The 115,721-nt window shown below is 45.7% G+C and overlaps 1 protein-coding gene across 1 annotated transcript; it reads left to right on the top strand.

Moving 5' to 3' along the window:
- The first annotated feature begins 9,045 nt into the window (after window positions 1–9,045).
- LOC139402272 (fibroblast growth factor 16) lies at window positions 9,046–82,659 on the top strand. Its single transcript, XM_071146370.1, has 3 exons — window positions 9,046–9,319; window positions 28,872–28,975; window positions 82,414–82,659. Exons 1-3 carry the CDS (start codon window positions 9,046–9,048, stop codon window positions 82,657–82,659), a joined length of 624 nt encoding a protein of 207 aa, XP_071002471.1.
- Window positions 82,660–115,721: the final 33,062 nt, after the last annotated feature.

The following is a 115,721-nucleotide window of genomic DNA, read 5'->3' as shown; positions in this document are numbered from 1 at the left end:
GGTGGCTGACTATAACCCTGGAGGAGTCTGATAGGAGTCAGTGTAACTAACCCTGGTAATAGTCTGATAGGAGTCAGTGTAACTAACCCTGGTAATAGTCTGATAGGAGTCAGTGTAACCCTAACTAACCCTGGAATAGTCTGATAGGAGTCACGTAACCCTAACTAACCCTGGTAATAGTCTGATAGTAGTCAGTGTAACCCTAACTAACCCTGGTAATAGTCTGAATAGGAGTCAGTATAACCCTAACTAACCCTGGTAATAGTGTGATAAGAGTCAGTGTAACTAACCCTGGTAATAGTCTGATAATAGTCAGTATAACCCTAACTCAACCCTGGTTATAGTCTGATAGAAGTCAGTGTTAACTAACCCTGGTAATAGTCTGATAGGAGTCAGTATAACCCTGGTAATAGTCTGATAGGAAGTCAGTATAACCCTAACTAACCCTGGTAATAGTCTGATCTGACTCCTATCAGACTATTACCAGGGTTAGTTACACTGACTCCTATCAGACTATTACCAGGGTTAGTTACACTGACTCCTATCAGACTATTACCAGGGTTAGTTAGGGTTATACTGACTCCTATCAGACTATTACCAGGGTTAGTTACACTGACTTCTATCAGACTATAACCAGGGTTAGTTAGGGTTATACTGACTATTATCAGACTATTACCAGGGTTAGTTACACTGACTCCTATCACACTATTACCAGGGTTAGTTAGGGTTATACTGACTCCTATCAGACTATTACCAGGGTTAGTTAGGGTTACACTGACTACTATCAGACTATTACCAGGGTTAGTTAGGGTTACAGTGACTCCTATCAGACTATTACCAGGGTTAGTTAGGGTTACACTGACTCCTATCAGACTATTACCAGGGTTAGTTACACTGACTCCTATCAGACTATTACCAGGGTTAGTTACACTGACTCCTATCAGACTATTACCAGGGTTAGTTACACTGACTCCTATCAGACTATTACCAGGGTTAGTTACACTGACTCCTATCATACTATTACCAGGGTTAGTTACACTGACTCCTATCAGACTATTACCAGGGTTAGTTACACTGACTCCTATCAGGGTTACTGACTCCTATCAGACTATTACCAGGGTTAGTTACACTGACTCCTATCAGACTATTACCAGGGTTAGTTAGGGTTACACTGACTCCTATCAGACTATTACCAGGGTTAGTTAGGGTTATACTGACTCCTATCAGACTATTACCAGGGTTAGTTAGGGTTATACTGACTCCTATCAGACTATTACCAGGGTTAGTTACACTGACTCCTATCAGACTATTACCAGGGTTAGTTACTCTGACTCCTATCAGACTATTACCAGGGTTAGTTATACTGACTCCTATCAGACTATTGCCAGGGTTAGATACACTGACTCCTATCTTACTATTACCAGGGTTAGTTAGGGTTAAACTGACTCCTATCAGACTATTACCAGGGTTAGTTAGACTGACTCCTATCAGACTATTACCAGGGTTAGTTATACTGACTCCTATCAGACTATTACCAGGGTTAGTTAGGGTTAAAACTGACTCCTATCAGACTATTACCAGGGTTAGTTAGGGTTACACTGACTCCTATCAGACTATTACCAGGGTTAGTTACACTGACTCCTATCAGACTATTACCAGGGTTAGTTACACTGACTCCTATCAGACTATTACCAGGGTTAGTTAGGGTTATACTGACTCCTATCAGACTATTACCAGGGTTAGTTACACTGACTTCTATCAGACTATAACCAGGGTTAGTTAGGGTTATACTGACTATTATCAGACAATTACCAGGGTTAGTTACACTGACTCCTATCACACTATTACCAGGGTTAGTTAGGGTTATACTGACTCCTATCAGACTATTACCAGGGTTAGTTAGGGTTACACTGACTACTATCAGACTATTACCAGGGTTAGTTAGGGTTACAGTGACTCCTATCAGACTATTACCAGGGTTAGTTAGGGTTACACTGACTCCTATCAGACTATTACCAGGGTTAGTTACACTGACTCCTATCAGACTATTACCAGGGTTAGTTACACTGACTCCTATCAGACTATTACCAGGGTTAGTTACACTGACTCCTATCAGACTATTACCAGGGTTAGTTACACTGACTCCTATCAGACTATTACCAGGGTTAGTTATACTGACTCCTATCAGACTATTACCAGGGTTAGTTACACTGACTCCTATCAGACTATTACCAGGGTTAGTTAGGGTTACACTGACTCCTATCAGACTATTACCAGGGTTAGTTAGGGTTATACTGACTCCTATCAGACTATTACCAGGGTTAGTTAGGGTTATACTGACTCCTATCAGACTATTACCAGGGTTAGTTACACTGACTCCTATCAGACTATTACTAGGGTTAGTTACTCTGACTCCTATCAGACTATTACCAGGGTTAGTTATACTGACTCCTATCAGACTATTACCAGGGTTAGATACACTGACTCCTATCAGACTATTACCAGGGTTAGTTAAGGTTACACTGACTCCTATCAGACTATTACCAGGGTTAGTTACACTGACTCCTATCAGACTATTACCAGGGTTAGTTACACTGCCTCCTATCAGACTATTACCAGGGTTAGTTACACTGACTCCTATCAGACTATTACCAGGGTTAGTTACACTGACTCCTATCAGACTATTACCAGGGTTAGTTAGGGTTACACTGACTCCTATCAGACTATTACCAGGGTTAGTTAGACTGACTCCTATCAGACTATTACCAGGGTTAGTTATACTGACTCCTATCAGACTATTACCAGGGTTAGTTAGGGTTATACTGACTCCTATCAGACTATTACCAGGGTTAGTTAGGGTTATACTGACTCATATCAGACTATTACCAGGGTTAGTTGCACTGACTCCTATCAGACTATTACCAGGGTTAGTTAGGGTTATACTGACTCCTATCAGACTATTACCAGGGTTAGTTACTCTGACTCCTATCAGACTATTACCAGGGTTAGTTAGGGTTATACTGACTCCTATCAGACTATTACCAGGGTTAGTTAGGGTTATACTGACTCCTATCAGACTATTACCAGGGTTAGTTACACTGACTCCTATCAGACTATTACCAGGGTTAGTTACTCTGACTCCTATCAGACTATTACCAGGGTTAGTTATACTGACTCCTATCAGACTATTACCAGGGTTAGATACACTGACTCCAATCAGACTATTACCAGGGTTAGTTACACTGACTCCTATCAGACTATTACCAAGGTTAGTTAGGGTTATACTGACTCATATCAGACTATTACCAGGGTTAGTTACACTGACTCCTATCAGACTATTACCAGGGTTAGTTACACTGACTCCTATCAGACTATTACCAGGGTTAGATAGTCTGATTGGAGTCAGTGTATTACCAGAGTTAGTTAGGGTTATACTGACTCATATCAGACTATTACCAGGGTTAGTTACACTGACTCCTATCAGACTATTACCAGGGTTAGTTAGGGTTATACTGACTCCTATCAGACTATTACCAGGGTTAGTTACACTGACTCCTATCAGACTATTACCAGGGTTAGTTATACTGACTCCTATCAGACTATTACCAGGGTTAGTTAGGGTTATACTGACTCCTATCAGACTATTACCAGGGTTAGTTAGGGTTATACTGACTCATATCAGACTATTACCAGGGTTAGTTACACTGACTCCTATCAGACTATTACCAGGGTTAGTTAGGGTTATACTGACTCCTATCAGACTATTACCAGGGTTAGTTACTCTGACTCCTATCAGACTATTACCAGGGTTAGTTATACTGACTCCTATCAGACTATTACCAGGGTTAGTTAGGGTTATACTGACTCATATCAGACTATTACCAGGGTTAGTTACACTGACTCCTATCAGACTATTACCAGGGTTAGTTACACTGACTCCTATCAGACTATTACCAGGGTTAGTTAGGGTTACACTGACTCCTATCAGACTATTACCAGGGTTAGTTAGACTGACTCCTATCAGACTATTACCAGGGTTAGTTATACTGACTCCTATCAGACTATTACCAGGGTTAGTTAGGGTTATACTGACTCCTATCAGACTATTACCAGGGTTAGTTAGGGTTATACTGACTCATATCAGACTATTACCAGGGTTAGTTACACTGACTCCTATCAGACTATTACCAGGGTTAGTTAGGGTTATACTGACTCCTATCAGACTATTACCAGGGTTAGTTACTCTGACTCCTATCAGACTATTACCAGGGTTAGTTAGGGTTATACTGACTCCTATCAGACTATTACCAGGGTTAGTTAGGGTTATACTGACTCCTATCAGACTATTACCAGGGTTAGTTACACTGACTCCTATCAGACTATTACCAGGGTTAGTTACTCTGACTCCTATCAGACTATTACCAGGGTTAGTTATACTGACTCCTATCAGACTATTACCAGGGTTAGATACACTGACTCCAATCAGACTATTACCAGGGTTAGTTACACTGACTCCTATCAGACTATTACCAAGGTTAGTTAGGGTTATACTGACTCATATCAGACTATTACCAGGGTTAGTTACACTGACTCCTATCAGACTATTACCAGGGTTAGTTACACTGACTCCTATCAGACTATTACCAGGGTTAGATAGTCTGATTGGAGTCAGTGTATTACCAGAGTTAGTTAGGGTTATACTGACTCATATCAGACTATTACCAGGGTTAGTTACACTGACTCCTATCAGACTATTACCAGGGTTAGTTAGGGTTATACTGACTCCTATCAGACTATTACCAGGGTTAGTTACACTGACTCCTATCAGACTATTACCAGGGTTAGTTATACTGACTCCTATCAGACTATTACCAGGGTTAGTTAGGGTTATACTGACTCCTATCAGACTATTACCAGGGTTAGTTAGGGTTATACTGACTCATATCAGACTATTACCAGGGTTAGTTACACTGACTCCTATCAGACTATTACCAGGGTTAGTTAGGGTTATACTGACTCCTATCAGACTATTACCAGGGTTAGTTAGGGTTATACTGACTCCTATCAGACTATTACCAGGGTTAGTTACACTGACTCCTATCACACTATTACCAGGGTTAGTTACTCTGACTCCTATCAGACTATTACCAGGGTTAGTTATACTGACTCCTATCAGACTATTACCAGGGTTAGATACACTGACTCCAATCAGACTATTACCAGGGTTAGTTACACTGACTCCTATCAGACTATTACCAAGGTTAGTTAGGGTTATACTGACTCATATCAGACTATTACCAGGGTTAGTTACACTGACTCCTATCAGACTATTACCAGGGTTAGTTACACTGACACCTATCAGACTATTACCAGGGTTAGATAGTCTGATTGGAGTCAGTGTATTACCAGAGTTAGTTAGGGTTATACTGACTCATATCCGACTATTACCAGGGTTAGTTACACTGACTCCTATCAGACTATTACCAGGGTTAGTTAGGGTTATACTGACTCCTATCAGACTATTACCAGGGTTAGTTACACTGACTCCTATCAGACTATTACCAGGGTTAGTTATACTGACTCCTATCAGACTATTACCAGGGTTAGTTAGGGTTATACTGACTCCTATCAGACTATTACCAGGGTTAGTTAGGGTTATACTGACTCATATCAGACTATTACCAGGGTTAGTTACACTGACTCCTATCAGACTATTACCAGGGTTAGTTAGGGTTATACTGACTCCTATCAGACTATTACCAGGGTTAGTTACTCTGACTCCTATCAGACTATTACCAGGGTTAGTTATACTGACTCCTATCAGACTATTACCAGGGTTAGTTAGGGTTATACTGACTCATATCAGACTATTACCAGGGTTAGTTACACTGACTCCTATCAGACTATTACCAGGGTTAGTTACACTGACTGCTATCAGACTATTACCAGGGTTAGTTAGGGTTACACTGACTCCTATCAGACTATTACCAGGGTTAGTTACACTGACTCCTATCAGACTATTACCAGGGTTAGTTACACTGACTCCTATCAGACTATTACCAGGGTTAGTTACACTGACTCCTATCAGACTATTACCAGGGTTAGTTACACTGACTACTATCAGACTATTACCAGGGTTAGTTACACTGACTCCTATCAGACTATTACCAGGGTTAGTTACACTGACTCCTATCAGACTATTACCAGGGATAGTTTGGGTTACACTGACTCCTATCAGACTATTACCAGGGTTAGTTAGGGTTATACTGACTCCTATCAGACTATTACCAGGGTTAGTTACACTGACTCCTATCAGACTATTACCAGGGTTAGTTACACTGACTCCTATCAGACTATTACCAGGGTTAGTTACACTGACTCCTATCAGACTATTACCAGGGTTAGTTAGGGTTATACTGACTCCTATCAGACTATTACCAGGGTTAGCTAGAGTTACACTGACTCCTATCAGACTATTACCAGGGTTAGTTACACTGACTCCTATCAGACTATTACCAGGGTTAGTTACACTGACTCCTATCAGACTATTACCAGGGTTAGTTACACTGACTCCTATCACACTATTACCAGGGTCAGTTACACTGACTCCTATCAGAGTATTACCAGGGTTAGTTAGGGTTATACTGACTCCTATCAGACTATTACCAGGGTTAGTTACACTGACTCCTATCACACTATTACCAGAGTTAGTTAGGGTTATACCGACTCCTATCAGACTATTACCAGGGTTAGTTACACTGACTCCTATCACACTATTACCAGGGTCAGTTACACTGACGCCTATCAGACTATTACCAGGGTTAGTTAGGGTTACACTGACTCCTATCAGACTATTACCAGGGTTAGTTACACTGACTCCTATCAGACTATTACCAGGGTTAGTTACAGTGACTCCAATCAGACTATTACCAGGGTTAGTTAGGGTTATACTGACTCCTATCAGACTATTACCAGGGTTAGTTACACTGACTCCTATCACACTATTACCAGGGTTAGTTAGGGTTACACTGACTCCTATCAGACTATTGTTGACTGAGTGACTGACAGAGTAACTGACTGACAGAGTGACTGACTGACTGACAGAGTGACTGTCTGACTGACTGACTGACTGACTGACAGTGACTAACTGACTGACGGACAGAGTGACTGACAGATTGACTGACTGGCTGACAGAGTGACTGACAGAGTGACTGACAGAGTGACTGACTGACTGACAGACTGACTGACTGACTGACTGACTGACAGTGACTAACTGACTGACTGACTGACTGACTGACTGACAGTGACTGACTGACTGACAGAGTGACTGACTGACTGACAGAGTGGCTGACTGACTGACTGACTGACTGACAGTGACTGACAGTGACTGACTGACTGACTGACTGACTGACTGACTGACAGACAGAGTGACTGACTGACTGACAGAGTGACTGACTGACAGAGTGACTGACTGACTGACAGAGTGACTGTCTGACTGACTGACTGACTGACAGTGACTAACTTACTGACGGACAGAGTGACTATCTGACTGACAGTGACTAACTGACTGACTGACTGACAGACTGACTGACTGACTGACAGAGTGACTGACTGACTGCCTGACAGAGTGACTGACTGACTGACTGACTGACAGTGACTAACTGACTGACGGACTGACGGACAGAGTGACTGACTGACTGACTGACTGATAGAGTGACTGTCTGACTGACTGACTGACTGACAGTGACTAACTGACTGACGGACTGACGGACAGAGTGACTGACTGACTGACTGATAGAGTGACTGTCTGACTGACTGACAGTGACTAACTGACTGACGGACTGACGGACAGAGTGACTGACTGACTGACTGACAGTGATTGACTGACTGACTGACTGGCTGACTGACTGGCTGACAGTGTGACTGACTGACTGACTGACTGACAGAGTGACAGAGTGACTGACTGACTGGCTGACAGAATGACTGACTGACTGACAGAGTGGCTGACTGACTGACTGACTGACTGACTGACTGACTGACAGAGTGACTGACTGACTGACAGAGTGACTGACTGATAGAGTGACTGACTGACTGACAGAGTGACTGACTGACTGACAGAGTGACTGACTGACTGACAGAGTGACTGACTGACTGACAGTGACTAACTGACTGACTGACTGACTGACGGTGAGAGTGACTGACTGACTGACTGACACCGCTATAAAATGGGACCGAGTTGAACGGAGCTTTTCTGTTTGAAATCCGCGCAAGACATGAGGAAACCTCTCTGACTTTCTTCAGAGGGAAAATAACAGAGTCCCCGGTGCCGTTTGAGATAGAAGTGATATAGTGATACGACGTCAAGCGGTTAAGAGGTCTTTTACGAGTTCTATATGGATGGATTCTGAATGTGGTAGTATGATGCACTGAAACATGTAGTTTATCAGCTCTGTGTCAACTTCCATCCGTGTTTTAATGATGATTGCGGCTTTCATTCCGGAATCTGTTCCTTATTTCAATGCACCACAAACTATCACCAGTTTCCTGCTCTTGGTTCCGTGGTGGTTTTATCAGCAGAAAGACACAGAGAGCCGAGCAGGGAGGTTGTCCTGCTACAGATCAGAAGACCAGTGATCCTACAGCGGCATCAGGACGAGGCCAGAGCGAAAAACACAAAGGCTGCAGCAGCATCATACAATAATCAAAGTTGGAATGAAACTATATATTTTTTCAGTAAACTCATGATGCGGCACGCAAAGCGGGGATGCCAGCCAGGCGTGGCTTGCATTTGAAAAGCCATTATGTATATAACCAGCCTGTCCGTCTGATAAACACACTAATCTGAGTGATCAGTAGTAAAAGACACGTCATTAAATAAAGGAACCGATTTACCGAAGTTGAGGAGGAGGTGAAATACGCATTACGCCGGGTTGCATACCTTCGTGGCTTTTTGCGCACGGGATTTGACTTCCTATGTTGAACGATAAACTTCCTTGATTCAACGGACATTTTAATTGCATTAACAGATCCCTTCAGTTGTGCGCCATGTCGGAGGTTGGGGGCTTTCTAGGGACACTCGACTTGGATTTACAGAGTTTCCCCGCACTAGGAAGTATGCCCTTGGCAGAGGCGCCAGCGGGGTTACTGGATGAGAGGCTGGGACAGATCGAGGGGAGGTTACGGCGAGGCTCGCTGACGGAATTCGAGCACCTTAAAGGGATTCTGCGGAGAAGGCAGCTGTACTGTCGAACCGGATTCCAGCTCGAGATATTCCCCAACGGGACCGTGTACGGGACAAGACAGGACCACAGCAGATTCGGTAAGCTTCCACCAGTTGCATGTGAACTTGGTGTGGTTTTGTGCGCAAAGACCAAGAGCAACATCTTTTGCAACAACTTTTAAATTTGACACCTGGTTATTTATTTGCGGGGTTTCCTTTCACAAGGAGTTGAGATGCCTTTGATGATAGAGCAGCATCTTTTTCTGTCTTTCCGGTAACAGAAGATGTGTCATATTTAACCGGTAACAAAATATGTGTTATATATTGAACGGTAACAGAAGATGTGTTATATATTGAACCGGTAACAGAATATGTGCTATATATTGAACGGTAACAGAAGATATGTTATATATTGAACCGGTAACAGAAGATGTGTTATATATTGAACCGTAACAGAAGATGTGTTATATTGAACCGTAACAGAAGATGTTTTATATATTGAACCGTAACAGAAGATGTGTTATATTTAACCGGTAACAGAAGATGTGTTATATTGAACCGTAACAGAAGATGTGTTATATTGAACCGTAACAGAAGATGTGTTATATTGAACCAGTAACAGAAGATGTGTTATATATTGAACCGTAACAGAAGATGTGTTATATTGAACCGTAACAGAAGATGTGTTATATTGAACCGGTAACAGAAGATGTGTTATATATTGAACGGGTAACAGAAGATGTGTTATATATTGAACGGTAACACAAGATGTGTTATATTGAACCGTAACAGAAGATGTGTTATATTGAACCGTAACAGAAGATGTGTTATATTGAACTGGTAACAGAAGATGTGTTATATATTGAACCGTAACAGAAGATGTGTTATATTGAACCGGTAACAGAAGATGTGTTATATATTGAACCGTAACAGAAGATGTGTTATATTGAACCGGTAACAGAAGATGTGTTATATATTGAACCGGTAACAGAAGATGTGTTATATATTGAACCGGTAACAGAAGATGTGTTATATATTGAACCGGTAACAGAAGATGTGTTATATATTGAACCGGTAACAGAAGATGTTTTATATATTGAACCGTAACAGAAGATGTGTTATATATTGAACCGTAACAGAAGATGTGTTATATATTGAACCTGTAACAGAAGATGTGTTATATATTGAACCGTAACAGAAGATGTGTTAGATATTGAACCGTAACAGCAGATGTGTTATATTGAACCGTAACAGAAGATGTGTTATATTGAACCGGTAACAGAAGATGTGTTATATATTGAACCGTAACAGAAGATGTGTTATATATTGAACCGTAACAGAAGATGTGTTATATTGAACCGGTAATAGAAGATGTGTTATATATTGAACCGGTAACAGAAGATGTGTTATATATTTAACCGGTAACAGAAGATGTGTTATATTGAACCGTAACAGAAGATGTGTTATATTGAACCGTAACAGAAGATGTGTTATATTGAACCGGTAACAGAAGATGTGTTATATATTGAACCGGTAACAGAAGATGTGTTATATTGAACCGGTAACAGAAGATGTGTTATATTGAACCGTAACAGAAGATGTTTTATATATTGAACCGTAACAGAAGATGTGTTATATATTGAACCGTAACAGAAGATGTGTTATATTGGACCGTATCAGAAGATGTGTTATATTGAACCGGTAACAGAAGATGTGTTATATTTAACCGGTAACAGAAGATGTGTTATATATTGAACCGTAACAGAAGATGTGTTATATATTGAACCGGTAACAGAAGATGTGTTATATATTGAACCGGTAACAGAAGATGTGTTATATATTGAACCGGTAACAGAAGATGTTTTATATATTGAACCGTAACAGAAGATGTGTTATATATTGAACCGTAACAGAAGATGTGTTATATATTGAACCTGTAACAGAAGATGTGTTATATATTGAACCGTAACAGAAGATGTGTTATATATTGAACCGTAACAGAAGATGTGTTATATTGAACCGTAACAGAAGATGTGTTATATTGAACCGGTAACAGAAGATGTGTTATATATTGAACCGGTAACAGAAGATGTGTTATATTGAACCGTAACAGAAGATGTGTTATATTGAACCGGTAATAGAAGATGTGTTATATATTGAACCGGTAACAGAAGATGTGTTATATATTTAACCGGTAACAGAAGATGTGTTATATTGAACCGTAACAGAAGATGTGTTATATTGAACCGTAACAGAAGATGTGTTATATTGAACCGGTAACAGAAGATGTGTTATATATTGAACCGGTAACAGAAGATGTGTTATATTGAACCGTAACAGAAGATGTGTTATATTGAACCGGTAATAGAAGATGTGTTATATATTGAACCGGTAACAGAAGATGTGTTATATATTTAACCGGTAACAGAAGATGTGTTATATTGAACCGTAACAGAAGATGTGTTATATTGAACCGTAACAGAAGATGTGTTATATTGAACCGTAACAGAAGATGTGTTATATATTGAACCGTAACAGAAGATGTGTTATATATTGAACCGTAACAGAAGATGTGTTATATTGAACCGTAACAGAAGATGTGTTATATTGAACCGTAACAGAAGATGTGTTATATATTGAACCGGTAACAGAAGATGTGTTATATTGAACCGGTAACAGAAGATGTGTTATATTGAACCGTAACAGAAGATGTTTTATATATTGAACCGTAACAGAAGATGTGTTATATTGAACCGGTAACAGAAGATGTGTTATATATTGAACCGGTAACAGAAGATGTGTTATATTGAACCGTAACAGAAGATGTGTTATATTGAACCGGTAACAGAAGATGTGTTATATTGAACCGTAACAGAAGATGTGTTATATATTGAACCGTAACAGAAGATGTGTTATATATTGAACCGTAACAGAAGATGTGTTATATTGAACCGTAACAGAAGATGTGTTATATATTGAACCGTAACAGAAGATGTGTTATATTGAACCAGTAACAGAAGATGTGTTATATATTGAACCGTAACAGAAGATGTGTTATATATTGAACCGTAACAGAAGATGTTTTATATATTGAACCGTAACAGAAGATGTGTTATATTGAACCGTAACAGAAGATGTGTTATATATTGAACCGTAACAGAAGATGTGTTATATATTGAACCGGTAACAGAAGATGTGTTATATATTGAACCGTAACAGAAGATGTTTTATATTGAACCGTAACAGAAGATGTGTTATATATTGAACCGTAACAGAAGATGTTTTATATATTGAACCGTAACAGAAGATGTGTTATATTGAACCGTAACAGAATATGTGTTATATATTGAACCGTAACAGAAGGATTTTACTGCAGGCCATTTGATTCCTATTATGGCCCACTTCTCAGAATGTGATTAGTCATATTGCTGAAGGATTTCTGGTGTGTGTGTGTGTGTGTGTGCGTGTGCGTGTATGTGTGCGTGGGTGTGCGTGTGCGTGTTTGTGTGCGTGTGTGTGTCCGTGTGCGTGCGTGTGTGTGCTTGCGTGTGTGTGTGTGTGCGTGTGTGTCTGTGTGTGTGTGTGTATGTGTGTTATCCAGTCAGCAGGACAGCCACATGCCTTCCTTCCCCCGTCCAACCCACCCTCAGCGGGGCGCGGGAGCACCGGGCAGCCAGGTGGCTCCCCTCAGAGAGAGAGCTGGACAGGCAGTGGTCCGTGTCTGGTTCTCTGTTTAACTGGTTCAAAGGGACCATACCGGCTCTCTCTCTCCTAATTCTACTATTAATACGAATCATTGGAGGTGTGGTTCCAATCACTATCACAGACACATGAGGTCACAGAGAAAACATGCACATTCCCTGCATCTCTTGTCCATGCAGTCATTCTGCAGCTTCTCTGTTCGGCTCACTGCCTGCCTGCCACGGAGAGAAAGAGAGAGTTGGGGAAAGATTGATGGAGAGAGAGTGAGATGGGGAGAGAGTGATGGAGAGAGAGTGAGATGGGGAGAGAGTGATGGGGAGAGAGTGAGATGGGGAGAGAGTGATGGAGAGAGAGTGAGATGGGGAGAGAGTGATGGAGAGAGAGTGAGATGGGGAGAGAGTGAGATGGGGAGAGAGTGATGGAGAGAGAGTGAGTTGTGGAGAGAGTGATGGGGAGAGAGTGAGGTCATTCTGCAGGTGCAGCTTCTCTGTTCGGCTCACTGCCTGCCTGCCACGGAGAGAAAGAGAGAGTTGGGGAAAGATTGATGGAGAGAGAGTGAGATGGGCAGAGAGTGATGGGGAGAGAGTGAGGTCATTCTGCAGGTGCAGCTTCTCTGTTAGGCTCACTGCCTGCCTGCCACGGAGAGAAAGAGAGAGTTGGGGAAAGATTGATGGAGAAAGAGTGAAATGGGCAGAGAGTGATGGGGAGAGAGTGAGGTCATTCTGCAGGTGCAGCTTCTCTGTTAGTCTCACTGCCTGCCTGCCACGGAGAGAAAGAGAGAGTTGGGGAAAGATTGATGGAGAGAGAGTGAGGTCATTCTGCAGGTGCAGCTTCTCTGTTAGGCTCACTGCCTGCCTGCCACGGAGAGAAAGAGAGAGTTGGGGAAAGATTGATGGAGAGAGAGTGAGATGGGGAGAAAGTGATGGGGAGAGAGTGAGATGGGGAGAGAGTGATGGGGAGAGAGTGAGATGGGGAGAGAGTGATGGGGAGAGAGTGAGGTCATTCTGCAGGTGCAGCTTCTCTGTTAGGCTCACTGCCTGCCTGACACGGAGAGAAAGAGAGAGTTGGGGAAAGATTGATGGAGAAAGAGTGAGATGGGGAGAGAGTGATGAGATGGAAAGAGTGATGGGGAGAGAGTGATGAGAGAGACAGAGATATGAGGAGAGAGGGAGAGAGACAGATGGGGAGAGAGTGATGGGGGAGAGAGACAAGGAGAAAGAGAGAAAGAGAGTTGAATTGAATTTAATTGAGAGAGAGATGGGGAGAGAGGGAGAGAGAGAGTGATGGGAGAGAGAGAAATGGGGAGGGAGAGAGAGAGGAAGATGGGGAGAGGGGGAGAGAGAGAGAGAGAGAGAGAGAGAGAGAAAGAGAGATGGAGAGGGAGAGAGAGAGGAAGATGGGGAGAGGGAGAGAGAGAGAGATGGGGGGAGAGAGAGAGGAAGATGGGGAGAGGGAGAGAGAGAGAGAGAGAGGAAGAGGGAGAGATGGGGAGAGAGGGAGAGAGAGAGAGAGAGAGATGTGGAAAGAGAGAGAAGGGGAGAGAGAGAGATTGATGGGGAAGGAGAGAGAGAGATGGGGAGAGATGTGGAGAGAGAGATGGAGAGTTAGAGAGAGAGAGCGAGGGGGCGAGAGAGAGAGAGAGAGAGAGAGGGAGAGAGAGAAAGAGAGGGGGAGGGGGAGGGGGAGAGAGATGGGGAGAGAGAGATTGATGGGGAAGGAGAGAGAGAGATGGGGAGAGATGTGGAGAGAGAGATGAAGAGTTAGAGAGAGAGAGCGAGGGGGCGAGAGAGAGAGAGAGAGAGGGGGAGAGAGAGAAAGAGAGGGGGAGGGGGAGGGGGAGAGAGATGGGGAGAGAGAGAGAGAGAGGGGGAGGGGGAGGGGGAGAGAGATGGGGAGAGAGAGAGAGAGAGGGGGAGAGAGAGAAAGAGAGGGGGAGGGGGAGGGGGAGAGAGAGAGACAACCCATATTTATGCTTATTTATTTTATATTGTGTCCTTTAACCATTTGTACATTGTTAAAACACTGTATATATATAATATGATATGACATGTGTAATGTCTTTATTGTTTTGAAACTTCTGTATGTGTGATGTTTACTGTTAATTTTTATTGTTTATTTCACTTTATATATTCACTTTATATATTATCTACCTCACTTGCTTTGGCAATGTTAACACATGTTTCCCATGCCAATAAAGCCCTTGAATTGAATTGAATTGAGAGAGATGGGAGGTTAGAGAGAGAGTGTGTGATGGGTAAGAGATAGACAGAGAGAGAGAAAGAGAGAAACAGAGAGAGAGAGAGCGAGGGGAAGAGAGAGAGCGAGGGGGAGAGAGATGGGGAAAGAGAGAGACAAAGAGAGAGCGATGGGCGAGAGAGAGAGTGGTGGGGACAGAGACAGAGAGAGATAGAGAGAGCGAGTGGGAGAGAGACAGAGAGAGATGGGGGGGAGAGAGCATACCACAGCATGCAATCAAATCAGCAAGATGTGTGACCTATTGCCACAAGAAAAGGGCAACCAGTGAAGAACAAACGCATTGTAAATACAACCCATATTTATGCTTATTTATTCTCCATTTTGTACATCATTACAACACTTTATATATACATAATATGACATTTGAAATGTCTTTATATTTTTGAAACTTCTATGAGTGTAATGTTTACTGTTCAGTTGTATTGTTTATTTCACTTTTGTATATTATCTACCTCTGCTTTGGCAATGATAACACATGTTTCCCAGGCCAATAAAGCCCCTTGAATTGAATTGAATTGAATTGAGAGAAAAAGAGAGATGGGGTCAGAGAGAGACAGAGAGAGATGAGGAGAGAGAGAGAGATGGGGACAAAGAGAGATGAGGAGAGAGAGAGAGAGAGAGATGGGGACAAAGAGAGATGAGGAGAGAGAGAGATGGGGAAAGAGACAGACAGAGAGAGATGAGGAGAGAGAGAGAGAGAGAGAGATGGGGACAAAGAGAGATGAGGAGAGAGAGAGAGAGAGAGATGGGGACAAAGAGAGATGAGGAGAGAGAGAGATGGGGAAAGAGACAGACAGAGAGAGATGAGGAGAGAGAGAGAGAGAGAGAGATGGGGACAAAGAGAGATGAGGAGAGAGAGAGATGGGGAAAGAGACAGACAGAGAGAGATGAGGAGAGAGAGAGATGGGGTCAGAGAGAGACAGAGAGAGATGAGGAGAGAGAGAGAGAGAGAGAGATGGGGACAAAGAGAGATGAGGAGAGAGAGAGATGGGGAAAGAGACAGACAGAGAGAGATGAGGAGAGAGCGAGATATGGGGACAGAGACAGACAGAGAGAGATGAGGAGAGAGAGAGATGGGGAAAGAGACAGACAGAGAGAGATGAGGAGAGAAAGAGATGGGGAAAGAGACAGACAGAGAGAGATGAGGAGAGAGAGAGATATGGGGACAGAGACAGACAGAGAGAGATGAGGAGAGAGAGAGATGGGGAAAGAGACAGACAGAGAGAGATGAGGAGAGAGAGAGATGGGGAAAGAGACAGACAGAGAGAGATGAGGAGAGAGAGAGATGGGGAAAGAGACAGACAGAGAGAGCCGGTGGTGTACAGGTCTGAACAAGGGTGAGGAGGGCTAAACAGGACTGAGGAGGGCTGAACAGGGCTGAGGAGGGCAGAACAGGGCTGGGGAGTTCTGAACAGGGCTGAGGAGGGTTGAGGAAGGCAGAACAGGGCTGGGGAGGGCAGAACATGGCTGAGGAGGGCTGAGGAGGGCTGAGGAGTGAAGAACAGGGCTGAGGAGGGCTGAGGAGGGCTGAGGAGGGCAGAACAGGGCTAAACAGGGCTGGGGAGTGCTGAACAGGGCTGAGGAGGGCTGAACAGGGTTGAGGAGGGCTGAGGAGGGCTCAAAAGGGATAAACAGGGCTGAGGAGGGCTGAACAGGGATAAACAGGGCTGAGGAGGGCTGAACAGGGCTGAGGAGGGCTGAACAGGGTTGAGGAGGGCAGAGGAGGGCAGAACAGGGCTTAGGAGGGCTGAACAGGGATAAACAGGGCTGGGGAGTGCTGAACAGGGCTGAGGAGGGCTGAACAGGGTTGAGGAGGGCAGAGGAGGGCAGAACAGGGCTGAGGAGGGCTGAACAGGGCTGAGAAGGGCTGAACAGGGATAAACAGGGCTTAGAAGGGCTGAACAGGGATAAACAGGGCTGAGGAGGGCTGAACAGGGCTGAGGAGGGCTGAACAGGGCTGAGGAGGGCAGAGGAGAACAGAACAGGGCTGAGGAGGGCTGAACAGGGATAAACAGGGCTGAGGAGGGCTGAACAGGGCTGAGGAGGGAAGAACAGGGCTGAGGAGGGCAGAACAGGGCTGAGGAGGGCTGAGGAGGGCTGAACAGGGCTGGAGAGGGATAAACAGGGCTGAACAGGGCTGAACAGGGCTGGAGAGGGATAAACAGGCCTGAGGAGGTCTAGAGAGGGTTGGGTGGTCTGCCCCAACCCGGATGGTGTTTGTTTCTGGCTTCACTTTGGGTTAGAGCAGGTGTCAGTGCTGGGAGGCTGGGAGAGAGAAAAGAGATGGAGGAGATGGGTTTGATTAAAATGAATAATGTCACCAGGGTCAGAGAGTTCTGCTCTTTCATTCCCTGGCAGCATCATCGTAGCGGATCAGAGAGAGAGATGCTCTTTCATTCCCTGGCAGCATCATCGTAGCGGATCAGAGAGAGAGATGCTCTTTCATTCCCTGGCAGCATCATCGTAGAGGATCAGAGAGAGAGATGCTCTTTCATTCCCTGGCAGCATCATCGTAGAGGATCAGAGAGAGAGATGCTCTTTCATTCCCTGGCAGCATCATCGTAGAGGATCAGAGAGAGAGATGCTCTTTCATTCCCTGGCAGCATCATCGTAGCGGATCAGAGAGAGAGAGATGCTCTTTCATTCCCTGGCAGCATCATCGTAGAGGCTCAGAGAGAGAGATGCTCTTTCATTCCCTGGCAGCATCATCGTAGAGGATCAGAGAGAGAGATGCTCTTTCATTCCCTGGCAGCATCATCGTAGAGGATCAGAGAGAGAGATGCTCTTTCATTCCCTGGCAGCATCATCGTAGAGGATCAGAGAGAGAGATGCTCTTTCATTCCCTGGCAGCATCATCGTAGAGGATCAGAGAGAGGGATGCTCTTTCATTCCCTGGCAGCATCATCGTAGCGGATCAGAGAGAGAGAGATGCTCTTTCATTCCCTGGCAGCATCATCGTAGAGGATCAGAGAGAGAGATGCTCTTTCATTCCCTGGCAGCATCATCGTAGAGGATCAGAGAGAGAGATGCTCTTTCATTCCCTGGCAGCATCATCGTAGAAGATTAGGGAGCAGGACGAGGCTGTTTGCATCACAAATGGCATCCTATTGCCCTGGTCAAAAGTAGTGCACTACACTATATTACATAGTGCACTACATTACATTACATAGTGCACTACACTACATGCCCAGGTGTTGTCGTGTCCTGGCCAGGGGAGGACCGGACGTTAAACACTAATAACATCTGTATTGTGTTATAGTTCTGCATCAGCTGTGGTAGTGTTTATCCACAGTTTATATAAACTATTAGAAAACATCCCTGTTCAGGCTTCAGGTAGAGACCAAATACTGTGGGAAAACATTCAATGTGTTCTGTCTATGGGCTCTGGTCTAAAGTAGCACACTATAAAGGGAATTATAGGGTGCCATTTGTGACGCACACCATAAAGAGAAACATCTAGAACTAGTGGGGAGTTTCTGTTTTTCTCTGCACCCCATAACGACTGAGATCAGCTGTCCACAACTCAGTCCCTATCATTGGCTACATCTCAAATGGCACCATATTCCCTACTTTAGACCAGAGCCCTATGGAACCCTATTCCCTATATAGTACACTACTATAGACCAGAGCCCTATGGCACCCTATTCCCTATATAGTACACTACTTTAGACCAGAGCCCTATGGAACCCTATTCCCTATATAGTGCACTACTTTAGACCAGAGCCCTATGGAACCCTATTCCCTATATAGTGCACTACTTTAGACCAGGGCCCTATGGAACCCTATTCCCTATATAGTGCACTACTTTAGTCCAGAGCCCTATGGAACCCTATTCCCTATATAGTACACTACTATAGACCAGAGCCCTATGGCACCCTATTCTCTATATAGTGCACTACTTTAGACCAGAGCCCTATAGAACCCTATTCCCTATATAGTGCACTACTTTAGACCAGAGCCCTATAGAACCCTATTCCCTATATAGTGCACTACTTTAGACCAGCCCTATGGAACCCTATTCCCTATATAGTACACTACTTTAGACCAGAGCCCTATGGAACCCTATTCCCTATATAGTACACTACTATAGACCAGAGCCCTATGGCACCCTATTCTCTATATAGTGCACTACTTTAGACCAGAGCCCTATGGAACCCTATTCTCTATATAGTGCACTACTATAGACCAGAGCCCTATGGCACCCTATTCTCTATATAGTACACTACTTTAGACCAGAGCCCTATAGAACCCTATTCCCTATATAGTGCACTACTTTAGACCAGAGCCCTATGGAACCCTATTCTCTATATAGTGCACTACTTTAGACCAGAGCCCTATGGAACCCTATTCCCTATATAGTGCACTACTTTAGACCAGAGCCCTATGGAACCCTATTCCCTATATAGTGCACTACTTTAGACCAGAGCCCTATGGAACCCTATTCCCTATATAGTGCACTACTTTAGACCAGAGCCCTATAGAACCCTATTCCCTATATAGTGCACTACTATAGACCAGAGCCCTATGGAACCCTATTCCCTATATAGTGCACTACTTTAGACCAGAGCCCTATGGAACCCTATTCCCTATATAGTACACTACTTTAGACCAGCCCTATGGAACCCTATTCCCTATATAGTGCACTACTTTAGACAAGAGCCCTATGGAACCCTATTCCCTATATAGTACACTACTTTATACCAGAGCCCTATGGCATAGGGAATAGGGTGCCATAGGGCTGGTCTAAAGTAGTGTACTATATAGGGAATAGGGTTCCATAGGGCTCTGGTCTACAAAGTTCTCGTATGAATATTTGCTACTACCACCAAGAACTGCACCCGCGGCGGCTCCACCCGGGCCAGCGCCCCATGCTTCCATGGCGACCCTCCTTCTCGTTACGGCGTAGCTTGGCAACGGCCCACGCAGCCATCAGGAGGGTAACAGTAGCCCTGCCCCTAGATCAGTATCATGCCAACATAATGTACATAGTTGTTTAGTGTCTTATTCCCCTGCGACAGTTCCCAGGCCTGTCTTCTAGATAATGGATGGGTTATATTTCTCTTGAGTTGACTATGCTAGTCACCCAGGCTAGGACAGACTGTGTTATCTAGCTCTAAACACTGTTGCTCTCCAGAAGTTGGACGGGTGATCAGAGTTGTTGCTCTCCAGAAGTTGGACGGGTGATCACAGAGTTGTTGCTCTCCAGAAGTTGGACGGGTGATCACAGAGTTGTTGCTCTCCAGAAGTTGGACGGGTGATCACCGAGTTGTTGCTCTCCAGAAGTTGGACGGGTGATCACAGAGTTGTTGCTCTCCAGAAGTTGGACGGGTGATCACAGAGTTGTTGCTCTCCAGAAGTTGGACGGGTGATCACAGAGTTGTTGCTCTCCTGAAGTTGGACGGGTGATCACAGAGTTGTTGCTCTCCAGAAGTTGGACGGGTGATCACAGAGTTGTTGCTCTCCAGAAGTTGGACGGGTGATCACAGAGCTGTTGCTCTCCAGAAGTTGGACGGGTGATCACAGAGTTGCACCTTAACGTCCACGCTTCGCAAAAGCTCTGCAATGTTTTGTCGTCTGTTCAGTGTTTTCTTACAGGTTTACACCTGAAAGCGAGCCATGGCTCAGAGAGCACTGAGAGTGTTCAGGAGCTCCCCTCTAGGGTTCTGAAAGCTCTGGATATTAAGTTCCTCAGTGCCTCAAGTTCTCCAATGAACTGTATCAAACTTTCCAAGATGGCGTAGCAGTGCAGGCGTGGTTTTGTCGTCCTCTCGTGTCCTTTTGTATTTTTCGTATTTTTTTCTCCATATATTTCAATTTATTTTCAATCTATTTTCCATTTTTTAAAATTAAATATACCTTCTGGTAACCCGCCTCACCCAATGCGATAACGGATCCGCTTTAAAAAAGATATATATTTTTGTCTTATTCCTTATAACCAGAACCTCCATCAGAAGCTAACCACCTAATTAGCTACTTGCTATTTAGTCATTGTCAGCCACTGCTAGCGGCCTTTACCCTCTGTACAGGCACCAGCTGTTTTTTTTAGCCTGGGTAATACTTGCCAGCATCGGACTGTTTCTCCACCACAACGCCGGATTCCTGCCTAAGCCCTGGACCTTTACTCCTGATCATCACAGCTAGCTAGCTGCCACCAGGTGACCCAACGACAAAGCTAGCCCTGAGCCAGGTCCACCTCCCGACCTACTCAGCGATCACCTCCCGACCTACTCAGTGATCACCTCCCGGTCTACTCAGTGATCACCTCCCGACCTACTCAGTGATCACCTCCCGACCTACTCAGTGATAACCTCCCGGCCTACTCAGTGATCACCTCCCGACCTACTCAGTGATCATCTCCCGACCTACTCAGTGATCACCTCCCGACCTACTCAGTGATCACCTCCCGGCCTATTCAGTGATCACCTACCGGCCTACTCAGTGATCACCTCCCGACCTACTCAGTGATCACCTCCCGGCCTATTCAGTGATCACCTCCCGGCCTGCTCAGTGATCACCTCCCGGACCCCAACACGGATTAATTCCGTATAACTTCTAGTTCTAAGCATGGCTCTTCTTTCTTATATTTTACGATATTGAAAATTATACAGTCGGTATTTCGAAATACCCCGGGTATACAGTATAAACGGTATACGGTATAAACGGTATACGGTATACGGTATAAACGGTATACGGTATAAACGGTATACAGTATAAACGGTATACGGTATAAACGTTATAAACACTATACGGTATAAGTGGTATATCGGCCAAATCTAGTATGTATGGTGTAACGTGTTGTCTCTGTCCGCCCCATCGTGGAGTTCATCAGTCTGGCTGTAGGGCTGGTCTATATCTCTGTCCGCCCCATCGTGGAGTTCATCAGTCTGGCTGTAGGGCTGGTCTATATCTCTGTCCTCTCCATCGTGGAGTTCATCAGTCTGGCTGTAGGGCTGGTCTATATCTCTGTCCTCTCCATCGTGGAGTTCATCAGTCTGGCTGTAGGGCTGGTCTATATCTCTGTCCTCTCCATCGTGGAGTTCATCAGTCTGGCTGTAGGGCTGGTCTATATCTCTGTCCTCTCCATCGTGGAGTTCATCAGTCTGGCTGTAGGGCTGGTCTATATCTCTGTCCTCTCCATCGTGGAGTTCATCAGTCTGGCTGTAGGGCTGGTCTATATCTCTGTCCTCTCCATCGTGGAGTTCATCAGTCTGGCTGTAGGGCTGGTCTATATCTCTGTCCTCCCCATCGTGGAGTTCATCAGTCTGGCTGTAGGGCTGGTCTATATCTCTGACAGGTGTTGTCTCTGTCCTCTCCATCGTGGAGTTCATCAGTCTGGCTGTAGGGCTGGTCTATATCTCTGTCCTCTCCATCGTGGAGTTCATCAGTCTGGCTGTAGGGCTGGTCTATATCTCTGTCCTCTCCATCGTGGAGTTCATCAGTCTGGCTGTAGGGCTGGTCTATATCTCTGTCCTCTCCATCGTGGAGTTCATCAGTCTGGCTGTAGGGCTGGTCTATATCTCTGTCCTCTCCATCGTGGAGTTCATCAGTCTGGCTGTAGGGCTGGTCTATATCTATTACAGGTGTTGTCTCTGTCCTCCCCATCGTGGAGTTCATCAGTCTGGCTGTAGGGCTGGTCTATATCTCTGTCCTCTCCATCGTGGAGTTCATCAGTCTGGCTGTAGGGCTGGTCTATATCTCTGTCCTCCCCATCGTGGAGTTCATCAGTCTGGCTGTAGGGCTGGTCTATATCTCTGTCCTCTCCATCGTGGAGTTCATCAGTCTGGCTGTAGGGCTGGTCTATATCTCTGACAGGTGTTGTCTCTGTCCTCTCCATCGTGGAGTTCATCAGTCTAGCTCTAGGGCTGGTCTATATCTCTGTCCTCTCCATCGTGGAGTTCATCAGTCTGGCTGTAGGGCTGGTCTATATCTCTGTCCTCTCCATCGTGGAGTTCATCAGTCTGGCTGTAGGGCTGGTCTATATCTCTGTCCTCCCCATCGTGGAGTTCATCAGTCTGGCTGTAGGGCTGGTCTATATCTCTGTCCTCTCCATCGTGGAGTTCATCAGTCTGGCTGTAGGGCTGGTCTATATCTATTACAGGTGTTGTCTCTGTCCTCCCCATCGTGGAGTTCATCAGTCTGGCTGTAGGGCTGGTCTATATCTCTGTCCTCTCCATCGTGGAGTTCATCAGTCTGGCTGTAGGGCTGGTCTATATCTCTGTCCTCCCCATCGTGGAGTTCATCAGTCTGGCTGTAGGGCTGGTCTATATCTCTGTCCTCTCCATCGTGGAGTTCATCAGTCTGGCTGTAGGGCTGGTCTATATCTATTACAGGTGTTGTCTCTGTCCTCCCCATCGTGGAGTTCATCAGTCTGGCTGTAGGGCTGGTCTATATCTCTGTCCTCTCCATCGTGGAGTTCATCAGTCTGGCTGTAGGGCTGGTCTATATCTCTGTCCTCTCCATCGTGGAGTTCATCAGTCTGGCTGTAGGGCTGGTCTATATCTCTGACAGGTGTTGTCTCTGTCCTCTCCATCGTGGAGTTCATCAGTCTGGCTGTAGGGCTGGTCTATATCTCTGACAGGTGTTGTCTCTGTCCTCCCCATCGTGGAGTTCATCAGTCTAGCTCTAGGGCTGGTCTATATCTCTGTCCGCCCCATTGTGGAATTCATCAGTCTGGCTGTAGGGCTGGTCTATATCTCTGTCCGCCCCATCATGGAATTCATCAGTCTGGCTGTAGGGCTGGTCTATATCTCTGTCCGCCCCATCATGGAATTCATCAGTCTGGCTGTAGGGCTGGTCTATATCTCTGTCCTCTCCATCGTGGAGTTCATCAGTCTGGCTGTAGGGCTGGTCTATATCTCTGACAGGTGTTGTCTCTGTCCTCCCCATCGTGGAGTTCATCAGTCTAGCTCTAGGGCTGGTCTATATCTCTGTCCGCCCCATCGTGGAATTCATCAGTCTGGCTGTAGGGCTGGTCTATATCTCTGACAGGTGTTGTCTCTGTCCTCCCCATCGTGGAGTTCATCAGTCTGGCTCTAGGGCTGGTCTATATCTCTGTCCGCCCCATCGTGGAGTTCATCAGTCTGGCTGTAGGGCTGGTCTATATCTCTGTCCGCCCCATCGTGGAGTTCATCAGTCTGGCTGTAGGGCTGGTCTATATCTCTGACAGGTGTTGTCTCTGTCCTCCCCATCGTGGAGTTCATCAGTCTGGCTCTAGGGCTGGTCTATATCTCTGTCCGCCCCATCGTGGAGTTCATCAGTCTGGCTGTAGGGCTGGTCTATATCTCTGTCCGCCCCATCGTGGAGTTCATCAGTCTGGCTGTAGGGCTGGTCTATATCTCTGACAGGTGTTGTCTCTGTCCTCCCCATCGTGGAGTTCATCAGTCTGGCTCTAGGGCTGGTCTATATCTCTGTCCGCCCCATCGTGGAATTCATCAGTCTGGCTGTAGGGCTGGTCTATATCTCTGTCCGCCCCATCATGGAATTCATCAGTCTGGCTGTAGGGCTGGTCTATATCTCTGTCCGCCCCATCGTGGAATTCATCAGTCTGGCTGTAGGGCTGGTCTATATCTCTGTCCGCCCCATCGTGGAATTCATCAGTCTGGCTGTAGGGCTGGTCTATATCTCTGTCCGCCCCATCGTGGAATTCCTCAGTCTGGCTGTAGGGCTGGTCTATATCTCTGTCCGCCCCATCGTGGAATTCATCAGTCTGGCTGTAGGGCTGGTCTATATTTCTGTCCGCCCCATCGTGGAGTTCATCAGTCTGGCTGTAGGGCTGGTCTATATCTCTGTCCGCCCCATCGTGGAGTTCATCAGTCTGGCTGTAGGGCTGGTCTATATCTCTGTCCGCCCCATCGTGGAGTTCATCAGTCTGGCTGTAGGGCTGGTCTATATCTCTGTCCGCCCCATCGTGGACTTCATCAGTCTGGCTGTAGGGCTGGTCTATATCTCTGTCCGCCCCATCGTGGAATTCATCAGTCTGGCTGTAGGGCTGGTCTATATCTCTGTCCGCCCCATCGTGGAGTTCATCAGTCTGGCTGTAGGGCTGGTCTATATCTCTGTCCGCCCCATCGTGGAATTCATCAGTCTGGCTGTAGGGCTGGTCTATATCTCTGTCCGCCCCATCGTGGAGTTCATCAGTCTACGGACAGTCTACTTCCGGCGCCGACAGAGATGGCCGCCTCGCTTCGCGTTCCTAGGAAACTATGCAGTTTTTTGTTTTTTACGTGTTATTTCTTACATTAGTACCCCAGGTCATCTTAGGTTTCATTACATACAGTCGAGAAGAACTACTGAATATAAGATCAGCATCAACTCACCATCAGTACGACCAAGAATATGTTTTTCGCGACGCGGATCCTGTGTTCTGCCTTACAAACAGGACAACGGAGTGGATCCTATGCAGCGACCCAAAAAAACGACTCCGAAAGAGAGGGAAACGAGGCGGTCTTCTGGTCAGACTCCGGAGACGGGCACAGCGCACACCACTCCCTAGCATTCTTCTTGCCAATGTCCAGTCTCTTGACAACAAGGTTGATGAAATCCGAGCAAGGGTAGCATTCCAGAGGGACATCAGAGACTGTAACGTTCTTTGCTTCACGGAAACGTGGCTTACTGGAGAGACGCTATCCGAAGCGGTGCAGCCAAAAGGTTTCTCCACGCATCGCGCAGACAGGAAAAAACATCTTTCTGGTAAAAAGAGGGGCGGGGCGTATGCCTTATGACTAACGTGACATGGTGCGATGAAAGAAACATACAGGAACTCAAATCCTTCTGTTCACCTGATTTAGAATTCCTCACAATCAAATGTAGACCGCATTATCTACCAAGAGAATTCTCTTCGATTATAATCACAGCCGTATATATCCCCCCCCAAGCAGACACATCGATGGCTCTGAACGAACTTTATTTAACTCTCTGCAAACTGGAAACAATTTATCCGGAGGCTGCATTCATTGTAGCTGGGGATTTTAACAAGGCTAATCTGAAAACAAGACTCCCCAAATTTTATCAGCATATCGATTGCGCAACCAGGGGAGGAAAGACCTTGGACCATTGTTACTCTAACTTCCGCGACGCATATAAGGCCCTGCCCCGCCCCCCTTTCGGAAAAGCTGACCACGACTCCATTTTGTTGATCCCTGCCTACAGACAGAAACTAAAACAAGAGGCTCCCACGCTGAGGTCTGTCCAACGCTGGTCCGACCAAGCTGACTCCACACTCCAAGACTGCTTCCATCACGTGGACTGGGAGATGTTTCGTATTGCGTCAGATAACAACATTGACGAATACGCTGATTCGGTGTGCGAGTTCATTAGAACGTGCGTTGAAGATGTCGTTCCCATAGCAACGATTAAAACATTCCCTAACCAGAAACCGTGGATTGATGGCAGCATTCGTGTGAAACTGAAAGCGCGAACCACTGCTTTTAATCAGGGCAAGGTGTCTGGTAACATGACCGAATACAAACAGTGCAGCTATTCCCTCCGCAAGGCTATCAAACAAGCTAAGCGCCAGTACAGAGACAAAGTAGAATCTCAATTCAACGGCTCAGACACAAGAGGCATGTGGCAGGGTCTACAGTCAATCACGGACTACAGGAAGAAACCCAGCCCAGTCACGGACCAGGATGTCTTGCTCCCAGGCAGACTAAATAACTTTTTTGCCCGCTTTGAGGACAATACAGTGCCACTGACACGGCCTGCAACGAAAACATGCGGTCTCTCCTTCACTGCAGCCGAGGTGAGTAAGACATTTAAACGTGTTAACCCTCGCAAGGCTGCAGGCCCAGATGGCATCCCCAGCCGCGCCCTCAGAGCATGCGCAGACCAGCTGGCCGGTGTGTTTACGGACATATTCAATCAATCCCTATACCAGTCTGCTGTTCCCACATGCTTCAAGAGGGCCACCATTGTTCCTGTTCCCAAGAAAGCTAAGGTAACTGAGCTAAATGACTACCGCCCCGTAGCACTCACATCCGTCATCATGAAGTGCTTTGAGAGACTAGTCAAGGACCATATCACCTCCACCCTACCTGACACCCTAGACCCACTCCAATTTGCTTACCGCCCAAATAGGTCCACAGACGATGCAATCTCAACCACACTGCACACTGCCCTAACCCATCTGGACAAGAGGAATACCTATGTGAGAATGCTGTTCATCGACTACAGCTCGGCATTCAACACCATAGTACCCTCCAAGCTCGTCATCAAGCTCGAGACCCTGGGTCTCGACCCCGCCCTGTGCAACTGGGTACTGGACTTCCTGACGGGCCGCCCCCAGGTGGTGAGGGTAGGCAACAACATCTCCTCCGCGCTGATCCTCAACACTGGGGCCCCACAAGGTTGCGTTCTGAGCCCTCTCCTGTACTCCCTGTTCACCCACGACTGCGTGGCCACGCACGCCTCCAACTCAATCATCAAGTTTGCGGACGACACAACAGTGGTAGGCTTGATTACCAACAACGATGAGACGGCCTACAGGGAGGAGGTGAGGGCCCTCGGAGTGTGGTGTCAGGAAAACAACCTCACACTCAACGTCAACAAAACTAAGGAGATGATTGTGGACTTCAGGAAACAGCAGAGGGAACACCCCCCTATCCACATCGATGGAACAGTAGTGGAGAGGGTAGCAAGTTTTAAGTTCCTCGGCATACACATCACAGACAAACTGAATTGGTCCACTCACACAGACAGCATCGTGAAGAAGGCGCAGCAGCGCCTCTTCAACCTCAGGAGGCTGAAGAAATTCGGCTTGTCACCAAAAGCACTCACAAACTTCTACAGATGCACAATCGAGAGCATCCTGGCGGGCTGTATCACCGCCTGGTATGGCAACTGCACCGCCCTCAACCGTAAGGCTCTCCAGAGGGTAGTGAGGTCTGCACAACGCATCACCGGGGGCAAACTACCTGCCCTCCAGGACACCTACACCACCCGATGTCACAGGAAGGCCATAAAGATCATCAAGGACATCAACCACCCGAGCCACTGCCTGTTCACCCCGCTATCATCCAGAAGGCGAGGTCAGTACAGGTGCATCAAAGCTGGGACCGAGAGACTGAAAAACAGCTTCTATCTCAAGGCCATCAGACTGTTAAACAGCCACCACTAACACTGAGTGGCTGCTGCCAACACACTGACACTGACTCAACTCCAGCCACTTTAATAATGGGAATTGATGGGAAATGATGTAAATATATCACTAGCCACTTTAAACAATGCTACCTTATATAAATGTTACTTACCCTACATTATTCATCTCATATGCATACGTATATACTGTACTCTATATCATCGACGGTATCCTTATGTAATACATGTATCACTAGCCACTTTATACTATACTATGCCACTTTGTTTACATACTCATCTCATTTGTACATACTGTACCCGATACCATCTACTGTATCTTGCCTATGCTGCTCTGTACCATCACTCATTCATATATCCTTATGTACATATTCTTTATCCCCTTACACTGTGTACAAGACAGTAGTTTTGGAATTGTTAGTTAGATTACTTGTTATTACTGCATTGTCGGAACTAGAAGCACAAGCATTTCGCTACACTCGCATTAACATCTGCTAACCATGTGTATGTGACAAATAAAATTTGATTTGATTTGATTTGATTTGATTTGGCTGTAGGGCTGGTCTATATCTCTGACAGGTGTTGTCTCTGTCCTCTCTAGGTATCCTAGAGTTCATCAGTCTGGCTGTAGGGCTGGTCAGTATTAGAGGAGTGGACGCAGGACTCTACCTGGGCATGAACGAGAGAGGAGAGCTCTATGGGTCGGTAAGTTAAACACTCCTCCTCTCCTCTTCCCGCCTCTACATATTCTCTCCTCCTCTCCTCGCCTCTCCTCCTCCCTCCCTCCCTCCCCCATCTTCTCCTCTCTCCTATCCTCTCCTCCCTCCCTCCCTCCTTCCTATCTTCTCCTCCCTCCCTCCTTCCTATCATCTCCTCCCTCCCTCCTCTCTTCTCATCTCCTCCCTCCTCTCCTCTCCTCCCTCCCTCCCTCCCTCCCTCCCTCCCTCCCTCCCTCCTCTGCTCTCTTCTCCTTTACTCCCTCCTGTCCTCCTCTCCTCCCTCCCCTCTCCTCTCCTCTCCTCTCCTCTCCTCTCCTTCTGTAGAGCTGACTCTCCCCTCCCATCCTCTCCTCTCCTTCTGTAGAGCCGACCCTCCCATTAGGCCTTCTCCCTCCCTCCCTCCCTCCCTCGCTCCCTCCTCTCTTCTCCTTTACTCCCTCGTGTCCTCATCTCCTCGCTCCCCTCCTCTCCTCCCCTCCCTCCCTCCCTCCCTCCCTCCCTCCCTCCCTCCCTCCCTCCCTCCCTCTCTTCCTCTACTCCCTCTTCAACTCTACACCCTTCCCCTCCTCTCTCTCCCTCTCTCTCTCTCTCTCCCTCTCTCTCTCTCTCTCTCTCTCTCTCTCTCTCTCTCATACCCCCATCTCTCTCTCTCTCTCTCTCTCTCTCTCTCTCTCTCTCTCTCTCTCTCTCTCTCTCTCTCTCTCTCTCTCTCTCCTCCCTCCCTCCCTCCCTCCCTCCCTCCCTCCTCCTCTCCTCTCCTCTCCTCTATTCCATCCTCTCCTCTCTCCTCCTCTCCTCCTCTCCTTCCCTCCCTCCCTCCCTCCCTCCCTCCTCTCCTCTCCTCTCCTCTCCTCTCCTTCCTCTATTCCCTCCTCTCCTCTCCTCTCCTCTCCTCTCCTCTCAATTGAGCAGACACTTAGGACTTCCACACATTTTCTTTTCTCTTCTTCAGTTCTTTAAATATTTAAAACGTGTTTCCTTTAATTCTGTTGAGACATTTTCATTGGCTAAATGAAGTTCCATCTGTCTTTTTAAACGTGTGCTCTGTATTTAGTTTAGGCCTTCTGTAGAGCCGGTCCTCCCATTAGGCCTTCTATAGGACCGGTCCTCCCATTAGGTCTTCTGTAGGTCCGGTCCTCCCATTAGGCCTTCTATAGGGCCGGTCCTCCCATTAGGCCTTCTATAGGACCGGTCCTACATTAGGTCTTCTGTAGAGCCAGTCCTCCCATTAGGCCTTCTATAGGACCGGTCCTCCCATTAGGCATTCTGTAGGGCCGGTCCTTCCATTAGGCCTTCTGTAGAGCCGGTCCTCCCATTAGGCCTTCTGCAAGACCGGCCCTCCCATTAGGTCTTCTATAGGAACGGTCCTCCCATTAGGCCTTCTGTAGAGCTGACCCTCCCATTAGGCCTTCTGTAGAGAGGACCCTCCCATTAGGCCTTTTATAGAGCCGACCCTCCCATTAGGTCTTCTGTAGAGCCAGTCCTCCCATTAGGCCTTCTGTAGGGCCGGTCCTCCCATTAGTCCTTCTGTAGAGCCGACCCTCCCATTAGGTCTTCTGTAGAGCTGGTCCTCCCATTAGTCCATCTGTAGAGCCGGTCCTCCCATTAGTCCTTCTGTAGAGCCGGTCCTCCCATTAGGCCTTCTGTAGAGCCGACCCTTCCATTAGGTCTTCTGTAGAGCCGGTCCTCCCATTAGTCCTTCTTTAGAGCCGACCCTCCCATTAGGTCTTCTGTAGAGCCGGTCCTCCCATTAGGCCTTCAGGAGGACCGGTCCTCCCATTAGGCCTTCTGCAGGACCGGTCCTCCCATTAGGCCTTCTATAGAGCCGAACCTCCCATTAGGACTTCTGTAGAGCCGGTCCTCCCATTAGGCCTTCTGTAGAGCCGGTCCTCCCATTAGGCCTTCTGTAGAGCCGGTCCTCCCATTAGGCCTTCTGTAGAGCCGGTCCTCCCATTAGGCCTTCTGTAGAGCCGGTCCTCCCATTAGGCCTTCTGTAGAGCCGGTCCTCCCATTAGGCTTTCTGTAGGGCCGGTCCTTCCATTAGGCTTTCTGTAGAGCTGGTCCTCCCATTAGGCCTTCTGTAGGACCGGTCCTCCCATTAGGCCTTCTGCAGGACCGGTCCTCCCATTAGGCCTTCTGCAGGACCGGTCCTCCCATTAGGCCTTCGGCAGGACCGGTCCTCCCATTAGGCCTTCTATAGAGCCGGTCCTCCCATTAGGCCTTCTGTAGAGCCGGTCCTCCCATTAGGCCTTCTGTAGGACCTGTCCTCCCATTAGGCCTTCTGTAGAGCCGACCCTACCATTAGGCCTTCTGTAGAGCCGACCCTACCATTAGGCCTTCTGCAGGACCTGTCCTCCCATTAGGCCTTCTGTAGAGCCGGTCCTCCCATTAGGCCTTCTGCAGGACCGGTCCTCCCATTAGGCCTTCTGTAGAGCCGACCCTCCCATTAGGCCTTCTATAGAGCCGACCCTCCCATTAGGTCTTCTGTAGAGCCGGTCCTCCCATTAGGCCTTCTGTAGGGACGGTCCTCCCATTAGTCCTTCTGTAAAGCCGAACCTCCCATTTGGTCTTCTGTAGAGCTGGTCCTCCCATTAGTCCATCTGTAGAGCTTGTCCTCCCATTAGTCCTTCTGTAGAGCCGGTCCTCCCATTAGGCCTTCTGTAGAGCCGACCCTCCCATTAGGTCTTCTGTAGAGCCGGTCCTCCCATTAGGCCTTCTGTAGAGCCGACCCTCCCATTAGGTCTTCTGTAGAGCCGACCCTCCCATTAGGCCTTCTGTAGAGCCGACCCTCCCATTAGGTCTTCTGTAGAGCCGGTCCTCCCATTAGTCCTTCTGTAGAGCCGACCCTCCCATTAGGTCTTCTGTAGAGCCGGTCCTCCCATTAGTCCTTCTGTAGAGCCGACCCTCGCATTAGGTCTTCTGTAGAGCCGATCCTCCCATTAGTCCTTCTGTAGAGCCGACCCTCCCATTAGGTCTTCTGTAGAGCCGACCCTCCCATTAGGCCTTCTGTAGAGCCGACCCTCCCATTAGGTCTTCTATAAGACCGGTCCTCCCAATAGGCCTTCTGTAGAGCCGGTCCTCCCATTAGGTCTTCTGTAGAGCCGGTCCTCCCATTAGGCCTTCTATAGGACCGGTCCTCCCATTAGGCCTTCTGCAGGACCGGTCCTCCCATTAGGCCTTCTGTAGAGCCGATCCTCCCATTAGGCCTTCTATAGAGCCGACCCTCCCATTAGGTCTTCTGTAGAGCCGGTCCTCCCATTAGGCCTTCTGTAGGGCCGGTCCTCCCATTAGTCCTTCTGTAAATCCGACCGTCCCATTAGGTATTCTGTAGAGCTGGTCCTCCCATTAGTCCATCTGTAGAGCCGGTCCTCCCATTAGTCCTTCTGTAGAGCCGGTCCTCCCATTAGGCCTTCTGTAGAGCCGGTCCTCCCATTAGGCTTTCTGTAGGGCCGGTCCTTCCATTAGGCCTTCTGTAGAGCTGGTCCTCCCATTAGGCCTTCTGTAGGAATGGTCCTCCCATTAGGCTTTCTGCAGGACCGGTCCTCCCATTAGGTCTTCTATAGGAACGGTCCTCGCATTAGGCCTTCTGTAGAGCTGACCCTCCCATTAGGCCTTCTGTAGAGCCGACCCTCCCATTAGGCCTTCTATAGAGCCGACCCTCCCATTAGGTCTTCTGTAGAGCCAGTCCTCCCATTAGGTCTTCTGTAGAGCTGGTCCTCCCATTAGTCCATCTGTAGAGCCGGTCCTCCCATTAGTCCTTCTGTAGAGCCGGTCCTCCCATTAGGCCTTCTGTAGAGCCGACCCTTCCATTAGGTCTTCTGTAGAGCCGGTCCTCCCATTAGTCCTTCTTTAGAGCCGACCCTCCCATTAGGTCTTCTGTAGAGCCGGTCCTCCCATTAGGCCTTCTGCAGGACCGGTCCTCCCATTAGGCCTTCTGCAGAACCGGTCCTCCCATTAGGCCTTCTATAGAGCCGACCATCCCATTAGGCCTTCTGTAGAGCCGGTCCTCCCATTAGGCCTTCGGTAGAGCCGGTCCTCCCATTAGGCCTTCTGTAGAGCCGGTCCTCCCATTAGGCCTTCTGCAGAGCCGGTCCTCCCATTAGGCCTTCTGTAGAGCCGGTCCTCCCATTAGGCCTTCTGTAGAGCCGGTCCTCCCATTAGGCTTTCTGTAGGGCCGGTCCTTCCATTAGGCCTTCTGTAGGACTGGTCCTCCCATTAGGTCTTCTGCAGGACCGGTCCTCCCATTAGGTCTTCTATAGGAACGGTCCTCCCATTAGGCCTTCTGCAAGACCGGTCCTCACCTTAGGCCTTCTTTAGAGCCGGTCCTCCCATTAGGCCTTCTTTAGAGACGGTCCTCCCATTAGGCCTTCTGTAGAGCCGACCCTCCCATTAGGCCTTCTGTAGAGCCGGTCCTCCCATTAGGCCTTCTGCAGGACCGGTCCTCCCATTAGGCCTTCTGTAGAGCCGACCCTGCCATTAGGCCTTCTATAGAGCCGACCCTCCCATTAGGTCTTCTGTAGAGCCGGTCCTCCCATTAGGCCTTCTGTAGGGACGGTCCTCCCATTAGTCCTTCTGTAAAGCCGACCCTCCCAATAGGTCTTCTGTAGAGCTGGTCCTCCCATTAGTCCCTCTGTAGAGCCTGTCCTCCCATTAGTCCTTCTGTAGAGCCGGTCCTCCCATTAGGCCTTCTGTAGAGCCGACCCTCCCATTAGGTCTTCTGTAGAGCCGGTTCTCCCTTTAGGCCTTCTGTAGAGCCGACCCTCCCATTAGGTCTTCTGTAGAGCCGACCCTCCCATTAGGCCTTCTGTAGAGCCGACCCTCCCATTAGGTCTTCTGTAGAGCCGGTCCTCCCATTTGTCCTTCTGTAGAGCCGACCCTCCCATTAGGTCTTCTGTAGAGCCGGTCCTCCCATTAGTCCTTCTGTAGAGCCGACCCTCCCATTAGGTCTTCTGTAGAGCTGGTCCTCCCATTAGTCCATCTGTAGAGCCGGTCCTCCCATTAGTCCTTCTGTAGAGCCGGTCCTCCCATTAGGCCTTCTGTAGAGCCGACCCTTCCATTAGGTCTTCTGTAGAGCCGGTCCTCCCATTAGTCCTTCTTTAGAGCCGACCCTCCCATTAGGTCTTCTGTAGAGCCGGTCCTCCCATTAGGCCTTCTGCAGGACCTGTCCTCCCATTAGGCCTTCTGCAGGACCGGTCCTCCCATTAGGCCTTCTATAGAGCCAACCATCCCATTAGGCCTTCTGTAGAGCCGGTCCTCCCATTAGGCCTTCGGTAGAGCCGGTCCTCCCATTAGGCTTTCTGTAGAGCCGGTCCTCCCATTAGGCCTTCTGTAGAGCCGGTCCTCCCATTAGGCCTTCTGTAGAGCCGGTCCTCCCATTAGGCTTTCTGTAGGGCCGGTCCTTCCATTAGGCCTTCTGTAGAGCTGGTCCTCCCATTAGGCCTTCTGTAGGACTGGTCCTCCCATTAGGCCTTCTGCAGGACCGGTCCTCCCATTAGGTCTTCTATAGGAACGGTCCTCCCATTAGGCCTTCTGCAAGACCGGTCCTCACCTTAGGCCTTCTTTAGAGCCGGTCCTCCTATTAGGCCATCTTTAGAGACGGTCCTCCCATTAGGCCTTCTGTAGAGCCGACCCTCCCATTAGGCCTTCTGTAGAGCCGGTCCTCCCATTAGGCCTTCTGCAGGACCGGTCCTCCCATTAGGCCTTCTGTAGAGCCTACCCTCCCATTAGGCCTTCTATAGAGCCGACCCTCCCAGTAGGCCTTCTGCAGGACCGGTCCTCCCATTAGGCCTTCTGTAGTGCCGACCCTCCCATTAGGCTTTCTGCAGGACCGGTTCTCCCATTAGGCCTTCTGCAGGACCTGTCCTCCCATTAGGCCTTCTATAGAGCCGACCCTCCCATTAGGCCTTCTGCAGGGCCGGTCCTCCCATTAGGGCTTCTGTAGAGCCGGTCCTCCGATTAGGCCTTCTGCATGACCGGTCCTCACCTTAGGCCTTCTTTAGAGCCGGTCCTCCCATTAGGCCTTCTGTAGGACCGGTCCTCCCATTAGGCCTTCTACATGACCGATCCTCCCATTAGGCCTTCTGTAGAGCCGACCCTACCATTAGGCCTTCTGTAGAGCCGACCCTACCATTAGGCCTTCTGCAGGACCTGTCCTCCCATTAGGCCTTCTGTAGAGCCGGTCCTCCCATTAGGCCTTCTGCAGGACCGGTCCTCCCATTAGGCCTTCTGTAGAGCCGACCCTCCCATTAGGCCTTCTATAGAGCCGACCCTCCCATTAGGTCTTCTGTAGAGCCGGTCCTCCCATTAGGCCTTCTGTAGGGACGGTCCTCCCATTAGTCCTTCTGTAAAGCCGAACCTCCCATTTGGTCTTCTGTAGAGCTGGTCCTCCCATTAGTCCATCTGTAGAGCTTGTCCTCCCATTAGTCCTTCTGTAGAGCCGGTCCTCCCATTAGGCCTTCTGTAGAGCCGACCCTCCCATTAGGTCTTCTGTAGAGCCGGTCCTCCCATTAGGCCTTCTGTAGAGCCGACCCTCCCATTAGGTCTTCTGTAGAGCCGACCCTCCCATTAGGCCTTCTGTAGAGCCGACCCTCCCATTAGGTCTTCTGTAGAGCCGGTCCTCCCATTAGTCCTTCTGTAGAGCCGACCCTCCCATTAGGTCTTCTGTAGAGCCGGTCCTCCCATTAGTCCTTCTGTAGAGCCGACCCTCGCATTAGGTCTTCTGTAGAGCCGATCCTCCCATTAGTCCTTCTGTAGAGCCGACCCTCCCATTAGGTCTTCTGTAGAGCCGACCCTCCCATTAGGCCTTCTGTAGAGCCGACCCTCCCATTAGGTCTTCTATAAGACCGGTCCTCCCAATAGGCCTTCTGTAGAGCCGGTCCTCCCATTAGGTCTTCTGTAGAGCCGGTCCTCCCATTAGGCCTTCTATAGGACCGGTCCTCCCATTAGGCCTTCTGCAGGACCGGTCCTCCCATTAGGCCTTCTGTAGAGCCGATCCTCCCATTAGGCCTTCTATAGAGCCGACCCTCCCATTAGGTTTTCTGTAGAGCCGGTCCTCCCATTAGGCCTTCTGTAGGGCCGGTCCTCCCATTAGTCCTTCTGTAAATCCGACCGTCCCATTAGGTATTCTGTAGAGCTGGTCCTCCCATTAGTCCATCTGTAGAGCCGGTCCTCCCATTAGTCCTTCTGTAGAGCCGGTCCTCCCATTAGGCCTTCTGTAGAGCCGGTCCTCCCATTAGGCTTTCTGTAGGGCCGGTCCTTCCATTAGGCCTTCTGTAGAGCTGGTCCTCCCATTAGGCCTTCTGTAGGAATGGTCCTCCCATTAGGCTTTCTGCAGGACCGGTCCTCCCATTAGGTCTTCTATAGGAACGGTCCTCGCATTAGGCCTTCTGTAGAGCTGACCCTCCCATTAGGCCTTCTGTAGAGCCGACCCTCCCATTAGGCCTTCTATAGAGCCGACCCTCCCATTAGGTCTTCTGTAGAGCCAGTCCTCCCATTAGGTCTTCTGTAGAGCTGGTCCTCCCATTAGTCCATCTGTAGAGCCGGTCCTCCCATTAGTCCTTCTGTAGAGCCGGTCCTCCCATTAGGCCTTCTGTAGAGCCGACCCTTCCATTAGGTCTTCTGTAGAGCCGGTCCTCCCATTAGTCCTTCTTTAGAGCCGACCCTCCCGTTAGGTCTTCTGTAGAGCCGGTCCTCCCATTAGGCCTTCTGCAGGACCGGTCCTCCCATTAGGCCTTCTGCAGAACCGGTCCTCCCATTAGGCCTTCTATAGAGCCGACCATCCCATTAGGCCTTCTGTAGAGCCGGTCCTCCCATTAGGCCTTCGGTAGAGCCGGTCCTCCCATTAGGCCTTCTGTAGAGCCGGTCCTCCCATTAGGCCTTCTGTAGAGCCGGTCCTCCCATTAGGCCTTCTGTAGAGCCGGTCCTCCCATTAGGCCTTCTGTAGAGCCGGTCCTCCCATTAGGCTTTCTGTAGGGCCGGTCCTTCCATTAGGCCTTCTGTAGAGCTGGTCCTCCCATTAGGCCTTCTGTAGGACTGGTCCTCCCATTAGGTCTTCTGCAGGACCGGTCCTCCCATTAGGTCTTCTATAGGAACGGTCCTCCCATTAGGCCTTCTGCAAGACCGGTCCTCACCTTAGGCCTTCTTTAGAGCCGGTCCTCCCATTAGGCCTTCTTTAGAGACGGTCCTCCCATTAGGCCTTCTGTAGAGCCGACCCTCCCATTAGGCCTTCTGTAGAGCCGGTCCTCCCATTAGGCCTTCTGCAGGACCGGTCCTCCCATTAGGCCTTCTGTAGAGCCGACCCTGCCATTAGGCCTTCTATAGAGCCGACCCTCCCATTAGGTCTTCTGTAGAGCCGGTCCTCCCATAAGGCCTTCTGTAGGGACGGTCCTCCCATTAGTCCTTCTGTAAAGCCGACCCTCCCAATAGGTCTTCTGTAGAGCTGGTCCTCCCATTAGTCCCTCTGTAGAGCCTGTCCTCCCATTAGTCCTTCTGTAGAGCCGGTCCTCCCATTAGGCCTTCTGTAGAGCCGACCCTCCCATTAGGTCTTCTGTAGAGCCGGTCCTCCCTTTAGGCCTTCTGTAGAGCCGACCCTCCCATTAGGTCTTCTGTAGAGCCGACCCTCCCATTAGGCCTTCTGTAGAGCCGACCCTCCCATTAGGTCTTCTGTAGAGCCGGTCCTCCCATTTGTCCTTCTGTAGAGCCGACCCTCCCATTAGGTCTTCTGTAGAGCCGGTCCTCCCATTAGTCCTTCTGTAGAGCCGACCCTCCCATTAGGTCTTCTGTAGAGCTGGTCCTCCCATTAGTCCATCTGTAGAGCCGGTCCTCCCATTAGTCCTTCTGTAGAGCCGGTCCTCCCATTAGGCCTTCTGTAGAGCCGACCCTTCCATTAGGTCTTCTGTAGAGCCGGTCCTCCCATTAGTCCTTCTTTAGAGCCGACCCTCCCATTAGGTCTTCTGTAGAGCCGGTCCTCCCATTAGGCCTTCTGCAGGACCTGTCCTCCCATTAGGCCTTCTGCAGGACCGGTCCTCCCATTAGGCCTTCTATAGAGCCAACCATCCCATTAGGCCTTCTGTAGAGCCGGTCCTCCCATTAGGCCTTCGGTAGAGCCGGTCCTCCCATTAGGCTTTCTGTAGAGCCGGTCCTCCCATTAGGCCTTCTGTAGAGCCGGTCCTCCCATTAGGCCTTCTGTAGAGCCGGTCCTCCCATTAGGCTTTCTGTAGGGCCGGTCCTTCCATTAGGCCTTCTGTAGAGCTGGTCCTCCCATTAGGCCTTCTGTAGGACTGGTCCTCCCATTAGGCCTTCTGCAGGACCGGTCCTCCCATTAGGTCTTCTATAGGAACGGTCCTCCCATTAGGCCTTCTGCAAGACCGGTCCTCACCTTAGGCCTTCTTTAGAGCCGGTCCTCCTATTAGGCCATCTTTAGAGACGGTCCTCCCATTAGGCCTTCTGTAGAGCCGACCCTCCCATTAGGCCTTCTGTAGAGCCGGTCCTCCCATTAGGCCTTCTGCAGGACCGGTCCTCCCATTAGGCCTTCTGTAGAGCCTACCCTCCCATTAGGCCTTCTATAGAGCCGACCCTCCCAGTAGGCCTTCTGCAGGACCGGTCCTCCCATTAGGCCTTCTGTAGTGCCGACCCTCCCATTAGGCTTTCTGCAGGACCGGTTCTCCCATTAGGCCTTCTGCAGGACCTGTCCTCCCATTAGGCCTTCTATAGAGCCGACCCTCCCATTAGGCCTTCTGCAGGGCCGGTCCTCCCATTAGGGCTTCTGTAGAGCCGGTCCTCCGATTAGGCCTTCTGCATGACCGGTCCTCACCTTAGGCCTTCTTTAGAGCCGGTCCTCCCATTAGGCCTTCTGTAGGACCGGTCCTCCCATTAGGCCTTCTACATGACCGATCCTCCCATTAGGCCTTCTGTAGAGCCGGTCCTCCCATTAGGCCTTCTGTAGGTATTTACACTGCAGGCTACAGTCCAGTATTACGGGCTGACACTGCAGGCTACAGTCCAGTATTACAGGCTGACACTGCAGGCTACAGTCCAGTATTACAGGCTGACACTGCAGGCTACAGTCCAGTATTACAGGCTGACACTGCAGGATACAGTCCAGTATTACAGGCTGACACTGCAGGATACAGTCCAGTATTACAGGCTGACACTGCAGGGGACAGTCCAGGAATACGGGCTGACACTGCAGGCTACAGTCCAGTATTACAGGCTGACACTGCAGGCTACAGTCCAGTATTACAGGCTGACACTGCAGGCTACAGTCAAGTATTACGGGCTGACACTGCAGGCTACAGTCCAGTATTACAGGCTTACACTGCAGGCTACAGTCCAGTATTACAGGCTTACACTGCAGGCTACAGTCCAGTATTACAGGCTTACACTGCAGGCTACGGTCCAGTATTACAGGCTGACACTGCAGGCTACAGTCCAGTATTACAGGCTGACACTGCAGGATACAGTCCAGTATTACAGGCTGACACTGCAGGATACAGTCCAGTATTACAGGCTGACACTGCAGGATACAGTCCAGTATTACAGGCTGACACTGCAGGCTACAGTCCAGTATTACGGGCTGACACTGCAGGCTACAGTCCATTATTACGGGCTGACACTGCAGGATACAGTCCAGTATTACAGGCTGACACTGCAGGATACAGTCCAGTATTACGGGCTGACACTGCAGGCTACAGTCCAGTATTACAGGCTGACACTGCAGGCTACAGTCCAGTATTACAGGCTGACACTGCAGGCAACAGTCCTGTACTACAGGCTGACACTGCAGGATACAGTCCAGTATTACAGGCTGACACTGCAGGATACAGTCCAGTATTACAGGCTGACACTGCAGGGGACAGTCCAGGAATACGGGCTGACACTGCAGGCTACAGTCCAGTATTACAGGCTGACACTGCAGGCTACAGTCCAGTATTACAGGCTGACACTGCAGGCTACAGTCAAGTATTACGGGCTGACACTGCAGGCTACAGTCCAGTATTACAGGCTTACACTGCAGGCTACAGTCCAGTATTACAGGCTTACACTGCAGGCTACAGTCCAGTATTACAGGCTTACACTGCAGGCTACAGTCCAGTATTACAGGCTGACACTGCAGGCTACAGTCCAGTATTACAGGCTGACACTGCAGGCTACAGTCCAGTATTACAGGCTGACACTGCAGGCTACAGTCCAGTATTACAGGCTGACACTGCAGGCTACAGTCCAGTATTACAGGCTGACACTGCAGGCTACAGTCCAGTATTACAGGCTGACACTGCAGGATACAGTCCAGTATTACAGGCTGACACTGCAGGATACAGTCCAGTATTACAGGCTGACACTGCAGGCTACAGTCCAGTATTACGGGCTGACACTGCAGGCTACAGTCCAGTATTACGGGCTGACACTGCAGGATACAGTCCAGTATTACAGGCTGACACTGCAGGATACAGTCCAGTATTACGGGCTGACACTGCAGGCTACAGTCCAGTATTACAGGCTGACACTGCAGGCTACAGTCCAGTATTACAGGCTGACACTGCAGGCAACAGTCCTGTACTACAGGCTGACACTGCAGGATACAGTCCAGTATTACAGGCTGACACTGCAGGCTACAGTCCAGTATTACAGGCTGACACTGCAGGCTACAGTCCAGTATTACAGGCTGACACTGCAGGATACAGTCCAGTATTACAGGCTGACACTGCAGGATACAGTCCAGTATTACAGGCTGACACTGCAGGGGACAGTCCAGGAATACGGGCTGACACTGCAGGCTACAGTCCAGTATTACAGGCTGACACTGCAGGCTACAGTCCAGTATTACAGGCTGACACTGCAGGATACAGTCCAGTATTACAGGCTGACACTGCAGGCTACAGTCCAGTATTACAGGCTGACACTGCAGGCTACAGTCCAGTATTACAGGCTGACACTGCAGGCTACAGTCCTGTATTACAGGCTGACACTGCAGGATACAGTCCAGTATTACAGGCTGACACTGCAGGCTACAGTCCAGTATTACAGGCTGACACTGCAGGATACAGTCCAGTATTACGGGCTGACACTGCAGGCTACAGTCCAGTATTACAGGCTGACACTGCAGGCTACAGTCCAGTATTACAGGCTGACACTGCAGGATACAGTCCATGATTACGGGCTGACACTGCAGGATACAGTCCAGGATTACAGGCTGACACTGCAGGATACAGTCCGGGATTACGGGCTGACACTGCAGGATACAGTCCAGTATTACAGGCTGACACTGCAGGATACAGTCCAGGATTACAGGCTGACATTGCAGGCTACAGTCCAGTATTACAGGCTGACACTGCAGGATACAGTCCAGGATTACGGGCTGACACTGCAGGATACAGTCCAGTATTACAGGCTGACACTGCAGGATACAGTCCAGTATTACAGGCTGACACTGCAGGATACAGTCCAGTATTACGGCCCAGACCAAATCTGAACCAATCATAAATGTCTATGTTTCACAAATTTGGACAGTAGAGTAGGACACAGTACAATGCAGTAGACTAAAGTAAAGTTCAGTACAGTAGACTAAAGTAACATTTAATACAACATACTAGAGTTCAGTACAGTAGAGTTCAGTACAGTAGAGTACAGCAGTAGGGTATAGTACAGTAGAGTTCAGTACAGTAGAGGTCAGTACAGTACAGCAGTAGGGTATAGTACTGTAGAGTACAGCAGTAGAGTTCAGTACAGTAGAGGTCAGTACAGTACAGCAGTAGGGTATAGTACTGTAGAGTACAGCAGTAGAGTTCAGTACAGTAGAGTTCAGTACAGTAGAGGTCAGTACAGTACAGCAGTAGGGTATAGTACTGTAGAGTACAGCAGTAGAGTTCAGTACAGTAGAGTTCAGTACAGTAGAGGTCAGTACAGTACAGCAGTAGGGTATAGTACTGTAGAGTACAGCAGTAGAGTTCAGTACAGTAGAGTTCAGTACAGTAGAGGTCAGTACAGTACAGCAGTAGGGTATAGTACTGTAGAGTACAGCAGTAGAGTTCAGTACAGTAGAGTTCAGTACAGTAGAGGTCAGTACAGTACAGCAGTAGGGTATAGTACTGTAGAGTACAGCAGTAGGGTATAGTACTGTAGAGTACAGCAGTAGAGTTCAGTACAGTAGAGTTCAGTACAGTAGAGGTCAGTACAGTACAGCAGTAGGGTATAGTACTGTAGAGTACAGCAGTAGAGTTCAGTACAGTAGAGTTCAGTACAGTAGAGTTCAGTACAGTAGAGGTCAGTACAGTACAGCAGTAGGGTATAGTACTGTAGAGTACAGCAGTAGAGTTCAGTACAGTAGAGTTCAGTACAGTAGAGGTCAGTACAGTACAGCAGTAGGGTATAGTACTGTAGAGTACAGCAGTAGGGTATAGTACTGTAGAGTACAGCAGTAGAGTTCAGTACAGTAGAGTTCAGTACAGTAGAGGTCAGTACAGTACAGCAGTAGGGTATAGTACTGTAGAGTACAGCAGTAGAGTTCAGTACAGTAGAGTTCAGTACAGTAGAGGTCAGTACAGTACAGCAGTAGGGTATAGTACTGTAGAGTAGAGCAGTAGAGTTCAGTACAGTAGAGTTCAGTACAGTAGAGTTCAGTACAGTAGAGGTCAGTACAGTACAGCAGTAGGGTATAGTACTGTAGATTACAGCGGTAGGGTATAGTACTGTAGAGTAGAGCAGTAGAGGTCAGTACAGTAGAGTTCAGTACAGTAGAGGTCAGTACAGTACAGCAGTAGGGTATAGTACTGTAGAGTACAGCAGTAGAGTTCAGTACAGTAGAGTTCAGTACAGTAGAGGTCAGTACAGTACAGCAGTAGGGTATAGTACTGTAGAGTACAGCAGTAGAGTTCAGTACAGTAGAGTTCAGTACAGTAGAGGTCAGTACAGTACAGCAGTAGGGTATAGTACTGTAGAGTACAGCAGTAGAGTTCAGTACAGTAGAGTTCAGTACAGTAGAGGTCAGTACAGTACAGCAGTAGGGTATAGTACTGTAGAGTACAGCAGTAGAGGTCAGTACAGTAGAGTTCAGTACAGTAGAGGTCAGTACAGTACAGCAGTAGGGTATAGTACTGTAGAGTACAGCAGTAGAGTTCAGTACAGTAGAGTTCAGTACAGTAGAGTTCAGTACAGTACAGCAGTAGGGTATAGTACTGTAGAGTACAGCAGTAGAGTTCAGTACAGTAGAGTTCAGTACAGTAGAGGTCAGTACAGTACAACAGTAGGGTATAGTACTGTAGAGTACAGCAGTAGAGTTCAGTACAGTAGAGTTCAGTACAGTAGAGGTCAGTACAGTACAGCAGTAGGGTATAGTACTGTAGAGTACAGCAGTAGGGTATAGTACTGTAGAGTACAGCAGTAGAGTTCAGTACAGTAGAGGTCAGTACAGTACAGCAGTAGGGTATAGTACTGTAGAGTACAGCAGTAGAGTTCAGTACAGTAGAGTTCAGTACAGTAGAGGTCAGTACAGTACAGCAGTAGGGTATAGTACTGTAGAGTACAGCAGTAGGGTATAGTACTGTAGAGTACAGCAGTAGAGTTCAGTACAGTAGAGTTCAGTACAGTAGAGGTCAGTACAGTACAGCAGTAGGGTATAGTACTGTAGAGTACAGCAGTAGAGTTCAGTACAGTAGAGTTCAGTACAGTAGAGGTCAGTACAGTACAGCAGTAGGGTATAGTACTGTAGAGTAGAGCAGTAGAGTTCAGTACAGTAGAGTTCAGTACAGTAGAGTTCAGTACAGTAGAGGTCAGTACAGTACAGCAGTAGGGTATAGTACTGTAGATTACAGCAGTAGGGTATAGTACTGTAGAGTACAGCAGTAGAGGTCAGTACAGTAGAGTTCAGTACAGTAGAGGTCAGTACAGTACAGCAGTAGGGTATAGTACTGTAGAGTACAGCAGTAGAGTTCAGTACAGTAGAGTTCAGTACAGTAGAGGTCAGTACAGTACAGCAGTAGGGTAGGGTACTGTAGAGTACAGCAGTAGAGTTCAGTACAGTAGAGTTCAGTACAGTAGAGGTCAGTACAGTACAGCAGTAGGGTATAGTACTGTAGAGTACAGCAGTAGAGTTCAGTACAGTAGAGTTCAGTACAGTAGAGGTCAGTACAGTACAGCAGTAGGGTATAGTACTGTAGAGTACAGCAGTAGAGGTCAGTACAGTAGAGTTCAGTACAGTAGAGGTCAGTACAGTACAGCAGTAGGGTATAGTACTGTAGAGTACAGCAGTAGAGTTCAGTACAGTAGAGGTCAGTACAGTACAGCAGTAGGGTATAGTACTGTAGAGTACAGCAGTAGAGTTCAGTACAGTAGAGTTCAGTACAGTAGAGGTCAGTACAGTACAGCAGTAGGGTAGAGTACTGTAGAGTACAGCAGTAGAGTTCAGTACAGTAGAGTTCAGTACAGTAGAGGTCAGTAGAGTACAGCAGTAGGGTATAGTACTGTAGAGTACAGCAGTAGAGTTCAGTACAGTAGAGTTCAGTACAGTAGAGGTCAGTACAGTACAGCAGTAGGGTATAGTACTGTAGAGTACAGCAGTAGAGTTCAGTACAGTAGAGTTCAGTACAGTAGAGGTCAGTACAGTACAGCAGTAGGGTATAGTACTGTAGAGTACAGCAGTAGAGTTCAGTACAGTAGAGTTCAGTACAGTAGAGGTCAGTACAGTACAGCAGTAGGGTATAGTACTGTAGAGTACAGCAGTAGGGTATAGTACTGTAGAGTACAGCAGTAGAGTTCAGTACAGTAGAGGTCAGTACAGTACAGCAGTAGGGTATAGTACTGTAGAGTACAGCAGTAGAGTTCAGTACAGTAGAGTTCAGTACAGTAGAGGTCAGTACAGTACAGCATTAGGGTATAGTACTGTAGAGTACAGCAGTAGAGTTCAGTACAGTAGAGTTCAGTACAGTAGAGGTCAGTACAGTACAGCATTAGGGTATAGTACTGTAGAGTACAGCAGTAGAGTTCAGTACAGTAGAGTTCAGTACAGTAGAGGTCAGTACAGTACAGCAGTAGGGTATAGTACTGTAGAGTACAGCAGTAGAGTTCAGTACAGTAGAGTTCAGTACAGTAGAGGTCAGTACAGTACAGCAGTAGGGTATAGTACTGTAGAGTACAGCAGTAGGGTATAGTACTGTAGAGTACAGCAGTAGAGTTCAGTACAGTAGAGGTCAGTACAGTACAGCAGTAGGGTATAGTACTGTAGAGTACAGCAGTAGGGTATAGTACTGTAGAGTACAGCAGTAGAGTTCAGTACAGTAGAGTTCATTACAGTAGAGGTCAGTACAGTACAGCAGTAGGGTATAGTACTGTAGAGTACAGCAGTAGAGTTCAGTACAGTAGAGTTCAGTACAGTAGAGGTCAGTACAGTACAGCAGTAGGGTATAGTACTGTAGAGTACAGCAGTAGAGTTCAGTACAGTAGAGTTCAGTACAGTAGAGGTCAGTACAGTACAGCAGTAGGGTATAGTACTGTAGAGTACAGCAGTAGGGTATAGTACTGTAGAGTACAGCAGTAGAGGTCAGTACAGTAGAGTTCATTACAGTAGAGGTCAGTACAGTACAGCAGTAGGGTATAGTACTGTAGAGTACAGCAGTAGAGTTCAGTACAGTAGAGTTCAGTACAGTAGAGGTCAGTACAGTACAGCAGTAGGGTATAGTACTGTAGAGTACAGCAGTAGAGTTCAGTACAGTAGAGTTCAGTACAGTAGAGGTCAGTACAGTACAGCAGTAGGGTATAGTACTGTAGAGTAGAGCAGTAGAGTTCAGTACAGTAGAGTTCAGTACAGTAGAGTTCAGTACAGTAGAGGTCAGTACAGTACAGCAGTAGGGTATAGTACTGTAGATTACAGCAGTAGGGTATAGTACTGTAGAGTACAGCAGTAGAGGTCAGTACAGTAGAGTTCAGTACAGTAGAGGTCAGTACAGTACAGCAGTAGGGTATAGTACTGTAGAGTACAGCAGTAGAGTTCAGTACAGTAGAGTTCAGTACAGTAGAGGTCAGTACAGTACAGCAGTAGGGTATAGTACTGTAGAGTACAGCAGTAGAGTTCAGTACAGTAGAGTTCAGTACAGTAGAGGTCAGTACAGTACAGCAGTAGGGTATAGTACTGTAGAGTACAGCAGTAGAGTTCAGTACAGTAGAGTTCAGTACAGTAGAGGTCAGTACAGTACAGCAGTAGGGTATAGTACTGTAGAGTACAGCAGTAGAGGTCAGTACAGTAGAGTTCAGTACAGTAGAGGTCAGTACAGTACAGCAGTAGGGTATAGTACTGTAGAGTACAGCAGTAGAGTTCAGTACAGTAGAGGTCAGTACAGTACAGCAGTAGGGTATAGTACTGTAGAGTACAGCAGTAGAGTTCAGTACAGTAGAGTTCAGTACAGTAGAGGTCAGTACAGTACAGCAGTAGGGTATAGTACTGTAGAGTACAGCAGTAGAGTTCAGTACAGTAGAGTTCAGTACAGTAGAGGTCAGTAGAGTACAGCAGTAGGGTATAGTACTGTAGAGTACAGCAGTAGAGTTCAGTACAGTAGAGTTCAGTACAGTAGAGGTCAGTACAGTACAGCAGTAGGGTATAGTACTGTAGAGTACAGCAGTAGAGTTCAGTACAGTAGAGTTCAGTACAGTAGAGGTCAGTACAGTACAGCAGTAGGGTATAGTACTGTAGAGTACAGCAGTAGAGTTCAGTACAGTAGAGTTCAGTACAGTAGAGGTCAGTACAGTACAGCAGTAGGGTATAGTACTGTAGAGTACAGCAGTAGGGTATAGTACTGTAGAGTACAGCAGTAGAGTTCAGTACAGTAGAGGTCAGTACAGTACAGCAGTAGGGTATAGTACTGTAGAGTACAGCAGTAGAGTTCAGTACAGTAGAGTTCAGTACAGTAGAGGTCAGTACAGTACAGCAGTAGGGTATAGTACTGTAGAGTACAGCAGTAGAGTTCAGTACAGTAGAGTTCAGTACAGTAGAGGTCAGTACATTACAGCATTAGGGTATAGTACTGTAGAGTACAGCAGTAGAGTTCAGTACAGTAGAGTTCAGTACAGTAGAGGTCAGTACAGTACAGCAGTAGGGTATAGTACTGTAGAGTACAGCAGTAGAGTTCAGTACAGTAGAGTTCAGTACAGTAGAGGTCAGTACAGTACAGCAGTAGGGTATAGTACTGTAGAGTACAGCAGTAGGGTATAGTACTGTAGAGTACAGCAGTAGAGTTCAGTACAGTAGAGGTCAGTACAGTACAGCAGTAGGGTATAGTACTGTAGAGTACAGCAGTAGGGTATAGTACTGTAGAGTACAGCAGTAGAGTTCAGTACAGTAGAGTTCATTACAGTAGAGGTCAGTACAGTACAGCAGTAGGGTATAGTACTGTAGAGTACAGCAGTAGAGTTCAGTACAGTAGAGTTCAGTACAGTAGAGGTCAGTACAGTACAGCAGTAGGGTATAGTACTGTAGAGTACAGCAGTAGAGTTCAGTACAGTAGAGTTCAGTACAGTAGAGGTCAGTACAGTACAGCAGTAGGGTATAGTACTGTAGAGTACAGCAGTAGGGTATAGTACTGTAGAGTACAGCAGTAGAGGTCAGTACAGTAGAGTTCATTACAGTAGAGGTCAGTACAGTACAGCAGTAGGGTATAGTACTGTAGAGTACAGCAGTAGAGTTCAGTACAGTAGAGTTCAGTACAGTAGAGGTCAGTACAGTACAGCAGTAGGGTATAGTACTGTAGAGTACAGCAGTAGAGTTCAGTACAGTAGAGTTCAGTACAGTAGAGGTCAGTACAGTACAGCAGTAGGGTATAGTACTGTAGAGTACAGCAGTAGAGTTCAGTACAGTAGAGTTCAGTACAGTAGAGGTCAGTACAGTACAGCAGTAGGGTATAGTACTGTAGAGTACAGCAGTAGAGTTCAGTACAGTAGAGTTCAGTACAGTAGAGGTCAGTACAGTACAGCAGTAGGGTATAGTACTGTAGAGTAGAGCAGTAGAGTTCAGTACAGTAGAGTTCAGTACAGTAGAGTTCAGTACAGTAGAGGTCAGTACAGTACAGCAGTAGGGTATAGTACTGTAGATTACAGCAGTAGGGTATAGTACTGTAGAGTACAGCAGTAGAGTTCAGTAGAGTATAGTACTGTAGAGTACAGCAGTAGAGTTCAGTAGAGTATAGTACTGTAGAGTACAGCAGTAGAGTTCAGTAGGGTATAGTACTGTAGAGTACAGCAGTAGGGTATAGTACTGTAGAGTACAGCAGTAGAGTTCAGTAGGGTATAGTACTGTAGAGTACAGCAGTAGAGTATAGTACTGTAGAGTACAGCAGTAGAGTTCAGTAGGGTATAGTACTGTAGAGTACAGCAGTAGAGTTCAGTAGAGTATAGTACTGTAGAGTACAGCAGTAGAGTATAGTACTGTAGAGTACAGCAGTAGAGTTCAGTAGGGTATAGTACTGTAGAGTACAGCAGTAGAGTTCAGTAGGGTATAGTACTGTAGAGTACAGCAGTAGAGTTCAGTAGGGTATAGTACTGTAGAGTACAGCAGTAGAGTTCAGTAGGGTATAGTACTGTAGAGTACAGCAGTAGAGTTCAGTAGGGTATAGTACTGTAGAGTACAGCAGTAGGGTTCAGTAGGGTATAGTACTGTAGAGTACAGCAGTAGAGTTCAGTAGGGTATAGTACTGTAGAGTACAGCAGTAGAGTTCAGTAGGTACTGTAGAGTACAGTACTGTAGAGTAGTAGGGTATAGTACTGTAGAGTACAGTAGTAGTTCAGTAGGGTATAGTACTGTAGAGTACAGCAGTAGAGTTCAGTAGGGTATAGTACTGTAGAGTACAGCAGTAGAGTTCAGTAGGGTATAGTACTGTAGAGTACAGCAGTAGAGTATAGTACTGTAGAGTTCAGTAGGGTATAGTACTGTAGAGTACAGCAGTAGAGTTCAGTAGGGTATATAGTACTGTAGAGTACAGCAGTAGAGTTCAGTAGGGTATAGTACTGTAGAGTACAGCAGTATAGTTCAGTAGGGTATAGTACTGTAGAGTACAGCAGTAGAGTTCAGTAGGGTATAGTACTGTAGAGTACAGCAGTAGAGTATAGTACTGTAGAGTACAGCAGTAGAGTTCAGTAGGGTATAGTACTGTAGAGTACAGCAGTAGAGTTCAGTAGGGTATAGTACTGTAGAGTACAGCAGTAGAGTTCAGTAGGGTATAGTACTGTAGAGTACAGCAGTAGAGTTCAGTAGGGTATAGTACTGTAGAGTACAGCAGTAGAGTATAGTACTGTAGAGTACAGTAGGGTATAGTACTGTAGAGTATAGTACTGTAGCAGTAGAGTTCAGTAGGGTATAGTACTGTAGAGTACAGCAGTAGAGTTCAGTAGGGTATAGTACTGTAGAGTACAGCAGTAGAGTTCAGTAGGGTATAGTACTGTAGAGTACAGCAGTAGAGTTCAGTAGGGTATAGTACTGTAGAGTACAGCAGTAGAGTTCAGTAGGGTATAGTACTGTAGAGTACAGCAGTAGAGTACTGTAGAGTACAGTAGGGTATAGTACTGTAGAGTACAGCAGTAGAGTTGTAGAGTACAGCAGTAGTAGGGTATAGTACTGTAGAGTACAGCAGTAGAGGTATAGTACTGTAGAGTACAGCAGTAGAGTTCAGTAGGGTATAGTACTGTAGAGTACAGCAGTAGTAGTGTATAGTACTGTAGAGTACAGCAGTAGAGTTCAGTAGGGTATAGTACTGTAGAGTACAGCAGTAGAGTTCAGTAGGGTATAGTACTGTAGAGTACAGCAGTAGAGTTCAGTAGGGTATAGTACTGTAGAGTACAGCAGTAGAGTACTGTAGAGTACAGTAGGGTATAGTACTGTAGAGTACAGCAGTAGAGTTCAGTAGGGTATAGTACTGTAGAGTACTGTAGCAGTAGAGTTCAGTAGGGTATAGTACTGTAGAGTACAGCAGTAGGGTATATAGTACTGTAGAGTACAGCAGTAGAGTTCAGTAGGGTATAGTACTGTAGAGTACAGCAGTAGAGTTCAGTAGGGTATAGTACTGTAGAGTACAGCAGTAGAGTTCAGTAGGGTATAGTACTGTAGAGTACAGCAGTAGAGTTCAGTAGGGTATAGTACTGTAGAGTACAGCAGTAGAGTTCAGTAGGGTATAGTACTGTAGAGTACAGCAGTAGAGTAGTAGTACTGTAGAGTACAGTAGGGTATAGTACTGTAGAGTACAGCAGTAGAGTTCAGTAGGATATAGTACTGTAGAGTACAGCAGTAGAGTATAGTAGGGTATAGTACTGTAGAGTACAGCAGTAGAGTTCAGTAGGGTATAGTACTGTAGAGTACAGCAGTAGAGTTCAGTAGGGTATAGTACTGTAGAGTACAGCAGTAGAGTTCAGTAGGGTATAGTACTGTAGAGTACAGCAGTAGAGTTCAGTAGGGTATAGTACTGTAGAGTACAGCAGTAGAGTTCAGTAGGGTATAGTACTGTAGAGTACAGCAGTAGAGTATAGTACTGTAGAGTACAGCAGTAGAGTTCAGTAGGGTATAGTACTGTAGAGTACAGCAGTAGAGTTCAGTAGGGTATAGTACTGTAGAGTACAGCAGTAGAGTATAGTACTGTAGAGTACAGCAGTAGAGTTCAGTAGGGTATAGTACTGTAGAGTACATCAGTAGAGTATAGTACTGTAGAGTACTGCAGTAGAGTTCAGTAGGGTATAGTACTGTAGAGTACAGCAGTAGAGTTCAGTAGGGTATAGTACTGTAGAGTACAGCAGTAGAGTTCAGTAGGGTATAGTACTGTAGAGTACAGCAGTAGGGTATAGTACTGTAGAGTACAGCAGTAGAGTTCAGTAGGGTATAGTACTGTAGAGTACAGCAGTAGAGTTCAGTAGGGTATAGTACTGTAGAGTACAGCAGTAGGGTATAGTACTGTAGAGTACAGCAGTAGAGTTCAGTACAGTAGAGTACTGTAGAGTACAGCAGTAGAGTATCAGTAGGGTATAGTACTGTAGAGTACAGTACAGTAGAGTACAGCAGTAGGGTATAGTACTGTAGAGTACAGCAGTAGAGTTCAGTAGGGTAGTACTGTAGAGTACAGCAGTAGGGTATAGTACTGTAGAGTACAGCAGTAGAGTAGTACTGTAGAGTACAGCAGTAGGGTATAGTACTGTAGAGTACAGCAGTAGAGTTCAGTAGGGTATAGTACTGTAGAGTACAGCAGTAGAGTTCAGTAGGGTATAGTACTGTAGAGTACAGCAGTAGGGTATAGTACTGTAGAGCACAGCAGTAGGGTATAGTACTGTAGAGTACAGCAGTAGAGTTCAGTACAGTAGAGTTCAGTACAGTAGAGGTCAGTACAGTACAGCAGTAGGGTATAGTACTGTAGAGTACAGCAGTAGGGTATAGTACTGTAGAGTACAGTAGTAGAGTAGAGGTCAGTACAGTAGAGGTAGAGTACAGCAGTACAGTACAGCAGTAGGGTATAGTACTGTAGAGTACAGCAGTAGAGTTCAGTACAGTAGAGTACAGCAGTAGGGTATAGTACTGTAGAGTACAGCAGTAGAGTTCAGTACAGTAGAGTACAGCAGTAGGGTATAGTACTGTAGAGTACAGTAGAGTACAGTACAGTAGATAGTACTGTAGAGTACAGCAGTAGGGTATAGTACTGTAGAGTACAGCAGTAGAGTTCAGTACAGTAGAGTACAGCAGTAGGGTATAGTACTGTAGAGTACAGCAGTAGGGTATAGTACTGTAGTACAGTAGAGGTCAGTACAGTACAGCAGTAGGGTATAGTACTGTAGAGTACAGCAGTAGGGTATAGTACTGTAGAGTACAGCAGTAGGGTATAGTACTGTAGAGTACAGCAGTAGAGTATAGTACAGTACAGTAGGTATCAGTACAGTAGAGTTCAGTACAGTAGAGGTCAGTACAGTACAGTACTCAGTAGGGTATAGTACTGTAGAGTACAGCAGTAGGGTATAGTACTGTAGAGTACAGCAGTAGGGTATAGTACTGTAGTACAGTAGAGTTCAGTACAGTAGAGGTCAGTACAGTACAGCAGTAGGGTATAGTACTGTAGAGTACAGCAGTAGGGTATAGTACTGTAGAGTTCAGTACAGTAGAGGTCAGTACAGTACAGCAGTAGGGTATAGTACTGTAGAGTACAGCAGTAGGGTATAGTACTGTAGAGTACAGCAGTAGGGTATAGTACTGTAGAGTACAGCAGTAGAGTTCAGTACAGTAGAGTTCAGTACAGTAGAGTTCAGTACAGTAGAGGTCAGTACAGTACAGCAGTAGGGTATAGTACTGTAGAGTACAGCAGTAGGGTATAGTACTGTAGAGTACAGCAGTAGAGTTCAGTACAGTAGAGTTCAGTACAGTAGAGGTCAGTACAGTACAGCAGTAGGGTATAGTACTGTAGAGTACAGCAGTAGGGTATAGTACTGTAGAGTACAGCAGTAGAGTTCAGTACAGTAGAGGTCAGTACAGTACAGCAGTAGGGTATAGTACTGTAGAGTACAGCAGTAGGGTATAGTACTGTAGAGTACAGCAGTAGAGTTCAGTACAGTAGAGTTCAGTACAGTAGAGGTCAGTACAGTACAGCAGTAGGGTATAGTACTGTAGAGTACAGCAGTAGGGTATAGTACTGTAGAGTACAGCAGTAGAGTTCAGTACAGTAGAGGTCAGTACAGTACAGCAGTAGGGTATAGTACTGTAGAGTACAGCAGTAGGGTATAGTACTGTAGAGTACAGCAGTAGAGTTCAGTACAGTAGAGTTCAGTACAGTAGAGGTCAGTACAGTACAGCAGTAGGGTATAGTACTGTAGAGTACAGCAGTAGGGTATAGTACTGTAGAGTACAGCAGTAGAGTTCAGTACAGTAGAGGTCAGTACAGTACAGCAGTAGGGTATAGTACTGTAGATTACAGCGGTAGGGTATAGTACTGTAGAGTTCAGTACAGTAGAGGTCAGTACAGTACAGCAGTAGGGTATAGTACTGTAGAGTACAGCAGTAGGGTATAGTACTGTAGAGTACAGCAGTAGGGTATAGTACTGTAGAGTACAGCAGTAGGGTATCAGTACAGTAGAGTACAGTACAGTAGAGTTCAGTACAGTAGAGGTCAGTACAGTACAGCAGTAGGGTATAGTACTGTAGAGTACAGCAGTAGGGTATAGTACTGTAGAGTACAGCAGTAGAGTTCAGTACAGTAGAGTTCAGTACAGTAGAGGTCAGTACAGTACAGCAGTAGGGTATAGTACTGTAGAGTACAGCAGTAGGGTATAGTACTGTAGAGTACAGCAGTAGAGTTCAGTACAGTAGAGGTCAGTACAGTACAGCAGTAGGGTATAGTACTGTAGAGTACAGCAGTAGGGTATAGTACTGTAGAGTACAGCAGTAGAGTTCAGTACAGTAGAGTTCAGTACAGTAGAGGTCAGTACAGTACAGCAGTAGGGTATAGTACTGTAGAGTACAGCAGTAGGGTATAGTACTGTAGAGTACAGCAGTAGAGTTCAGTACAGTAGAGGTCAGTACAGTACAGCAGTAGGGTATAGTACTGTAGAGTACAGCAGTAGGGTATAGTACTGTAGAGTACAGCAGTAGAGTTCAGTACAGTAGAGTTCAGTACAGTAGAGGTCAGTACAGTACAGCAGTAGGGTATAGTACTGTAGAGTACAGCAGTAGGGTATAGTACTGTAGAGTACAGCAGTAGAGTTCAGTACAGTAGAGTTCATTACAGTCAGTACAGTACAGCAGTAGGGTATAGTACTGTAGATTACAGCGGTAGGGTATAGTACTGTAGAGTACAGCAGTAGAGGTCAGTACAGTACAGCAGTAGGGTATAGTACTGTAGAGTACAGCAGTAGGGTATAGTACTGTAGAGTACAGCAGTAGAGTTCAGTACAGTAGAGGTCAGTACAGTACAGCAGTAGGGTATAGTACTGTAGATTACAGCGGTAGGGTATAGTACTGTAGAGTACAGCAGTAGAGGTCAGTACAGTACAGCAGTAGGGTATAGTACTGTAGAGTACAGCAGTAGGGTATAGTACTGTAGAGTACAGCAGTAGAGTTCAGTACAGTAGAGGTCAGTACAGTACAGCAGTAGGGTATAGTACTGTAGAGTACAGCAGTAGAGTTCAGTACAGTAGAGGTCAGTACAGTACAGCAGTAGGGTATAGTACTGTAGAGTACAGCAGTAGGGTATAGTACTGTAGAGTACAGCAGTAGAGTTCAGTACAGTAGAGGTCAGTACAGTACAGCAGTAGGGTATAGTACTGTAGAGTAGAGCAGTAGAGTTCAGTACAGTAGAGTTCAGTACAGTAGAGGTCAGTACAGTACAGCAGTAGGGTATAGTACTGTAGAGTACAGCAGTAGGGTATAGTACTGTAGAGTACAGCAGTAGAGTTCAGTACAGTAGAGTTCAGTACAGTAGAGGTCAGTACAGTACAGCAGTAGGGTATAGTACTGTAGAGTACAGCAGTAGAGTTCAGTACAGTAGAGTTCAGTACAGTAGAGGTCAGTACAGTACAGCAGTAGGGTATAGTACTGTAGAGTACAGCAGTAGGGTATAGTACTGTAGAGTACAGCATTAGAGTTCAGTACAGTAGAGTTCATTACAGTAGAGGTCAGTACAGTACAGCAGTAGGGTATAGTACTGTAGAGTACAGCAGTAGGGTATAGTACTGTAGAGTACAGCAGTAGAGTTCAGTACAGTAGAGTTCAGTACAGTAGAGGTCAGTACAGTACAGCAGTAGGGTATAGTACTGTAGAGTACAGCAGTAGAGTTCAGTACAGTAGAGGTCAGTACAGTACAGCAGTAGGGTATAGTACTGTAGAGTACAGCAGTAGGGTATAGTACTGTAGAGTACAGCAGTAGGGTATAGTACTGTAGAGTACAGCAGTAGGGTATAGTACTGTAGAGTACAGCAGTAGGGTATAGTACTGTAGAGTACAGCAGTAGAGTTCAGTACAGTAGAGTTCAGTACAGTAGAGGTCAGTACAGTACAGCAGTAGGGTATAGTACTGTAGAGTACAGCAGTAGAGTTCAGTACAGTAGAGTTCAGTACAGTAGAGGTCAGTACAGTACAGCAGTAGGGTATAGTACTGTAGAGTACAGCAGTAGAGGTCAGTACAGTAGAGTTCAGTACAGTAGAGGTCAGTACAGTACAGCAGTAGGGTATAGTACTGTAGAGTACAGCAGTAGAGTTCAGTACAGTAGAGTTCAGTACAGTAGAGGTCAGTACAGTACAGCAGTAGGGTATAGTACTGTAGAGTACAGCAGTAGAGGTCAGTACAGTAGAGTTCAGTACAGTAGAGGTCAGTACAGTACAGCAGTAGGGTATAGTACTGTAGAGTACAGCAGTAGAGTTCAGTACAGTAGAGTTCAGTACAGTAGAGGTCAGTACAGTACAGCAGTAGGGTATAGTACTGTAGAGTACAGCAGTAGAGTTCAGTACAGTAGAGTTCAGTACAGTAGAGTTCAGTACAGTAGAGGTCAGTACAGTACAGCAGTAGGGTATAGTACTGTAGAGTACAGCAGTAGGGTATAGTACTGTAGAGTACAGCAGTAGGGTATAGTACTGTAGAGTACAGCAGTAGGGTATAGTACTGTAGAGTACAGCAGTAGGGTATAGTACTGTAGAGTACAGCAGTAGGGTATAGTACTGTAGAGTACAGCAGTAGAGTTCAGTACAGTAGAGTTCAGTACAGTAGAGGTCAGTACAGTACAGCAGTAGGGTATAGTACTGTAGAGTACAGCAGTAGGGTATAGTACTGTAGAGTACAGCAGTAGGGTATAGTACTGTAGAGTACAGCAGTAGAGTTCAGTACAGTAGAGTTCAGTACAGTAGAGGTCAGTACAGTACAGCAGTAGGGTATAGTACTGTAGAGTACAGCAGTAGGGTATAGTACTGTACAGTACAGCAGTAGGGTATAGTACTGTAGAGTACAGCAGTAGAGTTCAGTACAGTAGAGTTCAGTACAGTAGAGGTCAGTACAGTACAGCAGTAGGGTATAGTACTGTAGAGTACAGCAGTAGAGTTCAGTACAGTAGAGTTCAGTACAGTAGAGGTCAGTACAGTACAGCAGTAGGGTATAGTACTGTAGAGTACAGCAGTAGAGTTCAGTACAGTAGAGGTCAGTACAGTAGAGGTCAGTACAGTACAGCAGTAGGGTATAGTACTGTAGAGTACAGCAGTAGAGTTCAGTACAGTAGAGGTCAGTACAGTACAGCAGTAGGGTATAGTACTGTAGAGTACAGCAGTAGGGTATAGTACTGTAGAGTACAGCAGTAGAGTTCAGTACAGTAGAGGTCAGTACAGTACAGCAGTAGGGTATAGTACTGTAGAGTAGAGCAGTAGAGTTCAGTACAGTAGAGTTCAGTACAGTAGAGGTCAGTACAGTACAGCAGTAGGGTATAGTACTGTAGAGTACAGCAGTAGGGTATAGTACTGTAGAGTACAGCAGTAGAGTTCAGTACAGTAGAGTTCAGTACAGTAGAGGTCAGTACAGTACAGCAGTAGGGTATAGTACTGTAGAGTACAGCAGTAGAGTTCAGTACAGTAGAGTTCAGTACAGTAGAGGTCAGTACAGTACAGCAGTAGGGTATAGTACTGTAGAGTACAGCAGTAGGGTATAGTACTGTAGAGTACAGCAGTAGAGTTCAGTACAGTAGAGTTCATTACAGTAGAGGTCAGTACAGTACAGCAGTAGGGTATAGTACTGTAGAGTACAGCAGTAGGGTATAGTACTGTAGAGTACAGCAGTAGAGTTCAGTACAGTAGAGTTCAGTACAGTAGAGGTCAGTACAGTACAGCAGTAGGGTATAGTACTGTAGAGTACAGCAGTAGAGTTCAGTACAGTAGAGGTCAGTACAGTACAGCAGTAGGGTATAGTACTGTAGAGTACAGCAGTAGGGTATAGTACTGTAGAGTACAGCAGTAGGGTATAGTACTGTAGAGTACAGCAGTAGGGTATAGTACTGTAGAGTACAGCAGTAGGGTATAGTACTGTAGAGTACAGCAGTAGAGTTCAGTACAGTAGAGTTCAGTACAGTAGAGGTCAGTACAGTACAGCAGTAGGGTATAGTACTGTAGAGTACAGCAGTAGAGTTCAGTACAGTAGAGTTCAGTACAGTAGAGGTCAGTACAGTACAGCAGTAGGGTATAGTACTGTAGAGTACAGCAGTAGAGGTCAGTACAGTAGAGTTCAGTACAGTAGAGGTCAGTACAGTACAGCAGTAGGGTATAGTACTGTAGAGTACAGCAGTAGAGTTCAGTACAGTAGAGTTCAGTACAGTAGAGGTCAGTACAGTACAGCAGTAGGGTATAGTACTGTAGAGTACAGCAGTAGAGGTCAGTACAGTAGAGTTCAGTACAGTAGAGGTCAGTACAGTACAGCAGTAGGGTATAGTACTGTAGAGTACAGCAGTAGAGTTCAGTACAGTAGAGTTCAGTACAGTAGAGGTCAGTACAGTACAGCAGTAGGGTATAGTACTGTAGAGTACAGCAGTAGAGTTCAGTACAGTAGAGTTCAGTACAGTAGAGTTCAGTACAGTAGAGGTCAGTACAGTACAGCAGTAGGGTATAGTACTGTAGAGTACAGCAGTAGGGTATAGTACTGTAGAGTACAGCAGTAGGGTATAGTACTGTAGAGTACAGCAGTAGGGTATAGTACTGTAGAGTACAGCAGTAGGGTATAGTACTGTAGAGTACAGCAGTAGGGTATAGTACTGTAGAGTACAGCAGTAGAGTTCAGTACAGTAGAGTTCAGTACAGTAGAGGTCAGTACAGTACAGCAGTAGGGTATAGTACTGTAGAGTACAGCAGTAGGGTATAGTACTGTAGAGTACAGCAGTAGGGTATAGTACTGTAGAGTACAGCAGTAGAGTTCAGTACAGTAGAGGTCAGTACAGTACAGCAGTAGGGTATAGTACTGTAGAGTACAGCAGTAGGGTATAGTACTGTAGAGTACAGCAGTAGAGTTCAGTACAGTAGAGTTCAGTACAGTAGAGGTCAGTACAGTACAGCAGTAGGGTATAGTACTGTAGAGTACAGCAGTAGAGTTCAGTACAGTAGAGTTCAGTACAGTAGAGGTCAGTACAGTACAGCAGTAGGGTATAGTACTGTAGAGTACAGCAGTAGAGTTCAGTACAGTAGAGTTCAGTACAGTAGAGTTCAGTACAGTAGAGGTCAGTACAGTACAGCAGTAGGGTATAGTACTGTAGAGTACAGCAGTAGGGTATAGTACTGTAGAGTACAGCAGTAGGGTATAGTACTGTAGAGTACAGCAGTAGGGTATAGTACTGTAGAGTACAGCAGTAGGGTATAGTACTGTAGAGTACAGCAGTAGGGTATAGTACTGTAGAGTACAGCAGTAGAGTTCAGTACAGTAGAGTTCAGTACAGTAGAGGTCAGTACAGTACAGCAGTAGGGTATAGTACTGTAGAGTACAGCAGTAGGGTATAGTACTGTAGAGTACAGCAGTAGGGTATAGTACTGTAGAGTACAGCAGTAGAGTTCAGTACAGTAGAGGTCAGTACAGTACAGCAGTAGGGTATAGTACTGTAGAGTACAGCAGTAGGGTATAGTACTGTAGAGTACAGCAGTAGAGTTCAGTACAGTAGAGTTCAGTACAGTAGAGGTCAGTACAGTACAGCAGTAGGGTATAGTACTGTAGAGTACAGCAGTAGAGTTCAGTACAGTAGAGTTCAGTACAGTAGAGGTCAGTACAGTACAGCAGTAGGGTATAGTACTGTAGAGTACAGCAGTAGGGTATAGTACTGTAGAGTACAGCAGTAGGGTATAGTACTGTAGAGTACAGCAGTAGAGTTCAGTACAGTAGAGGTCAGTACAGTACAGCAGTAGGGTATAGTACTGTAGAGTACAGCAGTAGAGTTCAGTACAGTAGAGTTCAGTACAGTAGAGGTCAGTACAGTACAGCAGTAGGGTATAGTACTGTAGAGTACAGCAGTAGGGTATAGTACTGTAGAGTACAGCAGTAGGGTATAGTACTGTAGAGTACAGCAGTAGGGTATAGTACTGTAGAGTACAGCAGTAGAGTTCAGTACAGTAGAGTTCAGTACAGTAGAGTACAGCAGTAGGGTATAGTACTGTAGAGTACAGCAGTAGAGTTCAGTACAGTAGAGTTCAGTACAGTAGAGGTCAGTACAGTACAGCAGTAGGGTATAGTACTGTAGAGTACAGCAGTAGAGTTCAGTACAGTAGAGTTCAGTACAGTCAGTACAGTAGAGGTCAGTACAGTACAGCAGTAGGGTATAGTACTGTAGAGTACAGCAGTAGAGTTCAGTACAGTAGAGTTCAGTACAGTAGAGGTCAGTACAGTACAGCAGTAGGGTATAGTACTGTAGAGTACAGCAGTAGAGTTCAGTACAGTAGAGTTCAGTACAGTAGAGGTCAGTACAGTACAGCAGTAGGGTATAGTACTGTAGAGTACAGCAGTAGGGTATAGTACTGTAGAGTACAGCAGTAGAGTTCAGTACAGTAGAGGTCAGTACAGTACAGCAGTAGGGTATAGTACTGTAGAGTACAGCAGTAGAGTTCAGTACAGTAGAGTTCAGTACAGTAGAGTTCAGTACAGTAGAGGTCAGTACAGTACAGCAGTAGGGTATAGTACTGTAGAGTACAGCAGTAGGGTATAGTACTGTAGAGTACAGCAGTAGAGTTCAGTACAGTAGAGTTCAGTACAGTAGAGGTCAGTACAGTACAGCAGTAGGGTATAGTACTGTAGAGTAGAGCAGTAGAGTTCAGTACAGTAGAGTTCAGTACAGTAGAGGTCAGTACAGTACAGCAGTAGGGTATAGTACTGTAGAGTACAGCAGTAGGGTATAGTACTGTAGAGTACAGCAGTAGAGTTCAGTACAGTAGAGTTCAGTACAGTAGAGGTCAGTACAGTACAGCAGTAGGGTATAGTACTGTAGAGTACAGCAGTAGAGTTCAGTACAGTAGAGGTCAGTACAGTACAGCAGTAGGGTATAGTACTGTAGAGTACAGCAGTAGGGTATAGTACTGTAGAGTACAGCAGTAGAGTTCAGTACAGTAGAGTTCAGTACAGTAGAGGTCAGTACAGTACAGCAGTAGGGTATAGTACTGTAGAGTACAGCAGTAGAGTTCAGTACAGTAGAGTTCAGTACAGTAGAGGTCAGTACAGTACAGCAGTAGGGTATAGTACTGTAGAGTACAGCAGTAGGGTATAGTACTGTAGAGTACAGCAGTAGGGTATAGTACTGTAGAGTACAGCAGTAGAGTTCAGTACAGTAGAGTTCAGTACAGTAGAGGTCAGTACAGTACAGCAGTAGGGTATAGTACTGTAGAGTACAGCAGTAGAGTTCAGTACAGTAGAGTTCAGTACAGTAGAGGTCAGTACAGTACAGCAGTAGGGTATAGTACTGTAGAGTACAGCAGTAGAGTTCAGTACAGTAGAGTTCAGTACAGTAGAGGTCAGTACAGTACAGCAGTAGGGTATAGTACTGTAGAGTACAGCAGTAGAGTTCAGTACAGTAGAGGTCAGTACAGTACAGCAGTAGGGTATAGTACTGTAGAGTACAGCAGTAGGGTATAGTACTGTAGAGTACAGCAGTAGAGTTCAGTACAGTAGAGTTCAGTACAGTAGAGGTCAGTACAGTACAGCAGTAGGGTATAGTACTGTAGAGTACAGCAGTAGAGTTCAGTACAGTAGAGTTCAGTACAGTAGAGGTCAGTACAGTACAGCAGTAGGGTATAGTACTGTAGAGTACAGCAGTAGGGTATAGTACTGTAGAGTACAGCAGTAGGGTATAGTACTGTAGAGTACAGCAGTAGAGTTCAGTACAGTAGAGGTCAGTACAGTACAGCAGTAGGGTATAGTACTGTAGAGTACAGCAGTAGAGTTCAGTACAGTAGAGTTCAGTACAGTAGAGGTCAGTACAGTACAGCAGTAGGGTATAGTACTGTAGAGTACAGCAGTAGGGTATAGTACTGTAGAGTACAGCAGTAGGGTATAGTACTGTAGAGTACAGCAGTAGGGTATAGTACTGTAGAGTACAGCAGTAGGGTATAGTACTGTAGAGTACAGCAGTAGGGTATAGTACTGTAGAGTACAGCAGTAGAGTTCAGTACAGTAGAGTTCAGTACAGTAGAGGTCAGTACAGTACAGCAGTAGGGTATAGTACTGTAGAGTACAGCAGTAGAGTTCAGTACAGTAGAGTTCAGTACAGTAGAGGTCAGTACAGTACAGCAGTAGGGTATAGTACTGTAGAGTACAGCAGTAGAGTTCAGTACAGTAGAGTTCAGTACAGTAGAGGTCAGTACAGTACAGCAGTAGGGTATAGTACTGTAGAGTACAGCAGTAGGGTATAGTACTGTAGAGTACAGCAGTAGGGTATAGTACTGTAGAGTACAGCAGTAGGGTATAGTACTGTAGAGTACAGCAGTAGGGTATAGTACTGTAGAGTACAGCAGTAGGGTATAGTACTGTAGAGTACAGCAGTAGAGTTCAGTACAGTAGAGTTCAGTACAGTAGAGGTCAGTACAGTACAGCAGTAGGGTATAGTACTGTAGAGTACAGCAGTAGAGTTCAGTACAGTAGAGGTCAGTACAGTAGAGGTCAGTACAGTACAGCAGTAGGGTATAGTACTGTAGAGTACAGCAGTAGAGTTCAGTACAGTAGAGTTCAGTACAGTAGAGGTCAGTACAGTACAGCAGTAGGGTATAGTACTGTAGAGTACAGCAGTAGAGGTCAGTACAGTAGAGTTCAGTACAGTAGAGGTCATTACAGTACAGCAGTAGGGTATAGTACTGTAGAGTACAGCAGTAGAGTTCAGTACTGTAGAGTTCAGTACAGTAGAGTACAGCAGTAGGGTATAGTACTGTAGAGTACAGCAGTAGAGTTCAGTACTGTAGAGTTCAGTACAGTAGAGTACAGCAGTAGGGTATAGTACTGTAGAGTACAGCAGTAGAGTTCAGTACTGTAGAGTACAGCAGTAGGGTATAGTACTGTAGAGTACAGCAGTAGGGTATAGTACTGTAGAGTACAGCAGTAGAGTTCAGTACTGTAGAGTACAGCAGTAGGGTATAGTACTGTAGAGTACAGCAGTAGGGTATAGTACTGTAGAGTACAGCAGTAGAGTTCAGTACAGTAGAGTTCAGTACAGTAGAGGTCAGTACAGTACAGCAGTAGGGTATAGTACTGTAGAGTACAGCAGTAGGGTATAGTACTGTAGAGTTCAGTACAGTAGAGGTCAGTAGAGTACAGCAGTAGGGTATAGTACTGTAGAGTACAGCAGTAGGGTATAGTACTGTAGAGTTCAGTACAGTAGAGGTCAGTAGAGTACAGCAGTAGGGTATAGTACTGTAGAGTACAGCAGTAGGGTATAGTACTGTAGAGTACAGCAGTAGAGTTCAGTACAGTAGAGGTCAGTACAGTACAGCAGTAGGGTATAGTACTGTAGAGTACAGCAGTAGAGTTCAGTACAGTAGAGTTCAGTACAGTAGAGTACAGCAGTAGGGTATAGTACTGTAGAGTACAGCAGTAGGGTATAGTACTGTAGAGTACAGCAGTAGGGTATAGTACTGTAGAGTACAGCAGTAGAGTTCAGTACAGTAGAGTTCAGTACAGTAGAGGTCAGTACAGTACAGCAGTAGGGTATAGTACTGTAGAGTACAGCAGTAGGGTATAGTACTGTAGAGTACAGCAGTAGAGTTCAGTACAGTAGAGTTCAGTACAGTAGAGGTCAGTACAGTACAGCAGTAGGGTATAGTACTGTAGAGTACAGCAGTAGGGTATAGTACTGTAGAGTACAGCAGTAGAGTTCTTTCCCAGAGTAGTTTTTTTTTGTTATTTTTTTATTATTTTACTTTTATTTAACTATGCAAATCAGTTAAGAATAAATTGTTATTTACAATGACGGCCTCCCAAAAGGCAAAAGGCCTCCTGTAGGGACGGGGGCCTGGGATTAAATATTCAATATAAATCTAGGACAAAACACACATCAAGACAAGAGAGACAACACATCACAGCATGGCAGCAACACATCACACCATACTATGGTAGCAACACAACATGACAACAACACGGTAGCAACACAACATGGTAGCAACCCAACACGGTAGCACCAAGACACGGTAGCAACACAACATGGCAGAAACACAACTTGGTAGCAGCACAAAACATGGTACAAACATTACTGGGCACAGACAACAGCACAAAGGGCAGGAAGGTAGAGACAACAATACATCATGCAAAGTAGCCACAACCGTCAGTATCGGTGTCCATAATTGAGTCTTTGAATGAAGGGATTGAGAAAACTGTCCAGTTTGAGTGTTGGTTGCAGCTCGTTACAGTCGCTGCAGCGAACTGAAATAAGGAGCGACCCAGGAAAGTGTGTGCTTTGAGGACCTTTAACAGAATGTGGCTTCTGAGATATCTACTGCAGCCCTCATCCTCCACATACAACGGGTGTTGTATGTGGAGGATGAGGGCTGCAGTAGATATCTCAGATAGAGGGGAGTGAATGGGTGTTGTATGTGGAGGATGAGGGCTGCAGTAGATATCTCAGATAGGGAGGAGTGAACAGGTGTTGTATGTGGAGGATGAGGGCTGCAGTAGATATCTCAGGGGGCAGTGAGGCCTAAGAGGGTTTTATAAATAAGCATCAACCAGTGGGTCTTGCGACGGGTCTACAGAGATGACCAGTTTACAGAGGAGTATAGAGTGCAGGGATGTGTCCTATAAGGAGCATTGGTGGCAAATCTGATGGCCGAAAGGTAAAGAACATCTAGCCGCTATATAATATACACTGAATGTACAAAACATTATGAACTCTTTCTATAACAGAGACTGACCAGGTGCATTATGAACACCTGCTCTTTCCATGACAGACTGACCAGGTGAATCCAGGTGAATCCAGGTGAGTCCAGGTGAAAGCTATGATCCCTTATTGATGTCACTTGTTAAATCCACTACAGACAGTCAGTGTAGATGAATAGGAGGAGACAGATTAAAGGAGGATTTATAAATCTTGAGATAATTGAGACATGGATTGTGTACATGTGCCATTCAGAGGGTGAATGGGCAAGACAATAGATTGAAAGGGGTTTGGTAGTCCTAAATGTTTTGTCCACTCAGTGTATATATTTAACCCACCACCTGGATTCGGCCCAATGTAGAAACATTTGATACATTTGTAAAATGGCTCTTAAATGTTTTGGTACCTACTGGAGAGCTCTTCTTTGTCTACACTCATTCGGCATCGTTCACACCCTCTTAATCTTTAGCCCCGCCCATCTCATTAAGGATTCAAATGTGAGGCCACATGCTAAACAGAGTGAGTTAAGGTAATGTAGTAAACAACCAAAGATTTCAGGACTAAAAGTGGTGGTAATAGTTCGCAGAAAGTAGTAGTAAAAACACACTTCATCCTGTCCTTGGCCTATATACTAATCTGTCTTTAGTAAAAACACACTTTATCCTGTCCTTGGCCTGTATACTAATCTGTCTTTAGTAAAAACACACTTTATCCTGTCCTTGGCCTGTATACTAATCTGTCTTTAGTAAAAACACACTTTATCCTGTCCTTGGTCTGTATCCTAATCTGTCTTTAGTAAAAACACACTTTATCCTGTCCTTGGCCTGTATACTAATCTGTCTTTAGTAAAAACACACTTTATCCTGTCCTTGGTCTGTATCCTAATCTGTCTTTAGTAAAAACACACTTTATCCTGTCCTTGGCCTGTATCCTAATCTGTCTTTAGTAAAAACACACTTTATCCTGTCCTTGGTCTGTATCCTAATCTGTCTTTAGTTAAAACACACTTTATCCTGTCCTTGGCCTGTATCCTAATCTGTCTTTAGTTAAAACACACTTTATCCTGTCCTTGGCCTGTATCCTAATCTGACTTTAGTAAAAACACACTTCATCCTGTCCTTGGTCTGTATCCTAATCTGACTTTAGTTAAAACACACTTTATCCTGTCCTTGGCCTGTATCCTAATCTGTCTTTAGTTAAAACACACTTTATCCTGTCCTTGGCCTGTATCCTAATCTGTCTTTAGTTAAAACACACTTTATCCTGTCCTTGGCCTGTATCCTAATCTGACTTTAGTAAAAACACACTTCATCCTGTCCTTGGTCTGTATCCTAATCTGACTTTAGTAAAAACACACTTTATCCTGTCCTTGGTCTGTATACTAATCTGACTTTAGTTAAAACACACTTTATCCTGTCCTTGGTCTGTATCCTAATCTGACTTTAGTTAAAACACACTTTATCCTGTCCTTGGTCTGTATCCTAATCTGATTTTAGTTAAAACACACTTTATCCTGTCCTTGGTCTATATACTAATCTGACTTTAGTAAAAACACACTTCATCCTGTCCTTGGTCTATATCCTAATCTGTTTTTAGTAAAAACACACTTTATCCTGTCCTTGGCCTGTATCCTAATCTGAATTTAGTTAAAACACACTTTATCCTGTCCTTGGTCTATATACTAATCTGACTTTAGTAAAAACACACTTTATCCTGTCCTTGGTCTATATCCTAATCTGATTTTAGTAAAAACACACTTTATCCTGTCCTTGGTCTATATACTAATCTGACTTTAGTAAAAACACACTTTATCCTGTCCTTGGTCTATATACTAATCTGACTGCCCAGATTTCAGCCTGTAAATGCTTCTGATAAAACTTCATCCACAGCTATTTTTAGAAGCTAAAGATCCTCTTCCTCTAAGCGATGCTCTCTGGTACATTTATAATGGTTGTATCTACAGTGCCTTGCGAAAGTATTCGGCCCCCTTGAACTTTGCGACCTTTTAACACATTTCAGGCTTCAAACATAAAGATATAAAACTGTATTTTTTTGTGAAGAATCAACAACAAGTGGGACACAATCATGAAGTGGAACGACATTTATTGGATATTTCAAACTTTTTTAACAAATCAAAAACTGAAAAATTGGGCGTGCAAAATTATTCAGCCCCTTTACTTTCAGTGCAGCAAACTCTCTCCAGAAGTTCAGTGAGGATCTCTGAATGATCCAATGTTGACCTAAATGACTAATGATGATAAATACAATCCACCTGTGTGTAATCAAGTCTCCGTATAAATGCACCTGCACTGTGATAGTCTCAGAGGTCCGTTAAAAGCGCAGAGCATCATGAAGAACAAGGAACACACCAGGCAGGTCCGAGATACTGTTGTGAAGAAGTTTAAAGTCGGATTTGGATACAAAAAGATTTCCCAAGCTTTAAACATCCCAAGGAGCACTGTGCAAGCGATAATATTGAAATGGAAGGAGTATCAGACCACTGCAAATCTACCAAGACCTGGCCGTCCCTCTAAACTTTCAGCTCATACAAGGAGAAGACTGATCAGAGATGCAGCCAAGAGGCCCATGATCACTCTGGATGAACTGCAGAGATCTACAGCTGAGGTGGGAGACTCTGTCCATAGGACAACAATCAGTCGTATAGTGCACAAATCTGGCCTTTATGGAAGAGTGGCAAGAAGAAAGCCATTTCTTAAAGATATCCATAAAAAGTGTTGTTTAAAGTTTGCCACAAGCCACCTGGGAGACACACCAAACATGTGGAAGAAGGTGCTCTGGTCAGATGAAACCAAAATTGAACTTTTTGGCAACAATGCAAAACGTTATGTTTGGAGTAAAAGCAACACAGCTCATCACCCTGAACACACCATCCCCACTGTCAAACATGGTGGTGGCAGCATCATGGTTTGGGCCTGCTTTTCTTCAGCAGGGACAGGGAAGATGGTTAAAATTGATGGGAAGATGGATGGAGCCAAATACAGGACCATTCTGGAAGAAAACCTGATGTAGTCTGCAAAAGACCTGAGACTGGGACGGAGATTTGTCTTCCAACAAGACACTGATCCAAAACATAAAGCAAAATCTACAATGGAATGGTTCAAAAATAAACATATCCAGGTGTTAGAATGGCCAAGTCAAAGTCCAGACCTGAATCCAATCGAGAATCTGTGGAAAGAACTGAAAACTGCTGTTCACAAATGCTCTCCATCCAACCTCACTGAGCTCGAGCTGTTTTGCAAGGAGGAATGGGAAAAATGTCAGTCTCTCGATGTGCAAAACTGATAGAGACATACCCCAAGAGACTTACAGCTGTAATCGCAGCAAAAGGTGGCGCTACAAAGTATTAACTTAAGGGGGCTGAATAATTTTGCACGCCCAATTTTTCAGTTTTTGATTGTTAAAAAAGTTTGAAATATCCAATAAATGTCGTTCCACTTCATGATTGTGTCCCACTTGTTGTTGATTCTTCACAAAAAAATACAGTTTTATATCTTTATGTTTGAAGCCTGAAATGTGGCAAAAGGTCGCAAAGTTCAAGGGGGCCGAATACTTTCGCAAGGCACTGTATGTCAGCTCAGACAGGAGTAATATCATTTTTGGGACAATTATTTATTATAGACACATTTTGGCTAAATTATTTCAATACCTCCAGCGCCTATGCTCTTTATAATCTCCTCTATACTCTCCTCTATGCTCTCCTCTGTAATCTCCTCTATAATATCCTCTATACTCTCATCTATGCTCTTTTCTGTCATCTCCTCTATAATCTCTTCTATGTTCTCTTCTGTAATCTCCTCTATGCTCTCTTCTGTAATCTCCTCTATAATCTCCTCTATGCTCTCTTCAATAATCTCCTCTATGCTCTCTTCTGTAATCTCCTCTATAATCTCCTCTGTAATCTCATCTATAATCACCTCTGTAATCTCTCTATAATCTCCTCTATGCTCTCTTCTGTAATCTCCTCTGTAATCTCATCTATAATCACCTCATAATCTCTCTATAATCTCCTCTGTAATTTTCTGTAATCTCCTCTATAATCTCCTCTATAAACTCCTCTATAATCTCCTCTATAATCTCCTCTGTAATCTCCTCTACAATCTCCTCTATAATCTCCTCTATAATCTCCTCTATAATCTCCTCTATGCTCCTTCTGTAATCTCCTCTGTAATCTCATCTATAATCACCTCATAATCTCTCTATAATCTCCTCTGTAATCTCCTCTAATCTCCTCTGTAATCTCATCTATAATCTCCTCTGTAATCTCATCAATAATCTCCTCTATAATCTACTCATCTCTCTATAATCTCCTCTATGATCTCCTCTATAATCTCTCTATAATCTCCTCTATGCTCTCCTCATAATCTCTCTATAATCTCCTCTATGCTCTCCTCATAATCTCTCTATAATCTCCTCTATGTTCTCCTCTTATCTCTCCTCTACCCCTCCACCTCTACTCACCTCACCTCACCCGCCCATCTCCTCTACCCCTCTTCCTCCTCCCTTCACCTCTCCTCAACCCCTCCACCTCTAGTCACCTCACCCCGCCCCTCTCTGCCCCTCCACCTCACCTCTCCTCACCCCACCCCTCTCTACCCCTCCACCTCACCTCACCCCACCCCTCTCTGCCCCTCCACCTCACCTCACCTCACCCCTCTCTGCCCCTCCACCTCATCTCTCCTCACCCCACCCCTCTCTGCCCCTCCACCTCACCTCACCTCACCCCTCTCTGCCCCTCCACCTCATCTCTCCTCACCCCACCCCTCTCTGCCCCTCCACCTCACCTCACCCCACCCCTCTCTGCCCCTCCACCTCACCTCACCTCACCCCTCTCTGCCCCTCCACCTCATCTCTCCTCACCCCACCCCTCTCTGCCCCTCCACCTCACCCCACCCCTCTCTGCCCCTCCACCTTACCTCACCTCACCCCACCCCTCTCTGCCCCTCCACCTCACCTCACCCCTCTCTGCCCCTCCACCTCACCTCACCTCACCCCACCCCTCTCTGCCCCTCCACCTCTTCTCACCTCACCCCACCCCTCTCTGCCCCTCCACCTCACCTCACCCCACCCCTCTCTGCCCCTCCACCTCACCTCACCCCTCTCTGCCCCTCCACCTCACCTCACCCCACCCCTCTCTGCCCCTCCACCTCACCTCACCCCTCTCTGCCCCTCCACCTCACCTCTCCTCACCCCACCCCTCTCTGCCCCTCCACCTCACCTCACCCCACCCCTCTCTGCCACTCCACCTCACCTCACCTCACCCCACCCCTCTCTGCCCCTCCACCCTTCCTCACCTCACCCTGCACCTCATCAGAAAACATTATTGTCATAGGGAACAGGGAACAGTCATCTCCAAACAGCCTGTGTTGTTACACCTACATATTCACATCAGGTTGGTCATATCGTTGATCCTTAGTGGACCTGTAGCAGGAACCCAGAAGAGAGATGAGTAAAGATACCGTGTGCAGCTATAGAGGACTTCTGTGTTGTACGGGTTGTCATAGAAACAACTAGACCAGCGCAGAACAGACAGGCATGGTGTTTACCTCTCATGACTCTGGGCTTCTAAGAAATAGTCAAAAATCTTCCCAGGTCCCATAACTCATCCGTTCCCTGAGTTAGGACGAGATAGGAACCTTCTCCCTTTAGTTTTAGAGACGTTAAAATATTTACATATTTGACCAAGTTCACTAAGTATACACAGTCAGGACTATTTGCAGGTTAGCTCACAGGGTGTATGTGAGGCTGAGGTGGCCCTGATGGACAGTTTTTAAATACTTTGATACAGCTGAATAAACCTTTAAAGTGGCAATATGCACATTTCTGGGCGACCCAATCCAATACACATAGAAATGTCAGTTATAGATCTGTCATTCTCATTGAAAGCCAGTTTAAGAAGCAGTAGGTCTGTTCTATGTGCTCTATTTCTATGCTTCCCATTCTTTTTCTTTTGTATACCAGACTCAAACAACTGAAAATACAATGATTGAGGTAATGGAAAACATATTTCACTGGTTTAGACGCTTCAATGATTCAGTGGTTTAGATGGTTCAATGATTCACTGGTTTAGATGGTTCAATGATTCACTGGTTTAGATGGTTCAATGATTCTCATTGGTTTAGATGGTACAATGATTCTCATTGGTTTAGATGGTACAATGATTCTCAGTGGTGTCTCTATAGCAGGTCCTTTATGTTGGGGATAACAGACAGACTGTCTCTATAGCAGGTCCTTTATGTCAGGGATAACAACAGACAGACTGTCTCTGTAGCAGGTCCTTTATGTTGGGGATAACAACAGACAGACTGTCTCTATAGCAGGTCCTTTATGTCGGGGATAACAACAGACAGACTGTCTCTATAGCAGGTCCTTTATGTTGGGGATAACAACAGACAGACTGTCTGTGTAGTTATCTCTACACAGCAGATGAAGAGTGATGAATGGCATGGTTAGTTATCTCTGGACAACAGATGAATGGTAAGGTTAGTTATCTCTGGACAACAGATGAATGGTAAGGTTAGTTATCTCTGGACAACAGATGAATGGTAAGGTTAGTTATCTCTGGACAACAGATGAATGGTAAGGTTAGTTATCTCTGGACAACAGATGAATGGTAAGGTTAGTTATCTCTGGACAACAGATGAATGGTAAGGTTAGTTATCTCTGGAAACAGATGAATGGTAAGGTTCGTTATCTATGGAAACAGATGAATGGTAAGGTTAGTTATCTCTGGAAACAGATGAATGGTAAGGTTAGTTATCTCTGGAAACAGATGAATGGTAAGGTTAGTTATCTCTGGAAACAGATGAATGGTAAGGTTAGTTATCTCTGGACAACAGATGAATGGTAAGGTTAGTTATCTCTGGACAACAGATGAATGGTAAGGTTAGTTATCTCTGGACAACAGATGAATGGTAAGGTTAGTTATCTCTGGAAACAGATGAATGGTAAGGTTCGTTATCTATGGAAACAGATGAATGGTAAGGTTAGTTATCTCTGGAAACAGATGAATGGTAAGGTTAGTTATCTCTGGAAACAGATGAATGGTAAGGTTAGTTATCTCTGGAAACAGATGCATGGTAAGGTTAGTTATCTCTGGAAACAGATGAATGGTAAGGTTAGTTATCTCTGGAAACAGATGAATGGTAAGGTTCGTTATCTATGGAAACAGATGAATGGTAAGGTTCGTTATCTCTGGACAACAGATGAATGGTAAGGTTAGTTATCTCTGGACAACAGATGAATGGTAAGGTTAGTTATCTCTGGAAACAGATGAATGGTAAGGTTAGTTATCTCTGGAAACAGATGAATGGTAAGGTTAGTTATCTCTGGACAACAGATGAATGGTAAGGTTAGTTATCTCTGGACAACAGATGAATGGTAAGGTTAGTTATCTCTGGACAACAGATGAATGGTAAGGTTAGTTATCTCTGGAAACAGATGAATGGTAAGGTTAGTTATCTCTGGAAACAGATGAATGGTAAGGTTAGTTATCTCTGGAAACAGATGAATGGTAAGGTTAGTTATCTCTGGAAACAGATGAATGGTAAGGTTAGTTATCTCTGGAAACAGATGAATGGTAAGGTTAGTTATCTCTGGAAACAGATGAATGGTAAGGTTCGTTATCTATGGAAACAGATGAATGGTAAGGTTAGTTATCTATGGAAACAGATGAATGGTATGGTTAGTTATCTCTGGACAACAGATGAAGAGTGATGAATGGATCAGTGGTTCACCAATCAGGGCCTAGACTAGGGAGGATCATTATATTGTAGACTAGTCAAGGGAGGATCATTATATTGTAGAGTTGTAGACTAGCCAAGGGAGGATCATTATATTGTAGAGTTGTAGACTAGTCTAGGGAGGATCATTATATTGTAGAGTTGTAGACTAGACTAGGGAGGATCATTATATTGTAGAGTTGTAGACTAGACTAGGGAGGATCATTATATTGTACAGTTGTAGACTAGACTAGGGAGGATAATTATATTGTTGTAGACTAGTCTAGGGAGGATCATTATACAGTGCCTTGCGAAAGTATTCGGCCCCCTTGAACTTTGCGACCTTTTGCCACATTTCAGGCTTCAAACATAAAGATATAAAACTGTATTTTTTTGTGAAGAATCAACAACAAGTGGGACACAATCATGAAGTGGAACGACATTTTTTGGATATTTCAAACTTTTTTAACAAATCAAAAACTGAAAAATTGGGCGTGCAAAATTATTCAGCCCCCTTAAGTTAATACTTTGTAGCGCCACCTTTTGCTGCGATTACAGCTATAAGTCGCTTGGGGTATGTCTCTATCAGTTTTGCACATCGAGAGACTGACATTTTTTCCCATTCCTCCTTGCAAAACAGCTCAAGCTCAGTGAGGTTGGATGGAGAGCATTTGTGAACAGCAGTTTTCAGTTCTTTCCACAGATTCTCGATTGGATTCAGGTCTGGACTTTGACTTGGCCATTCTAACACCTGGATATGTTTATTTTTGAACCATTCCATTGTAGATTTTGCTTTATGTTTTGGATCATTGTCTTGTTGGAAGACAAATCTCCGTCCCAGTCTCAGGTCTTTTGCAGACTCCATCAGGTTTTCTTCCCGAATGGTCCTGTATTTGGCTCCATCCATCTTCCCATCAATTTTAACCATCTTCCCTGTCCCTGCTGAAGAAAAGCAGGCCCAAACCATGATGCTGCCACCACCATGTTTGACAGTGGGGATGGTGTGTTCAGCTGTGTTGCTTTTACGCCAAACATAACGTTTTGCATTGTTGCCAAAAAGTTACATTTTGGTTTCATCTGACCAGAGCACCTTCTTCCACATGTTTGGTGTGTCTCCCAGGTGGCTTGTGGCAAACTTTAAACGACACTTTTTATGGATATCTTTAAGAAATGGCTTTCTTCTTGCCACTCTTCCATAAAGGCCAGATTTGTGCAATATACGACTGATTGTTGTCCTATGGACAGAGTCTCCCACCTCAGCTGTAGATCTCTGCAGTTCATCCAGAGTGATCATGGGCCTCTTGGCTGCATCTCTGATCAGTCTTTTTCTTGTATGAGCTGAAAGTTTAGAGGGACGGCCAGGTCTTGGTAGATTTGCAGTGGTCTGATACTCCTTCCATTTCAATATTATCGCTTGCACAGTGCTCCTTGGGATGTTTAAAGCTTGGGAAATCTTTTTGTATCCAAATCCAGCTTTAAACTTCTTCACAACAGTATCTCGGACCTGCCTGGTGTGTTCCTTGTTCTTCATGATGCTCTCTGCGCTTTTGACGGACCTCTGAGACTATCACAGTGCAGGTGCATTTATACGGAGACTTGATTACACACAGGTGGATTGTATTTATCATCATTAGTCATTTAGGTCAACATTGGATCATTCAGAGATCCTCACTGAACTTCTGGAGAGAGTTTGCTGCACTGAAAATAAAGGGGCTGAATAATTTTGCACGCCCAATTTTTCAGTTTTTGATTTGTTAAAAAAGTTTGAAATATCCAATAAATGTCGTTCCACTTCATGATTGTGTCCCACTTGATGTTGATTCTTCACAAAAAATACAGTTTTATATCTTTATGTTTGAAGCCTGTGGCAAAAGGTCGCAAAGTTCAAGGGGGCCGAATACTTTCGCAAGGCACTGTATTGTAGTGTTGTAGACTAGACTAGGGAGGATCATTATATTGTAGAGTTGTAGACTAGTCTAGGGGGGATCATTGTATTGTTGTAGACTAGTCTAGGAAGGATCATTATATTGTAGAGTTGTAGACTAGTCTAGGAAGGATCATTATATTGTAGAGTTGTATACTAGTCTAGGAAGGATCATAATATTGTAGACTAGTCTAGGGAGGATCATTATATTGTAGACTAGTCAAGGGAGGATCATTATATTGCAGAGTTGTAGACTAGTCTAGGGAGGATCATTATATTGTAGACTAGTCTAGGGAGGATCATTATATTGTAGACTAGTCAAGGGAGGATCATTATATTGCAGAGTTGTAGACTAGTCTAGGGAGGATCATTATATTGTAGACTAGTCTAGGAAGGATCATTATATTGCAGAGTTGTAGACTAGTCTAGGAAGGATCATTATATTGTAGAGTTGTAGACTAGTCTAGGAAGGATCATTATATTGTAGAGTTGTAGACTAGTCTAGGGAGGATCATTATATTGGAGAATTGTAGACTAGTCTAGGGAGGATCATTATATTGTGGAGTTGTAGACTAGTCAAGGAAGGATCATTATATTGTAGACTAGTCTAGGGAGGATCATTATATTGCAGAGTTGTAGACTAGTCAAGGGAGGATAATTATATTGTACAGTTGTAGACTAGTCAAGGGAGGATAATTATATTGTACAGTTGTAGACTAGTCTAGGAAGGATTGTTATATTGTAGAATAGTCTAGGGAGGATCATTATATTGTAGACTAGTCAAGGGAGGATCATTATATTGCAGAGTTGTAGACTAGTCTAGGGAGGATCATTATATTGTAGACTAGTCTAGGGAGGATCATTATATTGCAGAGTTGTAGACTAGTCAAGGGAGGATAATTATATTGTACAGTTGTAGACTAGTCAAGGGAGGATCATTATATTGTAGAATTGTAGACTAGTCTAGGAAGGATCATTATATTGTAGAGTTGTAGACTAGTCTAGGAAGGATCATTATATTGTAGAGTTGTAGACTAGTCTAGGAAGGATAATTATATTGTACAGTTGTAGACTAGTCAAGGGAGGATCATTATATTGTAGAGTTGTAGACTAGTCTAGGAAGGATCATTATATTGTAGAGTTGTAGACTAGTCTAGGAAGGATCATTATATTGTAGAGTTGTAGACTAGTCTAGGAAGGATCATTATATTGTAGAGTTGTAGACTAGACTAGGGAGGATCATTATATTGTAGAGTTGTAGACTAGTCTAGGAAGGATCATTATATTGTAGACTAGTCTAGGAAGGATCATTATATTGCAGAGTTGTAGACTAGTCAAGGGAGGATCATTATATTGCAGAGTTGTAGACTAGTCAAGGGAGGATCATTATATTGCAGAGTTGTTGACTAGTCTAGGAAGGATCATTATATTGTAGAGTTGTAGACTAGTCTAGGGAGGATCATTATATTGTAGAGTTGTAGACTAGTCTAGGAAGGATCATTATATTGTAGAGTTGTAGACTAGTCAAGGGAGGAGCATTATATTGTAGACTAGTCTAGGGAGGATCATTATATTTTAGAGTTGTAGGCTAGTCAAGGGAGGATCATTGTATTGTTGTAGACTAGTCTAGGGAGGATCATTATATTGTATTGCTGTAGACTAATCACCTGGCCTCCCCACTTCCTATCAGCTGGCCTCTCCACTGTCTATCACCTGGCCTATCACCTGACCTCTCCCCTGCCTATCACCTGACCTCTCCCCTGCCTATCACCTGACCTCTCCCCTGCCTATCACCTGACCTCTTCACTGCCTATCACTTGACCTCTCCCCTGCCTATCACCTGACCTCTCCCCTGCCTATCACCTGACCTCTCCACTTCCTATCACCTTACCTCTCCACTTCCTATCACTTGACCTTCCACTGCCTATCACCTGACCTCTCCCCTGCCTATCACCTGACCTCTCCACTTCCTATCACATGACCTCTCCCCTGCCTTTCACCTGACCTCTCCCCTATTAACTAGACAACCAGGTGAGGTGAGGGGAGTTCCTTACTGAGACCTAGACAACCAGGTGAGGGGAGTTCCTTACTAAGACCTAGACAACCAGGTGAGGGGAGTTCCTTAATACAACCTAGACAACCTGGTGAGGGGAGTTCCTTACTGAGACCTAGACAACCACTAGTCTAGGGAGGATCATTATATTGTAGACTAGTCTAGGAAGGATCATTATATTGTAGACTAGTCTAAGGAGGATCATTATATTGTAGACTAGTCAAGGGAGGATCATTATATTGCAGAGTTGTAGACTAGTCTAGGAAGGATCATTATATTGTAGAGTTGTAGACTAGTCTAGGAAGGATCATTATCTTGTAGACTAGTCTAGGGAGGACCATTATATTGTAGACTAGCCAAGGGAGGAGCATTATATTGTAGACTAGTCAAGGGAGGATCATTATATTGTAGAGTTGTAGACTAGTCTAGGGAGGATCATTATATTGTAGAGTTGTAGACTAGACTAGGAAGGATCATTATATTGTAGAGTTGTAGACTAGTCTAGGAAGGATCATTATATTGTAGAGTTGTAGACTAGTCTAGGGAGGATCATTATATTGTAGAGTTGTAGACTAGTCTAGGAAGGATGATTATATTGTAGAGTTGTAGACTAGTCAAGGGAGGAGCATTATATTGTAGACTAGTCTAGGGAGGATCATTATATTGTAGTGTTGTAGACTAGACTAGGGAGGATCATTATATTGTAGAGTTGTAGACTAGTCTAGGGAGGAGCATTATATTGTAGAGTTGTAGACTAGTCTAGGGAGGATCATTATATTGTAGAGTTGTAGACTAGTCTAGGGAGGATCATTATATTTTAGAGTTGTAGGCTAGTCAAGGGAGGATCATTGTATTGCTGTAGACTAGTCTAGGGAGGATCATTATATTGTATTGCTGTAGACTAATACCCTGGCCTCCCCACTTCCTATCAGCTGGCCTCTCCACTGTCTATCACCTGACCTCTCCCCTGCCTATCCCCTGCCTATCACCTGACCTCTCCCCTGCCTATCACCTGACCTCTACCCTGCCTATCACCTGACCTCTCCCCTGCCTATCCCCTGCCTATCACCTGACCTCTCCCCTACCTATCACCTGACCTCTCCCCTGCCTATCACCTGACCTCTCCCCTGCCTATCACCTGACCTCTCCACTTCCTATCACTTGACCTCTCCACTGCCTATCACCTGACCTCTCCCCTGCCTATCACCTGACCTCTCCACTTCCTATCACATGACCTCTCCCCTGCCTTTCACCTGACCTCTCCCCTATTACCTAGACAACCAGGTGAGGTGAGGGGAGTTCCTTACTGAGACCTAGACAACCAGGTGAGGGGAGTTCCTTACTAAGACCTAGACAACCAGGTGAGGGGAGTTCCTTAATACAACCTAGACAACCTGGTGAGGGGAGTTCCTTACTGAGACCTAGACAACCAGGTGAGGGGAGTTCCTTACTGAGACCTAGACAACCAGGTGAGGGGAGTTCCTTACTGAGACCTAGATGAGTTCCTTAATACGACCTAGACAACCAGGTGAGGGGATTTCCTTACTAATTAGTGACCTAAATCCATCAATCAAATACAAGGGAGGGGCGAAACACGCAGACACTCGGCCCTCAGTTGAATGAGTTTGACACCTGTGACCCTCTGGCTGAAAATACCCATCCAAATAGCACCCTATTCCCTATATAGTTCACTCCTTTAGACCAGAGACCTATGGGCCGTAGCACCCTATTCCCTATATAGTGCACTACGTTAGACAAGAGACCTATGGGCCGTAGCACCCTATTCCCTATATAGTGCACTACGTTAGACAAGAGACATATGGGCCGTAGCACCCTATTCCCTATATAGTGCACTACTTTAGACCAGAGACCTATGGGCCGTAGCACCCTATTCCCTATATAGTGCACTACGTTAGACAAGAGACATATGGGCCGTAGCACCCTATTCCCTATATAGTGCACTACGTTAGACAAGAGACATATGGGCCGTAGCACCCTATTCCCTATATAGTGCACTACGTTAGACAAGAGACATATGGGCCGTAGCACCCTATTCCCTATATAGTGCACTACGTTAGACAAGAGACATATGGGCCGTAGCACCCTATTCCCTATATATAGTGCACTACTTTTGACTAGAGACATATGGGCCGTAGCACCCTATTCCCTATATAGTGCACTACGTTAGACAAGAGACATATGGGCCGTAGCACCCTATTCCCTATATAGTGCACTACGTTAGACAAGAGACATATGGGCCGTAGCACCCTATTCCCTATATAGTGCACTACTTTTGACTAGAGACCCATGGTAATCCCTATTTTGTATTTATTTTATTTCACATTTATTTAACCAGGTAGGCCAGTTGAGAACAAGTTCTCATTTACATCTGCGACCTGGCCAAGATAAAGCAAAGCAGTACGACACAAACAACAACACATGTTACACTAGGAATAAACAAACATACAGTCAATAACACAATAGAAAAGTCTATATACAGTCTGTGTAAATGAGGTAAGATTAGGGAGGTAAGGCAGGAAATAGGCCATAGTGGTGAAGTAATTACAATTTAGCAATTAAACACTGGAGTGATCGATGTGTAGAAGATGAATGTGCAAGTAGAGATACTGGGGTGCAAGTAGAGATACTGGGGTGCAAGTAGAGATACTGGGGTTCAAAGGAGAAATAACAATATGGGGATGAGGTAGTTTGATGGGCTATTTACAGATGGGCTATTTACAGATGGGCTATTTACAGATGGGCTATTTACAGATGGGCTATTTACAGATGGGCTATTTACAGATGGGCTATTTACAGATGGGCTATTTACAGATGGGCTATTTACAGAAGCTACTCAGACAGCTGATGCTTAAAGTTAGTGAGGGAGATATGAGTCTCCAGTTTCAGTGATTTCTGCAATTCGTTCCAGTCATTGTCAGCAGAGAACTGGAAGGAAAGGCGGCCAAACGAGGAATTGGCTTTAGGGATGACCAGTGAAATATACCTGCTGGAGCGCGTGCTACGGGTGGGTGTTGTTATGGTGACAAGTGAGCTGAGATAAGGCGGGGCTTTACCTAGAAAAGACGTATAGATGATCTGGAGCCAGTGGGTTTGGCGGATAATTTTAGAAAGAGAGGGTCCAGATTGTCTAGCCCAGCTGATTTGTAGGGGTCCAGATTTTGCAACTCTTTCAGAACATCAGCTGTCTGGATTTGGGTGAAGGAGAAATGGGGGAGGTTTGGGGAAGTTGCTGTGGGGGGTGCAGTGCTGTTGACCGGGGTAGGGGTAGCCAGGTGGAAAGCATGGCCAGCAATAGAAAAATGCTTATTGAAATTCTCAATTATAGTGGATTTATCGGTGGTGACAGTGTTTCCCAGCCTCAGTGCAGTGGGCAGCTGGGAGGAGGTGCTCTTATTCTCCATGGACTTTACAGTGTCCCAGAACTTTTTTGAGTTAGTACTACGGGATGCAAATTTCTGTTTGAAAAAGCTAGCCTTATCAGAGTCCCTGGGTTCGCGCCCAGACTCTGTCGTAACTGGCCGCGACCGGGAGGTCCGTGGGGCGACGCACAATTGGCCTAGCGTCGTCCGGGTTAGGGAGGGCTTGGTCGGTAGGGGTGTCCTTGTCTCATCGCGCACCAGCGACTCCTGTGGTGGGCCGGGCGCAGTGCGCGCTAACCAAGGTGGCCAGGTACACGGTGTTTCCTCCGACACATTGGTGCGGCTGGCTTCCGGGTTGGATGCGCGCTGTGTTAAGAAGCAGTGCGGCTTGGTTGGGTTGTGTATCGGAGGACGCATGACTTTCAACCTTCGTCTCTCCCGAGCCCGTACGGGAGTTGTAGCGATGAGACAAGATAGTAGCTATTACAACAATTGGATACCACGAAATTGGGGAAAAAACGGGGTAAAATCCCCCCCCAAAAACATAAAAAAATTAAAACACAAAAAAATAAGCTAGCCTTAGCTTTCCTAACTGATGGAGTATATTGGTTTGTGGTTTTATATCACGGGGGCTATTCGATGCTAATGCAGAACGCCCCAGGTTGTTTTTGTGCTGGTCCTGTTCCTGTTTCTAAATTGTTTGAATGGGGCATGCTTATTTAAGATGGTGAGGAAAGCACTTTTAAATAATAACCAGGCATCCTCTACTGACGAGATGAGGTCAATATCCTTCCAGGATACCCGGGCCAGGTCGATTAGAAAGGCCTGCTCGCCGAAGTGTTTTAGGGAGCGTTTGACAGTGATGAGGGGTGGTCGTTTGACCGCAGACCCATTACGGATGCAGGCAATGAGGCAGTGATCGCTGAGATCCTGGTTGAAAACATCAGAGGTGTATTTGGAGGGCAGGTTGGTCAGGATGATATCTATGAGGGTGCTCGTGTTTACGGATTTGGGGTTGTACCTGGTAGGTTCATTGATAATTTGTGTGAGATTGAGGGCATCTAGCTTAGAAAGTAGGACGGGTGTTAAGCATGTCCCAGTTTAGGTCACCTAGCTCACATATGGTGTCCTGGGCACAGCTGGGGGTAGAAGGTGGTCTATAACAAGCGGCAACCGTGAGAGACTTGTTTCTGGAAAGGTGGCTTTTTAGAAGTAGAAGCTTGAATTGTTTGTGTACAGACCTGGATAGTAAGACAGAACTCTGCAGGCTATCTTTGCAGTAGATTGAAACTCCGCCCCCTTTGGCAGTTCTATCCTGTCAGAAAATGTTATAGTTAGGGATGGAAGTTTCTGGATTTTTGGTGGCTTTCCAATCCAGGATTCAGACACAGCTAGAACATCCGGGTTGGCAGAGTGTGCTAGAGCAGTGAATAAAACAAACTTAGGGAGGAGGCTTCTAATGTTAACATGCATGAAACCAAGGCTTTTACGGTTACAGAAGTCAACAAATAAGAGCGCCTGGGGAATGGGAGTGGAGCTTGGTACTGCAGGGCCTGGATTAACCTCTACATCACCAGAGGAACAGAGGAGGAGTAGAATAAGGATATGGCTAAAGGCTATAAGAACTGGTCATCTAGTGCGTTTCTTAACAGAGAGTAAAAGGAGCAGGATTTTGGGCGTGGAAGAATAGATTCAAGGCATAATGTACAGACAAGGGTATGGTAGGATGTGAATACAGTGGAGGTAAACCTAGACATTGAGTGACGATGAGAGGTTGTGTCTCTAGAAACATCATTTAGACCATGTGAGGTCACCGCATGTGTGGGAGATGAAACAAAAGGGCTAGCTAAGGCATATTGAGCAGGGCTGGAGTCTCTACAGTGAGATAAGACAATCACTAACCAAAACAGCAATGGATAAGGCATATTGACAATAGGGAGAGGCATGCGTAGCCGAGTGATCATAGGGACCAGTGGGTAGCCAGGCGAGCTGGAGACGCGGCGATTCATACAGCTAGCGGGCCGGGGATAGCATGCTAGCAGAAGGGCCTTAGAGGGACGTTGCGACGGAAGAAGTCTGTTGTAGCCCCCTCGTGCCGTTACGTCGACAGACCAGTCGTGTTGGATCGGCAGGGCTCCTTGTAGGCAGTAAAAGGGTCCAGGCCAATTGGCAAAATAGGTATAGCACAAGGCTAGTTTCAAACTCACTGGTGCTTGCTTCGGGACAGAGACGTTAGACAGGGGGTGGCCACTCGGATAGCAGCTAGCTAGCTGTGATGATCCAGGTGAAAAGGTTCAGAGCTTGCGGTAGGAAACCAGAGATGTGGAGAAAAAGCAGTCCGGTATGATCTGGGTTGACTCGCGCTGTGCAGACTGGCAGGAGTTGACCAGGCTAAGGTTAGCTGATGACCGCTAGCAGTGGCTAACTGGTTACTAGCTAGTAGCTAGTTAGCTGGCTAGCTTCTGTTGGGGGTTCCGGTTCTAAAGTATAGAAAATAGCAGATCCATACCACATTGGGTGAGGCGGGTTGCAGGAGAGTATGTTGAAACAGAGGTTAAAAATATATACAAAATATATACAGAGGAAAAAAAAGATATATACTCGGGACACGACAAGACAAAGACGTCTGAACTGCTACGCCATCTTGGATTCATGTTTGGGCCGTAGCACCCTATTCCCTATGAGGTGCACTACTTTTGACTAGAAACCCATGGTAATCCCTATGGGTCGTAGTGCAGTATGAAGGTAACAAGGGACCATTTGGGACTCAGGCTCCCTGGTCTATCATAACCAGCACCTGCCTCACAGAGCCTGGAACACTTACCATTGGTTCAGTTCAGCTGATTGGGGACCTAGGAACCCTACCACAACGCAACAGGCTTTCTCTCCCTTAGTCCCACATTCTTACCTTCTCTCACCCCCTCAGTAGGCTTTCTCTCCCTTAGTCCCACATTCTTACCTTCTCTCACCCCCTCAGTAGGCTTTCTCTCCCTTAGTTCCACCTTCTTACCTTCTCTCACCCCCTCAGTAGGCTTTCTCTCCCTTAGTCTCCCCTTCTCTCACCCCCTCAGTAGGATTTCTCTCCCTTAGTCTCCCCTTCTTACCTTCTCTCACCCCCTCAGTAGACTTTCTCTCCCTTAGTCTCCCCTTCTTACCTTCTCTTACCCCCTCAGTAGGCTTTCTCTCCCTTAGTCCCACATTCTTACCTTCTCTCACCCCCTCAGTAGGCTTTCTCTCCCTTAGTCTCCCCTTCTTACCTTCTCTCACCCCCTCAGTAGGCTTTCTCTCCCTTAGTTCCACCTTCTTACCTTCTCTCACCCCCTCAGTAGGCTTTCTCTCCCTTAGTTCCACCTTCTTACCTTCTCTCACCTCGTCAGCAGCTCTTTGTTGTTGATTATTGTGTTATGAACTGTTGCTGTGACATTTCCTCCTCAAACTGTTGGCAAAATATTAATAACATATAAATGAACTACTCCATGAATTATATCCTAATGAAGCTACTGTATGGACACCACTATCAACCATCTCTCCCTCTCTTCCGCAGAAGAAATTAACAGCGGAGTGTGTGTTCAGAGAGCAGTTTGAGGAGAATTGGTACAACACATACGCCTCTACGCTCTACAAACACACCGACACCGGACGCTTCTACTACGTAGCGCTCAACAAGGACGGCTCGCCACGGGAGGGGGGGAGGACGAAGAAACACCAGAAACTAACGCACTTCCTGCCTCGGCCTGTGGAAATAGAGAAGATCCCCCAGGCTTACAGAGATCTGTTCCAATACAGGTGACCAGGGCTGAGCCTGGGAGAGAGGGATGAGGAGGAGGAAAGGGAGGAGAGTTTGGGACTAAGGACAGGACTCAATACTCCCACTGACCTCGCTCCCACGCCTCCAGCCCCACTCCCCCTGTGAAGGTGTTTATGTATTGCCCCTCCAGCCAAAAGGTCCCCTCCCATTCCTCCGAATGGACCACCAACAAGAGAGATAAACATAGCCTGTGTTCCTGGACGTTAACACTATGAGAGGACTGTTTGACCTCAGAGGGGTCAGAGCAGAGTGTAGGAGACGCTCTTCTCTCCAGCCACTGAGGAGAGAGAGGGGGAGTCCTACTAGAGGGGGGTGTTATTGGGCCCATAAGACCTCACTCTGGAGGAGAGCACAGGGTTGAGAGGAGAAAATCCCTTCTCTGAACGGATACGGTGGGAGAGATGGAGGGAGAGAGACTGGACTGGCGTCAGGCCTGTATGACTGCCTAACCCACCCTGGGATAACCGCAGGTTTAAAACCACCTGAACCACTAACCACCTGAAGAAGACAATGACTTTTCCTGATGAGAACCACTTTTATACATAATAAGATAATTAACCAGCGTTCACTGCAAATAAGAAAGGGTTTGGGGTTAGTCCTCAGCAGTTTGAGTAAGGGGTCTGAGGACTAGTAATGAACAAGTAATGGAAAGTTGATCAGACTAGCTGAGATGACCAGTGGACACTACTCTAGCCAAGCCATTCACCACAGCAACCAGAGAACTCCAGGGAGCGAGCGAGGGAGGGATTGACCAATGGAAGTTGAGAGAATGTCAGTGTGTTCTAAATCAACGTGTAGAGAGAACTGATCTTCTGACTAGTCATTGTGATGTCAGAGTGTTCTGAATCAACGTGTAGAGAGAACTGATCTTCTGACTAGTCATTGTGATGTCAGAGTGTTCTAAATCAACGTGTAGAGAGAACTGATCTTCTGACTAGTCATTGTGATGTCAGGGCTGAGCTGGGAGAGAGAGAGAATACACTACTACTTAGAATGTATATGTGATGGAGACAGATTGGCCATGAGGGAGCATCCAGGTGTAACAGGGTTGGCAGAACTTGGCACATAAATTAAATGATCAATGTAAAGAGATGTGATGAGCTGGGATACATGTAATACTTTTTGACTATGTGATAAATGTAAAACATGATTTCAGTTGGTACAGTCAAGGACATGGATGGTGCAGCTAGATTGCATTTCAATTAAATGCAGATGACAACGAATGAGAAATCCTGAAAATAATAGGCTTTTATTGAGACAAACTTGATACACTATATACACAGCAGTATGTGGACACCCCTTCAAATTAGAGGATTATATTTCAGCCACACACATTGCTGACAGGTGTATAAAATCAAGCACACAGCCATGCAATCTCCATAGACAAACATTGGCAGTAGATTGGCCGGTACTGAGGAGCTCAGTGACTTTCAACGTGGCATCGTCATAGGATGCCACCTTTTCAACAAGTCAGTTCATAAAATTTCTGCCCTGCTAGAGCTGCCCCGGTCAACTGTAAGTTCTGTTATTGTGAAGTGGAAACATCTAGTAGCAACAACGGCTCAGCCGTGAAGTGGTAGACCACACAAGCTCACAGAACTGGACCGCAGAGTGCTGAAGCGCGAAGCGCATAAAAATCGTCTGTCCTCAGTTGCAACACTCACTACCGAGTACCAAACTGCCTCTGGATGCAACGTCAGCACAAGAACCGTTAGTCGGGAGCTTCATGAAATGGGTTTCCATGGCATAGCAGCCACACACAAGCCTAAGATCACCATGCGCAATGCCAGGCATCGGCTGGAGTGGTGTGAAGTTCACCGCCATTGGACACTGGAACAGTGGAAACGTTTTCTCTTGAGTGATGAACCACGCATCACCATCTGACAGTCCGACGGAGTAATCTGTGTTTGGCGGATGCCAGGAGAACGCTACCTGCCCCAATGCATAGTGCCCACTGTAAAGTTTGGTGGATGAGGAATAATGGTCTGGGGCTGTTTTTCATGGTCCGGGCTCCTTAGTTCCAACGAAGGGAAATCTTAACGCTACAGAATACAATGACATTCTAGAGGATTCTGTGCTTCCAACTTTGTGGCAACAGTTTGGGGAAGGCCCTTTCCTGTTTCAGCATGACAATGCTCCCGTACACAAAGCGAGGTCCATACAGAAATGGTTTATTCGAGATCAGTGTGGAAGAACTTGACTGGCCTGCACAGAGCCCTGACCTCAACACCATCAAACACCTTTGGGATGAATTGGAACGCCGACTGCGAGCCTGGCCTAATCACCCCCAACATCAGTGACCGACCTCACTAATGCTCGTGGCTGAATGGAAGCAAGTCCCTGCAGAAATGTTCCAACATCTAGTGGAAAGCCTTCCCAGAAGAGTGGAGGTTGTTATAGCAGCAATGTTCCAACATCTAGTGGAAAGCCTTCCCAGAAGAGTGGAGGCTGTTATAGCAGCAAAGGGCAGGACCAACTCCATATCAATTCACATGATTTTGGAATGAGATATTGAAAGAGCAGGTGTACACATACTGTTGGTCTTGTAGTGTAGTTCCTAACTTCTGAAGGGAAAACATCTGACAATCTCCAATGTAAGACATGAAGAGGAAAGAGGAATTACTAATTGCCTCTACAGGGTCAACATGACCCCCCCCCCCCCCCCCGAGCAGGCCAACCAAACAGCCTTCTCCTCTCTGATACAGTTTATCCTCAAACTCATAATAGTAGCAGATGTTGTGGCATCTAGAAAGACTAGGAAATGCTGTATGTAGACTAGAGTGAGGTTACACCACTAGACTACAGTGAGGTTACACTACAGTGAGTTTCCACTACTAGACTACAGTGAGGTTACACCACTAGACTACAGTGAGGTTACACTACCAGACTACTGTGAGGTTACACTATCAGACTACAGTGAGTTTACACTACAGTGAGTTTACCCTACTAGACTACAGTGAGGTTACACTATCAGACTATAGTAAGGTTACACTATCAGACTATAGTGAGGTTACACTACAGTGAGGTTACACTACTAGACTACAGTGAGGTTACACTACTAGACTACAGTGAGGTTACACCACTAGGCTACGGTGAGGTTACACCACAGTGAGGTTACACTACAGTAAGGTTACACTACTAGACTACAGTGAGGTTACACCACTAAACCACAGTGAGGTTACACTATCAGACTATAGTGAGGTTACACTACAGTGAGGTTACACTACTAGACTACAGTGAGGTTACACTACCAGACTACAGTGAGGTTACACTATTAGACTACAGTGAGGTTACACTACTAGACTACAGTGAGGTTACCCTACTACACAACAGTGAGGTTACACTACAGTGAGGTTACACTACCAGACTACAGTGAGGTTACACTCATTGACTACAGTGAGGTTGCACTACAGTGAGGTTACACTACCAGACTACAGTGAGGTTACACTACTAGACTACAGTGAGGTTACACTACTAGACTACAGTGAGGTTACACCACTAGGCTACGGTGAGGTTACACCACAGTGAGGTTACACTACAGTAAGGTTACACTACTAGACTACAGTGAGGTTACACCACTAAACCACAGTGAGGTTACACTATCAGACTATAGTGAGGTTACACTACAGTGAGGTTACACTACTAGACTACAGTGAGGTTACACTACCAGACTACAGTGAGGTTACACTATTAGACTACAGTGAGGTTACACTACTAGACTACAGTGAGGTTACCCTACTACACAACAGTGAGGTTACACTACAGTGAGGTTACACTACCAGACTACAGTGAGGTTACACTCATTGACTACAGTGAGGTTGCACTACAGTGAGGTTACACTACCAGACTACAGTGAGGTTACACTATTAGACTACAGTGAGGTTACACTACTAGACTACAGTGAGGTTACCCTACTACACAACAGTGAGGTTACACTACAGTGAGTTTACACTACTAGACTACAGTGAGGTTACACTGCAGTGAGGTTACACTACCAGACTACAGTGAGATTACACTACAGTGAGGTTACACTACTAGACTAAAGTGAGATTACACTACTAGACTACAGTGAGGTTACACTACTAGACTAAAGTGAGATTACACTACTAGACTACAGTGAGGTTACACTACTAGACTACAGTGAGGTTACACCACTAGACTACATTGAGGTTACACTATTAGACTACAGTGAGGTTACACTACAGTGAGGTTACACAACCAGACTACAGTGAGGTTACACTACCAGACTACAATGAGGTTACACCACTAGACTACAGTGAGGTTACACTACTAGACTACAGTGAGGTTACACTACTAGACTACAGTGAGGTTACATTACTAGACTACAGTGAGGTTACACTATTAGACTACAGTGAGGTTACACCACAGTGAGGTTACACAACCAGACTACAGTGAGGTTACACTACCAGACTACAGTGAGGTACACTACTAGACTACAGTGAGGTTACACCACTAGACTACAGTGAGGTTACGCTACAGTGAGGTTACACAACCAGACTACATTGAGGTTACACTACTAGACTACAGTGAGGTTACATTACTAGACTACATTGAGATTACACTATCAGACTACAGTGAGGTTACACCACTAGACTACAGTGAGGTTACACTACTAGACTACAGTGAGAATACACTCCCAGGCTACAGTGAGGTTACACCACCAGACTACAGTGAGGTTACACTGCCAGACTACAGTGAGATTACACCACTAGCCTACAGTGAGGTTACACTACTAGACTACAGTGAGGTTACACCACTAGACTACAGTGAGGTTACACCACTAGACTACAGTGAGGTTACACTACAGTGAGGTTACACTACTAGACTACAGTGATGTTACACCACTAGACTACAGTGAGGTTACACTACTAGACTGCAGTGAGGTTACACTACTAGACTACAGTGAGGTTACACCACCAGACTACAGTGAGGTTACACTACTAGACTACAGTGAGGTCACACTACAGTGAGGTTACATTACTAGACTACAGTGAGGTTACACTACCAGACTACAGTGAGGTTAAACTACTTGACTACAGTGAGGTTACACTACTAGACTACAGTGAGGTTACACTACCAGACTACAGTGAGGTTACACTACTAGACTACAGTGAGGTTACACTACCAGACTACAGTGAGGTTACACTACTAGACTACAGTGAGATTACACTCCCAGGCTACAGTGAGGTTACACCACTAGACTACAGTGAGGTTACACTGCCAGACTACAGTGAGGTTACACCACTAGCCTACAGTGCGGTTACACTACTAGACTACAGTGAGGTTACACCACTAGACTACAGTGAGGTTACACCACTAGACTACAGTGAGGTTACACTACAGTGAGGTTACACTACTAGACTACAGTGATGTTACACCACTATACTACAGTGAGGTTACACTACTAGACTGCAGTGAGGTTACACCACTAGACTACAGTGAGGTTACACTACCAGACTACAGTGAGGTTACACTACTAGACTACAGTGAGGTCACACTACAGTGAGGTTACATTACTAGACTACAGTGAGGTTACACTACCAGACTACAGTGAGGTTACACTACTAGACTACAGTGAGGTTACACTACTAGACTACAGTGAAGTTACACTACTAGAGAACAGTGAGGTTACACTACCAGACTACAGTGAGGTTACACTACCAAACTACAGTGAGGTTACACTACCAGACTACAGTGAGGTTACACTACTAGACTACAGTGAGAATACACTACCAGGCTACACCACTAGACTACAGTGAGGTTACACTACTAGACTACAGTAAGGTTACACTACTAGACTACAGTGAGGTTACACTACTAGACTACAGTGAGGTTACACTACTAGACTACAGTGAAGTTACACTACTAGACTACAGTGAGGTTACACCACCAGACTACAGTGAGGTTATACTACTAGAATACAGTGAGGTTACATTTCTAGACTACAGTGAGGTTACACTACTAGACTACAGTGAGGTCACACTACAGTGAGGTTACATCACTAGTCTACAGTGAGGTTACACCACCTGACTACAGTGAGGTAACACTACTAGACTATAGTGAGGTTACACTACCAGGCTACAGTGAGGTTACACCACTAGACTACAGTGAGGTTAAACTGCCAGACTACAGTGAGGTTACACTACCAGACTACAGTGAGGTTACACTACTAGACTACAGTGAGGTTACACTCCCAGGCTACAGTGAGGTTACACCACTAGACTACAGTGAGGTTACACTGCCAGACTACAGTGAGGTTACACCACTAGCCTACAGTGAGGTTACACTACTAGACTACAGTGAGGTTACACTACCAGACTACAGTGAGGTTACACTACTAGACTACAGTGGGTTTACACCACTAGACTACAGTGAGGTTACACTACAGTGAGGTTACACTACTAGACTACAGTGAGGTTACACTCCCAGGCTACAGTGAGGTTACACCACTAGACTACAGTGAGGTTACACTGCCAGACTACAGTGAGGTTACACCACTAGCCTACAGTGAGGTTACACTACCAGACTACAGTGAGGTTACACTACTAGACTACAGTGAGGTCACACTACAGTGAGGTTACATTACTAGACTACAGTGAGGTTACACTACCAGACTACAGTGAGGTTACACTACTAGACTACAGTGAGGTTACACTAATAGACTACAATGAGGTTACACTACCAGACGACAGTGAGGTTACACTACCAGACTACAGTGAGGTTACACTGCTAGACTACAGTGAGGTTACACTACCAGACTACAGTGAGGTTACACTACTAGACTACAGTGAGGTCACACTACAGTGAGTTTACATTACTAGACTACAGTTAGGTTACAATACCAGACTACAGTGAGGTTACACTACCAGACTACAGTGAGGTTACACTACCAGACTACAGTGAGGTTACACTACTAGACTAAAGTGAGGTTACACTACCAGACTACCGTGAGGTTACACTACTAGACTACAGTGAGGTTACACTACTAGACTACAGTGAAGTTACACTACTAGCCTACAGTGAGGTTACAATACCAGACTACAGTGAGGTTACACTACTAGACTACAGTGAGGTTACACTACTAGACTACAGTGAAGTTACACTACTAGACTACAGTGAGGTTACACTACCAGACTACAGTGAGGTTACACTACCAGACTACAGTGAGGTTACACTACCAGAATACAGTGAGGTTACACTACCAGACTACAGTGAGGTTACACTACTAGACTACAGTGAGAATACACTACCAGGCTACACCACTAGACTACAGTGAGGTTACACTATTAGACTACAGTGAGGTTACACTACTAGACTACAGTGAGGTTACACTACTAGACTACAGTGAAGTTACACTACTAGACTACAGTGAGGTTACACCACCAGACTACAGTGAGGTTACACTACTAGACTACAGTGAGGTTACACTTCAAGACTACAGTGAGGTTACACTACAGTGAGGTTACATTACTAGACTACAGTGAGGTTACAATACCAGACTACAGTGAGGTTACACTACCAGACTACAGTGAGGTTACACCACTAGACTACAGTGAGGTTACACTGCCAGACTACAGTGAGATTACACCACTAGACTACAGTGAGGTTACACTACTAGAATACAGTGAGGTTACACTACAGTGAGTTTACACTACTAGACTACAGTGAGGTTACACTAGTAGACTACAGTGAGGTTATACTACTAGACTACAGTGAGGTTACACTACCAGAATACAGTGAGGTTACACTACCAGACTACAGCGATGTTACACTACTAGACTACAGTGAGGTCACACTACAGTGGGGTTACACTACTAGACTACAGTGGGGTTACACTACTAGACTACAGTGAGAATACACTACCAGACTAAAGTGAGGTTACACCACTAGACTACAGTGAGGTTACACTACTAGACTACAGTGAGATTACACGACTAGACTACAGTGAGGTTACATTACTAGACTACAGTGAGGTTAAACTACCAGACTACAGTGAGGTTACACTACTAGACTACAGTGAGGTTACACTACCAGACTACCGTGAGGTTACACCACTAGCCTACAGTGAGGTTACACTACTAGACTACAGTGAGGTTACACCACTAGACTACAGTGAGGTTACACCACTAGACTACAGTGAGGTTACACTACAGTGAGGTTACACTACTAGACTACAGTGATGTTACACCACTAGACTACAGTGAGGTTACACTACTAGACTGCAGTGAGGTTACTCTACTAGACTACAGTGAGGTTACACTACCAGACTACAGTGAGGTTACACTACTAGACTACAGTGAGGTCACACTACAGTGAGGTTACATTACTAGACTACAGTGAGGTTACACTACCAGACTACAGTGAGGTTACACTACTAGACTACAGTGAGGTTACACTACTAGACTACATTGAGGTTACACTACCAGACTAGAGTGAGGTTACACTACTAGACTACAGCGAGGTTACACTACCAGACTACAGTGAGGTTACACTACTAGACTACAGTGAGATTACACTCCCAGGCTACAGTGAGGTTACACCACTAGACTACAGTGAGGTTACACTGCCAGACTACAGTGAGGTTACACCACTAGCCTACAGTGAGGTTACACTACTAGACTACAGTGAGGTTACACCACTAGACTACAGTGAGGTTACACCACTAGACTACAGTGAGGTTACACTACTAGACTACAGTGATGTTACACCACTAGACTACAGTGAGGTTACACTACTAGACTGCAGTGAGGTTACACCACTAGACTACAGTGAGGTTACACTACCAGACTACAGTGAGGTTACACTACTAGACTACAGTGAGGTCACACTACAGTGAGGTTACATTACTAGACTACAGTGAGGTTACACTACCAGACTAGAGTGAGGTTACACTACTAGACTACAGTGAGGTTACACCACCAGACTACAGTGAGGTTACACTGCTAGACTACAGTGAGGTTATACTACCAGACTACAGTGAGGTTACACTACTAGACTACAGTGAGGTTACACTACAGTGAGGTTACATTACTAGACTACAAATAGGTTACACTACTAGACTACAGTGAGGTTACACTACCAGACTACAGTGAGGTTACACTACTAGACTACAGTGAGGTCACACTACAGTGAGGTTACACTACTAGACTACAGTGAGGATACACTACAGTGAGCTTACATTACTAGACTACAGTGAGGTTACAATACCAGACTACAGTGAGGTTACACTACCAGACTACAGTGAGGTTACACTACCAGACTACAGTGAGGTTACACTACTAGACTACAGTGAGGTTACACTACCAGACTACAGTGAGGTTACACTACTAGACTACAGTGAGGTTACACTACTAGACTACAGTGAAGTTACACTACTAGACTACAGTGAGGTTACACTACCAGACTACAGTGAGGTTACACTACTAGACTACAGTGAGGTTACACTACTAGACTACAGTGAAGTTACACTACTAGAGAACAGTGAGGTTACACTACCAGACTACAGTGAGGTTACACTACTAGACTACAGTGAGAATACACTACCAGGCTACACCACTAGACTACAGTGAGGTTACACTACTAGACTACAGTAAGGTTACACTACTAGACTACAGTGAGGTTACACTACTAGACTAAAGTGAGGTTACACTACTAGACTACAGTGAAGTTACACTACTAGACTACAGTGAGGTTACACCACCAGACTACAGTGAGGTTATACTACTAGAATACAGTGAGGTTACATTTCTAGACTACAGTGAGGTTACACTACTAGACTACAGTGAGGTCACACTACAGTGAGGTTACATCACTAGTCTACAGTGAGGTTACACCACTAGACTACAGTGAGGTTAAACTGCCAGACTACAGTGAGGTTACACTACCAGACTAAAGTGAGGTTACACTACTAGACTACCATGAGGTTACACTCCCAGGCTACAGTGAGGTTACACTGCCAGACTACAGTGAGGTTACACCACTAGCCTACAGTGAGGTTACACTACTAGACTACAGTGAGGTTACACCACTAGACTACAGTGAGGTTACACCACTAGACTACAGTGAGGTTACACTACTAGACTACAGTGATGTTACACCACTAGACTACAGTGAGGTTACACTACTAGACTGCAGTGAGGTTACACCACTAGACTACAGTGAGGTTACACTACCAGACTACAGTGAGGTTACACTACTAGACTACAGTGAGGTCACACTACAGTGAGGTTACATTACTAGACTACAGTGAGGTTACACTACCAGACTAGAGTGAGGTTACACTACTAGACTACAGTGAGGTTACACCACCAGACTACAGTGAGGTTACACTGCTAGACTACAGTGAGGTTATACTACCAGACTACAGTGAGGTTACACTACTAGACTACAGTGAGGTTACACTACAGTGAGGTTACATTACTAGACTACAAATAGGTTACACTACTAGACTACAGTGAGGTTACACTACCAGACTACAGTGAGGTTACACTACTAGACTACAGTGAGGTCACACTACAGTGAGGTTACACTACTAGACTACAGTGAGGATACACTACAGTGAGCTTACATTACTAGACTACAGTGAGGTTACAATACCAGACTACAGTGAGGTTACACTACCAGACTACAGTGAGGTTACACTACCAGACTACAGTGAGGTTACACTACTAGACTACAGTGAGGTTACACTACCAGACTACAGTGAGGTTACACTACTAGACTACAGTGAGGTTACACTACTAGACTACAGTGAAGTTACACTACTAGACTACAGTGAGGTTACACTACCAGACTACAGTGAGGTTACACTACTAGACTACAGTGAGGTTACACTACTAGACTACAGTGAAGTTACACTACTAGAGAACAGTGAGGTTACACTACCAGACTACAGTGAGGTTACACTACCAAACTACAGTGAGGTTACACTACCAGACTACAGTGAGGTTACACTACTAGACTACAGTGAGAATACACTACCAGGCTACACCACTAGACTACAGTGAGGTTACACTACTAGACTACAGTAAGGTTACACTACTAGACTACAGTGAGGTTACACTACTAGACTAAAGTGAGGTTACACTACTAGACTACAGTGAAGTTACACTACTAGACTACAGTGAGGTTACACCACCAGACTACAGTGAGGTTATACTACTAGAATACAGTGAGGTTACATTTCTAGACTACAGTGAGGTTACACTACTAGACTACAGTGAGGTCACACTACAGTGAGGTTACATCACTAGTCTACAGTGAGGTTACACCACTAGACTACAGTGAGGTTAAACTGCCAGACTACAGTGAGGTTACACTACCAGACTAAAGTGAGGTTACACTACTAGACTACCATGAGGTTACACTCCCAGGCTACAGTGAGGTTACACCACTAGACTACAGTGAGGTTACACTGCCAGACTACAGTGAGGTTACACCACTAGCCTACAGTGAGGTTACACCACTAGACTACAGTGAGGTTACACCACTAGACTACAGTGGGTTTACACCACTAGACTACAGTGAGGTTACACTACAGTGAGGTTACACTACTAGACTACAGTGAGGTTACACTCCCAGGCTACAGTGAGGTTACACCACTAGACTACAGTGAGGTTACACTGCCAGACTACAGTGAGGTTACACCACTAGCCTACAGTGAGGTTACACTACTAGACTACAGTGAGGTTACACCACTAGACAACAGTGAGATTACACTACTAGACTGCAGTGAGGTTACACTACTAGACTACAGTGAGGTTACACTACCAGACTACAGTGAGGTTACACTACTAGACTACAGTGAGGTCACACTACAGTGAGGTTACATTACTAGACTACAGTGAGGTTACACTACCAGACTACATTGAGGTTACACTACTAGACTACAGTGAGGTTACACTAATAGACTACAATGAGGTTACAATACCAGACTACAGTGAGGTTACACTACCAGACTACAGTGAGGTTACACTGCTAGACTACAGTGAGGTTACACTACCAGACTACAGTGAGGTTACACTACTAGACTACAGTGAGGTCACACTACAGTGAGTTTACATTACTAGACTACAGTTAGGTTACAATACCAGACTACAGTGAGGTTACACTACCAGACTACAGTGAGGTTACACTACCAGACTACAGTGAGGTTACACTACTAGACTACAGTGAGGTTACACTACCAGACTACCGTGAGGTTACACTACTAGACTACAGTGAGGTTACACTACTAGACTACAGTGAAGTTACACTACTAGCCTACAGTGAGGTTACACTACCAGACTACAGTGAGGTTACACTACTAGACTACAGTGAGGTTACACTACTAGACTACAGTGAAGTTACACTACTAGACTACAGTGAGGTTACACTACCAGACTACAGTGAGGTTACACTACCAGACTACAGTGAGGTTACACTACCAGAATACAGTGAGGTTACACTACCAGACTACAGTGAGGTTACACTACTAGACTACAGTGAGAATACACTACCAGGCTACACCACTAGACTACAGTGAGGTTACACTATTAGACTACAGTGAGGTTACACTACTAGACTACAGTGAGGTTACACTACTAGACTACAGTGAAGTTACACTACTAGACTACAGTGAGGTTACACCACCAGACTACAGTGAGGTTACATTACTAGACTACAGTGAGGTTACAATACCAGACTACAGTGAGGTTACACTACCAGACTACAGTGAGGTTACACTACCAGACTACAGTGAGGTCACACTACAGTGAGGTTACACTACTAGACTACAGTGAGGATACACTACAATGAGGTTACATTACTAGACTACAGTGAGGTTACACTACCAGACTACAGTGAGGTTACACTACCATACTACAGTGAGGTTACACTACTAGACTACAGTGAGGTTACATTCCCAGGCTACAGTGAGGTTACACCACTAGACTACAGTGAGGTTACACCACCAGACTACAGTGAGGTTACACCACTAGCCTACAGTGAGGTTACACTACTAGACTACAGTGAGGTTACACTACTAGACTACAGTGAGGTTACACTTCTAGACTACAGTGAGGTCACACTACAGTGAGGTTACATCACTAGTCTACAGTGAGGTTACACCACTAGACTACAGTGAGGTAACACTACTAGACTACAGTGAGGTTACACTACCAGGCTACAGTGAGGTTACACCACTACACTACAGTGAGGTTACACTGCCAGACTACAGTGAGATTACACCACTAGACTAGAGTGAGGTTACACTACTAGAATACAGTGAGGTTACACTACAGTGAGTTTACACTACTAGACTACAGTGAGGTTACACTAGTAGACTACAGTGAGGTTATACTACTAGACTACAGTGAGGTTACACTACCAGAATACAGTGAGGTTACACTACCAGACTACAGCGATGTTACACTACTAGACTACAGTGAGGTCACACTACAGTGGGGTTACACTACTAGACTACAGTGGGGTTACACTACTAGACTACAGTGAGAATACACTACCAGACTAAAGTGAGGTTACACCACTAGACTACAGTGAGGTTACACTACTAGACTACAGTGAGATTACACGACTAGACTACAGTGAGGTTACACTACTAGACTACAGTGAGGTTACACTACTAGACTACAGTGAGGTTACACCCCCAGGCTACAGTGACTTTACACCACTAGACTACAGTGAGGTTACACTGCCAGACTACAGTGAGGTTACACCACTAGACTACAGTGAGGCTACACTACTAGACTACAGTGAGGTTACACCACTAGACTACAGTGAGGTTACACTACCAGACTACAGTGAGGTTACACTACTAGACTACAGTGAGGTCACACTACAGTGAGGTTACATTACTAGACTACAGTGAGGTTACACTACTAGACTACAGTGAGGTTACACTACCAGACTACAGTGAGGTTACACTACCAGACTACAGTGAAGTTACACTACCAGACTACAGTGATGTTACACTACTAGACTACAGTGAGGTCACACTACAGTGAGGTTACATTACTAGACTACAGTGAGGTTACAATACCAGACTACAGTGAGGTTACACCACTAGACTACAATGAGGTCACAGTACAGTGAGATTACACTACCAGACTATAGTGATGTAACACTACTAGACTACAGTGAGGTCACACTACAGTGAGGTTACATTACTAGACTACATTAAGGCTACACTACCAGACTACAGTGAGGTTACACTACCAGACTACAGTGAGGTTACACTACTAGACTACAGTGAGAATACATTACCAGGCTACACCACTAGACTACAGTGAGGTTACACTACTAGACTACAGTGAGGTTACACTACTAGACTACAGTGAGGTTACATTACTAGACTACCGTGAGATTACACTACGAGACTACAGTGAGGTTACACTACCAGACTACAGTGAGGTTACACTACTAGACTACAGTTAGGTTACACTACAGTGAGGTTACACCACTAGACTACAGTGAGGTTACACTACTAGACTGCAGTGAGGTTACACCACTAGACTACAGTTAGGTTACACTACCAGACTACAGTGAGGTTACACTACTAGACTACAGTGAGGTCACACTACAGTGAGGTTACATTACTAGACTACAGTGAGATTACACTACTAGACTACAGTGAGGTTACACTACAGTGAGGTTACACCACTAGACTACAGTGAGGTTACACTACCAGACTACAGTGAGGTTACACTACTAGACTACAGTGAGGTCACACTACAGTGAGGTTACCTTACTAGACTACAGTGAGGTTACACTACTAGACTACAGTGAGGTTACACTACCAGACTACAGTGAGGTTACACTACCAGACTACAGTGAAGTTACACAACCAGACTACAGTGAGGTTACACTACTAGACTACAGTGAGGTCACACTACAGTGAGGTTGCCTTACTAGACTACAGTGAGGTTACAATACCAGACTACAGTGAGGTTACACCACTAGACTACAATGAGGTCACAGTACAGTGAGATTACACTACCATACTACAGTGAGGTAACACTACTAGACTACAGTGAGGTCACACTACAGTGAGGTTACATTACTAGACTACATTAAGGCTACACTACCAGACTACAGTGAGGTTACACTACCAGACTACAGTGAGGTTACACTACTAGACTACAGTGAGAATACACTACCAGACTACACCACTAGACTACAGTGAGGTTACACTACTAGACTACAGTGAGGTTACACTACTAGACTACAGTGAGGTTACATTACTAGACTACCGTGAGATTACACTACGAGACTACAGTGAGGTTACACTACCAGACTACAGTGAGGTTACACTACTAGACTACAGTTAGGTTACATTACCAGACTACAGTGAGGTTACACTACTAGACTACAGTGAGGTCACACTACAGTAAGGTTACATCACTAGACTACAGTCAGGTTACACCACTAGACTACAGTGAGGTTACACTACTAGACTACAGTGAGGTTACACTACCAGGCTACAGTGAGGTTACACCACTAGACTACAGTGAGGTTACACCACTAGACTACAGTGAGGTTACACTACTAGACTACAGTGAGGTTACACTGCCAGACTACAGTGAGGTTACACCACTAGACTACAGTGAGGTTACACCACTAGACTACAGTGAGGTTACACTATTAGACTACAGTGAGGTTATACTACTAGACTACAGTGAGGTTACACTACCAGACTACAGTGAGGTTACACTACCAGACTACAGTGAGATTACACTACTAGACTACAGTGAGAATACACTACCAGGCTACACCACTAGACTACAGTGAGGTTACACTACTAGACTACAGTAAGGTTACACTACTAGACTACAGTGAGGTTACACTACTAGACTACCGTGAGGTTACACTACGAGACTACAGTGAGGTTACACTACCAGACTACAGTGAGGTTACACTACTAGACTACAGTTAGGTTACACTACCAGACTACAGTGAGGTTACACTACTAGACTACAGTGAGGTCACACTACAGTGAGGTTACATCACTAGACTACAGTGAGGTTACACCACTAGACTACAGTGAGGTAACACTACTAGACTACATTGAGGTTACACTACTAGGCTACAGTGAGGTTACAATACTAGGCCACAGTAACCTTGAAAATGAAAGCACTTCCCTGGCCAGAGTAAAGCTGTGGTGTGTGTCTGTAGGAGGGTTCTGTATGTGTCTGTGTTTTGACTTTTGAACAGAGGGAGAACTGTAGAACAGAGGGAGAACAGAGGGAGAACTGTAGAACAGAGGGAGAACTGGAGAACAGAGGGAGAACAGAGGGAGAACTGTAGAACACAGGGAGAACTGTAGAACAGAGGGAGAACTGTAGAACAGAGGGAGAACAGAGGGAGAACTGTAGAACAGAAGGAGAACTGTAGAACAGAGGGAGAATCAGGGGGGGGAACTGTAGAACAGAGGGAGAACAGAGGGAGAACTGTAGAACAGAGGGAGAACAGAGGGAGAACTGTAGAACAGACGGAGAACTGTAGAACAGAGGGAGAACTGTAGAACAGAGGGAGAACTGTAGAACAGAGGAAGAACTGTAGAACAGAGGGAGAACAGGGGGAGAACTGTAGAACAGAAGGAGAACTTTGGAACGAACAGACGGGAGAGAGAAAGGGACTTGTAATGTTCAGCCTGTACAGAGGAACATTATTAAAATACAACCAGCTGAGGTGTACATAGGAATGATCATATTTATGAGATGTACTATATATTTATTTTATTACATATAAAGTATAAGTATAAATCTATATTATATTTATTTATTGCAAAGGCTCTATTTTGTAATGAACTTGAAGTTATCACAACTGTAAATTCTACTGAAATTATAGACAAAAATGCTGACACGTAAAATGAAATACCTGAAAATAAATAAATTTGGCAATAGAATTGTCTTGCTGTTGAGTGTTCACTGTGAGAACTTGGATTAGGATCTAGTGTACTGATTCAAATCAGATATTTATAATCCATTAGTGTCTATCGATGAGCGATTCATTAACTTCCTCCACGTACCTTGTATTGCATTATCTTAACCAGAGTCTGTATGTCTCAGTCTGTATGTCTCAGTCTGTATGTCTCAGAGTCTGTATGTCTCAGTCTGTATGTCTGTATGTATTAGAGTCTATATGTCTCAGTCTGTATGTCTCAGAGTCTGTATGTCTCAGTCTGTATGTCTGTATGTATTAGAGTCTATATGTATCAGTCTGTATGTCTCAGAGTCTGTACGTCTCAGAGTCTGTACGTTTCAGAGTCTGTATGTATCAGTCTGTATGTCTCAGAGTCTGTATGTCTCAGAGTCTGTATGTCTCAGAGTCTGTATGTCTCAGAGTCTGTAATGTATCAGTCTGTATGTCTCAGAGTCTGTATGTCTCAGAGTCTGTATGTCTCAGTCTATATGTCTCAGTCTGTATGTCTCAGAGTCTGTGTCTCAGTCTGTATGTCTCAGTCTGTATGTCTCAGTCTGTATGTTTCAGAGTATGTATGTCTGTATGTATCAGTCTGTATGTCTCAGAGTCTGTATGTCTGTATGTCTCAGAGTCTGTATGTATCAGTCTGTATGTCTGTATGTATCAGTCTGTATGTCTGTATGTATCAGTCTGTATGTCTCAGTCTGTATGTCTCAGAGTCTGTATGTATCAGTCTGTATGTCTGTATGTATCAGTCTGTATGTCTCAGAGTCTGTATGTCTCAGAGTCTGTATGTCTCAGTCTGTATGTCTCAGAGTCTGTATGTATCAGAGTCTGTATGTATCAGAGTCTGTATTTCTCAGTCTGTATGTCTCAGTCTGTATGTCTCAGAGTCTGTATGAATCAGTCTGTATGTCTGTATGTCTCAGTCTGTATGTCTCAGAGTCTGTATGTCTGTATGTCTCAGAGTCGGTATGTATCAGTCTGTATGTCTGTATGTCTCAGAGTCTGTATGTATCAGTCTGTATGTCTGTATGTATCAGTCTGTATGTCTCAGAGTCTGTATGTATTAGAGTCTGTATGTCTCAGAGTCTGTATGTCTCAGAGTATGTATGTATCAGTCTGTATGTCCCAGAGTCTGTATGTATCAATCTGTATGTCTGTATATATCAGTCTGTATGTCTCAGAGTCTGTATGTCTCAGAGTCTGTATGTATTAGATTATGTATGTCTCAGAGTCTGTATGTCTCAGAGTCTGTATGTATCAATCTGTATGTATCAGTCTGTATGTCTGTATGTATCAGTCTGTATGTATCAGTATGCATGTCTCAGAGTCTGTATGTCTCTACTCCTGTGGGTTGTGTCTCTACTCCTGTGAGGTGCGTCTCTGCTCCTGTGAGGTGTGTCTACTCCGATGTTTGATTTGAGATTCCAGAGGACCACAACAGCCCTTCCCAGTTCAGTCCCCTGGACGTTTGGTCTACTTCTCAAGGGACGTTTGGTCTACTTCTCAAAGAAGGTTTGGTCTACTTCTCAAAGAAGGATTGGTCTACTTCTCAAGGGACGTTTGGTCTACTTCTCAAGGGACGTTTGGTCTACTTCTCAAGGGACCTTTGGTCTATTTCTCAAAGGTAACCATTAGAACCAGGGAAAACAACTCAGGGAGGGAATAGTTTCTCACTAGAATCTCCTGGTACTTAGCCCTCCTAAACCCTATATAGTGGATGTAGGCCTTCCCTTTTGACCAAAATTAGTGCACTATAAAGGGGTGCCTCTTGGGACGCCTGCCTCCATAGGATCTAAGTCAGGCCTCCCTCCATTTTCCATAGGGTCTAAGTCAGGCCTCCCTCCATTCTCCATAGGGTCTAAGTCAGGCCTCCCACCATTCTCCATAGGGTCTAAGTCAGGCCTCCCACCATTCTCCATAGGGTCTAAGTCAGGCCTCCCTCCATTCTCCATAGGGTCTAAGTCAGGCCTCCCACCATTCTCCATAGGGTCTAAGTCAGGCCTCCCTCCATTCTCCATAGGGTCTAAGTCAGGCCTCCCTCCATTCTCCATAGGGTCTAAGTCAGGCCTCCCACCATTCTCCATAGGGTCTAAGTCAGGCCTCCCTCCATTCTCCATAGGGTCTAAGTCAGGCCTCCCTCCATTCTCCATAGGATCTAAGTCAGGCCTCCCTCCATTCTCCATAGGGTCTAAGTCAGGCCTCCCTCCATTCTCCATAGGATCTAAGTCAGGCCTCCCTCCATTCTCCATAGGGTCTAAGTCAGGCCTCCCTCCATTCTCCATAGGGTCTAAATCAGGCCTCCCTCCATTCTCCATAGGGTCTAAGTCAGGCCTCCCTCCATTCAGTATTCTATCCCTTCTTCCCTCCCATCCGACGCAGTAAATCAGATTCTTACTGCAACTGGATCCCAACTCCTAATTGGCTTAAGACGTCAGCGAGAATTAAGTGTCTGTGATGGGCTGTTCTGTTGGCCTGGCAGCCTAATCATATACACAGCTGGGTTCAAACACTATTAGAAATCATTTGATATACGTTATCTGGGAATGATTGAGCTTTCTTCGCTTAATGAACCAACCGAAGAGTCACAAAACTGTAAACCCCACCCATCTGGCAGTCCAGCCTCTTTGTATTTACTCTGGATGAAGATCAGGGTCTCATTTCCAATGGTGCAAAAACTACACCATACAACATACAATAATAGCAAGATACAACAACAAAATACAATAAGATACAATAGCAAGATACAATAACAAAATACAATAAGATACACTAACAAAATACAATAACAAGATACAATAGCAAGATACGATAGCAAGATACAATAACAATATACAATAACATGATACAATAACAAAATACAATAACAAGATACGGCAGGCGGCGGGGTAAAATAGCAAAATACAATAACAAGATACAACAACAAGTACATTACATAGAACTTCACAGCCATAATCAACAAATGATTAAAGTTATTCAATCAAAACAATTTCACACCTCAGTTTGTCATTAGGGGTTCAAACTGATGTGAGCCATGACCAGCCTTTCAAAGCACTTCATGGCTACCGATGTGAGTGCTACGGGGCTGTCGTCATTTAGGCAGGTTACCTTCGCTTCCTCGGGCACAGGACCTATGGTGGTCTGCTTGAAACATGTAGGTATTAAAGACTCAGTCAGGGAGAGGATGAAAATGTCAGTGACGACACTTGACAGTTGGTCAGTGCATGCTCAGAGTACACATCCTGGTAATTCGTCTGGCCCTGCAGCCTTGTGAATGTTGACTTGTTTAAAGGTCTTGCTCACATCGGCTACTCAGAGCGTTATCACACAGTCATCCAGAACAGCTGGTGCTCTCGTGCATGCTTCAGTGTTGCTTGCCTCAAAGCGTGCATAAAAGGCATTTAGCTAGTCTGGTAGGCTCGCGTCACTGGGCAGCTCACGTCTGGGTTTCCCTTTGTAGTCCGTAATAGTTTTCAAGCCCTGCCACATCCGACCAGCGTCAGAGCCGGTGTAGTAGGATTCAATCTTAATCCGGACGCTTTGCCTGTTTGATGGTTCGTCTGAGGGCATTGCAGGATTTCTTATAAGCGTCCGGATTAGTGTCCCGCTCCTTGAAAGCGTCAGCTCTAGCCTTTAGCTCGATGCAGATGTTGCCTGTAATCCATGTCTTCTGGTTTGGATATGTACGTACGGTCACTGTGGGGATGACGTCGTCGATGCACTTATTGATGAAGACGGTGACTGAGGAGGTGTACTCCTCAATGCCATTGGATGAATCCCGGAACATGTTCCAGTCTGTGCTAGTAAAACAGCCCTGTAGCTTAGCATGCGTACACAGTCATCCAGAAAAAAACAGGGGCTTTCACGCACAGTGTTATATTCCTCGAAGCGAGCACAAAAGGCATTTTGCTAGTTTGTGAGTTCTGCATCACTGGGCATCTCACGGCTGGGGTTCCCTTTGTGGCCCGTTATAGTCTGCGAGCCCGACAAGCATCAGACCAATAGGATTCCTCCTTTATCTGATATTTTGCATGTTTGATGTCTCGTCGGTGTCACGATCGTCGTAAGGAGAGGACCAAAATGCAGCGTGGTATGTGTTCATGATGATTTTTTTATAAAAGAAAGCACTGAACACTGAATATAAACTATACAAAACAATAAACGAATAACGACCGTGAACCTATAACTGTGCTGACACAAGCAACTAACAGACAGTCACCCACAAACAAACAGTGAAACCCAGGCTACCTAAGTATGATTCTCAATCAGAGACAACTAATGACACCTGCCTCTGATTGAGAACCATACTAGGCCGAAACATAGAAATCCCAAAATCATAGAAAAACAAACATAGACTGCCCACCAAACTCACGCCCTGACCACCTCAACTCACGCCCTGACCACCCCAACTCACGCCCTGACCACCCCAACTCACGCCCTGACCACCCAACTCACGCCCTGACCACCCAACTCACGCCCTGACCACCCCAACTCACGCCCTGACCACCCAACTCACGCCCTGACCACCCCAACTCACGCCCTGACCACCCAACTCACGCCCTGACCACCCCAACTCACGCCCTGACCACCCCAACTCACGCCCTGACCACCCCAACTCACACCCTGACCACCCCAACTCACACTATACAAACGAGTAACAAAAACAATAAACCAAATTCGACCGTGAAGCTACAAAATGACACCTGTGCTGACACAAGCCACTAACATAGACAATCACCCACAAACAAACAGTGCAACCCAGGCTACCTAAGTATGATTCTCAATCAGAGACAACTAATGACACCTGCCTCTGATTGAGAGCCATACTAGGCCGAAAACATAGAACTGCCCCAAAACATAGAAAAACAAACATAGACTGCCCACCCAACTCACGCCCTGACCACCCCAACTCACGCCCTGACCATACTAACTAATGACAAAACAAAGGAAATAAAGGTCAGAACGTGACAGCGCCCCCCCAAAGGTGCGGACCCCGGTCGGAGGTCGTAGCTTTCTTGCATGTGTCCATGTCCACGTCCCGTTCCTTGTAAGCGGTAGCTCTAGACTTTTTATCCCAGCACAGATATTGCCTGTAATCCATGATTTTTTTGGTTTGGATACATTCTTATAGTCACTGTGGGGACGACATTGTCTATACACTTATTGATGAAGCCCATGACTGTTGTGGTTAAACTCTTCACTGTTATCGGATGAATTCCAGAATCCCATCTGTACTAGCAGAACAGCTGTCTAGCTTCACGTCTGCTTCATCCGACCAATTCCGTGTTCAGCACATCACTGGTACTTCCTGTTTGAGCTGTTGTTTGTAAACAGCCCATCTGCCTTCCTCATCACCATACTGTATTTATTTATTTATCTTGCTCCTTTGCACCCCAGTATCTCTACTTGCACATTCATCTTCTGCCGATCTACCATTCCAGTGTTTAATTGCTATATTGTAATTACTCCGCCACCATGGCCTATTTATTTCCTTAACTCCCTTATTTGACCTCATTTGCACTCACTGTATATATACTTTTTTGTTTTCTTTAGTTCTACTGTGTTATTGACTGTATGTTTTGTTTATTCCATGTGTTGTTGTGGAATTGTGTGGAATTGCTATGCTTTATCTTGGCCAGGTCGCAGTTGTAAATGAGAACTTGTTGTCAATAAATGTGAAATTTAAAAAATAAAAAATAGAGTAGAGTGGTCAGATTTGCCAAATATGCTCTGAAAGCAAACATGTTGACATGAGTACCCTGATATCGGGGAATTTGTGCCATTCTGAATTTTTTTAAAGTTATATCAAACCAGGGACCCTCTGCACACATCGACAACTGACACCCACAAGGGAGCCATTCTGGTAAATGGTCACCATAGTAACAACTGTACAATCTACTTCCTGCTGTTTAGAGAGAGGCGTGATCTATAAATGGTCACCATAGTCAACAACTGTCAGGAAAGCTAACTGTACAATCTACTTCCTGCTGTTTAGAAAGAGGCGTGATCTATAAATGGTCACCATAGTCAACAACTGTCAGGAAAGCTAACTGTACAATCTACTTCCTGCTGTTAAGAGAGAGGTGTGATCTATAAATGGTCACCATAGTCAACAACTGTCAGGAAAGCTAACTGTACAATTTACTTCCTGCTGTTAAGAGAGAGGCGTGATCTATAAATGGTCACCATAGTCAACAACTGTCAGGAAAGCTAACTGTACAATCTACTTCCTGCTGTTTAGAGAGAGGCGTGATCTATTTCTAGAAAAGAAGCCCACTTTAAATCCCAGCTTCTTGACTAGCTCATCTGCATGTTTTTTAAACATCAAATCCAAAAGCCCAGATATTTATAGGTGGGAACCTGCTCAATAAAATAACCATCCAATGCATAAATGTGTAACAGTTTCCGTCCCTCTCCTCGCCCTCCCTGGACTCAAACCAGGGACCCTCTGCACACATCGACAACTGACACCCACGAAGCATCGTTACTCATCGCGCCATAAAAGCCGTGGCCTTTGCAGAGCAAGGGGAACTACTACTTCAAGGTCTCAGAGCAAGGGGAACTACTACTTCAAGGTCTCAGAGCAAGGGGAACAACTACTTCAAGGTCTCAGAGCAAGGGGAACTACTACTTCAAGGTCTCAGAGCAAGGGGAACTACTACTTCAAGGTCTCAGAGCAAGGGGAACTACTACTTCAAGGTCTCAGAGCAAGGGGAACTACTACTTCAAGGTCTCAGAGCAAGGGGAACTACTACTTCAAGGTCTCAGAGCAAGGGGAACAACTACTTCAAGGTCTCAGAGCAATTGATGTCACCGATTGAAACACCATTAGCATTAGCTAGCCATTTCACACCGGTTACATAAACCATCTGAAATATTTACAGGAGAATTAGAAAACACCATTCATTTATTTTTTCCCGCATTAAGTACCAAATTTGAAATCAACAAGGGCTTTCCGCAAGGCAACAAAATCAGACTGAAGCTCTGGTATAGCCTGGTCAGCGATAGGGTCAAGAATGTACATAACAGGGGCATCTGGATACAGATGAATGTTACAGGTTTTTACAGATAGACCAATATCATTTACATAAATAGCAGGGTTGTGGACTCGAGTCACCTGACTTAGACGAGTGTGTTTCCCGTCCCAAATTTGATGACTTGAGACTCGACTTGATAGAATATAAAATTACTTGAAGGAGGACATTTCCTGATTTGCTGTACAGCCAATCGGATCGAGTGCAGCGCAAACGTCAGTTTGTAGGGAGAGAGGATTGCCGTAATAAATAAATATGCAGCTCCAAAGTGTGGTGATCAAGACCATGAACTGTTTACTTTGCTCACCAGCATTGGGGCAAAACGTACTAGCTTACCGGTCTTTTGGTATGAAGCCTAACAATGGCTTCAAATTGATCATTTAGAATTTGTTGTTAAAATAAATTATCACTGTGTCGAAAGATGCACCATAACAGTGGAGAGTGCTTTCTTTAAAAAATCTTGTTGAAATGTTTGTTGTTGCTTTCACACGTTTGAAATGCATAGGCCCGGTGTGGTAAATCTGCAGTATATTCCATCTAATACGATAATACTTACGTTTCATCATATTGCAGCACGTAGACATTTCTGTTTCATGTGTGATCGGCCCATGCTGCAGTCCAACCATTTCTTACCCTGCTCTGAGGGGGCGCGATGCTTATACACATGAACCTTCGCAAGACTCATGAGGTAGAAGTTCTGATCATTTTAATTCAATTTATGGTTTCATTTGTTCATATTTCCCTTTCTTGGGTTATGTCGGCGTCCAGTGTGTCTGTTGCAGAACAACGGGGAACTCGGAAATAAAAGAGCTCCTCGACTGAGAAAAATGGATTTGAACGGTCATCCAACCTGGAAACTCTGGCCTTTTCCAAGAGCTCCGACTTTCCCACCTGATCACAGAGTTTCCAGTTGTTTTGAACGTGGCAGAAATCCCATGTCATTTTTGTTGTAATAGGAACGTAGAAATAGGCTACGTGGCGTGCCGCTCCACGTTTTGGAGTTAAGAAGATAGAATGATTTTTCATGTATTGTATGGTATTGAAATATCATTAATAATCATTTAGTCTGATTAAGACGAATCTACCAATGTAACACTAGATGTGGGAATTGCTTTGCATGGTCCAGGGGGCCAAATGCTGATATTATCTCAGCCTTCCTGTTTGAGCTCCTGTTACACCTGTGTCTGTTCAGATACAGTAGGACAGGTAAAGCTCCAAACAGAGCCTATTTCTTCTGGACATTTGACTGTGTATATTTAGTAAATCTACTGATATATGTTTGTATGATATGGCTGCTAGAAGGTCCCCATTTTACAATTCTATTATTCAAATATGTAGAATGAAAAGGTCTGTCTGGTAGTGTCAATAAATAGACACGCATTTGTAGTTGAACAAATTGTTGCATGAATAGACTGTTTTTATTTGACTTGATTTGTTCTTAGAATGCATGACGTGGACTCGGGTCTTGACCAGTTCTACTTGGGAGGGGGGAAAGAGGGGACTGGGATAGAGGGGGGATAGAGGGGGGGTAAGAGGGGACTGGGATAGAGAGGGGGGATAGAGGGGGGGGGAGAGGGGACTGGGATAGAGGGGACTGGGATAGAGGGGGGAAAAAGGGGACTGGGATAGAGGGGACTGGGATAGAGATGGGGGATAGAGGGGGGGAAAGAGGGGACTGGGATAGAGGGGGGGAAAGAGGGGACTGGGATAGAGAGGGGGGATAGAGGGGGTGTAAGAGGGGACTGGGATAGAGGGGGGATAGAGGGGGGGTAAGAGGGGACTGGGATAGAGAGGGGGGATAAGAGGGGACTGGGATAGAGAGGGGGGAAAGAGGGGACTGGGATAGAGGGGGCGATAGAGGGGGGGTAAGAGGGGGGGAAAGAGGGGACTGGGATAGAGGGGGCGATAGAGGGGGGGTAAGAGGGGGGGAAAGAGGGGACTGGGATAGAGGGGGGGATATAGGGGGGGTAGAGGGGACTGGGATAGAGGGGGGGTAGAGGGGACTGGGATAGAGAGGGGGAGGGGGGAAAGAGGGGACTGGGATAGAGGGGGGGATATAGGGGGGGTAGAGGGGACTGGGATAGAGGGGGGGTAGAGGGGACTGGGGTAGAGAGGGGGAGGGGGGTAAGAGGGGACTGGGATAGAGAGGGGGGAGGGGGGTAAGAGGGGACTGGGGTAGAGGGGGGATAGAGGGGACTGGGATAGAGGGGGGGATATAGGGGGGTAGAGGGGACTGAGATAGAGAGGGGGAGGGGGGAAAGAGGGGACTGGGGTAGAGAGGGGGAGGGGGGTAAGAGGGGACCGGGATAGAGAGGGGGAGGGGGGTAAGAGGGGACTGGGATAGAGAGGGGGGGGGGGGGGGGTAAGAGACAAAGACATGCCTAGAGGGCAGACAGAAAGGAAGTCAGAGAAAAATACCTCCTGGAAGAAGGGTTGAATTGGGGAGAAGAGGAGGGAAGGGGGGGTGAGGAACAAGGGTGTCATAGTGGAGTCGAGAGACATATGGTGCATCTGGTTATATCACTGTCCACTGTGGTGTAGCAGTATTCACTGGGGTGTAGTCAGTATTCCCTGTGGTTTAGTCAGTATTCCCTGTGGTGTAGTCAGCATTGCCTGTGGTGTAGTCAGCATTCCCTGTGGTGTAGTCAGTATTCCCTGTGGAGTAGTCAGTACTCCCTGTGGGGTAGTCAGTATTCACTGTGCCTTGTCTTGTAGTCAGTATTCACTGTGGTGTAGTCAGTATTCACTGTGCCCCGTCTTGTAGTCAGTATTCACTGTGCCGTCTTGTAGTCAGTATTCACTGTGCCTTGTCTTGTAGTCAATATTGCCTGTGGTGTAGTCAGTATTCCCTGTGGTGTAGTTAGTATGCCCTGTGGTGTAGTCAGTATGCCCTGTGGTGTAGTCAGTATGCCCTGTGGTGTAGTCAGTATGCCCTGGGGTGTAGTCAGTATGCCCTGGGGTGTAGTCAGTATGCCCTGGGGTGTAGTCAGTATGCCCTGGGGTGTAGTCAGTATGCCCCGTGGTGTAGTCAGTATGCCCCGTGGTGTAGTCAGTATTCCCCGTGGTGTAGTCAGTATTCCCCGTGGTATAGTCAGTATTCCCCGTGGTGTAGTCAGTATGCCCCGTGGTGTAGTCAGTATGCCCCGTGGTGTAGTCAGTATGCCCTGTGGTGTAGTCAGTATTCCCTGTGGTGTAGTCAGTATTCCCTGTGGTGTAGTCAGTATTCCCTGTGGTGTAGTCAGTATTCCCTGTGGTGTAGTCAGTATGCCCTGTGGTGTAGTCAGTTTGCCCTGTGGTGTAGTTAGTATGCCCTGTGGTGTAGTCAGTATGCCCTGTGGTGTAGTCAGTATGCCCTGTGGTGTAGTCAGTATGCCCTGGGGTGTAGTCAGTATGCCCTGGGGTGTAGTCAGTATTCCCTGTGGTGTAGTCAGTATGCCCTGGGGTGTAGTCAGTATGCCCCGTGGTGTAGTCAGTATGCCCCGTGGTGTAGTCAGTATTCCCCGTGGTATAGTCAGTATTCCCCGTGGTGTAGTCAGCATGCCCTGTGGTGTAGTCAGTATTCCCTGTGGTGTAGTCAGTATGCCCTGTGGTGTAGTCAGTATTCCCTGTGGTGTAGTCAGTATTCCCTGTGGTGTAGTCAGTATTCCCTGTGGTGTAGTCAGTATTCCCTGTGGTGTAGTCAGTATGCCCTGTGGTGTAGTCAGTATGCCCCGTCTTGTAGTCAGTATGCCCCGTGGTTTAGTCAGTATTCCCTGTGGTGTAGTCAGTATTCCCTGTGGTGTAGTCAGTATTCCCTGTGGTGTAGTCAGCATGCCCTGTGGTGTAGTCAGTATTCCCTGTGGTGTAGTCAGTATGCCCTGTGGTGTAGTCAGTATTCCCTGTGGTGTAGTCAGTATTCCCTGTGGTGTAGTCAGTATTCCCTGTGGTGTAGTCAGTATTCCCTGTGGTGTAGTCAGTATGCCCTGTGGTGTAGTCAGTATGCCCCGTCTTGTAGTCAGTATGCCCCGTGGTTTAGTCAGTATTCCCTGTGGTGTAGTCAGTATTCCCTGTGGTGTAGTCAGTATTCCCTGTGGTGTAGTCAGTATTCCCTGTGGTGTAGTCAGTATTCCCTGTGGTGTAGTCAGTATTCCCTGTGGTGTAGTCAGTATTCCCTGTGGTGTAGTCAGTATGCCCCGTGGTGTAGTCAGTATTCCCTGTGGTGTAGTCAGTATTCCCTGTGGTGTAGTCAGCATGCCCCGTGGTGTAGTCAGTATTCCCTGTGGTGTAGTCAGTATTCCCTGTGGTGTAGTCAGTATTCCCTGTGGTGTAGTCAGTATTCCCTGTGGTGTAGTCAGTATGCCCCGTGGTGTAGTCAGTATGCCCCGTGGTGTAGTCAGTATGCCCAGTGGTGTAGTCAGTATTCCCTGTGGTGTAGTCAGTATTCCCTGTGGTGTAGTCAGTATTCCCCGTGGTGTAGTCAGTATTCCCTGTGGTGTAGTCAGTATTCCCTGTGGTGTAGTCAGTATTCCCTGTGGTGTAGTCAGTATTCCCTGTGGTGTAGTCAGTATTCCCTGTGGTGTAGTCAGTATGCCCTGTGGTGTAGTCAGTATGCCCCGTCTTGTAGTCAGTATGCCCCGTGGTTTAGTCAGTATTCCCTGTGGTGTAGTCAGTATTCCCTGTGGTGTAGTCAGTATTCCCTGTGGTGTAGTCAGTATTCCCTGTGGTGTAGTCAGTATTCCCTGTGGTGTAGTCAGTATTCCCTGTGGTGTAGTCAGTATTCCCTGTGGTGTAGTCAGTATGCCCCGTGGTGTAGTCAGTATTCCCTGTGGTGTAGTCAGTATTCCCTGTGGTGTAGTCAGCATTCCCCGTGGTGTAGTCAGTATTCCCTGTGGTGTAGTCAGTATTCCCTGTGGTGTAGTCAGTATTCCCTGTGGTGTAGTCAGTATTCCCTGTGGTGTAGTCAGTATGCCCCGTGGTGTAGTCAGTATGCCCCGTGGTGTAGTCAGTATGCCCCGTGGTGTAGTCAGTATTCCCTGTGGTGTAGTCAGTATTCCCTGTGGTGTAGTCAGTATTCCCCGTGGTGTAGTCAGTATTCCCTGTGGTGTAGTCAGTATTCCCTGTGGTGTAGTCAGTATTCCCTGTGGTGTAGTCAGTATTCCCTGTGGTGTAGTCAGTATGCCCCGTCTTGTAGTCAGCATGCCCCGTGGTGTAGTCAGTATTCCCTGTGGTGTAGTCAGTATTCCCTGTGGTGTAGTCAGTATTCCCTGTGGTGTAGTCAGCATGCCCTGTGGTGTAGTCAGTATTCCCCGTGGTGTAGTCAGTATTCCCTGTGGTGTAGTCAGTATTCCCTGTGGTGTAGTCAGTATTCCCTGTGGTGTAGTCAGTATTCCCTGTGGTGTAGTCAGTATTCCCCGTGGTGTAGTCAGTATTCCCTGTGGTGTAGTCAGTATTCCCTGTGGTGTAGTCAGTATTCCCCGTGGTGTAGTCAGTATGCCCTGTGGTGTAGTCAGTATTCCCCGTGGTGTAGTCAGTATTCCCTGTGGTGTAGTCAGTATTCCCTGTGGTGTAGTCAGTATTCCCTGTGGTGTAGTCAGTATGCCCTGTGGTGTAGTCAGTTTGCCCTGTGGTGTAGTCAGTATTCCCTGTGGTGTAGTCAGTATTCCCTGTGGTGTAGTCAGTATTCCCTGTGGTGTAGTCAGTATTCCCTGTGGTGTAGTCAGTATTCCCCGTGGTGTAGTCAGTATGCCCTGTGGTGTAGTCAGTATGCCCTGTGGTGTAGTCAGTATTCCCTGTGGTGTAGTCAGTATTCCCTGTGGTGTAGTCAGTATTCCCTGTGGTGTAGTCAGTATTCCCTGTGGTGTAGTCAGTATGCCCTGTGGTGTAGTCAGTATTCCCTGTGGTGTAGTCAGTATTCCCTGTGGTGTAGTCAGTATTCCCTGTGGTGTAGTCAGTATGCCCTGTGGTGTAGTCAGTATGCCCGGTGGTGTAGTCAGTATTCCCCGTGGTGTAGTCAGTATTCCCTGTGGTGTAGTCAGTATTCCCTGTGGTGTAGTCAGTATTCCCTGTGGTGTAGTCAGTATTCCCTGTGGTGTAGTCAGTATTCCCTGTGGTGTAGTCAGCATGCCCCGTGGTGTAGTCAGTATTCCCTGTGGTGTAGTCAGTATTCCCTGTGGTGTAGTCAGCATGCCCCGTGGTGTAGTCAGTATTCCCTGTGGTGTAGTCAGTATTCCCTGTGGTGTAGTCAGTATTCCCCGTGGTGTAGTCAGTATTCCCCGTGGTGTAGTCAGTATTCCCTGTGGTGTAGTCAGTATGCCCTGTGGTGTAGTCAGTATTCCCCGTGGTGTAGTCAGTATTCCCTGTGGTGTAGTCAGTATTCCCTGTGGTGTAGTCAGCATGCCCCGTGGTGTAGTCAGTATTCCCCGTGGTGTAGTCAGTATTCCCTGTGGTGTAGTCAGTATTCCCTGTGGGGTAGTCAGTATTCCCTGTGGTGTAGTCAGTATTCCCTGTGGTGTAGTCAGTATTCCCTGTGGTGTAGTCAGTATGCCCTGTGGTGTAGTCAGTATTCCCTGTGGTGTAGTCAGTATTCCCTGTGGTGTAGTCAGTATTCCCCGTGGTGTAGTCAGTATTCCCTGTGGTGTAGTCAGTATTCCCTGTGGTGTAGTCAGTATTCCCTGTGGTGTAGTCAGTATTCCCTGTGGTGTAGTCAGTATTCCCTGTGGTGTAGTCAGTATTCCCTGTGGTGTAGTCAGTATTCCCTGTGGTGTAGTCAGTATTCCCCGTGGTGTAGTCAGTATTCCCTGTGGTGTAGTCAGTATTCCCTGTGGTGTAGTCAGTATTCCCCGTGGTGTAGTCAGTATTCCCTGTGGTGTAGTCAGTATTCCCTGTGGTGTAGTCAGTATTCCCTGTGGTGTAGTCAGTATTCCCTGTGGTGAAGTCAGTATTCCCTGTGGTGAAGTCAGTATTCCCTGTGGTGTAGTCAGTATTCCCTGTGGTGTAGTCAGTATTCCCTGTGGTGTAGTCAGTATTCCCTGTGGTGTAGTCAGTATTCCCTGTGGTGTAGTCAGTATTCCCTGTGGTGTAGTCAGTATTCCCTGTGGTGTAGTCAGTATTCCCTGTGGAGTAGTCAGTATTCCCTGTGGTGTAGTCAGTATTCCCTGTGGTGTAGTCAGTATTCCCTGTGGTGTAGTCAGTATTCCCTGTGGTGTAGTCAGTATTCCCTGTGGTGTAGTCAGTATTCCCCGTGGTGTAGTCAGTATTCCCTGTGGTGTAGTCAGTATTCCCTGTGGTGTAGTCAGTATTCCCTGTGGTGTAGTCAGTATGCCCCGTCTTGTAGTCAGCATGCCCCGTGGTGTAGTCAGTATTCCCTGTGGTGTAGTCAGTATTCCCTGTGGTGTAGTCAGTATTCCCTGTGGTGTAGTCAGCATGCCCTGTGGTGTAGTCAGTATTCCCCGTGGTGTAGTCAGTATTCCCTGTGGTGTAGTCAGTATTCCCTGTGGTGTAGTCAGTATTCCCTGTGGTGTAGTCAGTATTCCCTGTGGTGTAGTCAGTATTCCCCGTGGTGTAGTCAGTATTCCCTGTGGTGTAGTCAGTATTCCCTGTGGTGTAGTCAGTATTCCCCGTGGTGTAGTCAGTATGCCCTGTGGTGTAGTCAGTATTCCCCGTGGTGTAGTCAGTATTCCCTGTGGTGTAGTCAGTATTCCCTGTGGTGTAGTCAGTATTCCCTGTGGTGTAGTCAGTATGCCCTGTGGTGTAGTCAGTATTCCCCGTGGTGTAGTCAGTATTCCCTGTGGTGTAGTCAGTATTCCCTGTGGTGTAGTCAGTATTCCCTGTGGTGTAGTCAGTATGCCCTGTGGTGTAGTCAGTTTGCCCTGTGGTGTAGTCAGTATTCCCTGTGGTGTAGTCAGTATTCCCTGTGGTGTAGTCAGTATTCCCTGTGGTGTAGTCAGTATTCCCTGTGGTGTAGTCAGTATTCCCCGTGGTGTAGTCAGTATGCCCTGTGGTGTAGTCAGTATGCCCTGTGGTGTAGTCAGTATTCCCTGTGGTGTAGTCAGTATTCCCTGTGGTGTAGTCAGTATTCCCTGTGGTGTAGTCAGTATTCCCTGTGGTGTAGTCAGTATGCCCTGTGGTGTAGTCAGTATTCCCTGTGGTGTAGTCAGTATTCCCTGTGGTGTAGTCAGTATTCCCTGTGGTGTAGTCAGTATGCCCTGTGGTGTAGTCAGTATGCCCTGTGGTGTAGTCAGTATTCCCCGTGGTGTAGTCAGTATTCCCTGTGGTGTAGTCAGTATTCCCTGTGGTGTAGTCAGTATTCCCTGTGGTGTAGTCAGTATTCCCTGTGGTGTAGTCAGTATTCCCTGTGGTGTAGTCAGCATGCCCCGTGGTGTAGTCAGTATTCCCTGTGGTGTAGTCAGTATTCCCTGTGGTGTAGTCAGCATGCCCCGTGGTGTAGTCAGTATTCCCTGTGGTGTAGTCAGTATTCCCTGTGGAGTAGTCAGTATTCCCCGTGGTGTAGTCAGTAATCCCAGTGGTGTAGTCAGTATTCCCTGTGGTGTAGTCAGTATGCCCTGTGGTGTAGTCAGTATTCCCCGTGGTGTAGTCAGTATTCCCTGTGGTGTAGTCAGTATTCCCTGTGGTGTAGTCAGCATGCCCCGTGGTGTAGTCAGTATTCCCCGTGGTGTAGTCAGTATTCCCTGTGGTGTAGTCAGTATTCCCTGTGGGGTAGTCAGTATTCCCTGTGGTGTAGTCAGTATTCCCTGTGGTGTAGTCAGTATTCCCTGTGGTGTAGTCAGTATGCCCTGTGGTGTAGTCAGTATTCCCTGTGGTGTAGTCAGTATTCCCTGTGGTGTAGTCAGTATTCCCCGTGGTGTAGTCAGTATTCCCTGTGGTGTAGTCAGTATTCCCTGTGGTGTAGTCAGTATTCCCTGTGGTGTAGTCAGTATTCCCTGTGGTGTAGTCAGTATTCCCTGTGGTGTAGTCAGTATTCCCTGTGGTGTAGTCAGTATTCCCTGTGGTGTAGTCAGTATTCCCTGTGGTGTAGTCAGTATTCCCCGTGGTGTAGTCAGTATTCCCTGTGGTGTAGTCAGTATTCCC

Source organism: Oncorhynchus clarkii, unplaced genomic scaffold (genome assembly GCF_045791955.1).
Source record: "Oncorhynchus clarkii lewisi isolate Uvic-CL-2024 unplaced genomic scaffold, UVic_Ocla_1.0 unplaced_contig_11213_pilon_pilon, whole genome shotgun sequence".
Lineage (NCBI taxonomy): Eukaryota > Metazoa > Chordata > Actinopteri > Salmoniformes > Salmonidae > Oncorhynchus > Oncorhynchus clarkii.
The sequence above is the reverse complement of the archived record's forward strand: the minus strand, read 5'-3'. Positions and strand labels throughout refer to the sequence as shown.

What these genes read in the sequence shown, in the direction of transcription:
- LOC139402272 (XM_071146370.1), top strand. Translation starts at nt 9,046, where the DNA reads ATGTCGGAGGTTGGGGGCTTTCTAGGGACACTCGACTTGGATTTACAG. An exon ending in ACAGGACCACAGCAGATTCG is followed by an intron (nt 9,320 to 28,871) that starts GTAAGCTTCCAC and finishes TGTCCTCTCTAG; the next exon opens with GTATCCTAGAGTTCATCAGT. An exon ending in GAGGAGAGCTCTATGGGTCG is followed by an intron (nt 28,976 to 82,413) that starts GTAAGTTAAACA and finishes TCTCTTCCGCAG; the next exon opens with AAGAAATTAACAGCGGAGTG.